The 116,566-nt window shown below is 52.6% G+C and overlaps 3 protein-coding genes and 1 pseudogene across 13 annotated transcripts; 2 read left to right on the top strand and 2 right to left on the bottom strand.

The window, feature by feature from the left end:
* Positions 1 to 9,039: 9,039 nt before the first annotated feature.
* Positions 9,040 to 20,371, top strand: MAFF (MAF bZIP transcription factor F). 3 transcript variants are annotated; one of them, XM_033118544.1, is made up of 3 exons: positions 9,040 to 9,353; positions 17,939 to 17,996; positions 18,517 to 20,371. In XM_033118544.1, the coding sequence occupies exon 3, from the start codon at positions 18,632 to 18,634 to the stop codon at positions 19,031 to 19,033; it is 402 nt and encodes a 133-aa protein (XP_032974435.1). In that variant the 5' UTR covers positions 9,040 to 9,353; positions 17,939 to 17,996; positions 18,517 to 18,631; the 3' UTR covers positions 19,034 to 20,371. The 3 variants fall into 3 exon arrangements, with proteins under 3 accessions (XP_032974435.1, XP_032974434.1, XP_032974432.1); XM_033118543.1 differs by having other exon boundaries at positions 9,041 to 9,348; positions 18,581 to 20,371; XM_033118541.1 differs by having other exon boundaries at positions 9,043 to 9,353; positions 18,581 to 20,371.
* Positions 20,372 to 21,972: 1,601 nt separating this feature from the next.
* Positions 21,973 to 70,470, bottom strand: TMEM184B (transmembrane protein 184B). Of its 5 annotated transcripts, XM_033116563.1 has the most exons (11): positions 70,405 to 70,464; positions 45,904 to 45,981; positions 45,042 to 45,291; positions 43,339 to 43,504; positions 32,438 to 32,528; positions 31,870 to 31,945; positions 28,996 to 29,087; positions 27,914 to 28,083; positions 27,281 to 27,475; positions 25,303 to 25,323; positions 21,973 to 24,382 (listed from the first exon to the last, which is right to left on the bottom strand). In XM_033116563.1, coding segments are annotated over exons 2-11 (1,305 nt in total). In that variant the 5' UTR covers positions 45,906 to 45,981; positions 70,405 to 70,464; the 3' UTR covers positions 21,973 to 24,140. The 5 variants fall into 5 exon arrangements, with proteins under 5 accessions (XP_032972454.1, XP_032972455.1, XP_032972451.1 ...); XM_033116564.1 differs by lacking the exon at positions 45,904 to 45,981 and having other exon boundaries at positions 70,405 to 70,470; XM_033116560.1 differs by lacking the exons at positions 45,904 to 45,981; positions 70,405 to 70,464 and adding an exon at positions 59,241 to 59,368.
* Positions 32,612 to 35,173, top strand: LOC117028227 (uncharacterized; annotated as a pseudogene).
* A 10,734-nt stretch (positions 70,471 to 81,204) lies between the features above and the next one.
* CSNK1E (casein kinase 1 epsilon) lies at positions 81,205 to 105,719 on the bottom strand. Of its 5 annotated transcripts, none has more exons than XM_033117421.1 (12): positions 105,532 to 105,716; positions 101,999 to 102,086; positions 93,163 to 93,273; positions 92,878 to 93,026; positions 91,215 to 91,443; positions 90,408 to 90,578; positions 88,735 to 88,883; positions 85,436 to 85,508; positions 84,432 to 84,624; positions 84,195 to 84,334; positions 83,395 to 83,460; positions 81,205 to 82,466 (listed from the first exon to the last, which is right to left on the bottom strand). In XM_033117421.1, the coding sequence occupies exons 2-11, from the start codon at positions 102,072 to 102,074 to the stop codon at positions 83,444 to 83,446; spliced, it is 1,308 nt and encodes a 435-aa protein (XP_032973312.1). In that variant the 5' UTR covers positions 102,075 to 102,086; positions 105,532 to 105,716; the 3' UTR covers positions 81,205 to 82,466; positions 83,395 to 83,443. The 5 variants fall into 5 exon arrangements, with proteins under 5 accessions (XP_032973312.1, XP_032973314.1, XP_032973313.1 ...); XM_033117423.1 differs by having other exon boundaries at positions 85,436 to 85,496; XM_033117422.1 differs by lacking the exon at positions 105,532 to 105,716 and adding an exon at positions 104,963 to 105,316.
* Positions 105,720 to 116,566: the final 10,847 nt, after the last annotated feature.

Genomic DNA, 116,566 nt, shown 5'->3' with positions numbered 1-116,566 from the left:
ATTGAGTGAGCAAGCAATGGAAAGGGAGGGGCGAGCAAGCACAAGGGAATACATTCTGTTGGGTTTCTACTGGATTTTGCATTGGAGCTGTTCAAGTCAAAGCTTCTCTTGAGGGGTTGTGGTAGGCACTGCAGCTACAGATATCCTGGAGCAAGCTGCCTGCCTTCTAAAAGCCCAGGGTCCAGAGGGTCAGGCTAGATCAAGTCCCCTCCTTCAAGGGGTTAGATGGAAATGTAACTGACATGGTACCAGTGCAATTTTACACTCTTGTTTGATCCTCACAAGAACCTAAGAAGTAGTACTATTATCCCCACTTTATAGATAGAGGAAGAAACCAAGGTTCTGGAAGGGGGAAATGATCCCCGGAATCACATGTCAGTAAGAGGCAGAACCAGAATCAGGACCTGTCTTATCTTTTCTTTCCATAAACTATAGATGTTTGGCAATGTTCTTGGCGCTGATGAAACCACAGCAAACAAAATAAATAAAAGTCCCCACCCTCGTAGTGTGCTTAGTCTAATGGGAAAGGCAGACAATAAACAAGATAGAGAAGTCCAACAGAGTGTGTTTTGCTAAAGTGTGGGGGTGAAATGTCATGATTTTCCCATCTTTCTTTCAAAAAAACCTTGAGTGTCGAATCTGGGCTTGTGTATAGGATCACCATGGCACTAGCCCTTCCATTTTCTGCGTGTTTGCCCACTTTTATAATTAAAAAGTTAAGAAAAATAGAGCATGCTAGATAACATGCTATGGAGAAAGAGCAGCGAGGAGAGGTAGGGGAGGGTTGCTGTTTTAAACAGAGTGGCCAGGGAAGGTCTCACTGAGAAGGGAGACATTTAATTAAGACCTGAGATTGGTGAGGGAGCGAGCTGTGTGATAACCCAGGAAAGAGGGTTCCAGATAGAGGGAACAGCCTGAGCAAAGGCCCTGGGGCAGAAGTCTGTCTTGCTTGTTTAGGGCAAAATAAGGAGGCTAGTATTCCTGGAGTAGAGTGAGAGAGTGGAAGCGTAGTAGGCAATGAGGCTGAAGGACTGTCAGGGCCTGTAGGACATTGTGGACCAATTTAAAACTTTGGCTTTCACTCTGAGGGAAATGGGGAGCCAGAGGTTTTTGAGCAGAGGAGGGACCTGATCAGACTTACATTTTACCAGATCTATTACAGAATAGACTGTAAAGGCAAGACAGAGGCTGGGAGATCAGTGAGAAGGCTATTGCAGAGACAATGAATGGTATGACCACCATATCATTTAATCAACACGACGGTAGGATCAGTCCAGATAGGGTTTGTGTTATGCTAAACCGTGTAAGGTATAGAGGGCATTGTGAGAAGGCATTGCTGAACTCTGTCCTGCAGGAAGCTTTCTGATAGGACTCTTCAGCAGGGTGGACAAACTATCCTGCCTGCCACCTGTTCTTGTGAACAAAGTTTTATTGGCACACAGCCACACCATTTATTTACATATGTCTATACTTGCTACAATGGCAGAGTTGAGTAATCGTGACAGAAACCACGTGGTCCACAAAGGCCTGAAATATTTCTATCTGGCCCTTTACAGAAAAAAATAAATTACCAACCCCTACCCCTGTTCTTAAGTTAGGCTTCAAAGGTTGAATAGAAGGTTGCCAGCTGGAGTAGGAAAGTAAGAACATTCCAGGTGGAAAGAACTATATGGAAAAAGGTCAACATCATGAGATGGTGTGGGTTGTTTGGAGCACTGCAAGAGGCTGAACATTGCGGGAACCTGCTGTGTGAGCAGGTGAGCAGGCAGGTGAGACGCAGAGGCCCAGCATGGCAGTGGGAGCCCCGGAAGGGTTACAAGCAGGAAAATGACGTGTAAAAAACCCCTCTGCTGCTATGGCAGAGGTCACTGAAGGGCACAGAGGTCACGAGGCAGCTATATAATGATTGTGCTAATTCTGTGGCTTCTGACCTGACGAGGGGACCACTGGGTCTTGTGTCCTCCTCAGAAAGGAAATGAGTGCAGGTGACCTTGAGCTGTGAGGCAGCAGCCACATGTTCCTATCCTGAGGGGGAAAGCCAGTACTGACCAGCAAAGGCAGGATTTCCCCAGCTCCAGGGCTCACAGGACAAACTGTGGCCTGAGGAGAGGCTGGTTATCAGGGCAGGAGACCAGGTAGCTTTGCTAGAAGCTGACCTGAACCTCAGTCCTGAAGGATGGTGAGGGTTTGGAGAGGCCAAGTGGAGGGCATTTCAAGGACATGCACCAGTGATCATGCAGAGTCTGGCCTCTCAGGAGGGGAGTCCAGTGTGGGGTTCTTGAGGGTCAGAGTGTGCAATGTCTTGTCCCTTTCTTCTTTCTCCTGGACTTCTCATCCTCACTTCAGTTTCTTCAGCCAGTAGTTACGAAGTCCCCACTATGCGCATGGCCTTGGTCTTGATGGTATGGGGACACAAAAGGTATCTCTATTCCTGTCCTTGGAGTTTCCAGTTCAATACAAACTTGCCTCAAACACACAGATAATTGCTTGTTGTGAAAAAGCCCGGAGATACAAGTCAAATATGGTTTTCCTGAAGAAACCATGAAATTACAGTGGTCACGTTCCAGACCCTATGAGGCGGGATAGGCTAAGGAATCTTGTAGTAACAACCAACCCCACGATCTCGTTGGCTTAACACAACTTAATGTCTTTGTTCACACTATCTGTCCAAAGTGGGGAGGGCGGAGGGTTCTGTCACTCAGGAACCCAGGCTGAGGGGGCTCCTCCTCACCTCAGGAGCTTGTGGCAGGGGGTCAGCGTGTATGAGTCAGACTCCAGCTCATAAAGGTACAGCCACAGGGAAATGGGAAATGCAGTCCTACCATGTGGACAGGAGGAGAGGAACCAGAATAGTTGTGAGTATAAATGACTTCTACGTTGATTAACAAGGCAACGAGGCTGTTTTGTTTGTGATGACAGAAACCTCCACGCTTAATCAACTACAAATCATATTTCCAGTCAGTCTTCAGCATAAAAGTTTCTAAAACGTACAAGGCATGCCAATTAAGTTCACGAACTCATCCTAAAAAAAGTGCTACATGCTCATTCCTGAATATCACTATGGTCAACTTTGAAGTACTCCCCTTGGGAAGCTATGCACTGATGTCAGCACCTAGTACCCCCTTCAAAGCAATTTTGGAACTCTTTTACTGGAATGGCCATCAGAGCTGTCATTGTATTACTGTCGATGTCCTGAATATCATTAAAATGTCTTCCTTTCAATATTTCCTTTATCTTTCAGTAAAGAAAGAAGTCATTGGAGGCCAGAGCAGGTGAGTAGGGAGGGTGTTCCAATACAGTTATTTGTTTACTGGCTAAAAACTCCCTCACAGACAGTGCCGTGTGAGCTGGTGCATTGTCGTGATGCAAGAGCTATGAATTGTTGGCGAAAAGTTTAGGTCGTCTAACTTTTTCATGCAGCCTTTTCAGCACTTCCAAATAGTAAACTTGGTTAACTGTTTGTCCAGTTGGTACAAATTCATAATGAATAATTCCTCTGATATCAAAAAAGTTTACAACACTGCTGCAATAAGTTCGCAAACTTAATTGTCAGACCTCGTATATAAATTAATTCAATATGGCAATGCAACCATATTTTTAGAGATTCCCGGAAGGGGAAACTGAATAAGAGGGGCAGGGTTCTATGGGATCAAGAAGACAAAGATTAGGAGGCTATTAGCTCAGTTGGTTAGAGCCTGGTGCTCATAAAAACAAGGTTGCCAGTTTGATCCCCACACGGGCCACTGTGAGCTGCACCCTCCACAACTAGATTGAAACAACTACTTGACTTGGAGCTGATGGGTCCTGGATAAACACACTTAAATAAATAAATAAACAAACAAACAAATAAGTTAAAAAGGAAGAAGAAAGAGATTAGAGTAAGGACTCTCTTGATTGTGAAGTGACAGAAACCCAACCCAAATTAGCGTAAATGACTGGAAAGTAATCAGAGAATCTCCCAGAATCCAATGAAAAGATGACCAGCTAACTGCTAGCTAAATGCTAGAGGGCCCTCAGGCCCTCCGTGGCCTCTGCCTTTCAGCATATCCATTTCATTCTCTTCTCTGGCTTCTTCTGCCCAGGAATGAGAAATGCAGCCCCCCACACCACCCACAGCTTTCACTGTCCGAAACGGACTGGCCTTCTTCCCCTAGTTCCTGGAAAGGACTCTAATTGGGCCATCTTGGGTTGTGTACCCACTCAATTACACAGTCAGCTCTGGCTAGGAGTCGGGAGCTGTGGCACCATCAGCTCCTGTAGCCCCCACCATAGCTGGGAATAGGCAGAGTTATCAGAAGGGAGAGAGCACAACCCTTGAATCAGACTAACCTGCGTTCAAGTCCGCCTCTGCCAGAGACTAGCTGTGTGATATTGGGCAAGTTCCTCACCTCTCAGAGTCTCGATTTCCTCCCCTGCAACATGGCGATGATAATACCTTCTCCTAAAACAGTGGGAGAGGATTAAGAGCCATCTGACACACCACACCCAGCAACAAGGGATGCTCCTTGGGCAGTTGGTGAACCCCCAAATTGGTCTGCTCCTTCAGCTTCACAATCTGGCTGATCATATGTGCACCACCACTCAGCAGGAAGGGCTTTGTGAGAAGGAAAGGTTGAGTTATAAAGACACTGAAATGTGATAAAAGGACAATTTTTTTTTTTTTTGATAGTTGGTTTATTTAGCAGTGGAGAAAAGAACCAGGAAAATATATATGATGCAAACAGGTCTTAGGCCCTTAGCACAGTGCCTGGCACACAGGAAGTGCCCCATAAACACAGTAATATTAATAACTATGTAGTAATAGCAATAAGCAGTAATAAGAAACTGGTAGGAGGTATGCAAAGGTTGGAAGCGCCCAGAACAAGGTAAGGTGCCAGAAGGTGCTGAAAGAGATCCTTCTGACATCACTCCCAGCCAGCAGGGGGATCCATGGGAAATGTAGGACCTGGCCCAGCTGATGGAGGGCTGTCCTGCTGAGGTGGGCAGGGAAGGCCCAAGCGTCTGGGGACAGGACCTCATGAGGGCCCAGAAATCAAATCTCAAGGCAGGAAGGGCCTCCATGGAACACCCAATGGGAAAATCTTCAAGCCAACCCTGGTCTCCTCCACCACAGCCCAGCTTCTAGCTGTCTTACAGTGGCGGACACACTGCAGAGTCAACCTTCATTTAAAGAAAGTTTACTGTGGTTTGAGGATGTTTAAAAACCACTGACCTAATCCTACACTCTCACTGGCAGGTAACTGAAGCCAAAGTGAGGAAAGCCCTCTAATGGGGTCAGCCAGGGTGTGATCTGAGCCGCAGATCCGGGGCTCGGGTCAAGCTCGTCACTGTTACTGAGCACCTACTATGGGGCAAGGCACCTACTGTGGACCAGGGTCCCACAGGGACGTGCTTGGGTGCTGTCTGGTGATTTGGACTCCCGGGCAGGTGAACAGGGACCAGCTGGGCCAGTTAGAGTTCTGCTGGCAAAGAGCAGCTCCATCCCAGAAACTGGAAACAAGGTTCCTCTCTGTGGCAGGAGGTGGGGTCTCTCCAGGATTAGGTCATCGCTGGCTTTGTGTCACTCACCAGGGAAGAAGCAGATTTCTCAGAGGGAGTGTCCCAGGGGACTCCAGCGGACTCTCTCTAACCCAATATTTATTGCTCTTTTATATCATACTAGGCACTGTGCCAAATGCTTATAAGTGGGAACATGTTAAATTGTTTCACAATTCATGAAACAGGCACTGTTAATACATGAAGTATATAGCCCCTTCTACAAAGGAGGAGACTGAGGCAGGGAGCGGTGAAGACAGTCAGCTGGTAAGGGGTGAGGCCAGGATTTGAGCCCACGGGCTAACTGGAGAGCCCCTGCTTTGGAAGGAAAAAAACCCAACTTTTTTATTTAAAACAAATTCTTAGGAATAATAGAGAATTTCTGTATTGTATTCTTCCAGATCCCCCAATTGTTAATATTTCATCGCATTTTCCTTATAATCCTCTATCTGTCTGTCTGTCCATCCACTCATCTATCTATCTTGCTCTGAACCATTTGAGAGTAAATTGAAGACACGATGACCCTTTACCTCTAAACACTCCGGTGTGTATTTCCTAAAATCAAGGACATTGTCTTACATGACCTCAGGACAATGATCAAAGTCAGGAAATTAACATTGATACAATACTATAATCTACAACACTTATTTGGATTTTACCAATTATCTTAATAATGTCCTTATAGCCAAAGGAAATCCTGAGTTACACATCGCAATTAGTCATCATGTCTCCTTAGACTGCTTTAATCTGGAATAGTTCCCCGGTCTTTCTTTGTCTTTCATGATCTTGCCTCTTTTTTTTTAGCATTCCGTCCAATAATTTTGTAAAACTTCTTTCAATTTAAATTTGTCTGATGTTTCCTCACACTTAGATTCATTGTATGAATTTATGGCAGGAATACCAACAGAAGTGATGCTGTGTCCTCAGGGGATCATTCAGGAGAAACTCATGTCAATTTGTCCCTGATATTAACTTTTGTCACTTAGTGAAGGTGGTATCTTACAGGTTTCTCCATTGCAGAGTTATCTTTCCATTTGAATTAATAATTGGCTGCGGGGCAATACTTCGAAACTACCGTATGTAAACATGTTTGTCATAAAATTTTCTTATCCCTTGATAATTCTCATTGGAATCCATTATTACTATGGCGATTACCTAATGGTCATTTCTAACTCTATCATTCCTTCTACTGGAAGGAGGAGCTTTCCCTTCTCCTCATTCATTCATTCAATCATTCATTCATTTATACTTGTATGGACTCCTGGTTTCTTCTCTTATTCAATAAGTTGTAATCCATAATTACTGTTATTTATTTTGATGCTCAAATTGTCCCAGAGTTGGCCAGGAAACCCCCTTCAAGAGAGAGCTCCCACTTTTAAATATGACATTGCACCATATTCCTTAACCTTGACCAAAAATGGAGCCACATCTGTGGGATAAACAGTCCCCATTGGGTGGATACTGAAGCACTGACCCCCTAATGCAGGCAGGCTGGGGATGGGAATAAAAGATCTAGGCACCATGGTGTCCAGGGGTGTTGTGCAGTCCAACTAGTGGGAATTAGTTCACTGGATGAGCACCTGCTATGGCTTCAGCCCTTGAGAAGCTCATAGAAAATGGAGACCAACAATCACAATTGTACAATTTCTAAAATCCAGAACTTTTGTACCCAAATAGGTAACATGAGTTGTTCTTGTAGATATGTAAATGTAGTGCAAGTGGACAATTTGGGGGATGGGAGTGGGGAGGGGTTGTTTGAGTGCCAGACAAAGCTGCCTTATCATTTGGTCACTTGGGAAGCTAGTGGGCCAATTTGCATATGAAACCCAAGGCCTTTGCGAGATAAGAGATAGATGTCACAATCCCAGTTGGACCAAGGCTCAGAGGCAGGAAAGCATAACAAGGGCTCTGAAATCAAATTATATTATATCAAGGGAATGGGGAGCCTTGCTGGTACCCAGGGTTCCACCCAAAGACCTAGCTGGGGAGTTCCTATGCCTTCGGCAATAAAATAAAGTAGATGCTCTGATGTCAGCTTCACAGAATAGATGGCTCCTGGAGTGACGACAGACATTTCAGGCACTGGGACCAACATGAGCAAAGGAAAGGGAGAATAAACAGCAGTACTCCCCATTTGGCCCTCAAAGCTGCCTCTTCTGGGTAGGGCTCCAGACATTGAACACATCCATCAATTTATGCTGGGCCCTACCTAGTTGGGCATAGCCCCAAACATCTGGACCAGGAATCAGTCAGACCTAAATTTAAATTCCAGCTCTTGTACTTCCTTGCTGTGTGACTTAGGAAAGTCATTTTACCTCTCTGAACTTCCACTCATTTATTTCCTCAACATGTTCGCACAGGGATTACTCTGTGCTGAGCATGGTTGTAGGCACCGGACATCCGTGGTGAACAAGATAGACAAGGTTCTACCCTCATGAATCTTACATCTGGTTAGGAAAGACAGACACTAAATAGTAAGCAAATACATAAACAAGACACCCTATGGAGATATTAAGGTTATATAAAAACAAACTTTAGAGTTGGGGGTTCCTTTAGCCAGGGAGGTCAGGAAAAGACTCTCTGAGGCAGAGACAGCTGAGCGGACCTGAAAAATGGGAAAGAGCCCAGCAGTAAACAGAAAAGAAAATAGCAGGTGCAAAGGACCTGTGGCAGGTATGAGCTTGGTGTGTGTGTAAGAAGGGCAGTGTGGCTGCAGAGTAGTGGGTGGGGGCAGAATGACAGACAAGGCTGGAAAGTTAGCTAGGGGCCAGATGGCTTAGGGCCCTGGAGGCCAAAGGCAGGAATATAGTTTATATTCTAAATGCACAGGAAGCCAGTGAGGGTGTTAAGCCAGAGAGAGGGTGGGAGTGTGTGAAACAGTCTGACCTTTGCTTTGAGACGAACACTGTCTGGTGTGGAAAGAAAACTCTTAAGGGCAAAGTGGGAAACTATCAGGCGGCTGCTGCCATAGTCCAGTTTCCTGCCATAGTGCCTGGATCCGATGGTAGGGTTGGGGTTGGGAGAGGTGGTCAGATGCAGGACAGGGTTGGAGGTAGGTACATGATGTGGGGAGGAAGGGAGAAAGACAGATGGAGCGATGCTCCAAGGATGGGGCTTGAACTGCTGAGATGGGAAAAGCTGGGGGGTATGACCAGGAGGTGGATTTTGGCTGTGTAGTTTGTAGTCCTCATATGGCACCCACGTGGAGGCTCGCAGCAGAACTCAAGACAAGATGTTGTGCTCTGGAAATACAAATTGGTGGCTCATGGGCATATAGATGGCATTTAAAATCACGGGACTGGATGAGATCATCAAGGCAGAAGGTGTAGGTCGAAAGGAGAAGAGGCTCGGGACTGTCGACTGTAAAATGAGCCAAATGACACCTCCACCCACGCGGCTCTCGCAAGGTGTCACGTGAACTCATTTAGCCCGCGCTCTAATAGAGGTTGAGAACCCCGGGGCGGGGCCTAAGTGGGGCGGGGCGGGGCAGGGGCGGGGCTCAGAAGCCCAGAGGCCGCTCCCGGGCCGAGGGGCTGCCGGGGAGGTGACGTCACCGCATGACTGGGTTTTTATGAATGAAAGGAATCCTGTGAGTGAGTAATTCCGGGAAGCTCGCCTTACAACTCTGAGCGGCCCACCGCGCCGCCCGCCCCACAACAAAACTCGGTGCGTTGCTCCCAGGAGCCTGGCTCCGAGCGACCCGCGGTCGGGACCAGAGGGAAGACGGACCCGGGCGCCGGCCAGGACAGTAGCCCGCACAACAGCGGGACTCGATCGTGCCAGGAGCGCCAGGCGAAGCGGGCCGAGAGGCGGGTGAGGTACGCGGGTCCGGGAGGGGGCCAGGCGCGCGGGGCCCCGAGACAGCAGAGTCTCCGCGCCCTGGGAACGTGCTTGGGGCGGGGCGCCGGGGCCCACTTAGTCGGTGCTCCACTGTACCGATCGCCCAGAGGGCTGGCGTGTAGTGGGGGAAGGTGGGGACAGAGGTCGGGGAGACCGAGACAGGACGGAAGCAAGCTTGCGGGGGGGGGGGGCAGGAGTGATGGGCCCCTTCTGGGGGCGCCGGGTGGGAGGCGGCGAAGCAGAGCAGGAAGGGGCAGTGCGGGCTAGCGAGCGTCAGCGTCCGCCGAGGCGGGGCTGGGGGGGCGGTGTGTGCAAGTACGTGACTCGGTGAGAACAGTCCCTGGACCGGTGCCCGTGAGCCGGGCGTGCGCGGTTTGTTTACGTCCGAGGGCGGGCGTGCGTGTGTTCCCTGGCCTGCGTCCCGAGTATCCTGCCTGGTGCGTGCGTGTGCGGTGTACCGTGGAGAGAGTGCGTGTGTGTGTGTGTGTGTGTGTGTGTGTGTGTGTCTACCCGCCCGCGCGCTCACTGGCGGGTGAGGACCCTGGGGCTTGTGTTCCAGCGGTGCATACCTTGGAGAGAGTGTGCCCCCATGAATAAACGCAGAATAGGGACCCAAGCTAGGGAAGCGGCCCCGTTCGTGGTCACACGGGGTCCGGGAATTCTCGCCTGGGCTGTCCCCTTTCCACCAGCCGGCGGCGGCCGGGTCCCTGTTCTCTCCGGAGTTTCCCAGGGCCTCGGCCATGTGACCTGTGACCGCGGTGTTTGTCCCCCGCCCAGAACCGGCGCCTGCAGCCCCGGGGTGGGGTGAAGTATCAAAGACCCGGCCTAGCTGGGCTGGTGGTGAGGCGAGGAGCCCACCCCTCTCCCCAGCGCCTGGAGGGCCGGCACCCAGGTCCTTGTCCCAGGTTTTCCTGGCTGCCTGGGGAAGGCAGACCCTGGGACTCTCCTTCATCCCCAGGGTCTCCCGTCCCCTCAGTCTCAGGAGAAACAGGAAGAACCAGAAAACCCATGGCAAAGTGAGGTAGAAAGGAATCCCAGGCTTCCTCTATTTGGTGGCTACTCTGGCTGGTCTGGGTTCTGGAGCTTGTACCTGCTAGGTCTGGGAGGGTGGGACAGAGGATGGGGCGGAGCTGGTTTCTGTCCTGCTGGTGGTTTCAACTACAGGTGGGACTAGTCACACATACCTATTGATAGCCGGACCTGAGCTACTAGTTGAGGGCCTGGGCCAGGCGGAGTTCCCAGAGTCCTCACTCTGGGCCAGGCCTGGTCAACCGGCAGTGGGACAGGTGGTCTTGGTACTCAAAGGGTTAATGTGCGAGTGGTGGGGGCCCAACCTAGTTCTAGCCCCCCTTTATCAGCCCTGCAGAAAGCTTCCCTGTAGCTCAGTAGCCTGAGGCACGGGCTGGGGGCTCGGGAGTCCTTGGTCCTATCCTGCCCTCCCCCTCTTCTTACCCCTAGGGTTACAGAATTATGGGGGGCAGGCAATTGAGCTTGCAGTTGATCTTTCAGTTTTGAATCTTTGAGCCCTGGTGAGCTCTGCTACCACAGCAGGAACCTCAGTGTCCCCATATGTAGCAGAACTAGGCAACATCCAGGTGGCAGAATGGGGGAGGTACAGCAGCCTCTACACAGAGCCTGTTTTCCAGGGGAACTGTGGCAGAGAAAGCAGAGCCAACACCCCCAGGCCGAGGCCAGGGATGTCCAGGAATGTGTGGGGTACGAGTACAGGAGAGGGCCACCAGGAGCACAGGAACCAGGCAGGCCCATCCTTAAAGCTGGGCAGGAAACATCTCTGTGTTTCCTGAGGGTCGGGATGAGGGGAAGCGGCTGATTGACTCGCCGATGGAAAGCTAGCACTGAAAGGTTAAACCTCCCATTGGATCACCCCTGGGCCTTCACTCGGGCCTGGGACCCCACGTGGGGTCCCCTGGCTCCTGTGCCTTTCTCGGTCCTGATGCTTTTAGCCTGAATTGCTGTGGAGCCTGTCATGGGCCAGATGTTGGAGATGAGACAGTGAACAAACGAGACCCAGAGCCTGCCCTCTGGGAGCTTGCAGTCAGTGAGAAGAGACAAAGTTGCAGGAACAGCTACCACACTAAAGTAAAACCACAGCTAAGATGGGTGGTATGAGGGGGAAGTTACTGTGGTTTGAAAGTATATAGAACAGGCATACCTCACCTTATCGCGCTTCGCAGATATTGTGGGTTTTTTACAAATGAAGGTTTGTGGCAACCTTGCGTCAGGCAAGTCTATCAGCGCTGTTTTTCCAACGGGCTCAGATGATGGTTAGCATTTTTTAGCAATAAAGTATTTTTTAATTATGGTGGGTATATTATTTTTTTAGACATAATGCTACTGCACACTTAGACTTCAGTATAGTATAAACACAACTTTTATATGTATTGGGGAACCCAAAAATTCATGTGACTTGCTTTATTGACATAGTCACTTTAACGCAGTGGTCTTGAACTGGACCCACAATCTCTCTGAGGTATTCCTGTAACAAGACAATCAAGGAGGGGTTCCCTGAGGAGGTGACCAGTGAGCCAGGTTGTCAGATCGAGTGATGATTGTGAAGCCCTTCAGGGCAGGGGCTGCGATTCATCTTTGGCCTTCAGAGCCTGGCACACAGTAGGTGCTTCTTGGTGTTGGCTGATTGAATGAATGAATGAGTACTGGGTCCAGGAGGATCCTGGGAGATAGTGGAGAGAGAACATGGTGGAGGCCTGAAGGCCCCACTTTGTAGGCCAGAAGGGAGGCTGGCATCGCAAGGTTTTGAAATGGGCTGAACATAGGTTTGTAGGTTTGTGTCAGTAACAATCCTTCTGACAGCTTTTGGAGGAGGACAGATGGTGAGGTCAGAGGTGGAGGCAGACAAGACTAGAGATCAGTGAGGAGGTGGCTATGGTCATGGTTCAGCTGAAAGAGGAAGTGGTCCCTAGCTGTGCAAGTGGAGCAGGGGAATGGTCAAGGCTGATAGTCTCTGAGTTTGAGTTATCATGCCTCTGCCTCCAGGAAGCCTTCACTGATTTCCTTTCCCTTCCTCTAAGACCTGCACTAGTGGTCCTGGCGCTCCATTGTGGGGCAGAATCGGACACCCTAAATTCCAAGATTGTCAGTGCTAGAGGTACCTTGGGCTTGGTGGAGGTTTGGCATGTTGGGAAACTGAGGCCCAGAGAGAGGGATTGGCATACCTGATGTCACACAATGAGTGTGAGCAGGTGGCAGAACCAGAGCTTGATCCCCAGGCTTCTGCTTCCCTGAGGTGCTGGGTTCTCCCAGCTTTGCTCCCCCTCCATCAGGGAGGAGGCTCCACCAATGCTGGCTGCCAAGACCCAGGAAAACACATTTTTTCCCTCTGTCCTCACAGAGGAAGCAAAATGGCTCAGCAGCCAGAGAGGAGTCCGTGCCAGTGGGTGGGCCGTCTGCAGGATGTCTCTGGAGTGGACTGGGGGGGCAGATAGGGGGCTCTAGGAGAGCTTGTGGCTGCGGACTGAGCAAGGCAGCTGTCAATCCCCCAAGAGTCAGTTCATTCTTCATGCCTCCAAAAGACTGTTAGGAACCTGTAGAGCCTGGAGGGCGCTCTGCTGGCCTCAAAGGGAAGAAGCAGGGGTGTGTTGTGGGGAGAGTGTGCTGGCTGGCACACTCTTGAAAGAAAAAGCCCTGAGCTGGGGGTCAGGACTCCTGGGTTCCAGCCCACCACTGCCACCAAACAGCTGCTCAGTTGTCGCAGTGACAACAAGGAGGTCGGAGTAGCTACTGTCGCAGGCCCAAGGTCTACCAGCCCGGCAGAGGCAGCCTGGTGGGGGGCCCAGACGCTCGGCTTACAGCCGGGCAGCCCCTGGCCTAGGGTTGGAGGCTGAAAGCCTGAGGGAATCAGACAGTTCCCTCTTCTCGTCACTGCCTCTGTGAGTGCGTCTGCTGAGCGAGGGCATTCCTGGGCAAACGTGGGTGCCTCAGCTGACGTCCAGGATGCCGTTAAGGGAGCTGAGGCTAGAAAAGCGGGAGGGGGAAAGGAGCGAACAGGTTCAGAGCCTCCCTAGGGCCTGAAAGGACTTAGAATCACAGCCAGCCGAGTGGGTGGGACCCTCAGCTATTATATAGAACAGGGATTAGCCAACAGCTTCCATCTCGTGGGCTTACTTTGGAGGACTGTGTTGAGAAGGATTCCGAGGTTGTATCCAAGCTCAGTGTAAAACAGTGCTGTGTTGAGAAAGATTTGGGGGCTGCATCCAACCTCACTTAGGACAAAGTGTTGGGGTTGATTAGTGATATGTGTGTTGAGCGGAGGGAAGGCTGATGGTGACACAGGCCAACCACTTGCCATTTCTGACCTTGTCTAAGTCTCTTGTATTTTACACATTAATGCTGTTAGAATCGTCCCCACTTACAAGTGAGGAAACCAAGGCCCAGAGAGGGAAAATGACTTGTCTGAGGGGCCAGGCCAGGCCTCTAAGGTTCTGCATCAGCCATCGCACCCAGTGCTCAGCACAAGCAGCCAACAGGCTTTCAGTTAACTCTGTAGGGAGAGGCTTCCCCTCTCCCATCTGCTCTCTCTGTGTAGCCCACACTGCCTAGGCATCACCTAACAACCAACGCTCCGAACAGCTGGCAAGGGGGCCTGGCTATCTGTATGTCATTTGCATATCCCTAGCAGACCCAACACAAATCTTGGCACGTCAGAGCTGGTGGCCTTGGGGACTGACAAGTCCAGCCTCCTCTTCACAGAGGTGGGGAAACACAGAGAGGGTACCCACAGAGAGCGGACATGCTGGGACCTGTGAAGTCCACACTGGGACGAGGCATGTGGGTCAGTGTGGCCTCAGTCCTGAGCTCCACTCTGTTAGCTCTGTGACCCTGGACTACTCTATTGACCTCTCTGGGCATTACTTCACAGGGTTGTTGGGAGAATCAGGATAATGACAGTGTGAAAGGGACCAGGATTCACTCCTGGGGCCTTTACAGGGGTTCAGAATCCCTCCCGATTTGGGGGAAGGCAGTCACCTGACTTCAGACAAGAGATGCCCCTTTCTGGATCTTCCCCTCCCCTTGGGTAAAGTGAGAAGGTGGGGGTCTTTCCCGTGTGACCCTGGCAGGCCAGGAGATGCTGAGTGGATTGCTACAAGCCTGACCCCTCCTGGACAGACAGCTATTTTCATAACCCCCCAGGTGCTCACTGACCTCTACCATTGGCTCCACCAAAACTCTGAGAGCAGGTATTTCCCACAAAATGGGAAAGTGGAGACCCAGAGGGGTGGAGTGGCTTGCCCAAGGTCACACAGCCTGGAGCAAACAGAGATGGGGCTCAAACCTGGTCTTGACTCTTTATCCAGTGCTTCTTTCCTTGTTTGCCATGACCCACCTCGGGGCCAAGCATCGTGAGGACAGAACCCCTCCTGCTCCCTTCCCCTCCTCCTGGCGTCTGTGTACCAGCCCTGCCAAGCAGAGGCAAGGAGACAGACGGAAAGCTGGGAGAATTGGAGAAGAGACCAGGAGGTTTTTCTCTCTATGATATTCAGTGGGGCTTGGGCGTGGGTACGTAGTTTCGACACTGATAAGCTGGGTGACAGTGTCAGAGGCTGTAGCCTCACCGGTACCTGCTCCCTGCCAGGCCCTGTGCCAGGCAGCCTCAGCACCCAGAGCTGACTCAGCCTGGTTCCTGTCTGGGGACCTCCCTGTTTGGTGGGCAGATAAGGAAACAGACCATTACAGTGCAGGGGGGAAGGGGTGGGGCGGGCGGTGCCTAACAAGTCCTAGGGGTCGGAGAGGGCTTTCTGGAGGAGGAGATGTCTACGCCCAGGGCAGAGGATGAGTGGGAGTCTGCCAGCTAAACTAGGGGGAGAAGTGTCACAGGGTGTGGGGCGGCCCTGGAGGCAAGACAGCGTGGGGTGAGAGGAAGTGAAAGAATTCCACGTGGCTGGAATGCAGACCAGAGTTGGGCAGTGGTGGGAAATGAGCCGGGGAGACACACTGTCCCCAGGATAGTAGGGAGCCATGAAGGTCCGCATGTGGGTGAAACATCCTCTGGTTGCTGTACGGAGATGAGCGGACACGTTGGGACCTTCCTAGGGTGTGTTGGGGTAAGGTGGCCATTTAAGAGGCCTGGATTGAAGGGTAGGAGTGGTGAAGGTGGTATATGAGGGTCTCCAGGTGGTATCTGTGAAAGGTGAGGGTCCTGACTTGGGACTTCCTGGGCCTCAGTTTACCCTAGCTATATCACAAGAAGCCTGGGTGGCTCGGAAGAACTTCCTAGCAGAACGGAGGTGGGCAGTGGTGGGAAACGAGCCGGGGAGCCACACGCTGGGCCTGGACTCTGTCCCCAGGATAGTAGGGAACCATGGAAGGTCTGCGTGTGCGTGGCCGCCTCCGTTAGAGATCTGTCAAAGTGCAGACTTCCCTTTCCTGTTCAGCTCCTTGCTTCCCTCTGGGGTGTCACACTCCCTAGCTGTGTGGGCTGGGAAAAGCCAGGGGGTTTCTGAGAAGCCCTGGACTCTCCATACCTTGGCCTGAGTCACAAGGAGAATCCAGCAACCATTACTGGAGCTTCTAGTATCTGCCAGGCACTGCGCAAAGCAGGGGGCTGAGCAGTGGACAAGACAAGGTTTCTGCGGTCGTGAACTGGCATTCTGGTGGAGACAGACACTAGACAAACAAGTGAAATATATGTGGGTAATAATAGTTATATGTAGTGAGAAGTGCTGTAGAGAAACGTGAGGTAGGAAAGGGAGACAGAATGTGAGAGTATCAAGGGTTGGGAATTCTAAAGTGAGTGAGAAGATGAAATTTGAAGAGAGACCTGAAGGAAGTGAGGAAGCAAACTTTGTGGCTATCTAGGGGAAGAGGATGGCAGGCGGAGGGAACAGCCAGTGCAAAGGCCCTGGGGAGGAGCATGTGTGTGTGTGTGTGTGTGTGTGTGTGTGTGTAACAGCGAGGAGGCAGGTGTGGCTGGAGCAGAGTGGGGGAAGGGAGCGAAACAGGTGCTAAAGTCAGAGGGGCATTTGCTGAGGCCACATCATGTAGTGCCTTGTGGCCCGATGTGATGACTGGCTATAATCCAAGTGAGATGGAAGCTATGGAAGGGTCATGAGAGAGGAGTAACATGATCTAACGCACACAGCCACCCTGTATCACCCATGGGGAAGCTGAGGCACAGAGAGGTTAACTCGTGTGCCAGAATCCCACAGCTAGTGAGTGGGACAACCTCTGAAAGACCTCAGTGTGTCTGATGCCAAAGTCCATGCTCTCTCCATTTCCCCACAGTGTCTCCGAGAGACACTGGGGGCCTGCCAGAAGGGGTCAGAGGTCAGCCCCACAGACAGCTCAAGGAACCAGGGTCTGGACCCGGGTTCCACCCACTGTTTCACTCTATCAATCAAACTGGGTATTGCTGGTGAGAACTGATGGGATGCTGGGTCTCAGACCACCCTCCTGCTCCATTCTCCCTGGCTCCTCACCACATCACGTCTCCATGGGGATTATCAGAGGAGGAAACAGCCTAAGAATGAATGGGGGAGAAGAGCAGAGCGGCTGTGGACAGAGGACTGCTGCTTTAAAAGGGGGCTTTGGGAGACAGTCCCTTTACCGGCCCAGAGCAATGATCATTGGCCCCTAGAATGTACCCTCCATGTCTCTCCAGTGCCCAGCACATATCTGGCAAATAGTAGATGTTCAATAAATGTTTGTCGAGTGAACATGGGGCTTTCAGGGGAGGCAGTGAGGGCCAAGGGGCCCCTCATCAGTCTAGGTATAGCTATTCTATCTGCGCAGGACAGTGCTCAATTTGCTCTAGGCAGCCCCCAGGTTGGGGAAGCTTTTCCAAAACAAGATCTGGATGGAGGAGGTCTGGGCAGGGGGAAAGGAGGGGACTGGTTATATTGTATATTGATGGGGGCTGGTTGGACCTTGTGAGAAGTCACTGACTAGTACACATGTGTTCGGTGTACTTTTCTCTATGTAGGTTGTCCTTTAATGAAAAATGTTTATGTTTTAATAAAATACACATGGGGGCACCATGTGGAAGAATGGCTGGGGAAGAGGGTCCATTGATTTGGCACATACTTAATGAGCACCTACTATGTGCCAGGCACTGATTTAGGCATATCGATGCAGTGGTAGGACAGGAAAGGCCTTGACCGTCATGGACTTACATTTTGGTGGAGGAGGGAGAGTAGACCATAAACAAGTCATCAAACATAAAATAATTGCGGAAGAGGTGACTTATGAGGGTAAGTAAATGGGGTTCTGTGATGTGACACAAGGGGATGTTTTAGCGGGACAGTTAGACCTCTCTGAAGAGGTGGCATTGAACAAAGACCTAAATGATGAAGAGTTACTGCAGGGAAATAAAAGGCAAACAGCAAAGAGAACAGCAAGTGCAAAGACCCTAAGGCTGAAATGAGCCATTCCAGGAGGCCACGGTGGCTGGACCACTGGGACCGAGGAAAGTGTATGAGATGAGTTCCAAGACAACAGGGGCCTTGACTTTACATGCCAAGGTGGTGAGTTTGGATTTTATTCTAAGTGGGGGGGGGGAAAAGTGACCTTGGCCTCCTCTCTCTCCTAGGTCTAGGACACCTTCTGCAAACATGTCTGTGGATCCCTTATCCAGCAAAGCTCTGAAGGTGAGGAGGCAGCCCCTATTGTCCCCCGTCTTTCCCCTCCCACCCTACCCAGGCTCAGCTTCCCATCCCAACTTCCCCTTCAGTACCTGGAATCCCCAAGAGCGGCTCAGCAGGCATCAGGCATCACGAGGCCACGGGAAGGGCTCCAGGCTGGGAACCAGGAGGCCTGCGCTATGGTCATAGGCTGTGTACCCGGTGGGCAGGTCACTTTCCTCTCTGGATCTGCTTCCCCATTAGGACATTGCCCAGTGAGTTGCAGGACTTCAAATGTGCTTTCCTGGGTTTCTTTGGCCGAGTCCGGCCTCGTCGCTGGGTTAGAATTCGGGTTGAGCCCTGGGATGGCGCCTTGTGTGCTCAGAGCCCGGTTTGGCCTGGTTTCCGCTTACGGATTCCTGCCCCACATTCGGGCCTTGGAGCAAGTCCATCCACCACCTCACTGATTGTGGTGGTGAAGGGGGAGCATTAGGGGTGGAGGGTGAGCCGTCCCCATCACCTGCTGAGTGCCAGGCCCAATGCTCAGGGCCCACAGGCAAGGATGCGACCCTGGGCCTCAGTTTCCCCATGCGTCCACTGTGCTGCCGCAGATCAAGCGCGAGCTGAGTGAGAATACGCCGCACCTGTCGGACGAGGCCTTGATGGGGCTGTCTGTGCGCGAGCTGAACAGGCACCTGCGCGGGCTCTCAGCTGAGGAGGTGACACGGCTCAAGCAGCGGCGCCGCACGCTCAAGAATCGCGGCTATGCGGCCAGCTGCCGCGTGAAGCGCGTGTGCCAGAAGGAGGAGCTGCAGAAGCAGAAGTCGGAGCTAGAGCGCGAGGTGGACAAGCTGGCGCGCGAGAACGCCGCCATGCGCCTGGAGCTCGACGCGCTGCGCGACAAGTGCGAGGCGCTGCAGGGCTTCGCGCGCTCGGTCGCCGCGGCCCGCGGGCCGGCGGCGCTCGTGGCGCCCGCCAGCGTCATCACCATCGTCAAGTCGGCCCCGAGCCAGAGCCCGGGTCCAGGCCCCGCCCCCGGCCCCGCCCCCGCCGCCTGCTCCTAGTGCCCGCCGCCACACGACCATGCCCCATTCTCAAAACCACGCCCCTCCGACCCCAGCTCCCTTCCCAAAGTGCCTAACTGCCACCTCTGTCCCCAGGTGCCATTTCTCTGCAGCCACCAACCCCAGTGGTGTGATCACACGTTCTCTCGCCAGAGCCTGTCTTCCTAGTGGGACCCCGAAACTGGGATCTAATGGCCCTGGGAAGGGGCAACATTGGTGAGAGGAGAGGGTGGGGTAGGGGTCTGGAGTCTCCCTTGGCTGAAAGTTTAGCCGCCTTAGATTGGATGGGATACAGAGTGGATTAGAGAAGAGCCATAGAGAACAAGACAGCCACCCCTCAGTTTGTAAACTGCTTATACCAGTGGCCCCTCCCCACCCTCCTGGGATTCAGGACTAAGTTTGGCCCGGATGTGTCTTGTGGGGCTGTCCAACTGGGAAGCTGATGCTCCCACCTCTGATTTGTGCCTGAAGGTGCCTGGCCTTCCAAAGCTGGGAGAGTTAGAAATCGCTTAGTGAAGCCCAGTTGGGGGAGGTGGGGGGCCGCGGACAGACCTCCAATGGATGGGTGAGACAGTGCCCAAGGCCACAGACGCTTAGTGGTTGAGTTGGAACTAAAAGCCACGTCTTTCCACTGCTGCCCTGAAATCCCAGGCATGGTGTCAAGGGGGACAGTGGACAGGGACTGAAAAAGGGTGGGAGGGCCTCCCTGGCTTGGAAGATGGCTCTCTGTGAGTGGGGTGGGGGGGGGGAGGAGGAGAAGTAGAGGGAAAGAGAAGGTGATTCAGGTGGAAGAGAGGGAAGGAGCTGGCCAGCCCAAGAGAAAGGGGACCAAGGAAGCGACCACTGTGGCAGGTGGGGAGAAGACAGAGCCTGCAAATCCTGCAGACTGGGGTAGGGGTCCTTAAAAGGGAAGGGTGCCACCTGTCCCCCTGTGACTGTCCACTGTGGGGTGGGGGCTGACGGCTGCCACTGATTGTCACCTGTTCTCCTAGGAAGCCCAGACCCACCTCTCCCTCCACACTGTATACAGCTGCCCTCCCCGCTCTTTATTTATTGCACGAATCTAAGTTATTCTACCCAGCCAGAGCCCTAGTGCCCACTCCCCGGGAAAAGTAGCTATGGCCCTGAGCTGGACTTTATATTTTATATCTGCAAATAAATCACATTTTATCTTATATTTAGGGAAAGCCGGATGGCAATAACCATCAAAAAATGTTTTATATAAAAATTGCCCGGCCCCCAGAATTTATTTATTTTCTGACTTACAGTAAGCGAGTTATCCTCCTTCTGTATTTTGTAGACTTTCTGAATAAAGTCAAGTTCTTTTTCCACAGTGAAGAAGTGTATGTCCTGAGCTGGTTTTTTGGGGGGTGGGGATGGGGGATCTGAATGAGAAGCCTAAGATGGAGTTCTGTTTTCAACCCCAGGAAAGACCCTCTATTAGGTGGGAAGGTCAGATAAAGTAACTGCACCATCACTAGCTCTTGCCCAGGCTGGGCTGGGGTGGAGGCACTAAAACATCTGTCCTTCCGTCTGGGTGCCTGGAGCCAAGGATCCTCCCTGGGGAAGGCAAAGCCTGGAGGACAATGAAATGTAGGGTTAAATTTTCTGGGCATCCCATCATCGAGTAAACAGTCCCTCTCAGAGAGGAAAATTCCCGGATTGAAGAGTAATCTCCAGCACTTTCACATTGAGGTCTGATTTTCTACAGCCAAGTAGAAAATACTTTCCTCATGGTCCGGAAGGCACAGGGAGGCGGGGAGAGAAGTGGCTTCCTCAGTCGCAGCCTGCAGGCCTGAAACACACCCGTGTCCCATCGTAGGCCCCAAATGCACTGTAATCTCAGTGGGCTGGCCCTTCTGGGGCACCCTGAGGAGGATGGAATGACAGTGCTGGTCTGAGAAATAGGGGTTTGAATCCAGGTGTGCATTTTTTCTAGCCGTGTGACTGTTGATGACTTATTTAGCTTCTTGCAGCCTCAGTTTACCCATCTGTAGAAGGAAGGTATTCTGAGAGCATAGGTATGACAAGCACTGGGGACCCGAGGGGCTGCAAGCTCGAACACGCAGAGTACGAGTTTACAAGAGCGCACACGACTGCTGTGAGGACGATTTCCGCGTGCCGGGCTGTGGGTATGGAGATGGCGGGGGACTGGAGAAGGTGCAGGATGTGAAAGTTGGGGAAGGGCCGAACCACATGGATTGGCTTGGTCCACAGGCCCTTTTTCCTCTCAGGTTGCTCCCCCCAGCCCCATCCTGACCCCTGATTCTGAGATGCTGAGCTCAGGCCTGAAAAGGCAGCCGGAAACTGCGGAGGGACTGAGCTGAGGCTGGGAATTCCCCCACCCCCGCCACATTCCTGAGTGCCATGTCACTGCAGCCAGGCTCCAGGCCAGGCCCTGAGAAGGCACGCAGAGGTGGCAGCGAAGGTGCTCTGCATGGCCAGATACCCGGCCTGGTGAGCAGACACAGGGACCACTGCCCCGCAGGCCCTGCGTGGGCTCAGGAAGGCAGGAAGATAGGTTGGAAGCAGTGAGGACCCCAGGAAATCTCTTCAACCCCGAGACACCTGCAGTAAGGGGGCTGCCAGTGGGCGGGCTCCACCTAGCTGCTTGACAAAACAAAAACCAGGCCTCAACCCACTGCCCACCCCAACCCTGTAGGGTAGGGAGGCTGGGCCCCTTGTGGCCTAGGCTGCCACTGTGTCCTGCTGGCCAGGAGACGGGGAGACCTTTTGTCCAGTGGGGGCCTGGATCCCAATTTTAGTCTCTAGCTATGTGAATCGCCCTATCACCTACACGTTACACACCGGAAAGATGAGGGTTCCCTAAGATACCCTCTCCCACAGCCACAAAACCCACCCTCAATACACCCACCGAGGCGGGAAGAGGAAGGGAAAAAACCTCACCCACAGGCAGAAGAGATTTCAATACAATGTGTATTATCTCATATATATATATTTCTTTCTCACTTTATTTGCTCACTTCTGTCACGCATTTAAAATGTCACAGAGACCAAAATAGAACGACTTTCTGGTGGAATTCATGGCAGTCATACACGAGATACAAAACTAGGGGACTCTGTCTTTTCATACATCATACAATTAATTTTTCAAGTATTTTTTATGTACAAAGAGCTACTCTATCAGGAAAAAAAAAAGACAAGGTAGGTTATGCATCCTAGGAAGGAGGGGTGGCTTGGTCAGGCACGAGTTCTCAGCCCCCATCTCCCAGGGGTCACTGGCTCCCTGCCACTGAGCTAGAGGGCAAGTGCCAGGGCAGCGGAGACCAGGGGCAGGGACGCAGCTGCACACTTTGGCCTGGAAGGGGAACCAGAGAAACAGATTTGTGAAGAAATGGTGGGAGCGGGGACAGAGGTTGTCCTGACAGCCAGCACCTACCCACTAACTTCCTGGGCAGCTTGGTACCAGCCGGCTAGGCCACCAGGGAGGAGCCAGAGGGCTGGCCTCCAGTCGCCCAGATTAAGGTGTATGACCGCCCCTGGTCCTGGGAACACCCCCCCCCCCCCCCCGGCCTCTGTGTCCTCAGGGAACTGGCTTGGTTACCAGGGCCAAGTGCCCACAAAGACTCCTGGGATGTAAGCCCCCACCCCACTCTCGCTCAGCAGTTCATTCCGGGAGTGGCCAAAAGGAAGACGATTCCACAGTGAAGTTCCAATGCCACTGGGCAGGGCCCTTCTCCCTCGCCCTATCCCCTACCCAGGCTGCTGCAGCCCGAACCCAAGGGGGACAGGGCAGTATGAACAAGCATCATGTCTGTCTCAGTACTCTCCCTAAGACAGTGGCCGGGGTAAGCCCAGCTTGCTGGGGACTCCGGGAGGCTCCAGGTATGTGGGGTGGTGTGGGGAAGGACTGGTGGTCCTGGCCACCCCTGAGGCCTGTCCAAGGGCACTTGGCCCTGCACTGCAGGATCCTGAGTGCCAGCAGCTTAACAGGGAGTCCCCAAGGAGTGTCTAGGACAGAGTGAGGGCCTAGGGAGGGGGGGCTTTCATATGTGACTAAGGCACAGAAGAGATGGGCAAGGGGGCCACACAGGGGAGGACACCGGAGAGGAGCCTGAGACCACTCCTCCCTGCTCCTGGACCCCTGCTGCACGGCCCAGCCCTCCGTCCTCCCTCCCACAGAACTGTGTCCTCTGGAAGCTGATCTAAAACATGGGGACTCTGACTCTTCTCCTGCAATGGGAGGGAGAAGCCCCAGGGAGAGACCAGGACCCAGCAGAGGTTCTGATTGCTCAGCCTGGGAAGGAGGGTGGGAGCCCCTGACCCTTTGAAGAGCCAGGAAGGAAGGGCTCTGCCCTAAAATGCTCTCGAAAGGGAAGACCCCAAGGGAGGGGCAGTGTGGGCTGCAGACTGCTCTCCGCAGGCCCGGAGAAAGGGGCACGAGGGAGGCAGAGCTGCAGCCAGAGAGGACCCCGCTCGGAGAGGCCGCATCAACAGAAGAGGGGCTCAGAGGCACCTGAGGACCCTTCCTGGTGGGACCCGTGGCTCTTGGTGTCTGGCTCTGATCCTTGCAGCGCGCCAGGCAGGCCTGGGTCAGGAGGGGGTTCACAGAGAGCCTTTGCATTCCCTCCTCCCTCCTGCCGGGGCTGAGGCTAATCTAGCATCAAACAAGGGGGGGACAGAGGAGGGAGCAGGCGGGCAAAAGCCCAGGTTGCTGTATTGCACGGTGTTTGGGGCTGTAAGTCTCGTGGGGGAGGGCAATGACCCGGGGAACAGGGCTGAGAAGGCTGCGGCCACTGGTCCACAACACAAGTGTCGGCCTGGGCACGGCTGGTCCCCACATGCCGCCACCTCAGGACAAGCCGCAAGGGTGGGGGAGTCATTCCCAGTGTCCTCTGCCCCTCGCCGGGGCAGTGCAGCCTTGGCCTTGTATAAATATTCCTGAAGGCTCGTCGGTGAGCCCGGGCTGTCCCCTGGGCAGACAGCAACTGGCTGTTCGTCTGGAAGCGATATGTGAGTGTCTCTGGTCCAATACATGGAAGGGCAATGCCAACGCTGTGCCAGCCTGCCTCCTGGCCTGGACACAGGCTGGAGGGGCACATGCTGCCCTGGGCCAAGGCGCTGAGCCTCCCCCGAAGCGGCCACACTTAGAACTCGTCGTCAGAGCTGAGCAGGAGGGTCTTCTCGTTGTCACGGGCGCCACTGAGGCTGTGGGAGCGTGACAGGCCGTGGGCGCTGCCGCGCCAGGTGGGCCCTGGCTCCAGGGTAGACTGCTGCGTGTACTGCTGGTAGGCGGGTGAGAAGTTGTGGATGGCATCCTGCACGATGTCATGCGGGTTCATGGTCTCCTTGAGGCTGCTGGAGATGCTTTTCATGGGGGCGCAGCGGCCTGCAAGGCAGGGGTGGGGTGAGGGGGCCGGGGCAGCGGGGGCGAGGTGGCTTCAGCCATGCCCCTCGTCCTGGGACCCACCCCGACCCCAAGGCTATGTCATCCAACCACCCCCTCTTGGGACAGAGAACGGGGTCCTGGACATGAGACGGCACAGGCAAAGAAACGGCCCCTGTGGCTGGGGCGCAGAGCACAGAGCACCCCTGAAGGGAGGAGAGGGAAGCAGCCACTGGGGAGGGGGCCTGGGGTAGAGGCTGGCAAGCTGCAGGAAATGAACCTGGAATGCCCCAGGGAGGCCAGGCTGGGCATAGAGTGAAGACGGGGACTATTGAGGAAGGGGGCGCAGGAGCCAGGGGTGCCCAGGCTCCACGGGTGCTAGCCCTGCCCCCTCTCCTGGGGTCATGGCCCAGGGACCCCGCTCCATCAGGACAGCTGCAGGGGCCTGGGCCCAGTGGAGCAGACATCTTCACCGGCCCCTCTGAGAGCGGGAGCCACCCACCCTGACGTGCTTCCTCCTAATTCCGTCTCTGATGAACCGTCCCATGGGCTCAGGCCACAAAACTCAGAGGTCAGAGGTGAGCCCAACTCGCACCCAGGTCTTGAGACCCAAACTCGCCTTTCTTTCCCCCTTCATGTCCTCTGAGGTATGGAAACATACTGATGGCCCCTGGTTTCCCACTAACGAGTGCTGTACCCCAGAACCGAGCAGGGCATATTCCAGAACAAGGACAGACCAGGACAGAAGCAGGCAAGCTCTATACAGGGCATCCCCCAGCAGGCAGGGGCTCTGGGCTCTGCCATCCAGGGGTGTCCATGGGGGAGGAGACAGGGACACAGAGAAGGAGCTGGGAGGGGCATGCCGGTTACAGTGACCAGGACTGACGTGCAGGACAGACGTGCAGACCGAGAGCAGAACCTACCGTAAGGACCATATGTTGGCACTGCCCGCGGCCAAACCCAGGGCAAAAGCAGAGAGAGAGGGAGAGAAGCAGGAGAAATAGAGAAGACAAGAGACAGCTGAGTGAACACCATGTGCCCACCACCGAGGCCAGCACACACCACGCAACCTGCCCCTCCCCCCAACGCCCCCCCACAGCCCCACGCAGCCCGAGCTGCCCCTCAGGGCCTGGGTGGAACGTCCATCTACAGATGACTTCCTGTGGCATTCCCACTTTCTTTGGCGGTGGGGGGGAGACAAACAGCAGACACCCAGAACAGTGGTTGGAGTTCTTCCTCTGCCTCTAAGCCAGGACCCCCCCCCCCCAGCCCCCCGCTTTGTCTTTAGGTTTGGCTGGAATCGCTAAGCCTGTGCCTTGTGCTCTATAAACTTCACGACACTCCACAGAAAGGAAATTGAGGCTGGGGTGGGGGTTTGGGGGTTTCCTGTGCAGATCACACCTGAGAGCCGGCTCTGCACCCACACCTGACTGGAGGGCTGAGAGGGGCTGGGTGTCACGGCTAGTGGGTACAAGACCGTCCAGGACCAGCAGAGAGGGGGCAAGGAGAAGCAGCAGCGTGTGCGGGCTGGGCTGGGGTCCCTGCTCGAGCTGTACCGCTGGAGGTGGACGTGTCTGGGGGCCCGTGGGTGGGAACACAGTCCCGGCATGTGCTGAGAGCCTCTGCAGGGCCTCCACGTGCAGGAATGTTCCCGGAAACCATTTTACACCTTCCCAGGCTCCAGGCACACAGGTGACTTTCCCAAGGGCACAGGGTCTATCAGGACCAGGTCCAAGGGATCTCGCCTTCGACACTAGGTGTTCACTGGATCCTTCCAGGGGGCCTAGTGGGAAGCAGGCGGGACAGCAGCTGGCAGTGGTGAGCCGTGACCAGCAGCGCCTGGCACTGAGTAGGTGTGCAGTCAGAAACGGAAGGAGTGCCTACCGCCCCCAGCCTGCAAGTGTGTTTGAGAACACAGACGAGCGCTCGGTCAAGAGGCCCTGAGTACAATTCCGTCCAAGCAGCCATACATTTCAGGGCCTCCTCCCAAAGGGGGAACGAACACAGCAGTGGTGGGTGGGGGTCAAGGAGTCCCTTGGTGCCCTCGCCCACCAACACACGGTGCCTCTATACTCTGCTCAGGACATGGCTCTGGGCGGCCTCAGCGGGCGCAGGTGGTGGGCCTGGGGAAGTGAGGACCCAGCCTCCAGCCACATGGGAAGGGAGCTGGCAGCAGCTGAGCTCCTGGGTGGGTGTGTTAGAGCAGGCGGCTTCCCCTCCCAGGCCCTGCCGCCTCCTGTCCTTTCAGGCATCCCAGCCTCCTCTTCCTGTCCTCCTCGGACACCCCCTCCCTGCCAGAAGCAGCCAGAGGCAGCCCCCACCCCCGACACCAGGGCGCTCTGAAAGCACACCCTGCCAAGCCCAAGCCCAGACCAGTGACTGCAGAATCTGAGGGTGGGGCCCAGACACGGGACTTTGAAGTCTCTCAGGGTGTTCTCATGTATAACTTCTAACAGAGGCAGATCAGCAGGTGTAAAAGGAAGCTGTGAAAAGTTATTACCATCCGAGTCTGTTTCTGAGAAGTAATCAGGTTTAAAAAACAAACAAACAACTTTAAAGACAAGAGAATTACAGGATAAAACATAACCGTTCGATGTCAGGAACCCTTAGGAACCTGTCTACGCTAGAACCTCTGCCCTGACCTTCCCATGGGATACTGTGCTGTTATCATCTTGGGGTCTCCATGCTCCACACCTGCTGCGAGAGACAAGTGTGCCCAGCTTCCAGGACATGACGTACCCTCACCTGTGACAGGGCAGGAGGAGCCTCTGTGGCCTCTTTCCCACCCTTAAACTGGGATGCCTGACCCTTCCGCCCCTGTAGGACCCTGGGCAGGATATGCCCTGGGAGGGATGGGGCGTGCTCCTCCTCTGGGGTCTTCTCCAGGACCCTGGCGCATACCTTGCTCGTCCAGCCTCTTGTCGGCATAGACCTTGTAGGTGAAGGCGTGCCGTAGGGCCAGAGCTGCAAAGAACATCTCCACGCAGATGATGAAGTCCTGGTAGCCGGCAGCCACGGTGCCCTCACCCACCGACACGCGGGCCGAATGGATCTTGGGGATGGCCCCGCACTTCTCCAGGATGGCCAGGAGCATGCCTGGAAGGGGAGATGTGGGTGTCCGGCCCAGGATGGACTCCCTTCCCGGTGCCCCTTCCTCCATGCCGCGCCCCCCAAACGCCACACTTCCCAGGGCAGAGGAGTCCACACAGTTACTGACACAAGGCCGGGGCCTCCTGGAAACCCTCCTCCCCCAGCTCCGTTCTGGCCACTGACACTGAGACGTCATCGATTACGCGGGGTCCCCTGGATCCACCCATCCATGAAGCAGCCCACCCGAACCTCCGCCACGGCTCCCATCAAGTTCCCTGCGGGCCCAGACTTCTCACCCAGTGGGTGCCCGGTGGCCGGGCTCACCCAGGGCCAGCCCTATGGCCTGGGTCCCAGGGGCACCGGGGACAGCAAGCAGGAGCAGAGGGCTGAGGCTTAGGGGACAGGGTGGCACAGGCCAGCCCCGTGGGCTGGGAGGAGGCTCACCTTGCCAGAAGGAGAGGAAGATGACGGACTTGACCATGAAGAACTTGAGGACGGGGCTGTAGGGGCTGAGCAGCTCGCGCGTGGCGAAGTAGAAGAGGAAGAGGGCATAGAGGGCCAGGCTGACAGACACATTATAGATGATGGTCACGTAGAGGTAGCCGCTGGCGACGCTGCAGGAACGGAGCAACATTCTGGCTGGGACAGACCCTTCCCAGGGACAAGAGGCCCTCCCCGTCCTCGCCCTGCCCCTGTGCCAACTCCCATGGCTGGCGGCAGTGCTCCCCAAGCAGTGCTCCAGAGCCACACAGAGAGGTGAGCAAAACATGAGTGGGGAGCGAGGGTGTGCGCCCACGTGCAGGCCGGCCCTACTGCCTCTGCTTCGCTCACGGGTGTGTCTAAGCCGCCAGCCAGCAGCTCTGGCGTCCACGGTCACGGTGGAGGACACGGGCGTGGAAGCCAGTATGGCCTGGGTTGGGGAGCTCAGCCTGCTGGTCAGACGACAGGTATCAGAGTGACTGGGTGCTCGGCTTTGCTCTTTTCACTTGAGCCCCGTAACGTCCCGCTCTGAGCCTATTTGTCACCTGCCCTGGTGGGGCTATCATGCAGAGTACAGGTGGAGTACGTTAAGTGTCTACCAACACACAGCCATGAGGTCACTTTCACTAACCCCCAAACTGAGATGTTTGTGGACAATTTACACAGTAGAGATTTTCTCCCTGGGGACTTAAGACCCGCCTCTCACGACCGACTCTCTCGGTCACTGTTCCTTCTGGGCCTACCCACAGGGCCCCACTCTGCAGCCTGTACGTGAGGGGGATGGATGCTGACGGCTCGCTCCTGTGCCAGAAGCGGGGCCGCGTGCAATGGCTGCCCCTGCTAGGCTTGGGCCTTGCAGCTCAGGGGTACGGGGTGTGAGGAACGCTGGGCCGTGCTTGGCCTCCTGTTAGAGCAGGTCCTGGCTGCAGGTGTGCAGCCAGTCTGTGGCCACCCCCTCCCCTAAGCCAGGACAACAGCCTCTGGGCAGAGCCATCTACGCCAGCACGACACTCCTCCCACGTGCCCCTGGGGAGACCACTGCTTACTCAAAGTCACCGTCCCGGTACTTGCCAAAGGCCTGGAGGATCACGGTGCTGACGGCCATGAGCGGCTTCACCACACAGAACTGCAGGGTGGCCTGTTGGGGGAGAAGGCCGGGAGTCGGGGTGAGTACGGAAACCATGCACCACGCACCGTCTCTGGCCAGGTGGACCTGCTGGATGCCAGGGGGCGGAGGGCGACGGGGGGGAGGGCGGGCGCCAGTGTCCTCACCGAGGGGACTGCTGTCTGGATGAGGTGGCAGAATACGTGAGACGATGACAGTGTAACTCAGTGATGTGAGAAGACAAGGTGTGAAGGGAAGGACGTCTGATGGAGGAATGGAGGAGCAGGAGACAAGAGATGCCACTGGAGAAGGGGCCAATAGGAGCGTGCCAGAGAGACGGGACAGGCAGAGGGAGCAGCTCATACCGAGGCCCAGAGGCCGAGAGTGGACAAGTGCAAGGATAAGAGCTGGTGATGGGCAGCAGCGGGTAGGTGGCCGGGCAGACGGGCAAAGCCAGGGCCCTGATCAAGGGACTGGCCACACGGGGAGCAGGGGCGGCGATGGCCTCCTCTCACCCTCCTTATCTTCCCCAGTCTGGTTCCTTGCCCCACACCCTGGGCCTGGGTCCAGAGTTCACATCGAGCTGGGTCCTACTGGGGATGGAGATGACTTACAGAGCACAGAAAACAGGAAGCAGCCCACAGCACGGGTCTGGAGCCCCGACATCTGCCTCGCCAGCTACCAGCTGTGGAAGCTCCAGTGAGTGGTCACTTAGCCTCTGACAGATGGCTGCAGCCAGCGCCACATCACAGGGTCGCTGTGCGGGGACTGAAGAACGAGACAGCTCTGCGTCCCGGGGGCCTCCCACCTCTGTGCACTCAAAGGCCTCGGTCGGCCTGCTCGGCCACTGAGAGAATGCCTTAGCCAGGCTTTCACAATCCCCTCCAGAGGCCGCGGGAAACGGGTACCCACGGTGCCCGTAACATAACCAGAACCACCACTCTCTTGAAATCAAGTAAATCTAAGTGACAAGGCCCTTTCTGGGAGGTGGGAGTGGCTAGAAAGGCTAAGCTAGTGTGGCTCCAAATAGAGCAAGGACCCTGGGGCAGAGAACGAAGCCTGGAGACTGGGGCGAGGTTTGCAGGGGAGCCCTGGCAGCTGCACTGTGGGGCTGCGGCCAGAAGCACCTGCCCCAGCGCTAGAGGTGCAATGGAAGCTGCTGTCAGCACACCCCAAAGAACTCCGGGCCCCAACACCCCACCGGGAGGAAGGGAGACCAGCACCTTCGGAGGAAAAGGGAGGAGCAGCTGTTGGCACCGAGATAAGGGCCTGGCCATAGGCTGGCATCGCCCTGGGTCAGCTCACTGGGTGCTCACAGCAGCCTCACCCCCCACCCCGTTACAGATGAGGTAACTGAGGCACAGAGAAGCTGCAGTGACAGAAGTGACAAAAGTTCCAGGAGGTTCAGATCCTTTGCCTCTGGGACAAAGCTGCCCTTCATTCTCCAACATGGGAAAGGTGTGCAGAGGTTTCTTTTGTTCTCATTCCTTTTACTACCTCTCCCTGCCACCTCCAGGAACAAGAATGGAACATCCGAGCCCACAGGGCTGGGAATAATTTATAACGAGGCGACTGGAGCTAGGGATCATGGGATCCAAACTTTGTACACAACATAATCATCAAAGAAGCGGTGAGTCACAGCGGGGGCCCTGGGCGGCCAAACCCATTGGTAAACAATGGCTCCGAAAGGCCCCACCCTGAGCCCAGGACAAATTTAACTCTTTCCCTGCAGTGGAGAGGTTTTGAAATTAGAAAAACCTTAGAGAAGGAAGATGTGGAATGAGTCCTGGAGACCTGGGACGTCCAGGTAGACGCTTTGCGGGCGTGTCTGTGCCACGGGCAGTGGCCCTGCACAGAAGGAATGGAAAACCTATGAGCTGGCCACTGAGCGGCTGCGGGTTTCCTTCCCCCTTGGTGACTACTCTTAGAGATGGTGGAGGGGCTGACAGCAGCCCCAACAGAGACTAAGGCGCGGTGGTGCTGGCTGGGCGTGACACCTGACTCCCTCCCTGAATGAGAGGCAGTGGGCTCCGTGCCAGCACCATGTTAACACTCCACATCCACTACCTCACCTGCTCCTTAACCATCCCTTAGGTAAGTATCACTATGCCCATGTTACAGAAGAAACTGAGGCTCAGAGACGGTAAGTAACTTATCCAAGGTCACTTGTCAGAGAAGCTAGAACCCAAACTCGGTCAGACACCCAGGCCTGTGCACTTAACCACAGCACCGCACGGCCTCGGCCCAGGCTACTCCAGACCACAGGGTGCGCTGAGCAAACCGACTGAAGCGCTGCCAACTGGGAAATGGGGAAGAGACCAGAGGCGGCTCAAGCCTGTTGGGTCATGTATCTTTAATGCAGACACTCCACCCTCCTTCCCTCTAGCTCCAGCTGATGCGAAGTTTCCAAACTGAGATTCTAGAACCCCCATACAGTTCCCTGGATTCACACGCACACTGAGACTTGGTCAAATGAGCAAGTCTGGGACCACTTCTCGCCCAAGGCTGCATCAGACACTCCCAGGGCGCCTGTCGCTGCCCCTCTGAGCACACCCTGCTAATGCAGGGGCATCACTAACCGCGTGGGGAGTGGGTGCTGGGCCCTGGGGTGTCTCGCAGGGAATGGGAACTCCACAGGGGGGGCCCAGGGCAGCCAGGACAGCCTGCAGCAGGGTCCTCCCGGCTTTATGCCTGCCTTTGCCACTCTGTCAACCAGGAGCTCCTACAGCTACTGCTCCCTGCTCCAAGACACAGACCCTGGCTCCTGGTCCCCAGCCTGCAACTCTGGACCCGGGCAGTTGCTGGGAGCACATACCTGCTTGCAGAAGCGCAGGAATCCGATGGAGTAAGTCTTTCCCCAGAGGCAGCATGTGCCATACATACAGCTGGACCTGGAAGAGACAGCAGACAGAATGGTGAGCAGAGAGCCAGGACTCAGGATAGGTTGGGCGCGGGGAGACCCCCCCCCACCCTCACATCAAGACAAGCCAAGGTAGAGCAGGGTGGGGTGGGGGTGGGGCAGAGAGAGATCCCAAGGCCAAGCACAGGGAGACATTGGAGAATGTCTGCAACTGAGTAAAGCATGAGGGAGCAGGACTGCATGGGCCTTGGGGTAACAAACCAGCCTGAAAAGCACTGAATGTGAAAACTGCAAGAGGGAGAAACGGGTGAACAGGAAAGGACAGGAAGAGAGCAAAGGAGAAAGAGCCAGAGGCTCTTCCAAGAGTCCCAGTGAATGGCCTTTCTCAGGAAGTTCAGGAGAGGCACAGCAGGTCAAGGTCAAGGGCAGACAAGGTTTGTGTGCCCAGCTGCCACCAGGGCAGCTCAAAGAACGCCAGGCCCAGGAAAGAGCGTGGGGAGGCCCCCGAGAATTTCCTACTCACTCAATGGGCTTCCCTCTGATCTCTGACATGATGGAACTTTCTCCCCCGAGGTATTCGTAGCACAGGCTCAGGAAGTTGTAAATGACCAAGGCTGTGAAAAGAGTGTCCACAGTAAACCACTCACATCAGCGGGGGTGGTGGTGGGGGGGGTGTGGGGGTGGTGGTGGTGGTAAACAGACGGCAGAATTCTAAACAGCAATGAAAGTAAAGAACCCCAGTCACAGCCAGCAAAGGGAGCCCTGAGACACGAGAACCCCCACGGTGAATATTCCATTTGCGATCAAAACCAGGCACAAATAAATCGTGCTGGGTAGCGCTGCCTGTGCGTACTACCAGGCGCTCCGTAAAGAAAAGCAAGGAAGAAATTCCGGGTTGTGTATGGAGGCTGGAGGACGGGAAGTCAGGATGGGCACGGTGGGGGCACGGGGCAGCTAGCAGCGTGCACTCTGGCGTTCAAGGCTACTGGCTATATAATTACTTATTACTTTGATGCACTTTTCTGTTTGTGTGTTGTGGATCACAATTTTACAACAAAATTACAATAAAACATTCTCCAGAGGGATCTCAGGAGAAATTCTGACCACAAGTAAGACAGCAGAACGATCCATTCCACAACCTGCAGTACTCCTTCATCTTCACAGCCCTACAATCTATCACCAAACATATAAGAGGTGCTTGAAATATAGCACAAATGTCTTGGGAAGCTGAGCCAGCTCGTTCTAAATCAGGACGCGGCTGGACATCCCCACAGACACACAGAATTTGCACCAGCGCCCAACAGCAGAGAACTATGTTGTAAACGCTATGCTATAAATATAGCAATACACTGTAATCAGTCTGCTGGTCAAAGGATTTCTGCTGGGTCAGCAAAATGAAGGCGACTGCCTGCAGGGTGCTAGAAGCAAAGGGATGTGCCAGGAGGGGAAGGGCAGAGAGTGTGGAGAGGAGGAAGAGGAGTGCAACAGAGGACACCACGGAGGAAGGGTGCAGGAGGATCAGGGGCCAAGAGGAGGGGAACGAGGAAAGGTGCCCAGTGAAGGGGCAAGGCCAAGGGGAAGGTAAGACGGAGTCCTGCCGTCCCTTGCAGCACAAAGGCCTTCCTGGCTCCCCAGTGCAGCCCTTTGGCTTGGCACTCAGGTCTTTGGACGGGTGATTCGGTCCCTGCCCACCCCTCACGCTTCCTTCCCAGCCAAAACCAGATACCCCTTTTCCTCAACCGGTTATTGCGCCCTCTATGCTTTTGCACTGGCTGTTCCCCCTACCTGGGGCGTCCTTCCCTCTGCTCTCCTAATACCCATCAAACCCGTCAGACACCACCCATCCTGAGAAGTCCCTGGCCACCACCCCAGGACACTGCTTTCTCACCAGGGACCTGCTGATGTGCAGATGCCGTGCAGAACTTCAACCGGAGCAAAAGTTGGAAAAGCAATTTGGAAAAGAACATATTTGGGGTGCTTTACACCACTCAGTTGCTCTAACCTATTAAGGGCTAACGTCTCCAGCTGCGGGGTGGGGGTGAGGGGCCCTCAGGTAGCACCTTCTATAAACACGACCCATAGCATCTACCACACTGTGCTATGACGGTGCCTCTACAGACATAGCAGAGGTTTTGCCACTTGCGTCTGCCACCAGTTAGCTGTGAGCCTTTCTATGCCTCAGTTTCCTCATCTGCCAAATGGGGGACAACAGGAGTACCTTTCTCAACAGGTGTTTGTGAGGCTGAAGTGAGTATGCACAGTGTTTGGAAGAGTGGCTGGCGCTCAGCAGTGCTCTCTGAGTGTTGGCTGTCGTGGCCATTACTGTTTGCCTGCCTGCCTTCCTCAGGGGCCAGTGTCCCCTGACAGGGCTGAGGACCCTGTGTGCCACCTGCTTGGCACAGAAGCAGCTCAGAACGTCTGGTGACTGCAGGCATCTCCACTGAGCTCCAGACCACTCATCACTGACAAGAACGGTAAGGTATCTGGGGGTAGGGGGAATGCATCAAGCCAAATCTGTGTGCTAATAACTTTAGCAAATAGCTAATAACTTTTGTCCAAAACCACACAAGGCCAAGTAGAACGGGTATGTCCATCCCAAGCTGGGTCGGGCTATATTGTGGTCGATGGTATTTTCCAAAGATGGCCACACCCTCCGACACTGACACTGCTCCGTGGAGAGATGGGACCTCATTCCCTCCCTGGCATCTGGACTAGACTAGAGAAGTTGACGTTTCGTGACTTCTGATGCTGGGGTTAGGAAAGGCCTGTGTCCTCTGGTTCTTTCTTAGAGATGCCTGCCCTGGGGCCTAGTCACCATGTGAAGAAGCCCACGTGCAGATCCCACATGGAGAGGCTCATGTGGGAGGGACTGAGGCCCCCTGCTGTCACCAGCATCAACTGCCACACGTGTGAGTGAACCAGACTTCAGGTGATTCCTCTCCAACCTTTGGGCTCCGCAGCTGAGACCCAGGTATCAGAGCAGGGACAAATCCCGTCCAAATGCCTGACCTGTACTATCAGAGAGCAAATAAATGGTTGTTCTACACAGGTGTGTGTCGGGGTAGTTATTCACACAGCCATAGCAAGTGGAATACACATAAAAGCACTTCTGGAGTTTCCCGGACGTGTCATGACCTCTCACGCTTCCCCGCGGTGGCACATTCTGGTCCCTCCACTGACTCCTAGAGACAGCTGAGACGCCGCATCCTCCTCGGCGGCCTCCTCTGTCCTGTTGCCGTGCTCACTTCCCAGGTCACGATCTCTCACTCAGCCTTCTGATCTTCCAGTCCAAGAAGCAGCATGAAGTAGCAGGACAGCCACGAATCCCAGAGGCAGACTGCCTGGTGTGGACTGTGCTTCCACCATTTAGGAGCTGTGTGGCCTCAGACAAGTTTATTAAGCACTGTGTGCCTCAGCTTCCTCATCTATAAGCTGGGGGTAACAAGAGCTCCTTCCTTGCAGGGCTGCTGAGAGGACGGGGTGGGGGGGTGGTGGTGAGTGTGGCATCTGAGGTAAGGCTGAGCTCACGCTGAGCAGACCACAGTGTGCTACCTATTGTTTCTTCGAGACCGCAAACTCCTTGCAGGCAGGAACTGAGGCCTACCCCCAACAACTACCAGAGGCCCCAGCACTTACACACACTCAGTCAACACAGAAGGAATGACAGGATGGACATGGGTCATAGCTCCAGGTAAGGCTGAGAGGCAGGGCAGGCGGGTACGCCTCCACTCAGTTCTGCGCTCAGGAGCTCACCCCTCTCACAAGTTGGGAAGCTGTACCTTCCCCAAGGTGATCAGACTTCCAGTCCCCAAAGATAAAACCCTCCAGAGAACCCACAGGGGCCAAAGTTCATCAGCCCCCTCCATGTGGAACCGCCCTTCCAAACTGGGGCGTCCTGCGATCCACTCCTGAGAAACGCCTGGTGCCTGAGCTCACATCCTTCCCTGTGTCACATACATCAGCAGCCTCCTGAGTCACGTGGTCAGGCTCTGCATTCAACTGCTCAGACTCGTCAAATTTCAGCCGCCTCTCAACTCAAGATTCTTGACCTTTTAACAGGGCTCTGGGGCCCGCCAGTCTGTATGATAACCAATTTGTTGACAGTTTCCTTTAAAGAATCATTACTGAGTCCATAATACATTCTCAGAGATAGGAGACTAGACAGAATCTCAAGATGACTCAACCAGCCCACTGGCCATCTGGACAAATCAATTCCTTCCTAGGAAATCACAGAGCCATGTTAGACACCACGCCCAACACCCCAGCAAGGGTGTTTAAATGGACAGCTCAACACACACCCCAGGAACAAACACAAAGATACACTGGCCTTGGACACAGGAGCAAAAACAAATTAGGAACGGGGTTCTCAGCCAGCGGCACTGTCACCTGACCACCCTTCTGACCACAGTTCCAGTTCTGGCGTCCTGGCGAGGCCCCAGAGAAACAGAGTGACTGTATCTCCCTCAATACTCACTACAGCCTCTGTGCTCGGCCCTGGGGACACCTAAGTGACCAGGCCCTCCAGTCTAGAGAGGAGCATCCAGCATGAGGAAAGGATGGTCTCTCTTTCTTTCTCTGTCTGTCCTGCTCTAGACAATCAGGTACCTGGAACCTTCTGCTCCATCCTCGATACCAAATCTTAAATGAACTAGACAAATGCATACAAGCAGGAGAGAACTAGGATGGAGAGGAAATGAGGACTGTCCTGGATGTTTGAGGCCTGGAGGGAAGATATTAGGAGTCACTCGCTGCAGTGAAGTGACGGTGACTTTGCCCAGGTCAGACGGGACACACGTGGTCCTAGAGGTAGATCCTACGACTTCAGCCTAGTATAAGAAATAATTTCAGGGCCAGACCAGTGGCTCAGGCAGTTGGAGCTCCATGCTCCTAACTCCAAAAGCTGCCGGTTCGATTCCCACATGGGCCAGTGGGCTCTCAACCACAAGGTTGCCAGTTTGATTCCTCAAGTCCCGCAAGGGATGCTGGGCTCTGCCCCCTGCAACTAAGATTGAACATGGCACCTTGAGCTGAGCTGCCGCTGAGCTCCCAGATGGCTCAGTTGGTTGGAGCGCATCCTCTCAACCACAGGGTTGCCGGGTTGACTCCCGCAAGGGATGGTGGGCTGCGCCCCCTGCAACTAGAAACGGCAACTGGACCTGGAGCTGAGCTGCATCCTCCACAACTAAGACTGAAAGGACAACTTGAAGCTGAACGGCGCCCTCCACAAGATTGAAAGGACAACAACTTGACTTGGAAAAAATCCTGGAAGTACACACTGTTCCCCAATAAAGTCCTGTTCCCCTCCCCCAATAAAATCTTTAAAAAAAAAAAGAAAAAAAATAATTTCAGAAATAAAAGGTAGTGAGTTCTCCACCAGTGGAAGCATGCAAGAGGTTAGGCAGTCTCTTAGCATATACATTATAAAGGCATTCAGAGTGCTCGCTTCGGCAGCATATATAATAAAGGCGTTCTGAGCAGCTGACACTTTACAGGTTCCTTCCGACTCTGAGACTCGAGGCTTCCTTTCCTCACCGGCAGCTTCTCTAACGCGAAGCAGCCTGGACAGGAGGCTACAGTCCAAGCCACTGCTCTCCACCCAGGCTCCCTCCCAGCCTGCCCCCTGAACGGACAACTCCAACAGCATAGCCTAGAGGGCCCCCAGGGCTTCAAGAGAGGATCGCTAAGCACATCCCAGCCATCTCTGCCAGCAGTCCCCCAGATCAGGAGTCCTCACGAATTCCCTGCTACAGGTAAGGCAGGCACACCTGTCTATTCAACTCACTGGGCACCTACTGTGTGGAACCTGTGACCCTGGGTGTACCTAGCCATTCCAAGTTCACCTCTTCCACACACCTTCAGCTCCCAAAGCCAGCCTCTGGGCCTAACCATCTTTGCTACATAGAAACACTTCAGTTATTTGGAAAAACTTGGGGAAGTCCATATTTCGGATAACTTATGGATGAGCCTGGAAAAGCTAACTTCGATCACTTTGAATAGAAATCTTCTCTGCTCAGTCAATAGGGGCCTGAGAATATTCCTTCCCCTTTTTTCAGTGATCAATGATCACCCTGGACAATAATGGATATGTCCAGCCTTGGAGGCAGGGGCTCTGCCAACAAGGACACAAATGACCTGACTCCGAGCTGCTCCAATGGTTGTTCTCGCCTCCTCTCTCGTGACTTTTCTGTCCTTTGTTGAAAAGGCAGGCCCATGGCTGCTTCTTGCCCTCCAGACTGCTGTTTCTGATCTCTGAAGATCTAGTGGTCTCTTCTGAATATCTGGCTTTATTCTGATCGATTGTGCTCTTGTAATTCCTGCCTCTGCCAGAACCACGGCCATCTAGCGCCACTCCCAGACAACATGTCCTCCTGGCAGCACACCGGCCTTCAGGCTTTCTGGGGCCTTGTCTGCGGCCCTCAGCCGGGTTCATCCTGGCTGTATTCTCTCCACCTAGGAAGATCTTTCATTTGGGGCTCGATTCCAGGAAGCTAAGTTTGTCCCAAATCTGAAACTGGGTGAATGAAGCATCATTCTTTTTTTCTTTCATGCGTGGAAACTCTCTTCCCCTAACAAGCGTTCACACTTTTCCCATGGAGAAACTTGTTCTGTGTTCCTTCGCCAAGCCTGGCACAGAGCAATTCCCAGGACTCAGACCCAGGATGAATCTGGCTTCTGGCAAACACTCTGGGAAATCGGGCAAGTTCCTTAGCCTACTCCAGTATTTTCTTTTGCAGGTGCAAAATGGGGATAATAATAGATACTCCACCAGGTAACTGGGAGGTGAGAATGAGCTAACAGTAATATGCGGTAAAACTGTGATGTGCCACACACTGAGAAAAGAGTGGCTGCATAGAGCATCGAGGAAGCCATCTCCCTCCTCTGAACTCTGGCCCCCCGGCAGCTCTCTGATCACAGAGCTCCCCGGGACTGTCTCAGAGTCATCTTTAGGGGCCACCCCCAACCCTGACCACAATGGAACGCTAAATGCAGGTAAGGGGGCTGGTCTGCATCCCTCCTCCTCCTGCCAGGCACACCCCGCCGCTGTGTAAATTGCCGTGTGCATTACAGCCCTCACCAGACGGTAGATACACGAGCAGTGGGACCCTGGGCAAGCCACTGACTTCTCTGAGACTCGGCCTTCTCCTTGGAAACCGGCAATCCTACTACCAATTCAATCAGTTCACCTCCACTGCCCCACTCCTCCCCCGGGAATGCCACTGAGATGAGAATGAATGGGCGGAAAAATACAAACCTGCAAGGACATGGACATGGCACCAGAGGCAGCTGATGTCGACAAGCGATGTCAACAAAAGCTCTGGAAGGTGCAGCATCTTCCAGATAACTGACTCGGAGAGGGAAGGGGCCAATGAGAAGCCCTGGAAGTGGACATTCCAGGCCGTTCTGACGGCTGTAGGTGAGGGTACAAACGGGAAACTTGGCTACGGATCTCCACATGGCGCTATTGGGATTTTACTTTCCAGACAGACGGGTTGAGACGGCTGTGTCCTCAGGGAACCTGGCCCAGCTGAGGGCAGCAATGAGGAGATTTGCAGAAAACAGAGATGAGGTCTGAATACCAAGGGTGAGATGTCCACGTCTCTTCCCCCATCTACACCCTTAACTCAGCCTGCCCAGCTTTTACCTCCCAGGCAGGAGATGAGAACATTCTTCTCCAGGGAAACAGGCCCGGCATCAAAACATCTTCATTTGGTGCCTGTCCCCACCACTACATAAAAATGACAGAGGAAACGCCCCGTGTCCTCATCACCCAACTGGGAGGCGCGGCAGTGTAAACCCTATTCTTAAATATGAAGAATAGCCAAGGACACCAGCCGTTTTGAGAAGAGCTTCCAACACAAAGGTCAAAGACCAAAGCAAACAGAGGAAAGGAAGCCAGGAGACGGAGAAAATGCGGGAAATAGAAGAAAACTTCAATAGCTCCACAGAGAGAGAGGGCGGTACTCTATCCAACACTAAGCACAAGGGGCTACAAGAAAATGGCCTCCAGGGAACCGGTGCCTCGGCCCAGGAGAGGCGACCAGGATTCCCAGGATGATGGTGGAGGAAGGACCCAGGACAACCGCTGACCCATAGGAAGCCTGGCAGCAGCTTGTGAGGCCAGAGCAAGAGGGCAGGGCTCCAGGAGGGGTGCCACTGCGGGCAACCCCGGAGCTCACAGATGAACGCATGTGTCTGACTTCAGAGAGGGTTTTCTTTGATTCAGTGAAGCGTGTGGGAATACAGTAATGACAGCTCCATAGAAAACAGAGCAAACCCCAAAGCAAGACGAGTAGTAAGCAGGGGAAAAGCAAAGTTGTACGAGGAAATGTTGTCTCTGGACACCAGAAGGCTCAGCTTTGAACAATATTTACCGACATGTAACAATGCAAACACGGAAAGAGGTCTCAGAAAAAATTGTGTACACTGAAAAGATGAAGGAAAGAAAACTGTGTGTGGGTGGGTGCGAATAGTTGGGGATTAAGTACCTAAATCAAAAACCTTCACACAATAGGAAGTCACTACGTAACACTACATAAAACTGAAAAATCAAGAAACAACAGTTCAAGCTTATTTTTAGGTTATTGCGCGGGGGCGGGGGGGAGCCAGTTTAAAGAGTTGAAAGCGCATTTAACTGGTTGGGCGTGAGGAGGAATTAGGGCAGTTTCGTGTTTTAACCATATGCACCTATGACTTTAATAAAAGTAAAATTTCAGTTGTTTTAATTTTGTCAAAAAGAAAAGCAAATGTCCGCCCAATGGCCAGCAGAGGCCAGCTGGCTCTGAGCGACTTCGGCATTGGCTAGTTGGATCTGAAGTAAGAACTCTCCAACCCAGCCAATTCCTGCCCCTTCCCGGGTCTGGGCAGACTGAGGAGGAAGGGTGGGAGGGGGAACAAATGGGGGGCCCCTTCTGAACTGTAAGGGACACCCATCACCAGCCTTGCAGGGGGACGCGGCCGCAGCACTTGCAGGTAACAGAACAATGGGACGGGGTCGGAAATGTGGAACAGGAAAGGGCAAGGTGAGGGCTAAGCCACCGTCTCAGACACAAGCTGGCGAACTGGGGCAGCCTGGACTTCAGGGCAGCTGCTGTGCTGTTTGTAAACTCCCTGGGAGGGGCTGAGCAGACAACAGCGTTGCTAGGAGATGCAGACTTCCTGCAAAGCCCTTTACTGGCTAGGCTGGGAGGAAGGTCCGGACAGCCAGGGCCTGAACAAAGAGGCTTCTGGAGTGGGGGAGCCGCCAACCATCTGTTGTCGCCCCTGGGGCACCGAGTGAGGATGGCACGGAGGCTCGCTGGCTGTGCCCCCCTTCTGCCATGTGCCCCAGTCTTCAAGGCCTGCCCCCCATCTCCGACCACACAGGAGAGGCCCCCTGGGCAGGGAACGGCTTTTGGCTTCTACAGGAACAAGTGGGCAGAGGCTGCTCCTGGGCACCCATGCAAGGCTGGCAGCTGAATGGAAAAGGATTCTCAGCCCCACCTTTTCCAACCTCAACCTCTGCGGCTCCCCAGGTACCCAGAGGTTTCCCTGGGGACTCTGCTGCTTCCAGGAATATCAGGCACCAGTGACGCCCTGAGCAAGTCCCTACCTGGCTTTAGCATTCTCACCTGGCACGGCCTGGGCAAGGATACCAGCCTAGGGATTCAATGAGGTCCCACGTGGATGCATACGAGGCACATAGCAGGTGCTTCGTCGAGTCCCTTAATCATTTAAAACATACAGAACTCGTGAGCACCTACCACGCGCCTGGCTCTCCACCCATTCCTGCTCTCACACAGCCAATGCTCGACTCAGGAAGAAGAGCACAAAGCAGGCACACACTTAACAGCCCACCATGGTCAGGCCATGAGGACAAGGTCAGGGTGCTGGGAGTAGCAGCGACCAGGAAGGCCTCTCTGAGGAGACACCAGCGTGGGGTGGGGGGGAAGGAGGAGGAGGAGGGGGAGGAGGGGGACGGGAGGAGGAAGAGGAGGAAGAGGAGGAAGAGGAGGAGGAGGAGGAGGAGTCGGCCGCAGCGGCCAGAGGAGAGTTCCGCAGGCCCTGGGCAAACACTGGATGAGCCCCGGCCAGAAAGGAGGCCAGTGTGGCTGGCGGAGCAGGTGGGCCGCAGTGTTAGGCGCCTGGATTTCCTCGCCAAGTCCAAAGGCATTTCCTGTGCCTCTGTGTCCTCAGGGATACACAAAGTGAGACAGGAAGAGGGGCTCCAGCTTCTCGGGGCACAAGCACACTGCACCTCAATAGCCATGAAGCCCAGGGCCAAGTACAAAGCTCTCCCGAGTCAGGGAAGCAGACAACGGGTCATGCTCAGAGCTGCCTGGCCGCAGCATAAGGAAAACTGTGTTTGGTTACTCTACCGGAAACCAGCAGTGCACGTACAGAAGGGGACCGGAAAAGGAAAACCATGAGAAGACGGGGAGCTTCTGCACCGGGATCTTGAATTCAAGGACCCCTCCTCCCCAGCCCTGCTGACCTGTTGGGCCTCTACCTCTCATCTCGCTCCTTCACTCACCCTCCAGATGGAGATTTTTCTAACCTGCAATTTCCGATCACGCCATATTTTTATGCATCAACAGTAAGAAAGAAGACCTAAATATCTCTGTATGGCCTGCAAGGCTGTGTATGTTTCTGTCCCTACCTCCTGAAACAATCCCCTCGTCAGCTGACGACCGGGGCGCCCCTCACAGCTTCCCCCCACCTCCAGGCCGGGCATACTGGGACTCCTCTCTCACCCTGCGATTAGCTCTCCTCTCTGCCCAGAATGGGTTCTCCTCCTCAGCCTTCCCCGACAGACGCCAACTCATTCTCTATGGGTCAGCTCCCTGCACCCTGTCCTCCCCAGCTAGGACTGCTGTGCCCCAGTGAGAGCGTCCCTGTCTCTTGTGCTGGGAGATTCCCGGAGCGCAGGCAGGGTCCAGGCCTGGAGCTCAGTACCAGAGCGGGAGGTGCTTCTATGCCACACACAAGAACGGAGGCCCCCAGAAGGCAGTGAATTGCCTTCTTGGGTGGCATAGTGAAGCTCCTCCTGGGACAAAGCTCTAGAACTAAGGCACATGGAAAGGGAGGCCCAGCCCTGCCAGCACCCTGCCTCTGGATAAACCCGGACCCGACTGTACCTGGGGTTTCTATCTACAAACAGATGGCTAATATCTGCTGCCCCATCTGAGATACCAGAACTGAGAAATGAGACACGGGTGCAGAGTCCTTGCTTCCAGGTAGATTTGGGGAGCCACACTGCACAGGTGAGATTCTGGCTACACCTGTCGATTTGGGCCTGGATGGAAACCCCGAAGTGGGTAAAGAGGGGAGAGGGGGCCGTCCCCTCGAGGAGGAGCGAGAGAGGGGCTTTGGCTCCCAGATGTGAGGCAGGAGGGGGTGTGCAGCTGTGTCCCAGGCCCTTCCCGGCCGCCCGCACACCATCCTCACCCTCGTAGCAGTCGCGCACGGTGCCGAAGTACACGTAGTACTGGTCATTGGTGAAGAAGAGCAGGCTGAGCCAGGAGTCGAAGGCGTAGATGGGCACGATGAAGAGGATGCGGACGATGTAGCGCTGCTCGTTGGGGCAGCTGTAGCAGCGCAGGTGCATGTAGATCTGCGGGCAGAGGGGCCATCAGCGCAGCCCCGCCCCTCACCAGCCCGCCTCCGCCTTCTGCTCCACAAGGGAGGGGCGGCCCAGAACACATCTAGCTCTGCCACCTACTAGCTCTGTGACCATGTTATTCAGCCCTGAGCCCCAGCGTCCTCCTCTGTAAAATGGGATGATGATCCTTACGGTGTGAGGTTGCTGTGAGCATCAAACCAAGGGGCGCATGAAGCTTGTGGGGAGCATTGCTGGCTACAAGGCCGGCCTCACGGGCCTGGGGGGCCACAAGACCACGCCCAAGACTGTCCAAATCAGAGTCGAGGCCAGGCCGGGAATCCAGTTGTAACAAGCTCCCTGGGGACCCACATGCACAGCCAGGTTTGTGTGGTTGTGTGGTAGAGGCTTTCAATGTGTGTCCCCCCCGACGCCCACCTTCCCAAACACCTAGTCCCTGGGGCATGGAGCTAAAACACGGGTGTCCGGATGGGCGCCCCCTGCACCATTCCTTAACTAACTCATGGTGTGGAGGGTGGGACAGATGGGACCCTCACTGCTACGGAGGGTGGAAGCGCTTCCTGGCTGAGAGGCTGCAGTGATGTCCTCATCCTGTGTCTCATTTTCCCATCTGGTGAACAGAGGCAGCGCTGCCTGCCTCACTGGGGAGTTGGGAGAATGAAATGCAGTTTTTAGAAAGCAGGGGGGAAAATAAAAGCTACACCAAATGCCAAGAACTGTTCCAGCCATGATCGTCGGTCCCAGCAGCCCAAGTCTCTCATCTCGGCTCTCATGACTTCACACTTGGCCCAGCTGAGCCCGGGGCTCAGGAGGAAGAGAACAAAATATTCCCCGTCTGCTGGGAGCCAACTGCCTGGGAAGCAATCGGGTTGTAGAAGGGACAGGGAACACAGGGCAGCGGGCGAGGAGCTGTCAGGGGACCTGAAGGGGCTCAGCCTCCCGTCTTCACTGGGCGACCTTCAAAGCCCTCCTTCCTCAGGCAGCCACAGCACCTCTCAGCCCACCCCGGCTTCCCCTGGGACCGTGAGCACTGCGGGACGGGAGACTTGACAGTGGGAGACAGTCCCAGCTCTGCCACTGACCTGTATGTGACTATGTTAGTCCCCACCCTCCTCCCGGGGTCTCAGTTTTCTCATGTGACAATCGCGTGCCCCTGCACCGTTCCCAGGCTCCCTGCAGCACGGGCTGCACATGTGACCAGTTCGGGCCCAGGGAAGGCGAGCGGAAGTGACAAGTGTCCTTTCTGGGCCTAGATAGTAAAATGTGCAGAGTGCCCTCCCCACTTATCCCCACAGTGGTCAGAGGGATACCCTGAAGCTGCACGATGCTGCAGCCTGACCTGCACAGGGCTGGGTGGGGCCGTGAGCAAACAGACTTCCACCCAGTGAGCCTGGGAGATTTCTGGGTTTATTTACTACTGCAGCATTGCCTGCTCTAGCCTACTACTGTGTTGGACTAGGAACCTCTCAGGATCCTTCTAGAGGGCCGTCAGGGGCTCTCTGGCTCGAGCGCTCCTGACTGGCCTGGGTACCTGGTGGCAGGTGATGAGCAGGGCCGTCCACACGAAGAAGCCAGAGATGGCCTGAGCGGCGGTTGTCATCAGGAACACGGGCTGCTCCATGGCCGTGGGGCTGCCCTCGGGGGTTGCAGAGACACTGGGCGAGGCTGCCGCAGTCGTGGGTGCCGCTGGATCTGGGGCCAGTGCAGCCCCCCTCACCGTCATGGTGCCTGGCAGCAGGGGGCTCCCTGAGAGAAACCCTGGGAGTAATCGAAGAGTTGGCCTAGAGAGAGAAAATCGCAACGTTAGCCTCTTCTCAGGGCAAGTGGCAGTGTTAGAAAGAATCTTCCAGGTCTCTACGTCCACCTTCAAAATGTTCCCAGACTCTCACCATTTGTCACCCTGGCCTAGCCCTGCTGTGTCTCCCCTGAATTAATGGAACAAGCTCCTGACCAGTCAGTCCCTCTGTTTCTGTCGTCGCCCCTGCCATCCAGTCCCAACACTGCAGCCGTGTGAGCTTTCTATGGCATTAGCCAGACTGGGCACCTCCTGTTCAAATCACTCCCAAAGCTCCCTTCAGAGTAGAAGCCACCGCTCTTTCCATGGCCGACAATACCCACAAGCCTGCCGATGGGCCCTGCGTGGCTCTGATCACCTCTCATCTTCTACAGTTCCCTCCTCTCCCCTCCAGCCACATGCGCCTGCGGTCCCTTGCCCATGCCTCCCCTGCTCCTGCCACAGGCCTGTGTACGGTCGCTCAGCACTTCCTTAGGTCTCTGCCCTGACCACCCCCAAAACGTGGCAACCCCTCCCCCATCTCAGGCACCCCGGCCCCTTTCCGTGTTTTCCTCCGGAGAACTCACTACCATCTGACTCCATCTGACTGTTTACTCACATATTTAACTGTCTGCCTTCTTCCAGCAGACACAAGCTTCCCGAGGGCAGGGGCTCCGTGCTGCTCCCGACCGGACCTCTAGTTGGGGAAGAGGACCGGACACTCAGCAGGTGCTCAGTAAATACCCACCATGCCTCATTCCATTCCCAGTCTAGCAAGACCACCTGATTGCTGAGGTCTCCTCCCGTGAGGGCCTGTGCCTTTCCTTTACCATGCCTCTCCAAGGTCCCCAGTGGCTGACACCCATTCCTCACCATCCAGTTGTGCTGTGCTGGAGACGCTGTGGCCCTTCCCACTTTGTGCTCCTTTAAACTGCTCGTCTCTTAATTCCGCTCGTGTCACTTCCTGAAAGCCTGCCCTGCACACGTCCTCCAATTAGATACTTCCACCAGTTTTACACAACTTTGTGGTTCCACGTGACACAGTTCTGTCATGTGCTCATGTGTATCCCCCTAAAGCTGTCTGCTCTTTGAGACAAGACCACACTTCTGCCTTGGAATCCCCAGCACCAAGCACGGCACAGGGGCTATTTATAAGATCTACTTTATTATCTATTGATTTTCACTCCTTATTTCCAAAGGAATGTGAGGTAGTTCACAGAGAAGCAAAGAACAGAGGTGAGGAAACTAACATAAAGGAAGATTCCGGGTGGGAAAGCACAGATAGGGGTGGGTAAGACAGGAAGGCATTCTAGGGTCCTTCCAGTTACCCCAGACTCTCACGTCAGCCCCAAGCTTCCTCGTGGCAACTTCAGTACCCATGCCAATAAATTAACAATTTCATGTGGAAAAGTAACCCAGATGTTGTCCGAGGAAGAGCTGGTAGGATTCTCCTCCCAAGTTTACAAACAGGGACCGATGCCAGGCCAGAGGCCGGGAGCATGATCAAAGAGCCAAGCCACTGTCAGGCCCACATATCATGTTTCCCCGAAAATAAGACCTAACCGGAAAATAAGCCCTAGCATGATTTTTCAGGAGGACATCCCCTGAATATAAGCCCTAACGCGTCTTTTGGAGCAAAACTTAATTCCATGTTTCCCTGAAAATAAGACCTAGCTGGGCAATCAGCTCTATTGCGTCTTTTGGAGCAAAAAGTAATATAAGACCCGGTCTATAATATAATACAGTATAATATAAGAATACCCGGTCTTATTTTACCCTGAATATTAGCCCTAATGCGTCATTTGGAGTAAAACTTAATATAAGACCCAGCCTAATTTTTGGGGAAACATGGCAGAATGTGCTCCTGGGAGGGCTGTCCATACCTGTAACCAAGGTGACCTGGGCATTCACGCCCCAGGCCCTGACAGGTGTCCCTTTTAGTGCTGCCACCTGTGGACAGGCTGGTCAATGCCATCCTAGAGTCACAGAATCTCTTCGCAGCAGAGGCCTAGAAAACTATGCTGGAATCACCGCCTCTGGCAATACCCTACTATGTGACCAGAGGAACCTCTGACCGGTGCTGCAATGAATGCAAAGAGGAGAGTGTGGACACTGTGGAAAGGGCCCTGGCCGGAGCTCAAGTCCCAGATTCCCCCCAACCAGCCTTGTGTCCCCAACACAGGTTCACTTGGCCCCAGAGAGCCGCTGCCGGAGGCAGAAAATGGCCAAACCCCCAAACCCAACGATCTCAGCCTGAACCCTGAGGGCAGCACACAGGACCGCCCATAGTCCAAGTCTGAGCTCCTATTCTCAGCCAGAACATTCTGACGGGGGTTTCCCTGGGCCTTCCTGGGCCCATAGCCTGACCCAACGATAAAGAGATTTTGCCCACAGTCTCCTGGTGCTTCCCGGCTGTGCCCTCGGCCCTCTCCCCAGTTTCTCCAGAATCTTCTGTCATTATCTACACCAAGTCTGCTCTGAGCTCTAAGTTTCACCCTAGGAGAGCCTTTTACATTTCTATTCTCCTATAAAAATAAATGATCTCTAACATACCAAGAGATGTATCTAGATTAGAAACCAAAAATGGAGAAGGTATCTATATAAAGAAACTCAAAAATGGCGAAGGTGTCTATATAAAGGCTGGTGACAAGCTTTGAAAAAGAGACACGGTGACAAGTCTAAGAATAGCTCCTGTAAGTATGGTTGCAAAATTGAAAACCAGTGCCAGAAACATTTCTTTAAAAAGAAGACTAGGATTGTAAATCATCATCTTTGTCTATCATCCCCAATTAAACGAACAAACATGGGGAACTGGAAGGGGGCGGGGCCAGAGGAAGTACAAAGACTCCTAAATCCTCACCTTCCCAGGAAGGGTGGCACCTGACGGTTGTTTTGATCTAAAGACAGTGCTGAGGGGCCCCTGAGTGGTCTCCCCAGCCAGGGGCAACTGCTGAGCTCTGCTGAGCAAGCTCCAGGCCCAGCTTCTTCTGGGGCTTTGTCACTCATACTCAAGTGACGTGGTGACGCCTGTCCTACGACAGGAAGAGGAGGGAGGGCAGGCCACGTCGCTGGGAGGTTTCTGAGTCCTGACCCGTGCCTGCCACGTTGCTGGACCACGCCCTGTGGTTTACAAACCATTTTCCCAAACATTATCTCCAGTTGTTTCTCACAGCAACTTGGAAATAACAGTATCTCCATTTTAGAGATGAGAAAAATGATGTGGAACTTGGTTTTGCAGACCCTGGGATAGCACCAAACGATTCGAGGGTTTTCAGAATATTCCCCCAAAGTGCCTGAAGCAGTCCTCTACTCAGGTGCATGGCCCCTGGCACCCAGGACAGGTAGAGGCGACTCCTCGAAGGCTGTCTCCTAGAGCTCACCCTGCTCCTTGGACCAGGGCAGCACACAACGCTAGGACACGCCAACTGTTCAGTGTGTGTGCGCGCATGTGTGTGTGTTGGGGGCACGGGGGTGGACATCAGCGTCCCATCCTTTCACATTCAGGACAGGCACCTACCTAAGATCTCTTGCCTGCCCAGGTCCCACAAGCAAGCAGGACACTGGTGTGGCACAGCCCCTTCACTCCCCTGGGGAAAGGGGTTTGGACTTCCAGGGCTCCCCTTTTTCAATGCAGTCCCTGCACCCTGACGTGGGAGGGACACGCAGGATGGAGCTCAGAACCCACATGCTCTGGCACAACCCCCTATTTTCTTTTTTTGTTTTTCTATCCCATTTTCTTAACCGAATGTTAAACTTCTGTCAGGGACGTGGCAGAGAGCCCTGAGGGGAGATGCTGGAATCATCTTTCCAACAAACGTGTCCTGAGGCTGTGCTGGGCCCTGGAGAGACCAGGCCTCAGCTCACAGCTCCTCTACACTCCGGCTCTATGTGACAAGGGGAACCCGGAGACCTGACCCACTGCCCTGCCCGAGAGGTGAGTGCCCAGAACGAAGGAGCTGGAGGCAGCGTCAGCTGCTTTGGCCACAGCAGCGGAGAGGGTCGGGGAAGGCTTCAACATGGTGGGGACTCAGGGGCAGAGTCTACGTGGCATAACCAAGCTTCCGCCCTGCAGTCACCAGGCACGATTCCGCCACACGCCACCACCTGCTGGCTTGGGGAAATGACTTCATGTCTAACCCTCAGTTTCTTCACCGATTATATTTCAGGGTAATTAACATGATGGACAAGGGAGTTGTCCTACTTTACAGACGTCCCCTTAGTAAAAGGAGACAGAATGATAGAATAAAATATGACCATTTTACAACTCCCAGTACAAATAAGGGATGTAGATAAGGATCATCAATGGGTAAATAAAGCCACCAGGTGAAAGGCTAATGGATTTGATAAGGGATGGCTCGGGCCGCGTGGGTGAACCCACAGTCAAGATCAACGTCACTAAAATAGAGCAACTAGAAGTTTCGAGCCTCCTAAAGGGCTTCAGGGAAGGACACAGCACCACCTAGGAAGGACCCTTGTCCAAAAAGTGAACTGGGATCAAAGCAAGCCTCTAGAAGTAACCACCAGTACCCAGGAAACACAGAGGGTAGCGGAACAGATTAAATACTGCCACGAGGAAGCAGCCAAATCTAGACGACAGAACAGTCTATGGGACAAATGACCTGGTTTCCGCAACAAACTGTCGTTTATAAACAAAAGTGGTTGAAGGGCAGTTACAGAGTAAGAGACTCAAGGGACATTATAACTAAATGAAACGTGTGGACTTTGCTGGGTCCTGATGTCAATAAACCAATGATTAAAAGACATCTTAAAAATAGATAATAACATCAAAATTCTTGTCAATTTGGTCAGGTGTGATAATGGCATGGTGGGTGTATAAAAATAAAAGTCCTTCTCAAATGAAGGATGAATAATCCTTTTAATACATAGTGCTGGAACAACTGGACATTCAGAAGCCAAAAAAATAAAAATGAAACGTCACCTAAACCCTTACCTCATATACAAAAATTCAAAACGGATCATGGATTTACACGTAAAACCTGAGACTATAAAACCTGTAGAAGACAGCGAGTTCTTAGACTTGACACCAAGAGCATGACCCATAAAAGGAAAAATTAATAAACTGGATTTCACAAAGAGTAAAAAATTTTACACCATAACTCTAAGAGACTGAAAAAACAAGCCACATAGTGAAGGTAAATATTTGCAAGTCACATATCTGACAAATGACTAGCATCTAGAATACAGCAAGAATGGCCAAAGGTCAATGGTAAAAAAAAAAACAACAATCCAATTAGAAGACGGGCAAAAGACATGAACAGACATTTCACTCAAGAAGGACACGTGACCAATAAATACATAAACAGCTGTTCAACATCATTAGCCATTAGGGAAATGCAACCTAAAACCATCATGAGATATCACTACCCACCTATCAATAAAAAATAATGACAACCTCAATGCTGGCGAGATGTAGAAAAACAATCTCACATACATTGCTGGTGAGAATGCAAAATGGAAATGCCACTCTGGAAAAGTCTCTTATAAAAAGCAGTTTCTTACAAAACTAACATGTACTTACCACACAACCCAGTAATCCCTCTTCGACATTTATCTTAGGGAAATGAAAAGTTACGTTCACACAGAAACCTCTACATGAATGTTCACAGCAGCTGTATTTGTAATCGCCAAAACCTGGAAACAATCCAAATGTCCTTCAACAGGTGAAAGGTCAAAACGCTGGTACGTCCAGACCACGGAACACTACTCGGCAACAAAAAGGAACAAACTACTGATACAGGTGGCAATCCAGAGGGAGCTCAGGGACACTGTGTTTACCAAAAACAGCCAATCCCAAAAGGTCATATATGTGTACCCTCTGATTCCATTTATGTAACATTCTCAAAATGACAAATCTATAAAGATGGAGAACAGATGAGTAGTTGGCAGAGGGCAGCAGAGGTGTGCACCCCTTTGAGGAGAGAGCAGGGAGTTCCTTCCAGGTGGTGAGATACTTTGTACCCTGATGGTGGTGGCAGCTACCTGAGTCTATAGGTGATAAAATCGCACAGAACTACACACACATAAAAACAGTGAAAACTGAGTAACGCCTGTAGTCTAGTTCATACCGTGTTTCCCCGAAAATAAGACCTAGCTGGATAATCAGCTCTAATGTGCCTTTTAGAGCAAAAATTAATATAGGACCCGGTCTTATTAAGACCGGGTATAATATAATGCAATACAGTATAATACCAGGTCTTATATAATATAATGTAATATAAGACCGGGTCTTATATTAATTTTTGCTCCAAAAGACGCATTAGAGCTGATTGTCCTGCTAGGTCTTATTTTCTTATTTTCGGGGAAACACGGTGGTACTGTACTAATGTCCACTTCCTGGTTTTGGTTTGGTCCTACAGTGATGATGTCACTGTTGGATAAGAAGGGTAGATGGGACTCTACGTACTATTTTTTGCAACTTCCTGTGAGCTTATAATTATTTCAAAATACAAAGGTTTCTTTAAAGTCCTCATCAAGTAGAGCTACATACTGAATTAAGGGTGAAAAATAACTCAATATCTGGGGTTTACTCTTTAAAAAGGAGGAGAGAGATAGATGCAACAAGATAGCACGTGTTGCTAACTGTTGAAGCACAGAGACTAACGGAGAAATTCATTATACAATTGCTCTACTTTGGTACATTTGAAAATTTCAATAATAAATCTTTAAAAAAAATCTTTATAGACAGAATTTTCCACAAAACTTGTGATGTGATGGGCAGTAACTCAGAAAATCATCTGTATCAGGTTTACTGGTTATCTTGTAGAAAAGCAATCAAAGACTTGTCACACCTAACAACCGAGTTCGACACAAACACACCTTTTACAAAACACAAAACAAAACAAAACTGTTCCAAATTTGCTATTTTTTTCAAAACATTTTTAAGCATGTTTAATATGTCCCCTCACAGGAAAAGCATGTTCTCACAATGAATTTGAAAAAGGAACTGCTCTCTGAAAGAAACCTAGAAATGTTTCTACTGTAACAAAATCCTACAAGTCTGTAACTTACAAAAACTCTCATATCTGAATTCCTAAAAACCTACGTAACACAATTTTCTAAACTGTTTAAAAATTTCCAAAGCATTCGAGTGGGTTTTGGACTTGTGTTAAGAACTTTAAAATAAAATACCTTCCATTTAGTTTACAAAAACATCTGACTGGCATCAGGGAGGATGGAAATGTACTAGCCAAATTTCAACAAATCCTCTGCATACGCAGTGGACGGGATGGAAAAATGAATAACCTGATTTAGAAAGAAAGCCAGTGATGCATTTCCTGTGTGCAGCTACATGTCCCAGGCAGGGACCTTTTTCAGGAAGGGCAGCCATTAAGACAAAGTACCTAGGGCCGGCCCAGTGGATCAGGCGGTTGGAGCTCCATGCCCCTAACTCCGAAGGCTGCCGGTTCGATTCCCACATGGGCCAGTGGGCTCTCAATCACAAGGTTGCCAGTTCGATTCCTCGACTCCCTCAAGGGATGGTGGGCTCCGCCCCCTGCAACTAAGATTGAACAAGGCACCTTGAGCTGAGCTGCCCCTGAGCTCCCGGATGGCTCAGTTGGTTGGAGTGCGTCCTCTCAACCACAAGGTTGCCGGTTCAACGCCCGCAAGGGATGGTGGGCTGTGCCCCCTGCAACTAGAAAACGGCAACTGGACCTGGAGCTGAGCTGCGCCCTCCACAACTAAGACTCAAAGGACAACAACTTGAAGCTGAACGGCACCCTCCACAACTAAGATTGAAAGGACAACAACTTGACTTGGAAAAACAGGCCTGGAAGTACACACTGTTCCCCCAATAAAATCCTGTTCCCCTTCCCCAATAAAATCTTTAAAAAAAAAAAAAAAAAGACAAAGTACCTAAACCAAATGAACATACAGACAGACCTTCCAACTGCTCTACTGCTCTCACAGAGCATTAAAGCACAATTTCTAAAAATAATCAAGCATACGAGACACGATCAAAAAATTCAAAAAATACAGTGAACGTTTAAATTTTTAAAAATTTATTACATGGCCGGCTCGGTGGCTCAGGTGGTTGGAGCACTGTGCTCCTAATGCCGAGGTCACCGGTTCGATTCCCACATGGGCCAGTGAGCTGCATCCTCTACAACTAAGATGGTGAACAATGGCTCTCCCTGGAGCTGGGCTGCCGTGGGCTGCTGTGTGCTGCCAGGAGCAGCCGACAGCCATCATGAGTAGCCGGCGACAGCTGCCGTGTGCAGCCGACCGATGACCATTGACCAACTGCCTCAGTTGGGGTGGAGTGCAAGGCTCATAACACCAGCATGGACCAGGGAGCTGTGTCCTACACAACTAGACTGAGAAACAACAGCTTGAACCAGAGTGGGGAGGGGGGCGGCGGAAGGGAGAAAAAAAGAAAAAAGAATTTATTACAGTGAAAGACACATTGCCATTAATCCTCCTCAAAATATTCCCCCTCGCTTCGAACACACTTATCCCATCGTTCTTGCCACTTTCTGAAGCAGTTCCGGAAGTTCTCTTTCGTGAGTGTCTTTAGTTGCGCTGTCATGGCTGCCTCTATGTCCTGAATCGATTCCAAACGATTACCTTTCATGGTCATTTTGACTTTGGGGAAGAGCCAGAAGTCACACAGTGCCAGATCCGGTGAATAAAGTGGATGAGGACACAACGTAATATTTTTATTTGACAGAAATTGCCTTATGCTACTGCCGAGTGCCATCCTACGGAAAGGCAGGGATCTTCAATATGGGGAACAGTACATCGAACCTTAGTAACAGTGTGTGACAAGTTTCAACTTGTTCGGTGAAGTCAGTGGGTGTGAGCTACGGTTGAGAGGTGTGTTTTCAAGTGTGCCGTAAATCATCCTCCATCATGACAATGCTCCGTGTCACACATCGCTTCTAGTACAGCAATTTCTGTCAAATAAAAACATTACAGTATGTCCTCATCCACCTTATTGACCGGATCTGGCACCGTGCAATTTCTGGCTCTTCCCCAAAGTCAAAATGATTCAGGACATCGAAGCAGCCATGACAGTGCTCCTAAAGACTCTCAAGAAAGAGGACTGGAGAACTGCTTCAGAAAGTGGCAGGAACGATGGGATAAGTGTGTTCAAAGCAAGGGGGTGCATTTTGAGGGGGATTAATGACAATGTGTCTTTTACTGTAATAATTTTTTTATTTAAACATTCACTGTATTGTTTGATCACACCTTGTATGAAGCCAGAGGCTTTTGTACCACCAACAAAATTTTTTAAATGTTAAATTACATCTTTAGCTCGTCCTTTGATTTCTCTTTTTGGCGTAGATTTTATAAAGTACATAACAGTAAGGTAATACAAGTATATATGAGGTCTGACAATTAAGTTTGCGAACTCATCCTTGAAAAAGTGCTACATACCTCACTGCTGAGTATCTCTATGGGCACCTTCAAAGTAGTCCCCTTGGGAAGCTATGCACCGACGCCAGCGCCTAGTCCACCCTTCAAAGCCATTTTAGAACTCTTTTTCTGGAATGGCCATCAGAGCCGTCGTCGTATTACCATTGATGTCCTGAATGTCATCAAAATGTCTTCCTTTCAATATTTCCTTTATCTTCAGGTAAAGAAAGAAGTCACTGGGGGCCAGACCAGGTGAGTAGAGAGGATGTTCCAATACAGTTATTTGTTTAGTGGCTAAAATCTCCCTCACAGACAGTGTCGTGTGAGCTGGTGCATTGTTGTGATGCAAGAGCCATGAATTGTTGGTGAAAAGTTCAGGTCGTTTTCGTCTAACTTTTTCGTTTAACTTTTTCACGCAGGCTTTCCAGCACTTCCAAATAGTAAACTTGGTTAACTATCCAGCTGGTAAAAATTCATAAGGAATAATCCCTCTGATGTCAAAAAAGGTTAGCAACATTGTTTGACTCAACATTGTTAGCAACATGGTATGTGATTTGGACTAATGGAACTTTTTTAGTCGGGAGTCTAGGCTGACTTCCATTGTGCACTTTGACACTTTGTTTCAGAGTCACGTTGGTACACCCATGTTTCATCACCAGTGATAACACAGCCCAAGACATCATCTTGCCACTCCAAAAGATCTTGGAAAACTTCCACTCTCCTTTGCTTTTGTTCATCAGTGAGCTCCTTTGGGACCATTTTTGCACACATCTTTCTCATGCCAAGATTTTCAGTTAAGATTTTCCTGTTTTTCTATCGATGTTTACTTGTCTGCCATGCTTCTCACAGTCAGCTGATGGTTTTGACGCACAATCTGACAAATTTTTGCAATGTTTTCGTCAGTTCTGCTCATTACTGGCCACCCTGAGCTCTCTGCATCAGTGACACGTTCTCTCCCCTCAGAAATAACATTTAATCCATGTGTACACTGCCATTCTCTTCATGGCATTATCCCCATAAATTTGGACTAACGTGTCCTTGATTTCACTTTCACTCTTGCCAAGTTAAACAAGAAACTTAAGGTTTATTTGTTGCTCTAATTCAAGCTGAAGCATTCTCGAGACGGCACACAAAAACACACAACAATAATGAACGCCACTCAGCAGAACACTGCAGCATGTTGACACCAATGTAGCTGTGAGACACGGATACACCAAGGTTATAAAACCTTCCCGAGCTGTTTGTACAGTGCTGCCAATGTAAGCGCCCGGTGGCAAGTTCGCGAACTTAATTGTCAGATCTCGTAGTTATAACCACATCAATATCTATATATTAGAGGAATGTGCTCAAGTTTTTTTAATGATAGAGACGCGTGAGCAAAGAAGTTTGAAGAGCAGTGCTGTACGCAATGGGAAAAGCCAGTGGCTCACACACTCCCCTCTTCTCTGCAATGTCTTTGCCTGTCCCAGGCTGCGGGTCAGACAGAAAGCATGGCAAGGCGTGGTCACTCCACACCTGTGTCCTCATTTGCACACCTCCCCGCAGGCTGTGCAGAGACCAGGCCACAATCTGTACTTTGTTCCAGGCTCTGAGTCAGGGACACGGAGCCAGAATGTTGGCGCCGCCACCCAGCTGTGACTGGGCAGGTGAGTGTCTCTGAATTTGTTCCCGGGGTGCGCCGTGCTGTAGTCAGGGCCCTTGAGCCAAATGAGTTTAGGAATTCGGTTCTTCAGATTTTTAGAAAGGATTATGGTACTGTATATGGTGACACCCCCAGAGGGGTCTGGGCAGCACCCCAAAAACCAAACACATAGTATTTCCATAGAGAAACGTGAGATATTTTTAAAGACCATAATTAGTCTCACATCAATTCAGGTCAGATTTTTGCTGCAAAAGTTAAATTTAAAAACAAAATTAGTTTGCTGCAGACTTAGGAAGAACCTTTGGGATTTCGAGCGTTCTGGATTCCAGAAAGGTGGAGAAGGGCCATGGACCTGGACCATCCTCCAGAACTGCAGGGAAGGTGGGACTCAAGGAAGCAGGGATGAAACGTGGTTTTTCACTTATTTTCCAAAGTAACCAAGTCCCCCCTCCTGACCTGAAAGCCTCTGAGAACATGTCAGGATGTGGCAGTGGGGTGCAGTCCCGACTCCTCTGCAGGGAGCCCAGGGCCTTGGCAGCCTCCCTCCCTCCCTCTTCCCTGAGCATTGGCAACAGTGGGTCCCTGCACACGTAGCCCCGGCCTCTGTGCCAACGTGCCCTCCCTATGCCCTGGTCCTTGTGGAGAGCGCCAGCTCTTCAGTCACGAGTCATCCTAAACATTGTGGCCTCCCCCGAGGGCCAGCCCACTCCCCCAGCTGCACTGCGCTCACCCCCCCGTTCTCAAAGGTCAGTTCTGACAGGGTTCCTGTCTCCTCACACCTGAGTCACCTAGCTCCTATATTGCGTACAGGATGGTGCCAGGCACACAGTAGGGATTTAGAAGACTCGATCTCAATGAGTGACTGAATGCCTGGCATTCAGTCACTGCAAGCTTTCTGTCACTTGGTCCCCTCCCCATCATCAGCGCTTTCCAGAACTCAGCTGAAGGACCTGGATATTTGGCGGGAGGGAAACATGGGCCAGGTTAGGGCAAGGATGGAGACTGAGTCACACCGTCTCACACACGTCTTCCAACCTGGAAGCCACGTCAGGAGGGCAAAGGGACTTGTTCTGTGTGTTCCATCAGGACACACCCAGTCCACCTGGTGGGAGCAACAGGACGGTGAGAGTCTGCCAAGAGAAATGTTTTTACCAACAGTCCAGCAATTTTCTGGTTGCTTCCAGAATAAGGAAGCTCCCAATGAAACAGGGCTAGAAGTCCCCTGGGGCAGCAGCACTGACTGAGAGACCTCTGGAGGGTTTACTTGAACCCGTCTTCTCCCCAACCAGCCTGCAACCTTCTGGAGGGCAGAGGTCATGTCTTATGTGCAAATGATCCCCAGCACCTGTCTCGTAGCCCGGCCACAGTAAGGACTCAGTAAGCTGTGAATACACAAGGGAACAACGGAATGAGTATGTCTGCCCTTTGCAGTTCCTTCCAACTCTAAGACTCTATGACGCCCTCCACCATCACTCGGTGCCAACCCGGGAACAGAACGTTCTCTTGCTCCCTCTACAGATCTTTAGCCCCACCTGCCTTGTCAGCGATCACCATCTATAACCCATTACAGTTTGTCCATGACACATCTTCTCGTCTTTCATAGCATTTACCACAATTGTGATTAGACTTAGTCCCTTAACATCCTGAGTTGGGCTCCATGACAGCAGGGACTGTGTGCCATGCTGAAAAGGTATTTGCTTCCTGATTGCTTTGGGGACAGAGGAAATAGCATCGACAAAGGTACGGAGACAGCATGTAGACAGACCCTTGGCCAGGGGTATGTCCAGAGCAGGGTATTTCCATCGGGCTGCTGTTAACTAGCCATTGGGGGGGAGGGTGCAGCCTGACTGAAGGGACACCTATGGCCTCTACAGCCGACAAAGCCCTCCTGACAGGGCGTGAAGTGGGTCTTGTTGCTGTCAGAGCATCCAGGCGGAGGTAGTCCCCGGGAGGAGCCACAGGAACCACCAGCACACTGCCCTGCTCAGCCGCCAGCCACAGGGCTGGGTGGGGCTCACCTGGGCGCCAGGGAGCCAAGGGGGACAGAGCTAGGCAAACCAAGCTCACAAGAAAAGAAGGGGTGCTGGCTTATGAATGTCTTCTTCACCTCCTCTCAGGGGGCCAGGGAGCCTAGGCCATCACCAGAGGGCACCTGAGAGCACCAAATCAGAGTATAGGGAAGTGGGGGTTCTTGAGTAAAATTCCACCGGGCCCTGGCGAGGCCTGCCAAACCATGCCGCTCCTAGAAAACCACTCAGAACGAGGCAACCGCTCGTTTCCCCGAATAGGCCCTGCCCCCGTCCTTCTCCGGGAAAGACGACCTTGGGCTAGCTCCCCTTATGAAGATACCTACCTTTTCTAGAAAAGCTACACAGCTGTGTGTGGTCACGGAACTCACAACCCGCCTTGAATTTCAGGTATGTCAGTCTCACGTCTCACTCAGATTGTATTCTGAGTCATTTTCACGTCATGTTCAGGGGACACCTTGCTGTTGCCTCTACCCACCCCCCAAATTTCCTGTGTGGAAGGCTGAATAATGGCCTCTAAAGATGTCCACATGCTAAACCCCAAACCTGTGAATATTTTACTTTGCGTGGCAAAAGAGCCTTTGCAGATGTGATTAAATTAAGTCTCTTCATAAAGAGATTATCTCAGATTATCTGCGTAGGCCCAATATCATCACAAGTGTCCTTACAAGAGGGAGGCAGGAGGGTGAGCGTACCAAGAAGCCCGTGTGACAATGGAAGCAGAGAGAAGGCTGAAGACGCTACGCTCCTGACTTTGATGGAGGAAAGGACCATGAGCCAAAGAACACAAGTAGTCTCTAGAAGCTAGAAAAGGCAAGGAGACAAACTGTTTCCTGGAACCTCCAGAAGGAACACGGCCCTGCCAACACCTTGATTTTAGCCCAGTGAAAAATGTTTTGGATCTCTTACCTCAAAACTGTAAGATGATAAATTTGCATTGTAAGTCACTGAGTTTCCGGCAATTTGTTACAGCAGCAGTAGGAAACTAATACACGCTCTTTACAGATGAGGAGACCGTCGTGCCGTTTGCCCCGTCCCCTGGTAAATGGCTCCTGACACTTCCCCTGCCATTCTGTCAAACCCACAGATTTCCATGGGCTCGGGAGTCAGACCACCTAGATCTAACTTCCGGCTCTGCCCCTTACTAGCTTTGTGTCGCAGGACAGTTACATAATATCTTGTTTCAGCTTCCTCAAAAATGGGGCTGCAGCCACACCTACCTCTGAGAGAGTTGTAAGGAATAAACAAGTTAATACAGGAAAGCACTGAGAACAGGGCCGGATACTATCTTACCTATAATGATTACTCTCCTATTTCAGTCATTTCCTCCCTGTCAGGCTGAGAACACACTTCCCAACAGTCTCTGAGACCCAGGCCAGTCCTGTCTGGTTGTCTGCTGTCTTTTAAACCTTCTGAGGTCATCTTTTCATTCATTCGTTTCAGATCCAAACCCTTTTGAGCTGCAGCCATCAAGTGTTCACTCAGGCAGTACCAACGTCTCCAGAATACCAACACAGCCTGGGAGGGATTTGTGTCCTTTTAATTAATATATATGGAGAAACTTCCATCTTAACACAGCTCACTGGGTAGAATGTGACTCCGTCGCTGTGAACCTGAACTGGCCGCTCTGCTGCCTCTTCAGCAGCCTGGGAATGACGAGCCTCCTGCCTCTGGGAACTTCTGGGTGGCTTGGCTGCCTTTGGGGGAGGCTGACCCACATCAGAGCAGGTCAGCAACCCCCAGCCTGGACCCTCTCCAGAGTGGATCAGAGGAAAAGAGCTGCCAGCCGCTGGCCAGTCTGCTTGGCTACCCTTTGGAAAAAGGACCATATGCCCTCAAGAGGGGGAGGGTCCCATCCTTCAGTCCCACTCCCCTTCCATCAACACATACAAGAGGCCACTCTATTAGTCCCACATCTCTCCCTTCTCAAGGGGCCAAGTTCCCAGGAATCTGTCAACCAAGAAAGAAAAATCATCCAATCTAGGGGGAGGAATAGAAGGGAACAAACAAAGTAAATCAAAATCCTTCAGTAAGGAGCTGAACGCATCCAGCACTGCACAAATGGGTCCCCTTTAGAGGCTGGACCCTGAACCTCCATGATCCTATTGCCCACGGGAGCAGGTTGTCTCAGCGAAGACCCCTAAACCTGCCCTGACCCCTAGGATTCCTTCAGCAAGAAGCCCGGCTCCTGCCCAGGGTACCTCGGTGAAAAATTCTAACCTGAATTTCATGCATTCAAACACATACTGAGTGGGGTGAACCAGCCCTTCCACCCTGGGTGTACACCCAGTGAGTCCACATGTGCCCCATGGACAAGAACAAGAAATTCCACAGCAGCCCTGTTTATAAGAGCAAAAGGCTGACACAGCCCAAATGCCCACCCGCAGAAGGGATAAATAAATTGGGATATGTTCCGACAGCGGACTCCTATGCAGCGGTGAAAAGAACAAGGGCTACTACACACGACCTGGATGGACCTCACTAGAGCATTCTGTGATCCCAAGTATGGAAAGGTCAAGCCAGTCCACGGTGATGAGGTGTGAGGAGAGGTCACCCTGGGAGGGTCAGTGACCAGGAAGAGGCCTAGGGAAGCTTCTGTGTGCTGGGAACATTCTGGACTGTGGTTTGCACGGGTATTCAGACGTACAAATCCATCACACTGTACGTCTGAGGTCAGTGTACTTTACTACAGTAAGTTAAACCTCTTGAAAAGTGTGAAAGTATATACCTTTTAAAAGATTAAAACTATATACCTACAGGAAAAAACAAACGAAAAAACTACATACCTTTGAGCACCTATGTGCTAAGTCCAAAGGGATCTCAGACAAGAGTCTAACCCTTTAAGAGTTTACAGTCTAGTGGGGAAGAAAATACACAAGGAACAACACAAGGTTGCCCGTGGCCAGTAGAACAGGTAACGAGAGTGGGCCAAGGGTGTGATTTGGGGAAAGTGGTAGAAGAAATTGATTAAGTGCAGGTGCTTTGGAGGCAGCCAGACCTGTGTCCAAATCCCCCTTCTTGCTGTGACCTGGACAAGATGTTTGCCCCATTTCCTCATCCGTAAGAGCTGTACCTCATGGGTCCTCATGAGGATGCAAGGAAAGAATGCACACGTGGCACTCAGACATGAGACTGTCGTCATTCCCTCTGTGAGGCTGGGCCCGCCCTGTGCCACGCACTGGGGGCACGGATATGAACCAGGCGCTGCCCCCAACAGCTTCCCATCCCACCAGAAGGAGGGCAACCGCCATTCACCGACTCGGCAATCATCTCACTAATCGGGGATCAGGGACTGAGCATGACACAGACGTCGTCCTGTGGGGAATCAGACACCCAGGACACAATGTAAAACGGCTTAAGTGTCAGCAGAGAGGAACAGATAAAGAAGTGGGGGAGGTCAGAGGGCCAGGCAGAGGTGGAAACTGAGCTGGGCCTTGAAAGGCAGACGGGATTTGGCATGCAAGCAAAGGCCTGGAGGTGGGAAGCCACGGACGCACGCGGAGCAAAGAGCGACCAGTCAAGTACGGCTCAAGAAGAGGCCCGGAAAAGGGCCGGCTGCCCAGGGCTGAGTCCCACTTGTATTTTGCTGTCAGTACAGAAGCCCTGAAGAGTTCAGAGGTCAGCAGGGATTTAAAATGACAAGCCAGCCAACAGCAGTGTTTCGGAGAGGCCAGAGAGGGATGGCTCCTTTCTCCAGGGCTGGGGCTGGGGTCATCGTAACCAAGAAACACCCAACGCTGGTCCCTTTGTGAGACCCAAGCATGCCTTTTTGATTAGATGGTAGTCAGGGCCCTGAGTCAGGCTGGCTGGGCCCTGAAGGGGTGGCCAGAGCCTCGATCTTCCTGCACTGGGCAATGGATCTTATTTTAGTTCACTTTTTTAAAATACCACATATTCACATGACTCGGCACTCAAAAGGCATTACAGGCCTCCAGTGACCAGTCTCCCAGCACCCGCGCCCAAGCCCAGAGGCGGCACAACCACTTCTTGCAACTGCCCAGAGACCCGAGCTCAAACATAAGCAAACAATGCACCTGTTACAGGTGGAGGCACCCCAGCCACCCGCCCACACCTGCTCCTGTCACAGAATCTATCTTGGCGGGTTGCTCCCTATCCGTGCCTGGAGTCCCTGCCTTATTTTTTATGGCTGCACAGTATTCCATGGTCCAGATGGACCATAATTTGTTCCTGGCTCCCTGTTGATAGACATTTAGGGTGCGTACAATCTTTTGTTATTACAAATAAGGCAGCAATGACAAACCTTGCAAACAAGTCACTTTGCACACGTATTAACACATCTGTAGAATAAATTCCTAGAAGTGAACTGGTGGGTGAAAATATACAAGCACCTATAATTTTAAAAATGTTACTAGAGAGGCGGGATACATTTAAATTGCTCACCTAAGAAATAAGCCTAATTATTTGGGAAAACACTGATAATGCATAGTTTTAAGGGTGCCCAGGTGACGAAACAGTGGAGAAAAACCCCATTTTCAGCAGACAGAGCGCCAGGTAGGAGATGGTTCTGGACCTGGACCAGCCCCTACTCGCCCGGTGTCCTGATTAAATGAACTTGCATTTCCTCACCAGCAAGTGAAGGGCTAGACCCGCTCAGCTACTCAGCCCATCCCAGCATAGATGGGCTCCGATGCCCTGGGCCCAGGGCAGGTGGAAGCGCTGACGGTCACCACGACACCCAGCTGTAATTGGTCTCCCTGGGAGAAGGTGGTAAGGTCCCCAGGGAGGAGCAGGCAGGCCACAGAGTGTGCGCTAGAGGCAGGCCTGGCAGGGAGCGAGTGGGGAGCCCCAGAGGGTCATGTGTTTCCAGTCTGGCCGTCCCAAATGAGTGATAAGTACCTCGTGCTGCTTCCCCTGCACAAGCTGCAGGGGACACCATTGCCATGCAAGACACACTCGCACACCACGACGTGCACGGCTGTGTCCATCATGGACCTTTTACAGAACGTGTGTGCCTGACTTCACTCTTCAAGCAGGTGGCTGGTGGAGGATGGAGACACGTCTCTGGATACCTACTGTCCTCCCTGTGAGGACAGCTGGGTAAATGCAACAAGCAGGGCAGGGCTTCCTCCCACGTTGCAAAAATCCAACCCAACTACTGATAACTGGGAATGAAAGAAATGGCCATCTAAGCCCAATCGAATGGGACACATCTCCGGGCAAACCAAAGACAGCACTCGAGAGGAAGAGCCCTGGCCGACTTCCTACTTCCCAGGCTTCGGAGCTCACTGCTCCGACAGACTGAGGACCAGGAACTCCTGCAAATCAAATCATATATAAATGCACTGAGGTTATTGCTAATAAAATTCTTCTAACCACGGCGCAGTGCATCAACCTTTCTTTGTAAACCAAGTATGTACTGTCTTGGTAAATCTAGATTTTCATACATCTTATTTGTTTAAAATCCATGGGCAAACTGTATATAGATGAACTTCCTCTTCCTGGAGGTAAGGCTGTGACCCCAAATGCCCAAGGAGAGCTCACCTGGTCTCCGCTCTTCAACTCACCTAACCTCTGTCTCCCGCCTCTGTGTGTGCGCAAGGTGGTCCCACTACCTGGAAAGCCCTTCCGCTCTGCGCCACCTGCCACCCCCACTGTCCATCAGAGCCCCCAGGCTCCTTAGCCCACCTGAAGGCAGAGCTGACTGGGGCACTGCTGTGCCAGGGGTGGGGCGGGGGGCGCACTTGAAGCAGCAAGGACACAGGACTCAAAATGAAAAACCTGGAGCTTCCTTCCACGGGACCTTAGGCAAATTTACCCTTCAGAGCCTTGATCTACCCATCTATAAAATAGGTACAATAATTCCAAGGTCCCAGGCCATTGGGAGGATTAAATGAGACAATATATGTGAAATGTAATTTGCAAACTGCAAAGCCCTCCACAAAGTCCAGTGAGGACGGTAATATTTGTAATTAGCATGTCAATACTAACATTAACATCCTCACATCCGTTCACTAAAACCTGTCACTGTGCCTTGCAGGCAGTCAAAATAATTATCAATGGAATCCCAGATTCTCCATTCATTCTAGATGGAATAAAAAACAAGTACTGGAGGCAGAGACCAGGAGGCCCTGCTAGCAGCTAAACAGCAGCCTTGAGGTTAGTTATTTTTCCCTCGAAGCTTTTCTACAAATGATGACCCAGAGGGCTTTGGGGAACAGCACGGCCCAGCAGAGTAGAGGTTCTTAGCCACCTGCCAGCAGGACGGGGCCTCCCTGGGTACAGGCTGTCCACAGGGGTTGTAGCAGGAGAACAATAAAGGTACCAAACTGCATGCATGTCTCCCAGGGAGGGAGGCCGTCTGATGTGAAAATCCCTTTCGGGGTGACAAATGCAGGAATTTCCAGAGGTCTTACTCCACCCGCTTCCCTGGGGTGGGACCACCCGTGGCCCGCAGGTACAGGCGTCCACAGATCAGGGCTCCCTAGCAAGGAGACTACCGTCTTCAGGGTGGTCACCAAACAGATTTCAGGTTGAAAAGGAGTTACACACGCTCCTCTTCTCTATCCACCTTCATAGAACCGAAGATCTGCTCTCCTTCCAAACCAGGTCCCTCCCTTTGGGGGGCTTTCTAACATGGGACCTCACCTGAGCCTTGTGGCACCTGAGAGGTGGTGGGCAGAGAGAGTACAAGTAGCCTCATTAGAGAGCAAGTGACTCACCCAAGGTCATCACCCGGCTTCTCTGACTCAGCACAGGGCTCTGTCCACCGCCAGCACCATAGTGCCATTCAGCTTGGGATCTCATCTTTCCCACAGATAACATGAAACAAAGTGCCAGACGCTCTGTTTTGGAATTTCTCTGACTCTTTTATATCTATGGCTAACTTTTAAATTTCATGGGTAAATGCTTAGGACCCAGTGTTATGGGAACAATGAGATAGCACGAGATTATGCCTAGAAAGAAAATACGCCCAGGCGTCAACAGTGGTTATTTCTTGGTGATGAAATTTGGGGTGACTTTTATTCTTACCCCCCCAATCTTTTCTGTTCTGTTTACTATAATTAACAAGTACTATTTTCAAACGCAGAAAAGCTTATTGTTTTTTAAAGACTGAAACACAGGGAGCAACAATGCAAACTTTCCATTAAATATCCAGTAGGTCACGTGTGACTTTTTAAAACATGGTAAAACTGGAAGTGACGCAGATCAGGCACAAAGGTTTTCTGGGTGGGATCTTCCCCCTCTGGTTTCCGCCGCAGAAGAGAAGGAAAAGGAGGTGACTGTCGAGCTTCCTGCCTCCCAGCCCAGGCCTGAGACTCCCAGACCATCAGACGGGCTGTTTCATGTGCCCTGTAGGCTCCTGATACAGGCGCAGGTCGGCCTTAATGACCGTCACTTCTCAAGAATACTTCCAGCTTTATCCAGAGTGGCAATGACATTACCCCATCCAACCATTTCAAGTTAGTCAGAAACTATTTCAGCACCTTCTCTGTGTAAGGCATCATGCCAGACACTGAGCCATCACTCACCTAATACTGGAAAGAAGACCCCAGAGGCTACGAGTTATCCTTCTGGGTTCTGCCCAAGCATAGGGTTTCAGCTAAAACAGCAACAGGAACATGAACAAATGCTGCTTGGGCGTGACGCCTGCCTAATTCCAGCATCTCAACCACGCTGCACGCCCCCTGCCAATCCAGGAGAATGCTGGGAACTCAGCTGCAGTGCGTTAGGCACATCCCCCTTCGCAGAGGTAGAGATGATGGGGAGGGAACCCCGAACTTGGCAACCACCCAATTCTTCTCTCCATGGACCCCTCCCACTTGACTTCTTCCCCTTCCTGTCCTTTCTGAGGCAGAGAAGAGATCACATTCAACTAACATTTATTGAGGGCCTACCAGGTGCTGAACCAACTCAGACCTTTGCTTTGCACATGCTGTTCCCTCTGCCAGGAAACCGCTTCCTCCCCTTACTCACGGTGACAACTTAAATGTCACCTCTCCAGCAAAGTGCCTGCCCAGGTGAGAATGTCCTAACGGTCCCTCAGGGGCACCTGTGACAAATGTAACTGCTCCTGTGTTTGCTGTCTCTCCCCCAAGCTGGACTCAGTTTCCTGAGTAATAAGAAAAGCCAGTGTTTACTGAGCATGTACTATGTGCCAGGTGCTGTGCTGAGCTCCATGTAGGCGTTAGGTCATGAGAGTCACATGACGGCTGCACTACTACTATTAGTCCCATCTTACCGATGAAGGAAAGTGCCTCATTTCCCCATTCTTAAAGAATGGGAATTAGTAAGCAAGCTGCCCAAGGCCACAGGGATCGTAAGAGAGTAAAGATTTGAACTACACCTCCCAGTTCTCAGTCCAGGCCATGGGACTGCTTAGCTCCTCCAGTCCCTCTCTCCCCAACGTCCAGGGGGGTGTTCCTTTGTCCTGTGCTGCCAGTGACCATTTTGGGCCCCTTCCTGAATTCTTGGCCTCCTCTCCCAAGGCACCCAATTCCAAGAACTTCCCCGGCTCCTCCCCTCACATCCTAGACCCATCAGTTCCCACACCCGACCTCAGCGGTGCTTCAGCAGGTCTTGTGCAAAGACCCTAACCTTTCGGCCTCGAGGCACAGCAACTAGAGCAGCCGCGTGAATGCCAGCCGCCAGACACGCAGCACAGCAGGCAGGTAGAATAAGCCTCTCCTCTGTGAACCCACGTGGGATCCAGTAGTTACACCTGGCTTTCCCGCTACAGTTCCCACTCTGTCCCCACTCTCCTCTGCCTGTATTTACAGCGCGGGTGAGCGTGGGCATGTGAACAGTGGACAGCCACCACCACTCTCGAATGGGACAGGGAGCCCCCGTGTCCACTGCAGACCTACAGCGTGGTTAGTCAGTGAGGACCCATGGCACCCGGGAAGAGCTTGGGTTCCAGCGCCATGGGGCCAATTCACAGCCGGCCACACGGGCCAGTTTTAGAGCAGTCACAACAGTGGGCTCCAGAGGCCCGTTCTGAGTCACACAGGGTCGTGAAGACCAGAAGCCGCTGGAAAAGGGGAAAGGCAGCAAGGACTAAACAGAATACCAGTGACCTGGGGGAACGCAAAGGAGAAGGAGGTGGATCTTCTTGGAGTTCTCTGCCGGAATAAAGGAAGGAGAGATGCTCGTACGATCCAGTAATACCCAGCCGAGGATGTCACTTCTTTTGGGAAATTTCCAGGGCTCCCTGTTGGCCACACCAGAGTCAAGTTCAAGCTCTTTAGCAGGGCCTTCCGCAGTCTTCATGCCCAGGTCCACCTCTGCGATGGGTGGGAGGCCAGGTATTTCCGGCCTCCTTGCCTCTGCTCAGGGGCTCCTCTGCCTAGAGCGACCCTCTTTCTCCGGGAATGAGTACTCCTCATCCTTTAAGTGACACATTTTGCTTCTAGGAAGACTTCTGGGACACCAGAGGGTTCGTGGGGAAAGAACACGGCCTCTGAGGTCAGACTCTCTGGTTCAAAGCTAAGCTCCACCAACCAGCCCTGCTTTTAACCTCCTCGGCAAAGCAAGGCGTGAGGGTCACTGTTCCCGCCTCACTGGGTGGTGGGAGCATGAAACACACTATTGCATGAAAGTGCTTTGAACTGTGCCTGGCACACAGTAAGTGTTTAATAAACAAGCTGTTGTTTCTATTGTCCCCGGCCCCTTTGGAGCCCTCTGTTTCCACCACAAGTAGAGCACTGTCTCACACATACGTGCTGCACTCTGGACTCCCTCAGCCAACCACAGCCTTTTGGAAGACACAGCACACGACTCAGGCCCCACACAGAAGCAGGCACATAGTAGGTCTTCAGTGAGTACTCAGTCCCCGTGCAGGTGCTGTGGCAGACCCCACACAGAGCTCTCCCAGGGCCCAGCTGCTGGCCTTCCACAGCTCACACACCAAATCCCAGTCTAAAGGCCCCGCAGAGACGAAGGGCCTTGGCTGCTACTCGGTTTCAAAACAATAAAGGGCTGTACTCTGTCTTACTAAGGCTGTTTCCACTCCAGGGAATTTATGGGGAGAAATGAGCACAGCAGGGACTGGAAATAGCACCGAGCCCCTCTCGGGGAGAGAGGTGGGCTGTCCCACCAAAAACCAGGAGCAAAACCTCAACGGCAAAGGGGAGAAAGCGGCCTCCAAAAGCCGGAGCTCCAGAGAACTCGGCCAACACGAATAAACTAGGACAAGGAGATCACTGGCACCTATTCTGCCTTGAAGCTCTTCTTCCTACCACCTGGAAAGCTTTAAAAGCGGTTCCTTGTATAACCCACAACCACGTGGGAGCAACTTACAACACATGCAAAATCCCAAGGGCTGCATAAAGGAGCTCCACGTTGCTGGTGGTTCTCAAGGGGGAATCCACAGTGCCTTCTCCACGCATACTATCAGGACCTTGTGTCTGCATTGGGGTCACAATCTATGTCCATCTCCCCAGCAGACTGGGAGCCCCTAGAGGCTGGGCACTGGGTCCCGTTCATCTTCAGACCCCTTCACCGTGCCCTTAGCTTGGTGCCTGGCGCATAGTAGGTGCTCAGTAAGTTACAAGGCAGCAAGCTCTGGCGGCAAGAGAAAGATTCTGGTTCAAGGACCTATGGTCCCCCTCTGGGTCTGTTTCCCCACTGCAAACAGGGATAACGAGTTCTGTACTCACACAACCAGAGAGAATAAACCAGGAAAGTACATGTGGAAAGCACCAAAGAATCAGATGAATGCTAGCCACCCTTCAGGCTTCAGCACAGCTGTCCCCGCATGTCGTGTCTTTTCTGCTGGCCAGGGTGCCCTCTCCCAGCACTGACCCCCACTCTGCACATCCTTTATTGTGTTTATATTTTTTCACATGGTTGTGATTCCTTGTTTCACATGGTTGTGATTCCCCCACCGACCTGAGAAGGCCTGGATATGGGGCATCATGTGTTTGTGTCCAAGGCCTCACAAAATGGGCACTCGGGCCTGGCTGCCGGGGCCTCCCACCCCACAGCCCGGTTCTGATACACACAGCACCCTCCCATAGGATGAACTGATGTACAGAGCCTCCGGGGCCCACCAACCAGGCTCAAAAGGGAGATGCGAAGGGATGCCGCAAACATAACCCGGGAAGGAAGTCTCATCTCTGAGACCTGAGCCTCCTCTGCAGGTGCAGGTGAGCCGCCTGGCTGTCTCTGCAGCACAAGGGCCTCCAGGGCACAGATTGCTGTTTCTTGCCTTACATAAAGCACCTGGCAGTCGGATAAATAATGCATGGCCTTCATCTCACACATAGGTATCAGGCGTGCCAACACTTGCTTTGCGCCATGGTGCCCTGGGGGTGTGTGTGTGTGTGTATGTGTAAAATACCTGGCCTTGCACAAGCCCAGAGGGGATATGGATTGGGAAGATACCCATGTTCACCCCCAAGCCCCCTGCCTTGCCATGGCCTACAGCCAGCTAGGTCTAGACCCAAGCAGTGCACCGAGGGAGGAAATGTACGGCCCAGAGGACAGATACACACACCCTAAACCAGTCTCTACGGTCTCTTCTGAGGCACATATCCTTGGAGCCCCAGGTTCCTGGCGGAGCCCCTCCAAACAGCTGACCTGTATGCAAGGCGTGTACACCCTCCATGCAAGCGTCCCCGAAGGCCTCGCCAGGCCAACCACCCTGCCAAATCACAGCCACCCGCACAAGGCACGGACACCTCCTCCACTCACTTTGGCGGTGCCAGGCGCCAGCACACCGCCGGGGCGCACACAATCCCACTTGCAAAAGAGCCTGCCCATCCGCCTCCCCTCTCCCCAGCCACCCCCACCGGCAGGTCCGATTACACTCCAGACGCGGGCGCCGCCACGTTGGCGAGGAAGGGGCCAGGGCACACCCACGGGCGGCCCCGCGACCCCGCCGGGCGAGCTGGGGGCGCAGGGCGGGACCGGCGGGAGGGGCGGGGCGGCGGATGCTCCCTCCAGGTTCCGCCAAGCCTGCCGCCTTCGTCCCTTGCCCGCCCGGGGATCCGCGGTCAACGCGACCCGCGGGGCGCCCCCCGCACGGGCCTCTCCAAAACGAGGTAGCCCTCCTCCCCCGGGAGCCCGCAGCCCCCCCTCAGGACCTCGGGCGTGAGGGCGACCAAGCAGGTACCTCAGGAGCCCATCGCGGCGGCAGCAGCGGTGGCGTGTGCGGGCGACGCGCGGCGGCCAGACTCTGCGGGCGGGGCGGGCGGGCGGGCGGGCGGGCGGCGCCGCAGCCCCGGAGTCTCACCGCCGCCGGCTCGTCCTGGGCCCAGGGAAGAGCCGCCGCGGCGCGCCTGCGCACTGAGCGCGCCTCCGGGGAGGGCGGGCCAGCGACCGCGCGGCTGAGATCACCGGCGCTGCCTTAAAGGGGCTACGCCCCGAACACCCAGCTGGCCGCAGAGTGGTGGGGGCGACCCCAGGTTCTCTTGCCGCTGGCAAACAAACTGGCCAAGAGTCGCCTCCCCCGCTTCAATCCGACCCCCCAACCCTGCCCATCACAGAGCTTCTTGGGGTGCAGGGACAGGGTCTTGGGCTCTAAGCTCTGTTCCACTCTGGTGCTTCATTTCTGTTAACCCTAATTTCTTTCACTTGGGCCTGTTTTGAAGATAAAACAATATACTATAATGGCTATTTGTCGAGTTAAGGGTGCGTGCAGAATGGCATGAAATGAATGCATTCCGAAGTGCTTTGTGCAACCACGCAGAAAAAGAGGCTTTTTTTCCCCACTCCACTTAGTGGCGCCTCTGTCTTGCTCCACCTTGCTCTAGGCGACCTAACTAACAAAGTTTTTCAGATGTCATTCACACCTCATACCCGGTTGCTCTTTGCCCGGTCCACACCTTATCACCTTGCATCCGTTAGGTAACTTGAAAACAAAATCTAGTCAAGTTCTGGCGTCGATGTGCTCAAGATCCCCAAATGTATTTAATCCCCAGCCGGCTCCTCCCCTGAACTGTTTCCTCAACACGTCTTACTTGAGATCCAATAAGCATCTCAAAGTCAACACGCCCACAACAGAACTCATCTTCTCTCAAACACAAACAAGACGGGTTCCCTCACAGCCTCTCCCTGGAACTTCAGTTGGCAACTCCATCCTTTAGGCGCTCAGGCCAGAACTCCAAGAGTCATCCTTGAATCCCTCCCTCTTCCCACCCCTTTCCCAGCTGGAGCAGGAAATCCTATGGGCTCTACCGGCAAAAATATATCTAGCCACTGAACTCTTCCACCACGTCTCCACAGCTAGCACCTTCGTCCAGGATCGTTGCAATATTCTTGCTATGGACTGAATGTTTGTGTACCCCCAAAATTCATATGCTGAAATCCTACCCCCCAACGTGATGATATTAAGAGATGGAGCCTTTGGGGGTGATTAGGTCATAGGATGGAGACCATGAATGGGATTTGAGTCTTTATAAAAGTGACCCCAAAGAGCCCTCTACCCTTCTTTTTGCCATGCGAGGTGTCCATGTAAGAACGTTTAAACCTGTTGAGAATTTTTAAAGGGGTTTATTGGAGCCAAAACTGACAACAATTGCCAAGAAGCAAGATCTCAAATACTCAGGAGAATGACAGTTTTGCCATTTCTTTCATGCATTTGAAATTTCGGAGGGGGTGGCCAGTTAGCTCAGTTGGCTAGAGCGTGGAGCTAATAACACCCCTAGGCTGCAGGTTCCATCCCTGCATGGGCCACTTTGAGCTGAGCCCTTCTTAAAAAAAAAAAAAATGAAATGACATGAAGGAGGAATGTAAAGATTACTTGAAGGTGGGAAAAAGCAAGGTGGGGATTGGATTACAGGATAGTTAACAAGATTATGTGCTCTATTGAGAGTGATTAGGCTTATTTCAACGGTGTGTTAACCTAGAGGCACAAAAACAAAGGACAGGGCATGCTTAAGGCAAAGATAAACTTTTGACTAAAGAAGTTATATGCCAAAAAAAAAAATGAATTGGCACACAATAACTCTATTGACATTAATCTTTAAAAAATAAAAAAATCCAATTGTTAAATAAATAAATAAATAAATAAATAAATAAAATAAAGAAGTTATATGCCTGGGGCGTGACTACGCACCAGGAAGAAATGAGATCACTCTATAAGGTTACTTTCCTTAGAACCCCTTTTTTGTCCACAGAGGATACAAATCAGCCATCTGCAACCCAGAAGAGCAATCTCACCAGAACCCAATCAAGTTGGCACCTTGGTCTCAAACTTTCAGCCTCCAGAACTGTGAGAAATCGTTTTCAATTGTCCATAAAGCTATGGCTCTTTGCTATACGCAAAGCAGCCCACATTGACCAGGATTACAACAATGTTCTCCTAACCTGTTTCTCTTTTTCCAGCCTAGCCCCTTGCCCCAATCTATGTCAATATAGGAGCCGGAGAGATTTTGTTTTTACCTAAGTCAGGACATGGCACTTCTTTGCTCAAAACGCTCCACTGACTCTCCTTTTCATTCTGAGTAAAAGCCAAAGTCCTTACCAATCTCTACAAAGTCTTGCTTGATTTGACATCCTACCCACACTTATCTCCTCTTCTTTTCTGCCACACTAACCCCTTGCTGTTCCCCCAAACGAGCCAACCACACTCCGCTTCCAGCCCTCTGTACTGGCTGTTCCCTCCGCTGGGATAGCTGTTCCCTCAGATATGAGAATGGTCCCTCCCTCCCCCTCTTCAGGGTTTACGCAAATGTTCCCCAACACTGAGACCTGCCCTGACCACCCTAGTAAAATTGCCAGATCCCTCACATGCTGTCCTGATTGCCCCCCCCACGGTGTTTTTCCCCATATCACTTAATTTCTATGATAACATAGTTTGCCTGTTGTACAGTTTGTCTTTCGCCAGTTGAACATAAACTCTATGAGGACTAAGATTTTCATCCTTTTTGTTTCCTGATATAATTCCAGTACTTAGTACGAGGACTGGCATAGAGAACATGCTCAAAAAGTATTTGTAGCATGCACCAAGATACTTTAGAAAGAGTCTCATAGAAAAATTCCTTCCCAGCCCCAGGTGGGCAGTTGCTCAGGGCGATCCCAACACACTGACCAAGGCTTGTCATTAATTGCTTGGTAATCATTTGTCCATGACTTCTCAGCTCTCCTTCCTTACACACAAACCCCTCTAGGGCAAAGTCCTTGTAAGCTCAGCTATGACCACAGCTTATGCTTAGCACAGAAAGTTTATAAACCAGACGGAATCTGACTGTCCCCTCCAGAGCGGTCAGGCCAAACCGCACCCAAATTCAGGTTCTTAGCCCTTTCGCATCAAGAGTACTCTTGGGTCTCAACTTACAGAGGCCCCAGGCTGGTGTGGGCAGAGGCAGGTGGTGAGTATTTTTAGGCTTGTATCGCCAGAGAGGGGCTCAACGCAGAAAGTCACCTGGTCTGAGTGACATGGCAGGTCAGCAGGTGGCACTGGGACCCCTGGTTGGTTGCTCCTTGCCTTTCCTCATTCTCTCCCCCAGGCTTTCCGAAATGAAAATAAACATCTACCCCCTTTTTCTACTCCCTCCCCCACCCTCCATACAACTACACATCTATCCAGGCTCCAAGATGCCACTCACATTGATCTCCTCTCCCCTGGGACGACTGCCCTGGTTCAGGTCCCCTTACTTCTGGACAATTATAACAACTGCCCGGCCAGTCTGTCAGGCACCTTTTTACCTGCCTGCTGGCTACTAAAGGAAGAATGCCTTTTTCCACCTCCAGCAAACAGCTATTCTTCCTTCAAAGACCAAATCAGATACCATCTTTTGGTTCTTTCTTGATGCTCCCTCCCCCATTCTGTTTTAATTAGTTTCTCCCTAACCAAAACAAAATGAAAATAGTCTGAAACTCATGGAAGAATAGTTAAATTATGGTGGATCCATACAATGGCATATTACATAGATATTAAAAGAACCTCTTAACACATTTCAAATAACACGGAGAACTGATTAAAAATAATATAAGTAAATGATGCAGTAATAAATTTGCAATGACAGCTTGGTCTGAACTGTTAAAAAACAAAAAGCTTAGAAGGAAATACAACAAATGGTTAATAGTGCGTCCTCTGAAGTGACAGAATTATGAATACTGGTTACCTTCTCTTCCCCCCTCCCTTTGTTTCTCTGTATTTTCCAAAATGTGTTTGCAAAAAACATGCAGTATTTTTAGAATAAGAAAAAGAATAATTTGGGCGGCTGGTTAGCTCAACTGGTTAGAGCGCAGGGCTCTTAATAACAAGGTTACCAGTTCAATCCCCACACGGGCCACTGTGAGCTGCGCCCTCCACAACTAGATTGAAACAACTGCTCGACTTGGAGCTGATGTGTCCTGGAAAAACACACTTAAATAAATAAAAGTTTTTTAAAAAAAAGAATTTGTTTTTATAAAATAAGAAAAAAGAATAATTTTCTTTAAAAATGACTTATTGCTCCTTTCTGTTCCCTTCTCACTGTGCCTCGTATTATTCTCTTCACTGTTTTCTTCCTGAACCTCATAATTCGTCTGAATGAATCTGTCTCCCCCACCAGACTGAGGGCCTCTCAAGGGTTGGGACCAAGCTGGATTCTCTTGACATCCAAAATCCACTGTTAGCATCTGGCAGGGGAGTGCAGAGTAAAGAGCAGAGACCTCAGCAGTGCAAACTGACCAGTGGCCCAGAGCCCAGACCTCTCCGGATCCTGTAGCCTCTGCGTCTCCCACTTATCCCAAAGGATGCTGACGGAGCCCTGGCCAGGTGTCCTGGAGAGGCAGCGTAGTGTGGTGGGCAGAGCACAGGCCCAGCGGCATTACTTCCTAGCAGTATGCTCTTTGGCATGTGGCTTTGCCTCTCTGAGCCTCAGTTTCCCCATCAATATGTATGAAAATGTCGGCACAGTACTTTCTACTGCGACAATCATGCTGCTATCCATAGAACATGACTGCTGAGACCCAACTAACTTCTTACCTGAATTAGAGCCTTTTGGTTGCAATCGACTAAAACCCAATTCAAACTAAGTTTCATAAAGGAAGAGAATTTAAGGGCTCACTTAATTACGAAGCGCAAAGCAGAGATGGATTTGAGGCCTCACACGTACGTGGTCATTGGGACATTATTTTTCTCAGTCTCTGTGTGTGTGTGTGTGTGTGTGTGTGTGTGTGTGTGTGTGTTTGTGTCTGTGTGTGTTTAAATGCATAGAAAATTTTAGGAAGTCAGGAGAATGGGCCCACACACAAATGGAGGGCAAACAAGGACTAGGTCTTAATCATCTTTGCATTCCCAGCACCTGACACACAGGAGCTGGCATTAGTGTCCTCTTTCATCATCTTCGTCACTATTATTTATTGAGCATTTACTATGTGCAGGCAATGTACTAAGCTCTTTATTATCTCAGCAAGCAGCAGAGACTGCCATTGGGCAGATGAGGAAACGGAGGCACAGAGAGGCATCATTACTTGGCCAAGGTCACACCTTGAGCATCCTGGCACACAGGAGGCCCTCATGGGTATGTGTTAAATGAACCCAGGACCCACACCAGCCCCCACAGGGACTGGGAAAACTATGCAGCAGGAGAAAATTCTTCTGACTTCATGCAGTTCTCCCTGTTGGGGTGGTGATTCTCAGGGCACCAGTGGCCATCAGCAAGCAGAACAAGGCCATTCCCAGGGATGCCACGGGGGTGGGAGGGGGGGTGGAGGGGGAGTGTGTGTGAATCAGAGATGTGGCGGGTGATGATTTACAGTTGGCTGTGAAAAGAGCCTAAGTTGGAGACACGGAGAAGGAGCTTTTTCTGTCCTCAGTTACATACACACCTGTACCTCCAACTCAGGTGAGATGAGTTCCATTTCAAACTTGCCTTGCCGAAACAAACAGGTAAACGAAAACAGGCCAAAGAGAGGGATTTACTGCCAGTTTCATTGGAGTCACTAGGAACATGTGTAAGATTTTTTACAGAATCCAGGAGCACTGGCATTGGGGAAGGGAGGTCCACCGCAGGTCAGGGGCACCGCAGGCAGCTAGAGAAGCAGGGCCCCGAGTTTCTGAGAGGCATTAATGAGAGAGAAGAGAGGAGGGGAGGAGGAAGCACAAGGCCTGGGTGTCCCAGTCTCAGAGCTGCAGTGACTCTGTAAACCTGGATGGGATGACTTCAAAGGGGCCGCACCTTAATCACAGGTACTTTGAAGATGCTGGGATGAAAGGCCTTGGGAGGCACAATTACCTGAGATGCCATCCTCCCAGGGGCCTACAGGAGCTGGAGTTATTGTCTGCAGTGATCTGTGGTCAGGGTCCCTAGTGGGGCCTCCTTAAAGGGGCAGTGCCCCAGGGCTGGGCCCTCTGCTCCCTCCTCCCTCCCCCACTGGACTGCACTCCCATCCCATCAGCCTCTCCTGTAGGGGCAGTGCAGCCTTGGTGAAGCCAAGCTCTTGATGTGCAGCTTCCTGAACCTCAATAGGCTATGGGCCTCACATGGGACAGTTGGGAGGAGAGAGATGCTGTTGGTGCCTCAAGGTCAGGGTGAAAGAAGAGGTGGCAGGGAGCAGGCCAAAGGAAAAGGAGGGGGATGTGGTTCCATGTTACCATGGCAACATTTATCCTGCACACCGGACCCCTTCTGCCTCACCAACCCATGTTAGCAGGGAGAGGACCTCAGAGAAGTGTGGCTGGAGTGAGAATCGTAGATGTCTGGGGGTTGGGCAGAGTGAGGCTGGAGCTTGGAATGTGTTTACTTCTCTGAATGACTGGTATGTTCCTGGGGGCGCCTGTGTTTTAGGCTCTGGGAAAGAGGATGTGACGTGGGGACTCAGCATTCTCAGCTACTCTTCCCATATCCGTTTCTGAAATAGACCATGGACGAGGGAGGGGGAAGGGAGAGAGAACATTGGAGTAGAAGCTTTCTCCTTTGCTAAAGCTATGTTGGAGTGGCCCAGTGGAGCTGGCCTCAGGGGTCTGCCTGTGATCGATGCCCCCATGGGAGGCCCTGAGTTGGCGTGGGTGCATCAAAAAGCAGGTAGGAATTGAGAGGGGATGCCACCACCTAAGAGGGAGCAGCCCAGTGACATAAGGGACTTCGGTTTTTTCCAGGTGATGAAAAGCACAGGGGAGGTGACTGAACCAAGCTCAGAGGAAGCCTAGCCTCTCCTTTTGTCCCAGACCAAGTCCTCCCTGTATCCCCTCCCTTCCCTTCTCCAAACCTTCTGCTGTCCAGTCATTAATCCCCCTCCTCACGGGTTCTTTTCCCTCCAAACACTTGCAGACTGCTTCGACCTGTCTCACCGGTGTTGTCCCTCTCCCCCCAAGGCCTCCCTTCTCACCTCCTGCTCTGACTCTTCTCTCCCAGAGTCAACAGGTCACCTGTTGATAGAATTTAGAAGAGTAGTGTCCTGTGTGCGTAGGGGGCAAGGCAATATTGCACGGGAAGGTGCCTGAGGAAACTTGCCTCTACATCTCCATCAGGTGGTGATTATACAGGCGTATAGAAATAGGTAGAAAGTTATGAAGCTGTACACCTAAGATGTGTGCATTTTTCTCAATTACACCTCAATAGAAATTTTAAAAAAGAACTAGGGCATAACCGTCAGCCCGGACTTTTTTTTTTTTTTTTGCCAGCCTTACCCTTTCCAGTGCTGTTGCTTTGAGCTCGCTGGCCCCTCCCTGATGCCCCACCCTCCCAGCTTTGCTTCTTTCTGGCTGGCCGTCCCTCCGTGGAGTTACCAGGCTTCTCCAAAAATAAGATCAGGTCTTATATGAAGTTGTGCTCCAAGACGCATTAGGGCTGATGTTCAGGGGATGTCATCCTGAAAAATCATGCTAGAGCTTATTTTCCGGTTAGGTCTTATTTTCGGGGAGACGTGGTAAGAATGCATCTCTCCCCCTGCTATGCTCCCAAGCGTACAGGCTGGTCACCTCAGCGCCACCCGACTCCTACCTCTCAATTGGCTAACAGACCTGGTTCCGAAATGGTTCAGTCATCCCCACCTCCGAATGCCTCCTGTCTGGGTTGTAACCTTAACTCCCTAAGCCTTCTCCCTGCCTTTCTCCTTCCTCCAGTCTCCCTGCCCACGGTTGCCATATTTGCATTCCTCAAGTTCACATCCATGTGCCCTCTCCCCTACTCAATGGTTCCCCTCAGTGCAGATGGAAGATGGAAGTCAGGCGGGTTGGATCTGGCCTCTGCCTCCTCCAGCCTGGGCTGCTGTGGATTTCCTCCCTCCCCCTCTGTGCTTGAAACTGATATCAAGCTGGTTCATACCTCTGGGCCTTTGCACATGCTGTTTCTTCTGCTGGGCATGCCCCCCACCCCATCCCAGTCAACTGCTCAGGTCAACGATCTCTGGAACACCTTTGATGACATCAGACATGTTCCTTCCCTCGTCCCCAGTTCACACTGGGCATCTCACACTGGATTCTGGATTAGGATGAGCCATTTGCTAGTTTGAGTCTTTCCCCTGACTAGGTCACACATTGTGTTTGAAATGTGTAGTTGCAAAAAGTGAAGGGATTAAGAAGTACAAATTGGCAGTAACAAAATACTCATGGGGATGTAAACTACAGCATAGGGAGTATGGTCCATAATATTACAACTATGTATGGTGTCAGATGGGTACTAGACTTTCAGGGGGATCACTTCATAAGGTTATTACATGAACGTCCAATCACTATGTTGTACACCTGGAACTAATATAATATTAAACGTCAACTGCAATTGAAAAACAATAAAAAAAAATATGTAGTTACCACTACTGAGCACTCCAGGGTGCTGTGGAGCCAGGCAGTCTTCTCTGTGCCTCAGTGTCCTCATCTATGAAATGGGTATCCTAATACACCTAGCAGAGGGCTGGGAGCAAGGCCAGGCATGGCGAGCCCTCAATTAACTCAGCCTACAACCCTCTGAAGCAGGTTATTAGCACCTCCATTTTACAGAGGAGAAAACTGAGACCCAGTCAATGCCCAAGGTCACAGAAGGGCCAAGCTGGCCCTCTGGACTCCAACCCTGGGCTCCCCACTCCTCACACCGACACTGCGCTCCACCTCAGCCCAACACCTAGCCCCCCTGGCCCCCACACAAGCCCAGCTAATGTTTGTTTGTTGCACGAATGAAGATGACTCACCAAGTGGCATGTTTGCACCCTCCAGTTTGGGCAAAATTTCCTGGCAATTGTTTGGCGTACTCATTAAAAATAAACCGATTACATGGTTGACGCATCCTGGTCACCCCTCTGGCCTCAGCCTTAAATGTCACTTCCTCAGAGGTTGTCAGCAACTACCGTTCCCATATACATTAGCTCCCTGAATAAGAAACACAGGAAGGATAAACCAGAACCAGTGAGGATGGTGGGTAGGAACACAACAGGGGACAGGGAGGGCAGTGATTCTAACTTTTTCTAGAGCTTCATTTTCATACATGTAATCTCCAAAAAATAAAATTAACCCAAAAATTGGTGCACTAAGTCATTACAGTCAATAAGGACCATACAGAGAAAAGAATTATTTCCACTCACTTCTGACAGTACATCCTTAGTGATATATATTAAAGACAAAAAAACTTACAAATTCTTTACTCCATAGGTTTTTTAGTGGTAATATTAAAATTGTAACTTTGAAACTTATGTTCAAAGGTCGGACAATTAAGCTTGTGAACTCATCCTAGAAAAAGTGCTACATACTCATTTCTGAATAGCACTATGGTCACTTTGAAGTACTCCCCTTGGGAAGCTAGGCACCGAAGCGAGCGTCTAGTCCACCCTTCAAAGCAATTTTAGAACTTTTTCTGGAATGGCCATCACAGCTGTCATCGTATTACCCTTAATGTCCTGAATGTCATCAAAATGTCTTCTTTTCAGTATTTCCTTTATCTTCGGGTAAAGAAAGAATTCATTGGGGGCCATATCAGGTGAGTAGGGAGGGTGTTCCAAGAGTTATTTGTTTACTGACTAAAAACTCCCTCACAGACAGTGCCGTGTGAGCTGGTGCATTGTTGTGATGCAAGAGCCATGAATTGTTGGCAGAAAGTTCAGGTCGTTTTTGTGTAACTTTTTTGCGCAGATTTTTCAGCACTTCCAAACAGTAAATTTGGTTAACTGTTTGTCCCACTGGTACAAATTCGTAATGAATAATCCCCTGATATCGAAAAAGGTTAGCACATCGTTGAAATAAGTTTACGAAGTTAATTGTCACACCTCATATACTGTAGGGTACAGCAAATAAGCACATTTGTGTTATTAGAAACTAAGATTTTTCACTACAAAAGATAGATTTTTTAAAAAAGATTAGCTCCTTACATTTTTTCTTCAGGGCCCATAGTTGATAACTTCACACTTAGTGTTTGATGTCAGACGTCCAGCCAGATGTCCTGAAGGGGGCCAGAAGGGCTTAGGGTAATGAGAAATAGGAAAGTAAACTGTGCTGGATAAATGCAGACTATTAGACAGATGGTTTTATAAGCTGGTAAGACAAAGGCAGTCCAAGCTGAGGGCTGCCCTTTATCAAGGCTTGGCTGAAGGAACCATCCAGGATTACCTGTGGCACAGTCACCTTTGGAACCAGACTCCAGTGCCCTCGCTTGCAGGATTTCTTTGACAATGGCAGGGCTCCTTGGACAATGGCGGGGTTCAAATTCTGGTTCTGCCACCAGAGCTGTGACCTTGGGCAAATTATTTCACCTCTGTACTATTTCCCCACATGAAGCCAGAGAGATGAACAGACCTCAGGATTCTTATGTGGATAAGACAATCTTGTGAAGAGTGTTTTCAACTTTCCTACTCAGTGTGGTCCTGGAACGTGGGCATTCCCTGGAGCTTGTTAGAATGCAGACTCTCAAGCCCCAGCCCTGCCCTCCTGGGTCAGAATCTCCAGGTAGTGCCTTTATAGTTTTTTGAAGCACTGGTTTAATCCCCAGCCATACCCGCTCCCAGGTCTGCTGGGGAGAAACCCCAGAACAAAAAGGTGGACGGAAGGCTGTCCGTGTCACTTTATCCTTTTCTACTTTATTACTTCAAATTAACAACCACAATAAAGCTCAAAAAAGTCCAATATTTACACAGGAAAAAAGTACAAAATTCCCCCCAAAGTTCTTCAGTATTTTTTTTCAGTTTTTTAAATTACAAAGTAATAAAAAGCTTTGCTCTTTAATTAAAAAAAGAAAAAGAAGAAAGGGGAAACAGAGGTAAATAAATTAGGAAATACACACACGGAAAAAACAAAAATAAAGTAAAAACGGGGTGTTAACTAGGAAGGATGGATAAATCCAGCGCCCAGCCCTGACTCAGGCTCACCCTGACCCAGCCTCCTCCCTCCCCAGGCTCTTCCGCCCCGCCCCCAGGAGGGGCGGCCCTGGGTGTCAGGACCAGGGAATTCATTTAACAACCCAGGAGCCAGATGCTTTCTGGGAAGTAGTCTCCACGGATTCTGCCCTAAGACCAGGAGAGGGGGACAGGGCTGCCACAGGCTGATGACAGTCGCAGGGGTCGGTGGTGGCAAGGACCCTCTGTGCCCTTCTTGAGGGACATGGAGGTCAACGTCCAACCCCGTGTCCTTGTTAGGGGGATGAGAACAGAAATTCGGCCTGAAGGTGGGGAGGGCCCCTGCTGTCCTGGGAGATACAGGTCACAATGGTACACACATGCACACAAGGAATCTCAGCTTCCACCACCTCATCACCCACTCTTTAAAGTCTCCGTGGAAAGGCAAACAGGGACCCAAACACTCCTTTTTCCAAAAGGGACACTGGAAAAAGCCCACACAGAAAGTCAGCCATGGTCATCTCGGGGTGGGGGCTGTGCGTGTTTCCTGTCGTTTTGAGGCTCAAGAACATCTGGTGGGACCTGCTGCCGACCAACCAAACCATCAAACCGTTCCCCCAAGCTCCTCAGGCCACCTCCTGATGGCACAGGACCCTCATGGCTGACATGTTCCCCTCCTAGCCGGTGTTAGCGTCAGCTGGGGCAGGGCCTGGCGTCTGGCACATGTAGCTCTATGTGTGGGAGGCTTTGGCAGCCAGAAGGTTATGGGCAGCGGGAAATGCAAAGGGACAAGAATCCTCGGTGCTGAGGGCATCTCATCTTCTTGCAGTTGGCAAAAAAAAAAAAAAAAAAAAAAAAAAAAATCAAAGAAACAAAATCCATCGTCGGTTTTGTGCTGGGTTTTTTTTCTCTTTTTTTGTTCTTTTGAGTGGTTTTTTCCCCCATCTTTTTGTTGTTGTTTTTTTAAAAGAAAATACAGTGAAGACACTGAAAATGGGAGAAAAAAGACAGATTAGGGGCACTGCCTGTGGCCACCCATCTGCCAGACCGCCTCGAGCGCCTGTTCTCCTTGTCCCCAAGTCTTTGAGCTGGTCCCCCTCTGGGGCACAGAGTAGGTGCTCCATTTTCACAGGAAGAACACAATCAATCTCTTTCCTCTGTCTTCTTGGTGAGCAGCCACCCCATTCACACATTGGCCATGGACAGGCTGGTTCCTGGGCCCGAGGTCTGACGAAGGTCAGCCCGGCTTTATGCCCCCGCTCTAATGCACCCGGCCTGTGGTGCCCATATCCCCCAGGGAGCTCAGACCTCCCCTCACAACCCCCCAAAGAACCCCCTGCCACCTCCCGTTTCACGAGCCAGCCCTAGAGTGGAAGGCTGCTAAATGCCACCCCAAGGCCTTGTGCTGACATGGAAATCACATGAGGTTCACGCTGGCCAGAGGGCCTCCTGGGCTTGTGGAAGCCAAGCGCCTTCTTTGACAGCAGGTAAACTCCCAAGTACAGGGCCCTGTTTTAAGTGCTTTGATGAGTTAAAGCATTTAACAGCCCAGACCGCTGAGACAGGGCTTAAAGCCCTGGGGAAGTCAGGGTATGGGCCCCTGGGCTCAGTCTCTGCTAGGAACCAACCTTCCAGAATATGTCAAGGCAAAGGGGGTGTGGAAGACTAGCCCAAGGACAGAGAAGGGGTTTCCAGAAGAAATTAACTGGTGTGGGCCAGGCCTGCTCAGAGGATGCTTTGGCCCTGAGTCGGGCAGGCTCCGAGGTTTTAAACTCCCCTCAAGACCCTTGGTTCTGGGGTCCCTGGTACCATCTGTCACTCTCCTCACCGCTCCACAACACACACTGGTCTCCTCCTGGAGCCATGGGTATTTCTATACATCGCTAGGCTGCGTTTGCAGCAGACGTGAACTCACCTAAGCAAATACTGGTCCAACAGTGGTTCCTCCTCACTTCCCAAGATGGTCAAATGGCACGCTTGTCTTTGGGAGGAAAGGCAGAGAAAGGGGGAGGAGGATAAGCTGCTGGCAGGGCACTGTGGCAAGCCTCTCCCCACCAGCTCCACCCCACCCCACCAGGCCCTGAAGCCAAGGAAGGGGTGTGTGATCTCAATGACCCTAGGATGTAGGTAAGAATACTGCCCAGAGAGGCAAAGCAGCTGCTCCGGGTCACACGGGAGTCTGGCTGCTGGAAGCACAGCCCTTGAGGCCCGTCCTCCTGAGGCTTCTCCACTGCAGGCAGGAGGACCAGAGCGGGTCTCCTGCCCACCTCTGCCCGGATGCCTTCCTTGGTCAACCACAGATTCCTCCTTCCCAACTTTCCTAGTCCAAACACAACCCCTAAGCGGGGTCACCAGACAAGATCTGCCCACACTCTATCCTGTGCAGACTGGGACCTGTGGGGGCTTCCTAATGGCAGGCACTACAAGCCTCTCCACTGTGAGCACCCTGCTGCCCATCCAGGCTGAGCCCCATCCAGGCTGGATCCCAGCTTTACTACCTGCTGGGGCAAGCTACCTCTGATTTTGCTCAACGGGGCTAATCAGACCTCAGAGGATTTAATGAGGCTAAGACCCTGCTCAACAAAAGGGGCTTGTTCCAAGGTTATTGGACAGAATCAGCGGAGGAGAAAAAGCTGAACCACAAGGCCTGACTCCATGCCTGGGGGTCTCTGGCTCAGTTTGAGGCACAGAAGGGCTGGAATAAGGGCAGCTCACCTGTGAGGCTGAAATCCGGGAAACCTCTTGCCGCCCGGTGAGGTCGGAGGACGAAACGTTGGCAGGAGCGCCCCTGTGTAGCCTCATGCTCACCTTCCTCTCTCTGTCGACTCGTGAGATCGCTCTGGGAGAAGTATTGCCTAGAGGGTGAGGCAGGAGGAAGCCCCCCTCAGTGTCCAGGACCCTGGCTGCCCTGTGCCCCCTGGGCCGGGCCCACTGCCCGAGGTCCCCGCTCACCAGCTTGCTGGATGCGGGAGGCTGGAGTAGAAGCCACAGGCTCGGCAGCACTGCGGAGCCGGTTGGCGGTGGCCCCTGTGGGCGGGCCGGGGGGCAGGGCCCGGGTCGCAGACCCTCGGAGCTGCCCCATCCTCTCCTCGCGCTCGTGCTCTCGCCGCTCCCGGTCCACGTCCTCGGGGTTTCGGGCTGCACCCTGTGGGGATGGCAAGGTAAGACCTGGTGAGCCCTGTGAAGTCAGGGTGCTGGGGGATCCAGCACCCCCACAGGGCAGAACAGGGGGAGGGAGGCCAGGTGGGCATCTCAGGGAAGAGGCATCGCAGAAACCCTTTAGTCCAACCTCCTCCCCACAAAGCAGGAAGCCCAAGAGACCTAGAAATGACCCATGATCACACAGCACAGAAAAACAGCCAAAAAATGCCCAGAGGAAGGAGGAAGCTGGATGTGGGAGACAGAGGGAGGTCACTCTATCCTGGTCTCATGGCACCAGTCGAGGCTAGGAGGACTACTGCCCTCAGGATGGCCAAGGGCACTCCTTGGCCCTCCCAACCTGGGCCCCCTCTATATACAGAGCTCCCGGTTCCTCAAGGTTTCCCAGCATAGCAGCGCAGGTGTTCAGAGGCCCAGAGAGAGTTACAAGGCTAGCCAAGGCCAGGCCTGGACTTAAACTAGGCCTCCCAGCCAGGGGATCTTTTCAAAGGGCTGTTCATCCCCTGCCTCTGAACCTGACAATGGCTCTGGAAGGTGCTGTGGGGGCCACCACCAGGAGGCCCAGGGGACCTACACAGATGCTGCCTGCCTTAGGATGGGAACTCGGGGGAGCTGGAAAAGGAACGGGCTAGAAGTCCCATGGAGGAAAAAGCGGCCCAGCAGGCAGGCTGGGGCAGAAGGGGTACGTGAACCCCCAAGGACCCTGCCATCCAGCCACTGCCACCCCCAGTGCAGGAGGAAAGGGGAAAGGCCCAGAGAGAAGAGCACGGTATGGGAGCGGCGCCTGGCCGCGTTACCTAGTTGGTCCTGGGGTCGTCCACAGGGAAGGGCAGGGGGCTGGCATGAGGGGGGCCGCATCTGTGGAGAGAGCTGTGGGCTGAGTTGGCGCCTGCTCAAGGGCCACGGGGTGCGGTCCCCTGCAAGCCCGTGTCTCTCCCAGGGAACTGGCTAAGAAGGCCCTACTGTCCTTGGGGATGGGGGTAAGGGGGCTTGCCTTTAAGCACTTCTGTGAGGTAGTGGCTGGGGGTCAAAATGACCCCTGAATCCTAGCGAGGAACCCAGGGCCAGAGAGTTCTCATGACCTGCCTGGGGTCACACAGCCCAGAGCAGAGCTGGGCCTCTGCCACTCAGTCCTGCTCTGCCCTCTGCGCCTCCAGATGACTTGGCAGAACATTCTAGAAACAAACATCCCCAGTCTTCCCACCCACAAGCCTGTCCAGGCAGGCAGGCCTGGAACCACCAGGGCTCTACATTCTGATCTCCAGTCCTCCCCCTGCGCTCCCACCTACTCAGTTACAGGCTGACAGAGAGAGCAACTCAGCCAGAACCACACAAAATCTGAGTGAGAAGAGCTGCAGAACCCACTCATGAAACCTCCTGTGGGCAGGTAGGAACTCATTCCCTGCGTGGGGAAACTGAGGCTCCATGACACTAAGTGATTCGTTCACAGGTGCACTGCCCCTGCCCTGTGTGACCCAGCAGGCTCAAGCCAAAGCCAGCCCTGAAGCACAAGGTGACCTACTCTCCATGTTTCCATCCCACCCAAGTGACACCTCAAGAAACGCATACCAGGGAGGTCTCTCGGTTTTTATTTGCCCACAAGATTTGCCTGTGATCAAAGGCACACAGGCGTCCACCCGTGCTGTGGGGACCTGTTTTTGGCTGCACTGAGTTTCTTCCTGGCCGGCTGGTTGGACCTCGGAACAGTGGCTCCGTGTGCTGAGAGCAGCGGCTGAGGCTCCAGGCGTCTGGAGATCCCAGGGCCCTGATACTATGTGCTGTACAGTGACCGCTCCAAGGAGGAAAGCTCTCAGTAAAGAGCGGGATCCTTCCTGCAGAATGGTTTGCAGCCCGTGATGCCCAGCACGGTGTCCAGTCTGCTAGCAGGTGCTGGTGAAGGCTTCCAGCAGGGTAGGGTGGGGTGGGAAGGTCCTGGCTTCAGGGTGAAAGCTCTTCCACCTCCTCCAGCCCCATCATGTGTCTGCAGATGCTGCTGCCCGGGGATGGCTGGGCTCACCACATTGGTGATGAAGTCAAAAGCGCCCACTTATGTAGTCTGATGGCCTTCAAGTCAGAGATTGGTGCGTTCAAGATAAGATTGTTGGCACCTCTGCTTAGCTTCAGACTCCAGAGCCTGCTTCATATGGGACCCCAGGAAGGGGTCAGAGTGCGAGCAATGGGTGGGGAGGGTGCTCCTGGCCTGACCTGTGACAAGATCTTGTCGGCCCGATGGTCCCACAAGAGGCTCTGTGAGGAGCCCCAAGAGTAACACCATCCCACGGAACTTTCTGTGATGATGGACATATTCACGTCTGCCTTGCCAGATGTGGCAGCTACTAGCCAGCCACTTGTGGCTCCTGAGAATTTGAAATGTGGCAAATATGATGGAGAAGCTACATTTTCAGTTCTGATTGATTTTAATTAATTAAAATTAGCCACATGTAGCCAGTGGCTGCCACGTTGAATGACACGGGCCTAGACAATACAAAATCCATTTTTGGAGCTATATCAAGAGAAAGGCCAAGCCCATCCCAGAACCGGACTCTGGAATGACTTCTATACAATGAGCGAGTGCCCTGTGCCCAAACTCCCTGAGCAATGCCCTGTGGCAAGAATAACTGGCTCCTGGCCCTTGGCCGCGCTTCAGGTGGAAGGTCTAGTTATAGGTGCACCACTGCCCATCTCTCACCCTCCCCCCTGGGGTCCCTTGGCTTGGAGAACCCCCGTTCTCTGCCCAACCTCTGTCCCACTTAGGGAATAGTACCAGGCCACTGTCTGACACCCAGAAAGAAGGGGGCACAAATCCACGTGCTGCCCCATGTCCAGGAGAACAAGGCCTCAGTCCTAAGCCATCGGCCACAGTGGGCCAAAGGCACCCACGATGAAAGGAGAGGCACACCAGAATGAAGCGCGGTACAGGTGGGGGACATTTAATGAGTTCAGGTTCAATACAGAGGCCGCCGACGGGGTCTGGATGAGGCTGTTCCTGGAGCCCACTCCCAGGCCCCCGCAGGGCAGCGAACTTCATCCCTCCTTCAGGCTCTGTTTATCCCTCCAGCAGCTGATTCATCCCCAAGAATCTCATGACAGGACCTTCTCCACCATGCCCTCTCCAGTGACCCCCCCCACTACGCCAAGGGACCTCAGGCCTGGCCCCGATGGGCTCAGGCACACCTGGTGCTGTCAAAACAGGGGCCCTGGAGTCCAGACCACAGGACAGTAGTTTTGGGGGCACAGCTCTTCCACCTCCTCCAGCAGCCTATCTGGAGGGCCCTGGGTGCCCAGGGGCGCCGGGCACCTGGAAGGGATACAGAAAGCACAGCCGAGGCTCAACCTCTTGTGCTCGCCCGGCCAAGTGGTAAATCTTAGAAAGACCAGGCCTTGGAGGGTCCTTACCAGTATGTGGGTGAGTACGTGGGCCCAGTGCCAGGGTGGGGGCGGGGGCAGGGCAGTGCAATAGCTTCGCTGTCATGGGGCTGAGCCTGGCTCGAGGAAGCCCCCTTTTCCAGAAGAGACGTGAAACAAATCATACGATTTCAGATTCCTGAGCTCCAGGCACAGCTGATGACCGCTTCTCCCCACCCCATCCCACCCCCCAAGACTCTCAAAAGAGGGAGACAGAACAGCCGCCTAGCAAGGCTCTGGGGCCCGTGACCAGGAAGAAGGAAACCACATTGAATGGGTCCATGCTGGCCAGAGGGACCACAGTGAAGGCAGCCACCTGGGACGTGCAGAACAACAAGAGCAGGAAGGTGTAGGCCATGATCAGGACAGCGGGGGGGCCTGCCAGTGCCATCCACGCCCGGCCGCGGGCGCCTAGGAGGGACCGGAGGCCCAACCAGGTCCTCCTGGATCTGGTGGGAGGTGGCGCCCTGCCTGGGCCCTGCTGACCAAAGTGGCACATGCCTTCAGCATTGATGAGACAGGAGTGGGGGGCGCGTGGGGGCTCTGGGACCCCAGTGTGGTCACTTGCATGGTCCAGCTCATAGCTCCCGTTTTTCGGGAGTCCCGCCCACCACAAGGTCACTTTGGCCTTATGAGTCAGGGCCGTCCCCGTCCAGTCCCCCAAGCCCGCCTTGGCCTCCAGGTGACTCACGAATTTGAGCATGTTCCAGTCGAAGACGTAGTCGTAGGAGAAGCCCTGCCGATGGAAGAGGTTACGGAAGAGCTGACGCAGGTAGGAGTAGTCGGGCTTGTCGTCGAACCGCAGGGAGCGGCAGAAATTGAGGTATGTTGAGAACTCAGCTGGAGGGGGTTACAGGGACAGAAGAGGCCACGGTGAGGCCCATGTTTCCAGGGCCCCCAGCAGCCAGCGGCTGTCATATCCACCCACTGTCCCTACAAATACTTTCAATCTGAGAGGAGGCAAGATGAAGAGAGAACAGAACTATGGTCCTCCCTATGGTGATGAAACCCTAACCTGCCCGTGAGCAGAGCCTCCCCTTGCAGTAAGCTGGCGCTGCAGGACCCCCGTTCACAGCTCGTCACCTGCGCTTGTCAAGCACTCTGGGGGTCGTGGAGATGGCAGATCAGTAACTGCCAAAAACTCAAAAGGACAGCCGAGAGAGCCCGGTGGGAACTCTCAACATGATCTAAGCCACAGGACGAAGACTTCCACTTCCTCCTCTGAAAATTAGGGATGAGAGGGCCATTGTGAAATAATAGGAAACACACTGGTTCCTGTCACAGAGCTCCTCAAACCCTTGTAATTTCCTAAGTGATAAGAACACCTCTTGTCCTAATATTTAGTCTTTGACCTTGTTGTCCTTGACACAGGGCTCCTAAAACCCTGTGAATTCTAAGTGGTAAGAACACCAGGAGCATTTTTTTGTTCTAATGAGGTGACTCTGGGTGGCTTCTGGATGGGGGCTGGTCACCAGAAACACCAAGTCATGATTAGAAGCTTGGAATTTTCAGCCCTACCCCCCAACTTCTCTAGAAAAGGGAAAGGGCCTTGAAATGGAGTTAATAATTGATCATGCCTACATGACGAAGCCTCCATAAAAATGCCAATAGTTTTAGGTTTGGAGACCTTCTGGTGGGTGAACATATCGACACAGGGAGGGAGACAAACCCCAACTCCACGGGGACAGAAGCTCTTGTGCTTGGGAGCCCCCCCAGATCTTGCCCGGTGTAGCGCTTCATCTGGCTGTTCATCTGTATCCTTTAATCAGATCCTTTAATAAACTGCTGAACATGTCTCTGAGTTCTGTGAGCTGCTCTAGCAAATTCATCGAACTCAAGAAGGGGAACCACACGGGAACCTCATGGGAACTGCAGATTTATAGCCAGTTGGTCAGAAGAACAGGTGGCAACCTGGACTGGCGATTGTCGTCTGAAGTATGGTGGGAACAGCCTCGTGGGACCGAGCCTTTAATCTGTGGGATCTGAAACTATCTCCAGGTGACAGCGTCAGAACTGAGTTAAACAGTAGGACACCCGGCTGGTGTTGCAGAGAACTGCTCAGTGGGGGGGAAACCCACACATTTGGTGACTCTATTGTCAGAAATGAATTGTTCCATGAGGGTAAAGAAGACTCGGGAGAAGGAAAGACTAGTTTTTCCTCAGCCCTTGAGAGAGGAGGCAGGAGCCTGAGTCGGGGAATACCGGCTATTTAATAGCCAGGCCTCCCAATGTGCCTGGGCCTGTGACTAGTGTTCTGGTGTCAAGGGGCGTGGTTGCCCAGAACAGACTCTGTGCGGCCTCATCTTCCCCTTAGAAAGGGCGTCGGGGGTCCCCAGTTGACCAGCTCCCAACTGGGCTACTCACAGGGGTAGCCTTTGCAGAGGACCTCGATGGGCGTCGACATCTTCTTCTCGCTGATCCGTTCGTACTTCTGGCGCTTAGTGGCCGCTTTGAGGCCCTGCCAGGGCAGGGAGCCCAGGTTGAAGTACATGAGCACGTAGCCCAGACTCTCCAGGTCATCTCGACGGCTTTGCTCTGCACAGGGAGTGAAGAACAAGGTGAGGGACAGGGTCAACGTGGGCTCCTGGCCAATGAAGGCGAGGACCCCCTCCTCCAGGACTCGTTTCTTCACTGAGGGGAAATAGCTCACCCTGTGCACCTAGCACGCCCCCACCCCCCAATCGCATGCTGGCTTGCTGCAACCCTGTTACAAACAGGCACTGCATCACTCCTTCTACAGAGAAGGGGCCTGAGGCTGCACTTTCTCGACCCAACCTGGGCCTAGTTTTCCCAGCTCAGGCCTTCATTCATTCGACCCTGGTGCCTCCTTGCCTGGCCTACCTCGTGGATAGAGCACAGGCTATGGCATCAGACAGAGCTGGGGTCAAGTCCGGCTTGGGCACCTGCTAACCCGCATGACCTAAAGCAACCTTGAGCCTGCGTTTCCCACCCTTATAGAAATGGGGAAACTTCCACGCCCACTCTACAAGGCTGCTGTGGAGGTGAAGTAAGCATGTGAAGGTGCTCAGCATGAAAGTCAGGAAGCTCTTCTCTGAAAGTCAAGAAGCCCTGACTTAGTGGCAAGTGGGGGAACTAGCCAGGCTGCAGAAAGCCAGGGCCCTGGCCAGCAGCCCATGGGTGCACTTTGCCCCCGGGGCCTCCCTCACTCACCGATGCCCAAGTGGGTGTTGATGGAGGCGTAGCGGGCAGTGCCAGTCAAGTTCTTGTTTTCCCGGTAGGGGATGTGCTGGTGGGTGCGGGCGTCCCGGTACTTCTTGGCCAGGCCGAAGTCAATGATGTACACAAGATTGCCCTTTTTCCCCAGCCCCATGAGGAAGTTGTCAGGCTTGACGTCCCGGTGTATGAAGTTCTTGGAGTGGATGTACTCAATGCGGCTAATCTGAGGCGGTGGGATGAAGGACAGCAAGTCACTCAGCGAGCGCGCCACGGTGAGGCCTTCACCAAGCACTCTGGGCCAGGCCCTGGACTGGGGCTGAGGGCGTGGGCCACAGGTGGAACACACATACACGGGGCCTGCCCTGGGCGGGGGCAAAAGAGCTGTGCGCAACTGTGTAAGAGGATTTCAAAGGGCAGGTCAGGGAACGCTTCCTGGAGGAAGTGACATTAGAGAGGATCTCTAGAGGAGGACTTCACCAAGTTTACTAGGAGTCAGGAAAAGAGAGCAAGGCTGTCGGAAAGCTCATGGTGAGATCTGGAAACGAAGCCTCGTTTGCCTGGCTCTCTACACCCTCAGAGGACTTGGAGAGCCAGAGTCAGAGATGCACTTCAAATGTTGCTCTGGCAACCAGATGGGGGAAGGGAGAAGAGTGAGCACCGATGAAGCCTAAACATGGAAAGGGTGACAGAGATGAAGCACAGAAGACAGGATTTGGCCCCTGGGTTCCAAAGGACAACAAAGTCAGGCATACACACAGGCCCTTCTTTAAACAATTCGACAAAAACAAACCAAAACAAAACACCTTAATTAACATATATGCACACAATATGTCCTCTGGTAGGTCAGTCCTTCTGGGGCTCAGGCTTCTGTAAAGCAAAGGCTTCATTTGGCCTGGCTGAGTATTTGTCCTAAACCTTTTGTCAGTGCCACATCCTGAGAATCTGACAACCCTTCTCGGCATACACACTAATTTAGCCTAAAATCGCAGGATGTTTGTAGACTTTCTGCAGGTCAGCCACAGACCCAGTCCCCTGCGAAACAATCTCCACGGACCATTCCAAGTCCAAAAGCCTATGCTTTTATATTTTTAAAAAGGCTTTCCTCCCTTGAGTTTATAAAGGGCATTAGGACCTAAGGACTGCCTGTCAGTGGGCACCTGCTCTGGCCTGGGCACTGTGTGGTGTCCCACCTGACCCCACAGCAACGCAGCAAAGGGGAGACTCTCCCCTGAGGTGACTAAGGCTCAGAGAGGCTTAGCTCACCTACAGTCACCACACTGGGAGAGGACCCAGGTCTGTGTGATCACACCTTTACAATCACCTGCGGGCAGAGTCCCAAGTCCTTCCCCAGGAGCCTAACCCAGCAGGTCTGGCGTTGGGCCTGGAAATCTGCATTTAATTCTCCCTTCCATTCCCCCACCCCCACCCCTCCACCCCCCGCCAATTTTACAGCCAATGATTAAGGTCACCTGGTCCAGGAACCACACCTGTCCTGTGCCCTTATCACTGCTTCCTATTCTGGCATCCTCCAGAGGCAGGAGGCAGGGTTGGTACCCTGTGCCCACTGGCACGATGGGGAAGCAGAGGTTGGAAGGGAAGCAGCAAGCCTGGCAGGGCCCACAGCCCCCCAGCCGGGGTGGGCCAGTGGAGGACTCACCATCTGGTCAGCCAGGAGCAGCACCGTCTTGAGGCTGAACTTGCGGGAGCAGAAGTTGAAGAGGTCCTCGAGGCTGGGCCCCAGCAGCTCCATGACCATCACGTTGTAGTCGCCCTCGGCCCCGCACCACTTGATGGATGGGATTCCCACTGCGGCCGGGAAGCGGGGCTGTCAGGGGCTGCCAGGAGCGGTCTCTCCCGGACTCCCCTCTCCCCCAGCACATGTGCACAGAGCCAACTCCTCAGGCTCCCCACCCCACCCGCCAGGACCCCTCCCGGCCCTCACCTCCCCCCTGCATCATCTTGTAGAACTTGCTCTCGATGTGTAACTGGGGGTGCTTCGTTTTCACACATTCGAGTTTGATGGCCACTTCTTCACCAGAAGCGATGTTCGCACCTGCAAACAAGGGACAAGGTCACCCTCAGCGGGACGGGCAGCTCCACGCCAGTACCAACTTGTGTCTGCATCTGAGCAGCTAAGTGCCCCTTGGGGGAGGCTGCAAAGGTGGCAGAGGGCTCACACTGTATCCGAGGGAAGCGGAGGGGGCACCCGGCCCAGCTTGGGCAGAAGGTGAGGAACCAGGGACAGTTGAGAGAACCACATGCCAGTGCAGCAAGAAGGCTGGATGTGAGGGTGGACAGGGCCACAAAAGGCTCACAGACCACGGAAAGGGAACCTTATCCTGGAGAGTGGGGGCTGTGAGCTGGACAGAGGAGCGGTCAGTGGGGTGTTGGGCCGCGGAGGAGAGAATGGGGCAGGGCAACGATCTGTTTTCAGAAAGTCACGAGAAAGACTCAAATCCAAACTGCACGTTGCCTCAGTTTCCCCCGCTATACTAACAGGTGGGCTGAGTTGGAGGGCCAGGGGCTAGGCTGAGAGGCCGCCTCCTTCTCAGGCCAGGCGTCACTGTAGCTGCAGCAACGAAAACAGTGTGGTCTCAGCACACACACAGACAAAGCGGCACGTCTAGAGGAGGACACGACCACTGAAGAACTGAAGAGAAGAGAAAGCTGACCCCTGGAGTCAGGCGGAAAGATGGGGCTGTGCAATAAATGTCCTGGGAACAAATGGCCAGCTAGCTGAGAAAAGTCACCACAGCTCAAACCACACAGCCGGAGAAGTCCCCAGTGCAGCACCAGTTTGTACAAAAACCAAAAGGTGCGGTAAGTTGGCATGAGCACTTTGGAAATCAGATTGACATGCATCGAGTGCAGCGGAACACACGCGAACCCTTGAACAAGCAAGTCAACTGCCAAGTATATGCTTCTCAGAAACGTGTGAGCGCCAGGAGGACACGACAAGAATGGACACAGCAACGACGGCCCAAACGTCCAATAGCAGGAGAAAGGCTAAATGGCGATGCGGTCACACAGAGCAATGCCACCGGGCCGCGTCAAGGAGCGGAGGACGGCTGCAGGGCTGGCTCCCAGCACCTTAACACAGAGTCCAAGAGTGTAAGGAGCAGCACCATTCACAGGAGCTATAAGGTGGAGACAACCCGAATGTCCACTAATGGCTGTGTGGGTAAACAGTGTCTAACTGTGCAGGGAATATTATGCTGCCATAAAAAAGAATGAAGTACTGACACATGCTGCCACATCCATGAACCTTAAAAACATCGTGTTGGGGCGGCTGGATGGCTTAGAGCATGAGCTCTCAACAACAAGGTTGCCCGTTCAATTCCCACATGGGATGGTGGGCTGCGCCCCTTGCAACTAAGACTGAAAACCGCGACTGGACTTGCAGCTGGGCTGCACCCTCCACAACTAGATTGAAGGACAACTTGGAGTTGATGGGCCCTGGAAAAACACACTGTTCCCCAATATTCCCCAATAAAAAAATTAAAACAAAAACAAAAACAAAAAACAGGGCCGGCCCGGTGGCTCAGGCAGTTAGAGCTCCGTGCTCCTAACTCCGAAGGCTGCCGGTTCGATTCCCACATGGGCCAGTGGGCTCTCAACCACAAGGTTGCCAGTTCAATTCCTCGAGTCCCGCCAGGGATGGTGGGCTCCGTCCCCTGCAACTAAGATTGAACAAGGCACCTTGAGCTGAGCTGCCGCTGAGCTCCCAGATGGCTCAGTTGGTTGGAGCGCCGTCCTCTCAACCACAAGGTTGCTGGTTCGACTCCTGCAAGGGATGGTGGGCTGTGCCCCCTGCAACTAACAAAGGCAACTGGACCTGGAGCTGAGCTGCGCCCTCCACAACTAAGACTGAAAGGACAACTTGAAGCTGAACGGCACCCTCCACAATTAAGATTGAAAGGACAACAACTTGACTTGGAAAAAAGGCCTAGAAGTACACACTGTTCCCCAATAAAGTCCTGTTCCCCTTCCCCAATAAAATCTTTAAAAAACAAAACAAAACAACAACATCATGTTAAGTGAAGAAGCCAGACACAAATGATAAAATATTGTATGGTTCCATTATATGAAATATACAAACAGAGAAAGTAAACTGGTGGTTGCCAGGGGCGCAGGAAAGAGCGAAATAGGGAGTACATGTTTTTTAATAGGCACAAGGTTTTCTTTTGGGGTGATAAAAATGTTTTGGAACCAGATAGGGGTGGTGGTTACCGAACATTGGGAATGTACTAAATGCTACTGAATTGTGTACTTTAAAAGTGGTTCATTTTATGTTATGTAAATTTTACCTCAATTTTTAAAAAAAAAACAGGAAGGAAGAGACAGGAATGCAAGCTCATTTCTATTTGTCTCAATTTCAAAACATGCAACACTAAAATACATACAGTTTAGGGACATAAACGTGTGATCAAGTTCTTGAACAAAAGGGAATCATTTAAAATGTCACACAGTGGTTACCTCTGTGAAGGGAAAGCAGAGGACAGGACCAGCTGGGGAGCCAGGGGCCCTCAAGGGGACAGCCATACCCTCCTCCAAGTGGGTAGTGGAAAGGGTGCCTGACCCCTGCACAGAGTTTACATGTATTCTTTTGTATCTATTCAACATTTAATAAAACAACTGAAATGTTTTTAAAAAATAAAACAATGAAATATTCGAAGAAGGGAGAATTGCCTTTTAACTTTGGAGTGGATAAGGCTTTTTATCCCTGACTTTAAATCCAGAAGCCATTAAAAAAAAATGGCTTCCTCACCTCCCAAAAAAGGAATCCCTACAACCTGGTAAAAACACTAGAAACAAAATCCTACCAAACACATTATTTGTCATTCTTCTTAGCTGTAAAGAGCTAATGTCGTATCACTACTATATGACAAGCTCCTACAAATTGGGAGGAAAGACCAAAACCTCAATGGCAAATAGGGTAAAAGATTCAGACACTCCACAGAGAAAGAAATCATTAATACAAAAATGGCTCACTCATATGAAAGATGGTCAAGGTCCTTGAAAGAAAAATGCAAACTAAAATTATCCTGAAAATGATCCATTTTTCACCTACAATTGGCAAAAGCCCACCATAAGACAATATGCGTGCCTGTCTGTTGTGGGGCGGTGGGTACTCTTCCCCAGGTGGTCCAAGTGTGCACTGGTAAATCCCCGCTGGGGGACGACTGGTCACCACCCAGCCCCTACTCCAGAATTTACCTGACACCCTTGCACAGTGCAAAACAGGACCTCGACCATGCTGTCCATGGTAGGTTGTTTGCAAGAGCAAAAGCTTGGAAACAACCCAAATGTTCTGGGGACTGGTTAAAGAAAGAATGGCCCATCCACAAAACAGAATACAATGGAGAAAGAATGAGGAAGCTCTCTCAGTGCAGAAGTAGAAAGATCTCAAAGATACAGGAAGTGAAAAAGCAAAGTGGAGAACACTTTGTATTCTAGGCTGTCCTTTCAGTAAAAATAAGAAGAAAACAAAGTGGGGAAATAATATGTATCTGTGTTTAGTTGTATCTACATAAAGAAACACTGAAAAGAAACATGAGAACCTGTGAGGACCCATCCTGGCTGGGGGGGCGGGCGGGACAGGAGGTGGAGTTGCATCTCACTGGATACTATGTTAAATGGGCTGTCATTTTTTTCCTACACCTTTGTTGAGATATAATTCACATACTATACAATTACTCCTTTAAAGTGTACAATCCAGTGGTTTTTAGTACAGTCACAAGGTTGTACAACCATCACCACAATTTTAGAACATTTTCATCATCCCCAAATACTCGCATCTCCCTCAGACCCCCCAGCTCTAGGCAACCACTAATTTACTTCCTGTCTCCAGAGATGTCTCTATTCTGGACATTTCATAGAAATAGAATCATACAACACGTGATCTTCTGTGACTGGTTTCTTTCACCGAGTGCGTTTTTTTTTGTGTTTTGGTTTTGTGTGTTTTCATTTTTGAGCCACATAAAATAAAATTTAAATTAAAAAAAAATAGATTACTAAATCCAGTGAGCAATGGGAGATAAAGTGCGTTGCAAACTGTAAAGTGCTTTTGACACATCAATACTCATCACTGGGGAGAGCCAACCACACACGTCCCGGGAGACAGTGGGATGTGGCAGGAAGGAGCTGGGATTCACTGCAGTCCTCTGGACATGCCCCGCCCACTACCAGAGGTTAAGAGTGTGGGCTCCAGAGCCCAAATCCTGATTCTGCCACCTCCTAACCAGGGGACCTTCGTGAGTCACGTTATCCCTCTGAGCCCTAAGCACCCCATCTGTAAACCAGGGGATGATACCACCTAGCTCGTTAGGTTGTTTTGAGGTGTCAGCAGGCTTAGCAGTGTGCCTGATGCACAGGAAGTGCTCAAAGAACATTAGATGAGCCTGAGACGTCCTAACAGAGTGCAGGCCACTGGGAGGAAAGGAAGAGGGGATAAGCACGTGGCAGGGAAAGGAGAGCCTCCTTGGAGGGAAGGCTGCAAGGGTTGCTGGTGCCTCAGGAGGACTGTGCCAGACAGCGGTCACAGCACCAGCAAAGCCCTGATGGGCGGGGGTGCAGTAAACCCTGAGTGGTAGCTGAAGACGACACTGGAAGAGGGAACAAACAGGAGAGATGGGAAGGATCTCTGGCCTTTCGCCTGAGACTCCAGGGGGGAGCCAGGAGCAGATGTCTGATTACAGGGTTCCTCAGCCTCTCTGCTACTGACACTCTTTGTGGGGGGGCTGTCCTGAGCACTGTAGGGTGTTCAGCAGCATCCCTGACAGATACCCACTAGCTGCCAGTACCTTCCCTGAGTTGAAACAACCAAAAACGTCTCCAGATCTTATTCAATGTTCCCTGTGGGACAAAATGCCCCCCTTCCCCTCATTGAGACCCACTAGTGCAAGGATTGGAGAGGAAGAGAGGTTGACCCAAGGCTGCTGCCACTATCAAGAGCTGATGGTGGTCCCCCCACCTCGGCTCAGGCTGGGGCAGGGCCTTCAGCACTTCCAATTCAGCAAATGTATGTGTACACGGAGGAGAGGTGCTGGGGAAAGCGCCCTGCCCCAAGATGAGGAGGTGGGGCGTAGAAGGAGCCCTTTATACCCCTGAACTCTTACACCATCCTGCAAGTACTACTATTTATATCTCTAGTCTACACATGTGGAAACCAAGACACCAAAGGTCAATGACTAAATGCCACATAACTTCCTGGGACAAGGACCAAAACAGTAAGGCAAAGTCTTCTGACCGCCACCAAATGCTGCAAACTTGCCACAGCTGCCTTCCTGAATGGGGTCCCAGCACTACCAGACCCCTTCGATGTCTCTGAATTCTACTGGGAAGCTGCCACTCTTTTCTCTGATCTCCCTTAATTTTCACAACTGCTGAGCTGAGGCTCAGAGAGGTTAAGGAACTGGCCCGAGATCACACAGCCCTGGTTGGGGCAAAGCCAGGATTCGAAACCCAGCCCCAACGCCCCTGCTTTTTTTTATATTCCAATTCCTTAGCGTCTCTTTCATTCAAGCAACAGATACATATCGAGCCCCAGACCAGCTGAGGCAGCCTTGCCTAGAGGAGCTCAGCTCACCTTCTGTGGGAGGAATCACGGCTAACCGTGACTAAGTGAGAAGCGCCAGGGCAGGGGCGGCAGAGGCGGCCCATCAGTTAGATACAGACAGGATGGGCCAGTTTGAAAAACAAACGCGCACAGAGAAGGCTTGGACCGGGCCTGCCCCCAAGGGTCTGGGATCTGAGTAGTTCTAGGTGGGGAGGAGGATGGCCAGCTTCACATTGGGGTTTGCTGGGACACCCACAGGGACACATGGACACAATCAGGGACCTGGCTGGACTGTAGGTAGGGGATGAAATACTCCCACATCCACCTGGTGGGGAACACCATTCCCTCCCCACTTAGAACCAAGGACCAGAGACTAGAAGGTCTAGAGAGTTCCCAAGGACACATGGCCAGTGGTTGGCAGAGTGGGCACAGGATTGGCCAGCTCTGGACCCCATGCAGCCAATCTGAGGCCCTAACAAACAAAGCTGGGCCCACTCTCCTGGTGTCCCCTTATGATGCCGCTGGGAGGGGGCGGAGGGGCTCAAAGAGGAGCTGTGGGCCTTGCAGCCATAATGAGCCGTCAGTCAATCCTGGAAAGCAGGGCCTGGAGGCCACACCCAGCCCCACCTGCAGAGGCCATCTGGAGTCAGGCCCTGGCACTGGCACCGGCGACAAGAATGTGGCCAGAGCTTTGAACAAAGGGAGCCAGCGAGGCCAGCCAGGGAGCCCTGCAGTCACCACCATCACCATGCCAGCAAGACAGGGGCCCAGGGGGTAGGCAGGATGTTGTGTCATGTGTCAGGCCAGGACCCCCAAAGCCCAAGCACCCGATGAAGGCTGGGCAGCCAGGGGAGAACTGGCTCCCTACCCCACAAGAGGACCTAGATACTTTGACAGTAGCAAATTCCGACTAAGACAGAGGGTTGGGAGGACACAATGTGAAAGCACTACTGCTGGTCCGAGCAAGTGTTTGGCACACCGTGATCACATTACTTCTCATCACTGTGGAGGCCTCACGCCCCCACTTTACAGATGAGAAAGCCAAGGCTGGCAGAGGTCATCACTTGCCTCAAGAGCATAGAGCTAGTAAAAGAAACGCCAGCATCCAAACCCTTATAGAATTTACTCCAGAGCCTGTATAGTAGGAGTAAATCTGGCCCTAATTTTGCAAATGAACTAGATGGCTACTGGGTAGACAGGAAGTCCTGCCCCAGGGAGATCCTGCCACATGGACCAGGGACACTGGCTTTCTGATGACCCTGGGCTGCCCCTTCCCCTCTCTGGGCCTCAATTTCCCTTCTGTAACAAGAAGGCCCCGGATTGGGTGTTATGAAGGAGCAGGTGTGCATCTGTGCCAAAAGATGCCTCTCTGCGCCCTTTGTCCTCAAGCCAGTGGGGCTCCGGGCTTCGGTCCTGAGCCCAAGAGCTTCCATGATAAAAGGATCCTTTAAACTCACCCCAATTTCACAAACAGTAAGGACATGGGTACCCCATTTCACAGATGAGAGTGCCGAGGCTCAGAGAGAGAAAGTGATAAATCCCAGGTCACACAGCAAATGAGCAGAATGGGGACCTGAATCTGGACCTGCCCGAAAATCCTAACCTCCTTCTACCCTGCTCTAAGTGAGGCCACTTCATACGCCTTTGCATGTGACAGACCCATTTCCTTATTCATCCATTTGAGAGGCCTTCACTAAATACCCACTTCAGGCAAGCCGCATGCTGGGCAGAAGGGAGAGGGGAGACACACCTCATGTCTCTTACCCTAGAGGAGCTTAGAGTCAGAGAAAAGTTGGAAAGCAGCTCCAACCTGCACTGTTCCTTCCTTCTGCTCTGAGCTCCAGCCACGTCGACAGAGGAGAGTGAGCTACGGGGTTCTCAGCAATGAAGTACAATCCAGCGGGCACTTTGCAGTGTACAGTGCTTTTCCACGTACCATGTCATTTGTGCCTCATGACAACTCGGTCAGCCAGGCATCGTCATCACACAAACTTTCTAGATGGGGACACTGAGCAGCTGCACGAAGCCAGGCCGGGAAGCTGCGTCTGTCTGATGTCTCCCTCCCATGTTCTGTCTTCTACATTCTCTCACTCATACCGACGGCTTTGGGTAGAAAGCCTGCCTTTTCTAGTGTTCGAGAGAAACCCTGGGGGGACAACTTGACCATGATGTTCCTGTTTCTTGATGTGTGACAGGACGGTGCCATCTCCAGAAGCAGCTATGAGGGGAGGCCATGTTCAAGCAGGGCCTTGCCCAGCACCACGTATGTGCTCAGAGGACGTGCACAGCCCCTTCCCTGTCCCCTCCGATGGGGGAGGGGTGGCTCACTGATGAGCAGAGCTCATACCCAAGAAGGCAGGGAAAGGGAACCACCGCCCACCCCCAAGTTCTGAATCAACGAGCTCGGCACGTTGACCTGTCGGTCTCCTCTGGCCAGGACAGAACTTATTTATTGTCCAAGGAGTGAGGCTAAACCCAGGGGGTGGCCACCATGCTCTAACAACTCCAATTCACGACTGCCAACACAGTATCTACCCCCCCGATCAACAACTGCAAAGGAAGGGCAAGGACCCCTGACCTCGTCCCTTGGGTGACTGGCAAAGTGGCATTCTAAGGCACAAGCCTCTATACTCCTGGGGCAAGGACAGTGATTTGTTTAAATGAGAGCAAACTCAGACTTTCAACAGGAAGCACATCCGGAGAGAGAGATCCTAAAAGCTAAGACCCCCGCCTCCCCTGAGGTTACTGGGGAGCCTGCGTCATTCAGAAGCCTGCCTAGGCTGAATTCCAGGAGGCTGGACCGCAGGAAGGGGGTGTCGCTGGAGCAAGCAGTAATCCACGCCTCTCTGTCCACCAGCTCCATCTCCCAGGAGGCAAGAGACGGGGTGCTCACCCAGCCTGGGCTTTCCCACGCCCAGCTGGAGACCCAGGGCATCCACAGCTGGAATCAGACTTAAAAATACCCTTCTCTGCCAAGCCCACAGCAACCAGGAACCCCGCCCTGTCTGTGCGAGGAGCCCCTCAGCCTGCCTCATCTTAACCTGCTTCTTCCCTCCCCACCAGGGATGGCCTTGGGCACAAAATGACCAAAACATGCCACTGCAGCCCCAGAGCCAAATTCTGACTTCAGAGCCTGAAATTCGGGCATCTTTCCTTCTCCTGATCCCCAAGGCTGTCCCAGGGGCTCCAGAAGCACTGAGCTGGAGCCAGGGAAACTTACCCAGGTAGATATCTCCGAAGGATCCACTCCCGATCTTCCGGCCCAGGCGGTACTTGTTCCCCACACGGAGCTCCATGATTCACTCTGGCTGGGGAGGGAAACAGAAACGTGGGTTAGAGAAGCGGGGAGCTGGGAAGGGGGCCTAGGCCACTGGACCCCACCTCTTCCCCATCAAAGACCGGACAAAGCCACAAGGAACTGGAAGACCGGCATTCTCCCTCCCACTGCCCAGGAAGGGATCTGGCCTTGCTCTGCCTGAGGGCAACCAGGTGTCAGGTGGCCCAGGAGCCTCCACATGTGGGCAATGGCTGAGGCAGGCTTAGAAAAGGTGTCAGCAGAGCCAGGCAAAAGGTGGAATTGGAGACAAGGCCCGGGAGGAAACTTTGGGCGACCCTCGTTTGGGGACCCTCCAAGAGAAGCCTTTCAGGGGCAGGCCAGTCACAATGGTCCAAGACCTTGAAAGAAAAACCAAAGACAAAGGGGGTGATGGGGAGGGGGGATGCAGGAGCCGTCATCCTGGGGTGCTACCATGGCAACCACCACCAAGTTCCAACCTCCAGGGATGGGAGGGCAAGTTGAACAGAAGGTCCCTAAGGAGCTCCTCAGAAATCACAGGGTTGCCCCATGCTTCTAGCACCAAGAATTGGAGGCCAGGCCTCTACAGGCTGCCCTGGTCTTCCCAGAGGCCAGACCATGCCAGTTTGCAGTGTGCCCTGCAGGAGAGGCACCTCCTTCCAGCTTCCGTTCATCCCCGCCTCTACCTCGCAGTACCACAAACTCACACAGGACGCTCTGTACACATTTCTCTGGATGGACTGTTTGGGACCCTTAGAAGGGTCTCCTAAGAGGGCAACTGAGCAACTGAGGAGACCAAAGCCAAGTTTTCAGCCTCCAATTTCCTTACTTCCTGTGCCCCAACCTGGGTGCCCAAGCCTGTGGGACATCAGGGTCCCTGGTAGAGACCCCTCTGCTCTGGCCTGGGGCAAAGGTCTGGGTAGTACTCTGGGGTCCTGGCCAGTGGAGGAGGAAACTCGACAGATGGAAGGCGGTTTTTGCTGCGGAGGGATAGGGAATGGTGGACTATGAAATAGGGAGAGGGATGGGGGGACCCCTAAGGTCTCGAGAGTGTCTACAAAAGGGACAACAGAGAAGACTATCAAGAAGGGCATGGGCCAGCCCGGTGGCTCAGGTGGTTGGAGCGTTGTGCTCCTAACACCGAGGTCACCGGTTCTGTGGCCAACCGACTGACTACACAAGGCTCCTAATACCAGCCTGGGCCAGGGCGCTGTGTCCCTACACAACTAGACTGAGAAACAGCAGCTTGAAACGGTGCAGGGGTGGGGGACGGCGGAAAAAGGGGAGAAAAAAAAGAAGGGCCTCTGTCACACCCCTGCCCGACACCCTTCAGCAGCAAGTTAGTGGCAGTCTCTTGGCCTAGGACCCACACAGGGTTCCTGCCATCCTACCTGGCAGCCTCGAACATTCAGAAACCAGACTTATCTCATGCCAGGGCCAGAAGGCAAAAAGGAAGATGGAAAAGCAACTGTGCTAGGCACAGAGACTCTGCCCCTTCCCATGCCAAGTGCTAGCCCCCAAAGCCAGACCCGGGGGAGACGGGAGAGACGCAGTCCACAGACGGTCAGGCTGGAGCTCTCCACCTGGCAGAGGCGCCAGGAACTCGGGCCCAGGAGGGATATCCAGCCCCAGCACTTGGTTTCCAGGGAGCTGCCACTAGCCCTTCCCCAATGGCCACAAGGAAGTAGCCTCCACCCCAGGGCTGGCGAGACTCTGGGCTCTCAACCAAGGGCTTCTGCCCACATGCCTGGCTGGTCCCAGTTGAGGTGCCAGGGCTGCCAGCTGAACACACTCCACATTTGCAGGAAACTCACACACCACACACCTTACATCCACACTGACCTGTGTACATTCCAAAAAAAAGATAGAGAGCAGGCATACAGCATACAGCGTGAGCCCCGCAAGGGGGGAGCACGGGTGTGTACACACACAAACACCCCCCCAGTCTGTGCTCCGCCAACGTCAATTCAGAGACCACACATGGCAGCCGGGAAAGCCGCAGGTTCCGAAAGGAACATAAATACACCCGCATCCTATATTACATAAATACCCACGCCGGGTTATATAAATACCCTGTGCCCTCCGTCTGGGTATCTTACATAAATACCCTGCACATGACCCCCAGCCCCTCCCCACTCACCGGGTTGCTGGCAGGGAAGGGGAGAAGAGAGGGTTCAAACCATGGGCCCTGCAGGAAACCACAACTGCCTTCTGGGCCACCCAGACCCCAGGGAGAGCCTAGACTGTCCCAGCACTGGCCCCCAAAAGCCTCCAGGAGGAAAGGAGAAAGGATTGAGTCAGGAATGGGAGAGGCTCTGCAGTTCTTTGCTGCTTCTCCCAAGGGGGGGAGGGGGAATAAACGGAGTATTAGGGAAAAAAAATAAAAAAGACTCCGGAGTTTCAGCTGGTTAAAACAACTAGACAAACTACCAAGCAACACAGCATAGGGACAGTTTTCATACTCCCTGCCCCCCCCCACAGGACCTTTGTCACTGGACCGTTAGAATAAAAACCGAAGGGACATCCTAGACACGAAGGCAAAGGAGCCCCAAACAGCCAATTGGGGGTGCAACTTAGACATTCTGGATCCGTTTCCCTTCTCCCCAGGTCCTCGCTTAGAAAGGCTGTGCCAAGAATAACATATGCAAGAAAACTAAGGGAAAGTTGGGGAGGGGGCTCACCCCACTTTGAGTTTGGGTGTGTAGAGGGGCTTCGGAATCTTTTCTCTAGAGATACCCAGGCGCAGAGTTTTGTTCCACAGAGACTTGCAAAACATGGATTTCTCACACGCAGAAACGAGAGAATCCGATGATAAATAACCCCCACCCCTTTCTTTCTCTCCACAAAGGAAAACAGAATCGGTGGCTGGGTGACCACACACCCCCTCACCTCAGGGCCCCCAAGCGCCCCCATCCAACACTCGGGAGTAGTCTTGCTGACCCCCAGGTCTGGAGCACGGAGCCAGGAAAGAAGTGGGGGAGGCGCTGCTGATTGTCCGGTGAAACAGACAGACAGAAGCCCAGGGTTTGGCCGAGAAGCTCTGATCAACAGTGGTGGGTGCCCCCAGCACCTCAGTCCCGGACCTCCTCCCTCGATATCCCCAAATCACAGACCAGGATGGCCCCTGCAGCCGCCTGGGGCCTTGTAGGATCCAGCTGGGGGAGGGGAGGCGGGCCGGACCTGGGGGGGGGGCTCCTCGAGGCAAGCCTGCAAAATAATAGTCACCCTCCTCTTCCTCCTCGGCCCCAGCCGCGCCTTTGTCCTCGCCGGGCCGAGCGGGCGGCTCCCGGACTGCCCCCCCCTCCGTTCCCTAGTGCGAAGACGCGGGTGTCCGCCCTCCCCTTCCCTCCCCTCCCCTCCTTTCCTTTCCCTCTCGCGCAAAAACAAAGAGGCGGAGGGATCCCCGTTTCCCCCTGGGTTTGCGCCCCTCCGAGACCTCTCGGTCCCCAAATATTTACCCCGCCGGGAAGGCGCCGGTGCCGGGCCGCTGGTCTGGGGGCTGCCAGGGGCGGGGGCGGCCCGCCGGGGCGGATGCCAGAGGATTCGCGGAGCCGCCCGGCGCGCCAGCCTCTCCCCGCACAGCCGCCGCCGCCGCCGCCGCCGCGCTCCTCTCCGCTCGGCCCCGGCCGGGCTCTGGCTCTGGGCTCTCGCCGCCGCCGCCGCCGCCTCCCTCCTCCGGGCCCTCCTGCCCGCCCGCCCCCGCCGCCGGCTCGCGCGCTCCCTCCGGGCGCGCGCCCGCCGGCTCCCATTGAGCCCCGGGCCCGCCCGCTGATGTCATTCCCGGCCCGCCGCCGCCGCCCCGGAGGATTTAAAGGGCCCGCGCCTTCCGCTGCCGGGGACGCTGGGGGCCCGCAGTCGGGAAACACGGTTCCCTAGCCGTGCGATGAGCACTTTGCGGGAACGTGGTCTTCCGGGTTGGGCCGGGGAGCACACACAGACACTGTCCCCCTCATCCAGTCCCGGGCACAGGTGGAAAAAACAGGGTTGGGGGGAGAAGGGCGCACAAAAACCTGGGGTGTTCTAGACCCAGAGCCTCCTCTCGCCCCCCAGCGCCCCCAGCCGGGTTCACTGCAAAAGGAGAATGTTTAGAGAGTTGGGGCTCACTTGACTTCGGGCTCTGAGTGCTGCTGAGACCACAGGCCAGGTTGATTCAAGGGGGAAAGATTTGACAGGACAGCAGGAGATGGAAGGATTCGAACAAAAGGGCCAGAGGCATAGCCCAGGCTCAGCTACACTCCCTCCAACCCCGTGGGGAAAATCAAACGCAAACACCTTTTTCTTCTCCCTCTGCCCTCTTCCAGCAGCTCAAACTGCAATTGGCATAGAGCCAACTCTCAAACCCTATTCCTGTTCTCACTCGTTCTTGGTTTAATGAGAGACCCCACACACTGCCTTGGCACCAACGCTTGAGTCAGGGTCCTGAGTTCTGAGCTTGGGCTTACATATCTGCAAATGGGGAGGACCCCTCCCTCCCTGGGTCACTGGGGGAATTAATTAAGGCTTCCTACCGGCTTCCAGAGTAGCCATGACAGGGTCCAGGGAAGAGTTATTAAAACAATGGTATTTACACTGGGCCGTGCAAAGCTCCAAATTCTGAGACACATCCGTTCACACATACAGTTGTGACTGGGCACACAAAATGCCAAGTGCAGTGCATCCAATCCCGGAAGCATGGTTCCCCAGAAGAGTCACTTCCATAATAACTGCATCTTCCCTCGAGCCTGAGGGACTTAGTCACACACTGTCCAGACTGGTAGGAGGCCCACAGTACCAGAAACAGTGGTCCAGAGAGGCAAGGAGTTTGCCTAGGACCACACAGCACAGCAAGATGGCTTCGTTCTTCTAATAGTCCCTGGGTTGCTGAGTCTATCATGAACTCATTTCCAAGAGCAGGTGAGGACAAGCCTTCTCCCAGGAGGTGTGCAGCAGTCAACTGGGGACCTGCCCTCAGTGCCACCTCTGCCGGAGCAAAGGGTCACCAGCCAAGGTGGTGGGCTTTGCTTGGCCTGCATGGTGTTTTTTGTTATTTCTTGTGTTTTGTTAATTGATTCCCAATGTCTCAAAATGGGAAGATTTCATGTCACAGGTCCATATTCCCTACTTCTTTTGAATCACTGGGAGAACTGGTAACTCTGGGCCCAAACTCACACTGGCCTGGGCAGCGGCCACCCTCCTTGGTCACAGCCCAAGGGCCCCATCTTGTTTCCTCACATCTGCTTGTTTTCCCCATTTTTATGACTCCTTTCATCCCCTGAAGGTCCCCAAGTGTGACCCTGTCCTAGAGCCACAACACTCACTATCAGTGCCCTTCCTTTTGTCATCTGTGTTCATTTCAGTCTCACCAACACTGAATCCTGGCTGTCTGCTTCCAGTGTCCGGGGATGCCAGCCTTCTCCGTGGCCACACATTCTCCTAACGTGAGACATGGTGCCCAGGCTGGGACCCCAGGCAGAGAAACCCTGGCACTATTGAGCAAGGGTGGAATGAATCCGTGTCCTCCATCCTCACCACCCCTACCTTCCAACCAGGGTCCAGCTTCCCAATGATAGGCCTCCCTCTCCAGGAAGGGACTAGTACTTCTCCAGCACCTACCTGTGCACCTGGCACAGGGAGAGACAGGTATCTCACTTAATCCTCTCAGACAACAACAGATTAAATCCTACTCTATTCTTTCCCTCATAAAGAAAGGGAATCTGAGACTCCTAACTGTGCTTGCCCAAGGGCACACTTAACTACCAGCTTCTCCTCCCAATCTTGTCACCTGCTCCCCTCCCCGTTCCAAAACTTGTAACCACCTCCACCCCCCTTGAAGACCCTGGTCAGTTCCCTGGCCCAGCCAGTCTTAAGCCCAGCGTCTGCTCCCAGTCTCTCTCCCACTGTCCCTACCCACTGTCTCCCTTGGAGGGGTGCTTTCTACACCCCACCCCTGATTAGCCGTGTTGTGGGCCCAAGTTCTCCTCCTTCCTACTCCCCTCAAAGAACAATCCATGGGTCCTTCTAAAGAGCTTTGCAGCTCAGCTCTAAGGAGAAACAAAATGTGACACAAAAGCCAGCAGAGGAATTAAGGCAGTTCCAAAGAGAGAAAACAATCTTACTGAGTTCTAGTAGCTTTTGGGCCTGACCTCTCCAGACTAGGTTCTCAGTGATTCCTTCTGGGATTTAACTCCCAACTTTAAAGCCCCAGAGTGGCCCTAGCCCCTTCCTTACACTCCCACCCACCCACCTACTGAGAAGATGCAATCAGACCTGGAACAGTGGGTGTCAGTGAAGTCCCAGGGACCCACGCAGGTCCCTCCTTGAGGTTTAGAGGCTGTGCACCGGGTCTGGAGGATGGTCTCTCAGCGTCTTTCCAATTTGACATATTGTACCTATTTCCTTGGCGCCCAGAGCACTGGGCTGGGGACCTCAAGGACAGCCCTGGAACTGCCACATCTTGAGGATGATATCACAGATGAAGCCAGTGATGGGGAAAAAGATTTCAGTCCTCTTAAAGGGATCTGCAACCTGAGTCTTGACTGGGCCCCTTGCATTTACCACAAGTCAGGTACAGTCCTTAAACCGGCCCCACACCATCTATCCTCCACCTCAGGGCCTTATCCCTGGCTGCTCCCATGCCTGTACACTTCCCTCAGACACCTCATGGCTCGTTCCCTCATCTCCCTCAGGTCTTGACTCTCAAATTACCTTCACTCTAGTCCTCCTGATTTAAGATTCCAAGCGCCCCCCCAAAAAAACACTGCCTCCCCCCTCCTCTGCCTCAATTTTTGCCCCTGGCACATATCACACTATCTAACATATTCTATATGGTACTTATTTAATGTTGTTTTTGGTCTGAGTCTCCCGTTAGAATATAAGTTGCATGAAGTCAGGGACTTAGTTGTATGTGGGGCACCTTTATGTCACCAGTATCAAGAGTAGTGTCTGGCACACAGGTGGTACTCAATGAATACTTGCTGAATGAGTGCATGGATGGACTGTGACGGGACAGCTTCTACTCTCTTTGACAAAATATTAAGAGCTGTCATTTGGGGCCAGCCCAGTGGCTCAGGCCATTGGACCTCCGTGCTCCTAACGCCAAAGGCTGCCGGTTCGATTCCCACATGGGCCAGTGGCCTTTCAACCACAAGGTTGCCAGTTCAATTCCTTGAGTCCCGCAAGGGATGGTGGGCTCTGCCCCCTGCAACTAAAACTGAACAGGGCACCTTGAGCTGAGCTGCCGCTGAGCTCCCGGATGGCTCAGTTGATTGGAGCGCGTCCTCTCAACTACAAGGTTGCTGGTTCCACAAGGGATGGTGGGCTGCACCCCCTGCAACTAGAAAACGGCAACTGGACCTGGAGCTGAGCTGCGTCCTCCACAACTAAGACTGAAAGGACAACAACTTGAAGCTGAACGGCGCCCTCCACAACTAAGATTGAAAGGACAACAACTTGACTTGGAAAAATTCCTGGAAGTACGCATTGCTCCCCTTCCCCAATACAATCTTAAAAAAAAAAAATGTGGGGGGGTATAATTTTATTGAACACCTACTGTGTGCCAGGCCCCCTATGAGACATGTTACCTGCACTGACTCATTCAACCCTCACATCTACCCTCAGTGGAGGTAGTGGCCTGGCAGAGCCCGTGCCCTTAACCACTTCACTCAGCTTGTGGAGAATACAGTCCTGAGACTCCTGAGCTTCCCCCTCCCCCCATCAGACTCCTGAGCCCTTCTACTAGAGGAGTAATTCTAAGCCCTAGTCGAGAGCCACAAGGGCCCACCATTTTACAGGCAGAGAGATTGAGACCCAGGGAGCCTTGCTCAAGGTCACAGAGGGAGCCTGAGACAGTAGCCCGCGGTGGTTACAAAGCTGCTTTCAAATGCTGACTCTGCCACTGTTTAACAGTGTGACCCTAGGAAAGTTCTTTAAACTCTCTGAGCTTCATTTGTAAACGGGGATAACGCAAATGATCACGCACAAAAACAACTTAGCCAGGAAGAAGCCCCGAGTTAGAGAAAGATGTTGATACCATTAGTATTCCAAGGAGCCAGCAGGGAGTGAAATCCAGGCCGCCTGACTTGGACGCCTTCTCGTACCACAGGCTGCATCTCCATCTTCTTCTTTCTTTGCTTTACCTTCCCCTGGAGGCGCCCCCACCAGCTCCTTAGAAGTGGGGTGAGTGGGATACTTTGCATACTTGCAAACCTAGGTGGCCCAGGTCAGCCACTGGCCTTGCCCACCCTCTGTCTTCCCCAAATGGTCTTATCTCCAGGAGGCCCCTGCAGGAAGCTTCTCTGGGGTCTTCATTTTCTCAGCTGCTACTCATGAGTGGCCCACACGGGCTCTGCTCTGAGAGGTCCCCCCAGGCCTGCCAGCCAAGATGCTGCCCTGCTGCACCCTCCCTTGTCCAGCGAGGCCTCAGCTCTTTGCCACAGACCCTTCCATGATGTTCCACCCACGTCTGCCTGCTCCCAGGGCAGTGGCCTTCTCCCACGGCGCCTTGGCCCCGGCCTCTCCAGACTCCGCTGGTTTCAGATGCTTCTCCCGGGTGACCTCACTATATTGTCAAGTGTGGTCAAGTCGTTCCCCAGCAATGGGTCCTCCCTCCTCCTCCATCTCCAGTGGAGAGGCAGCTGGGTGGGGTAGCAAGAGGCCTGGACCAGAGGCCAGGAGGCTGGGTTGGAGTGCCAGCTCAGCCACTGATTTTCCGTGGGAACTTGGAGAATTCACAGCCCCTTTTGGGAGGGCTGGACAAGGAGACCTCTAAAGCTCTTTCTTCAGTCTCCCCATCTGTAAACTAAGGACTGTACCCTCCACATCTGGGATACTCTGTTGAGAAAGATCCTGAGGTTACACACATCTGGGCTCAGTGAGAAAGTGTTCTCTTCCCAGCCCCACCCCCATATTCAAAACCTGTGCACTTCCCTTCAGCTCTGCCTCCTAACTATATTCTGAATCCAGCTACCTCTCACTGTGTGTCTTTTACTTGGATACTACAGAGGTCTGTTAACTTGCAATCACGTCCCTCTGCTCCTGAAAATACACCAGTGGCTCCCTCTGTCCTTAGAGTGAAATCCACATTCTTTCCCAGGCCTGCAGTGATCTGGCTCCTACCTGCCTTTCAGACCTCATCTCCAACCTCGCTTCCTCCCAGTCTTCTTTCATTTCATCTTACCTCAGGGCCTTTGCACTTGCCACTCCTTCTGCCTAGAATTACCTCCCCCCAGATCTTCAATGGCTGCCTCCTACTCATGGTTTAAGCCACAACACAAAAGTCATCTCCTCAGAGAGGCCTTCCCTGACCACACAATCTTAAGCAGGCCCCCTTCCCCTCTGTCCCCCAATGCTGGATCACCCTGCCCTATTGTCTTTATGGCACTTACTCTAGGCTGAAAACATTAACTTGTTTATTTTTAATGACCCTGAACATAAACCCCAAGAGAAAGAAACCCTCCTATAAGTGCGTGAGGGTGCCCAATGGTAGTGGATGCCCCCTAATACTTGTGCAATGAGCGAATTCTGGGTCATTCCAGAATTCCATCCTTGGGTCAGATGGTGCCTTACAGGACAGGTCTGTGGCTCCTCCCCACCCCATCTACCTCGTCTCATGGTGGGCTCTCAGCCCTCGGCCCTTCCCCTCCACTGGGGCAGACCCTGTGTCAGCATTTCCTATGCTACTGGTCTTCCTAGGGGAAATCAACTCCCAGAAGAGCTAGCAATACCTGTCACGTGTCCCACAGGCACAGGGAACACTAAACGCACCCCAGCATCACCAAAGGGTCACATCACCCTGCCTCCAACACCCTCCCCTCCCATCTGCTTCCTTCCTTCAAATTGTCCTGTCACCCTACTGCCCCTCTGGGCTCACCTGACCCCTCTGCTCGGCACAACCTCCCATTTGCACTGTTGCCAACTCTCTCCAAAACTTGCTCCTTCCGTCCTGTGGGAATCCAAGGAATGCCATTCCCAGGACACAACCACTCATTAGCGGGGCCACGGGAATTAGGGTGATTGCCACTGCTAATCACCCTAATTCCCACAACAACCCTTCTCCACTCAGCATCGTTGGTGCGATTCATCATCTCCTCACCATATCACGTGTCTGTCCACAAACATTTCCTGATGCCAACTCCTCGCAGAGCCTGAGAGATCCTTCCTGGATCCATGTGGGGAGGCTGGGTACGCATAAAAAGAAAGATGGACTTTTGATGCTGGAGAGAACATGCTGGACAGTGAGTGCTATGGACAGAGCCACGAGGCCTGGGGCCAGTGGAGGCACCAAGGGGTAGCAAGCAGCCCTCTCCCCCTCCCCCCAGGCATTCTATGAGATGCAGCGCTGGGGTCTCGTTAACCTTACAGGAAGCACTACACAAATGCAGCATCCAGACAAGTCCCTGAGCCCCCTTCTAGCCAGACTGCCCCCAAGCCCGTTCTACGGAGAAATTTGGGAAGTGCCCCAAATTTGGGAGGGTAGGAGGAGGCGTGGCTTGAAGGTAGGTAAATTTGGAGGGTGGAGAGGATGTAGGAGGCTGGGGAGGAACAGACTGAGTGAACACACTATGGTAGGAACTTCAGCCATTCTGGATGAGGAGCCACTCTGGGGAGACCAGGCAAAGGACCCCCCTCTCTCAGAAGGCTGAAGAGGAAGGTGGGGGCAGTCAGGGTCTGCAGTCCCAAGCGCCTGGATATGGGCTTGATCCACTGGTTTTGCTCAGAATGGCTTCGAGTTTTGCCCGTGAACGGGAAGAAGAGGGAGAGAACTGGCAAGCTAGCATTTATCAGACAGACAACGCACCAGGCACGGCACCAGGCACTTACCATCGGCCCTTGTTTAATTCTACACCTATGAGCTGGAGATCACTCCGCCTGTTTCACAGGTAGAAATCCGAGGCCTCACAAGGTTAAGAGAATCTGACCTCATGTTCATACAGGCTCTCAAGGACTCCAATTTACCCTTCCAGACCCACCCTGGAGCCTCACCCTGCCCTGGGGACTGCACCCCAATCTGCCTTTGTCTCCTTCAGTGAGTGCCAGCTGGGACCAGCCCACATATCTGAGGTCCCCACTGCCATCAAGAGTCTGCTCATTCACTCTGGAAGCATCCAGGGGATTCTGGTGACTACTAAAGTGGCTGTGCCCAAAGTAGATGACTGTACCCCGGAAGTTCACTAAGTGATCCCCTGGGTGTGGGGAGGAAAAAAGTCAGCATTTGTATTCTTATTTAGTTTTTAATCTTAGCCTTCCAAAGATTCCATTTGGCTGTATGTTTTATAATACACACATTAGCACAGCAAAACGTATATACCTGTTATAACAAATATTGATACATTTGAATACAAAACGCCTGCTCAAAAATATTTTCACAGCCAAGGTGTGCACTGAAGTTTGCATCAGCATTGGAGGGCCCCTGCAGTGAGTTCTCACTTGGGAGGCATTGGTGGAAGAGACCCTGCTTCAATAAACTGGGCTCAAATCCTTAATCAGCTACTTCCGGGGCAGTGGAGCTGGGTGAGTTTCTAGAACTTCCGAAGCCTCAGTTTCCTCATCTCAGAAATTGGAGTGGCAATAACACCCACCTCAGGAGGGTTAAAAGATGTGATGGACATAAAGCACAGAGCCTGTCACCTGAGTGTAGACGTAATCACCACTATTTCAGTGATAAGAGCAGAGGCGGGTCATGCTCAGCCCGGCCTTGTGGTGGGCTCTGCCCTGGGGAGTGCGTCTGCTGTAGGAGACCCAGAACCCAGAACAGGTCTTAGAAATGACCTGTCAGTGCAGCCAGGGTGAAGACAGAGATCAAAAACACATGGACCCTTCCACCGCCAGAACCATGGGGCATAGGGGAGGACTTTCTACATAAATTAGCTCACTTCAACCTCACAACACCCTGGGGAAGTAATTTTATGTAGCCATTTCCCAGATACGAAAATCAATGCTTAGAAAGAACAAAGATCTTTCCCAAGATCCTACTGTTGGAGGCGTTGGTCGTGGCCTATGTGACCCAGAGCCCATGTTTTTTCCTATTACACCTCCCTGTCTTGCCCCCAAACCTTCCTTCGAGTGTTCAGAATGGTCCCAACAATAGCCCATCCCTCAAATGTAACATTATGCAGCCATTAAAAATAATGACGATACAGACACGGATGACTAAGAACAACAGGAGAAAATGCTTATGACACAATGTTAAGGGGGGACGATCAAGACCCCAAAATTGTAAACACAGTGTGATAAAATTATACTCTAAAATGATTGTGCATAGAAAAGACGAGAAGGAAATACACCAAAATATCCACAGTGGTTGTGTGTGTGTGTTAGTACCACGGCTGAGGTCTTTCTTACTCTTCTCCACGTACCAAATAATCAATCAGTGCGTATAACTTTTAAAACGAAGAGAAGGTACATGTAAAAAAATAATAAATTTGTGGTTGAAATATTTGGAAACCACTTCTCTTCCTCTTCCACTTCTTCAAATCCCTCCAAAGCCTATGTTTTCAGGACAACGTGACTATAACCAAGAGACATGGTAGGAGTTTGGGGAGTAACCAGTACCCCCACAGACCTACGTCAGTTCCTTCTCTTTGATCAACCTGCTATTACCAGGCTCCCCTCTCGGTCGAGAGAGGACCCCCGCCCCGACCCTCCTCCCAGCCCCCAGCCTCCCTCCTGCAGATGCTCACCTCACACTGGCGGGTCGGCCTCTGATGCGAGATGCGCACACCTGTCCCTCCAGGTGAGGACTCAGCGAGGGCACCGCACGAGCAGGGAGGAGGGAACCGGCAGGGGCGCAGGGCCATGACATCACCCTTCCAGCCCCGCCCCCAGGTTCTAGGCCACGCCCCGGCTTCCTGGCCCCCGGGGGTGCGTGGTTCTCATGCTTGCGGGGTGAGGTGCTGGGGATGCTTACCCCGACACGCACGCCCCACGTGGGCTGGGCCCCAGCCATCAGCGGGGCCTGCCCGAGGAAGCCTCCAAGGGCGGTCCTCGCGGTAGGCCGATTGAACAGGAGGTCCTACACTTCTACGGCGAGGGGATCCCACCACCCCCTACCCCACCTCCTCACCTCCACCCCAGGTTACATGTAGAACTATTGGGTCGGTGGATTCCAAACTCAAATCCCCTGGAGTAAGGAATGACCCCCAGAGGGAGAGAGGGAGCCTCTGATTCCCGGAGTGTTTTCTTCTCTGTACTTCTCTCAGACCCTACCTCCCACCCTTCCAGCTAAGGAAACGCAGGGGGTGGGTGGGATGGGGTGGGCACAGTGACTGGCCAACAAGCGTGATTCCAGCTCTTGGGGATTGGGGAAAGTTACCCTCCCCTCCCCTGCATCTGACACCTACCTCACGAAAGGGTTTCAGTCTTCTTTGGATTATCCGAGATTGTTTATCTTTAGCAAAGTCGTGTTGAAAATGCCAACCTGCTGGTGGTGGCAAAAATAAAGGTCACCACTTCTTTGAAAAGGCATTTCATTTTCATCTAGCCAAGAGGTTTGAAAATGTGCTGGCCATTGGACCCAGAAATTCCATTTCTGGAAAGCTATCCTACGGAAGTCATCCAGAATATGTATGTGTTCATTGTGGAGTTTTTTATAATGGTGAAAATTGGAACCAGTCTAAAAGGCCAACAAGAGGGGGAGGGGAAAGGTGGGGTGCTGGTGGGAACAGCGCAAACACAATGGAATATTACACAACCTTTTAAAAGTTATGTTTACAAACAGCTTATAATAATATGAGGAAATATTTTAAAATATTAAGAGAATAAAAGCAAGATATAAATGTGTGGTGACAGCAGGATTACAGTTGTACTTAAAAGCACAACATAATATTTTGCATAGGAAAGGGCTTGGAAAGAAAATGTTCACTGTGGTTATTATCTCTGGGTGGGGTCCTATGAGGTTTGCTTTTTACCGTTCTATTTTCCTGTATTTTCATCTAATGCGCTTGTATCACTTGTATAAAGTTCCCATTAACTGAACACTTGGTCTAGGATAAGCCTCTTTCATGCAATCCCTGCAATAGCCCTGAGGTAGGAGTTATTCTTTTCCTCCTCTTACAGGTGAGGAAGCCAAGGTCTGAGAGGTTGATTCCCAAGGTCACACGGGTAGAGAGAGTCAGAGACAAATCTCTCTGTTTCAATACCAAGGGGGACTGTTGATTAACTACCCCGCTCAGGGCCACCAGCCTCAGGTGGGCTAAAGGGAGCTGGGGGAAGGGTTTGGGCTTCAAGAAGAGAGGCAGTATGAGGCGGAACCACTCAGCCCGCGTACCCTCCTTCCCGAGGGTGAGCCCCTTCTGTCTGCCCCAGAGGCTTGGCCCTGGGGGGATCCAGGGTGGACGGAGCTTGCCAGAGACCAAGCCCCAACGTTGGGGGTTCAGCTAGTTCAACCTCGCCACTTAATTTTATAGCCTTAATACAGTTTTCGGATTATAAAAACAATATATACTCATTAATATCACAGAAAATTGAGGAAGTCAATAAAATATAAAGAAGAAAATAAAAAGTCAATCCCTTTTTTGC

This window comes from Rhinolophus ferrumequinum, chromosome 10 (assembly GCF_004115265.2).
Source record: "Rhinolophus ferrumequinum isolate MPI-CBG mRhiFer1 chromosome 10, mRhiFer1_v1.p, whole genome shotgun sequence".
NCBI classification, from domain to species: domain Eukaryota; kingdom Metazoa; phylum Chordata; class Mammalia; order Chiroptera; family Rhinolophidae; genus Rhinolophus; species Rhinolophus ferrumequinum.
Note: the sequence above shows the minus strand (reverse complement) of the source record. Positions and strands in the feature narration are given on the sequence as shown.

What these genes read in the sequence shown, in the direction of transcription:
- TMEM184B (XM_033116560.1), bottom strand. Translation starts at nt 59,269, where the DNA reads ATGCAAATTTATCATCTTACAGTTTTGAG. An exon ending in CTTCCTCTCCTTCTGGCAAG is followed by an intron (nt 27,476 to 27,913) that starts GTGAGCCTCCTC and finishes CTCCCCTTCCAG; the next exon opens with GCATGCTCCTGGCCATCCTG. An exon ending in CAAGAGGCTGGACGAGCAAG is followed by an intron (nt 25,324 to 27,280) that starts GTATGCGCCAGG and finishes GGCCGCGGGCAG; the next exon opens with TGCCAACATATGGTCCTTAC.
- MAFF (XM_033118543.1), top strand. Translation starts at nt 17,961, where the DNA reads ATGTCTGTGGATCCCTTATCCAGCAAAGCTCTGAAG. An exon ending in TATCCAGCAAAGCTCTGAAG is followed by an intron (nt 17,997 to 18,580) that starts GTGAGGAGGCAG and finishes GTGCTGCCGCAG; the next exon opens with ATCAAGCGCGAGCTGAGTGA.
- CSNK1E (XM_033117421.1), bottom strand. Translation starts at nt 102,074, where the DNA reads ATGGAGCTCCGTGTGGGGAACAAGTACCGCCTGGGCCGGAAGATCGGG. An exon ending in CTTCGGAGATATCTACCTGG is followed by an intron (nt 93,274 to 101,998) that starts GTAAGTTTCCCT and finishes CCTTGTTTGCAG; the next exon opens with GTGCGAACATCGCTTCTGGT. An exon ending in CCTCTGCAAAGGCTACCCCT is followed by an intron (nt 88,884 to 90,407) that starts GTGAGTAGCCCA and finishes AACCCCCTCCAG; the next exon opens with CTGAGTTCTCAACATACCTC.